At 38.9% G+C, this 104,289-nt stretch overlaps 2 protein-coding genes across 7 annotated transcripts; one reads left to right on the plus strand and one right to left on the minus strand.

Moving 5' to 3' along the window:
- Positions 1–8,889: 8,889 nt before the first annotated feature.
- ERMP1 (endoplasmic reticulum metallopeptidase 1) lies at positions 8,890–30,007 on the plus strand. Its single transcript, XM_054185661.1, has 15 exons — positions 8,890–9,508; positions 10,380–10,681; positions 14,161–14,288; positions 14,588–14,693; positions 15,581–15,727; positions 17,259–17,351; positions 18,712–18,924; positions 19,858–20,078; positions 22,735–22,909; positions 23,409–23,599; positions 24,192–24,344; positions 24,884–25,086; positions 25,820–25,935; positions 26,404–26,567; positions 27,721–30,007. The coding sequence occupies exons 1-15, from the start codon at positions 9,210–9,212 to the stop codon at positions 27,883–27,885; spliced, it is 2,676 nt and encodes an 891-aa protein (XP_054041636.1). The 5' UTR covers positions 8,890–9,209; the 3' UTR covers positions 27,886–30,007.
- Positions 30,008–34,434: 4,427 nt separating this feature from the next.
- RIC1 (RIC1 homolog, RAB6A GEF complex partner 1) lies at positions 34,435–86,355 on the minus strand. 6 transcript variants are annotated; one of them, XM_054185657.1, is made up of 27 exons: positions 85,620–85,755; positions 81,539–81,604; positions 73,724–73,831; positions 69,083–69,159; positions 57,765–57,872; positions 56,511–56,653; positions 56,136–56,272; positions 55,085–55,176; positions 53,928–54,016; positions 52,763–52,907; positions 52,205–52,253; positions 50,892–51,044; positions 50,347–50,550; positions 48,943–48,981; positions 48,237–48,347; positions 47,547–47,636; positions 46,918–47,078; positions 45,789–45,927; positions 43,789–43,905; positions 42,141–42,869; positions 41,664–41,822; positions 41,421–41,554; positions 40,103–40,389; positions 39,110–39,304; positions 37,040–37,229; positions 36,711–36,899; positions 34,435–36,328 (listed from the first exon to the last, which is right to left on the minus strand). In XM_054185657.1, exons 3-27 carry the CDS (start codon positions 73,736–73,738, stop codon positions 36,043–36,045), a joined length of 4,038 nt encoding a protein of 1,345 aa, XP_054041632.1. In that variant the 5' UTR covers positions 73,739–73,831; positions 81,539–81,604; positions 85,620–85,755; the 3' UTR covers positions 34,435–36,042. The 6 variants fall into 6 exon arrangements, with proteins under 6 accessions (XP_054041632.1, XP_054041629.1, XP_054041630.1 ...); XM_054185654.1 differs by lacking the exon at positions 81,539–81,604 and having other exon boundaries at positions 56,136–56,269; positions 85,620–86,355; XM_054185655.1 differs by lacking the exon at positions 81,539–81,604 and having other exon boundaries at positions 55,085–55,173; positions 85,620–86,355.
- Between the last annotated feature and the right edge of the window lie 17,934 nt (positions 86,356–104,289).

Here is a 104,289-nt window from a genome sequence, read left to right on the forward strand (position 1 = left end):
ACCACCAACTAGACTACCTTGAAGTAGGAACTCTTCAGCAAAATCAACTACATAAAACTAAACAGATTAACTACTACTACTACTACTACTACTACAACAACTACTACTAAAACTAAACAGATTAACTAATATCCTGTTTTAATTGTTGTATTAAAAGAAAGATGGAAAGAAAAAATGGAAATAAATTGTAATTTACGATGAAACTTTGCACACAGCCAGGGGACAAGTACTTCCTCTGTTTGTCACACTCAGACACCTTCTGGTCTTCATCTAGCACTCAGACTGGCTCTGCTCATGCTCTCATGCTGCCACAGCTTCAGCATTTGCTGCCACAAATACAACAGAGCTGTGCTAGTTGCTGCTCTTCAGACACAAATTCAAGAGGACCTCTTAATAAAATTCTGCTTTCTAACTTCATTAACATCATTTTAGTAAGAGCCAGTCTAATGAATATGATCTATAACACAATTTACTGACAAAGCATATCAGCATGGAGAAAAGGGGCTGAATGCTCCAAGCAGCCCATTTCAAGTAACAAAAATAAAGTATAACATAAAGAAATTACCTTATTCAGGTAACCCAGGCTTGTATGGGATTTGAAGCTCTTTCTTCACCTTCCAGTTGCATGTAAGTTCTTAAGTTGTGCTGCAAACCACCAGGTCATCTTAATCATTGTTCCTTGTATGCACAGTCTATCTGAGCAAACCAATCTGTCTCTTCCAGGATGTGTAAGCCGTCAGATTTTATAAGAATACCCTCCTCCCCTCCTCAAAAGTTGTTTGACTCCACCTACACTCAGAAAAACAAAGTTCTGTCCTGATTAGAGATCAGAGAAAGCAAAATCAGGGGTGGGTGGAGGGAATGAGAGAAGGCTGGCAAATTTTATGAGATACCTGCACTATCCTTGTGCTAGACTTGGACTGCTGTCCACAGTTTTTATTGAACTCAACTATTGGGCCAACCAGAAAGTTCAGAAGCATCAGCCGACATCAAACTCCCCAGTGTTCTGGAGCAGTTACTGCCAATGTTTGTTCAAATATGAAATTCATATGTGGCTTCTCTATGAGTGTGCTGTTGGGCAGATGTTGCTACAGCTGAGCATCAGACAGCCTCAGCAACTACAGAAATGACAAGAAGCTTGAATATGCTCTCCAGGTCCCAAGCCTGCAACATGGATGGTCAGAACCTTTCACCATATCAGAGCAGTCCCTTTTTTGCGTAATTTGGTTTTTCTTAAGGCACCCAAATTCTTTATATACTGCTGGATCTCGTAAAGCTTTTGTCTCCTAGCTTTCACTGCCTGTTTATTGTAACTGATTCTGTGTTTCCTAACAATTTGCCTTGCGCTAAGCTCATGGTGGGTAGAGCCTGCTATTGTGATGGCTGGGGGCAGTGGGTGGGTTGTTGCAGTAGCTTGTCACTTTTTGTAGTCCTTTCATTTACATGCTTGTGTGCTTACCTTGTGACTTGATCAGCAATCTGTGTAGCTTGTGTGTGCTAAGGGAAAGTATGAATGTACGGACTGGTCATTTGACTTGCATAACTAAGAAACAGAATATATTTTGTATTTTTTGGCATTTTTGAAGTGGGACGTTTTTGAAGTGTGGTGACATTGTGATTTTTTTTCCCTGGGAGGACTCCCTAGAACTGTTTTGTAGGGCTGGAGAAGTCAAAAGCATGGCAAAGAAAAATTATGGGGTAGTTTTTGAAGTGTATTTCAGTGTGCACTGCTGACAGAAAAATTGCTGCCATCCCTTCTTCAGCTTCCTGCTACCATGCAGGGCTTTTATGCAGTGAACCAGACTAGTGAACTGACCCAGCTGGGCAAAACACTACGCAGGGGCAGTCCTCCAATTTAAAGAAATTCATTCATGTGTGCCTTCACAATGCAGAAGGCAGAAAAAAGTGGCCAGAAATTAAACTTGGCAGATGGGGATGCTTAATCCAGAGGAGAAATTCACATGGCAATCGTAGCACAATTAGTATATTCACATGCCCCATAAAGCTGTGAGCCTAGAAACTCTGCCTTATAGACAAGGTAAAGGAAGGTGACTTCAGTAGTGCCAATGAGGAACGACAAGTGAATCGTGGACTTAAAGACAACTTTTCAGAGTAACTTGTCAGCAGTGACACTGGTCACATCTTCCTTCTTCCTTCCTCCCCACCCTGGAATGAGTTATGTGCTATGTTGCAGCACAGCTTCTGTCTAAGAAGCCTGGGAATCTGTGAGCTGAAAGATGTCTTCATGCTGCGCTTTCTTATACTCTGATTTATGTAGACTGGATAGGTATGTCTGGTTCTTTCACAGGCTTATTTTCCCTCCCAATTCTGTAGGCCTGCATTACTTTCTGGAGCCTCACTGTGGAAAATACAAACTGTATAGCAATTCTGTGTGCATAAATGGATGATACTAGGCTATATTGTCCAGCCAGATATGCCTATGACAGTGACCAAGCCAAACAAGACTACATTTCTTACATAGTTAGAGCTGTAACACGGATGGAGACAAACAGCAATCCACACAGATTTTGTTGATCATAGCAGAGATGAAGCTTCTCTGGACAACCTGTGCCAGTGTTGTACCACTCTTGTGATTTTTCCCCCTTAATATCTAATTTGAATTTTCCTCACTGTACCTTATGACTTTGGCCTTGTGTCCTTTTCCTGTGCCACTCAATGGAAACCAGAAGACAATTCTTTATATGTCCACTGCAGGCCCACAGAGCGTTTGGTATCCATTTTAAATGCAAGAGATGTGTTAGTACTTAGGAATCAGACGGTAAAGCCAGCAGTCAGATAAGAAGCAGCCTTTAAAGATTAACAACCTCGAAGGTTTTTCTTGTATCTGGTAAAATATATGAGATAAGAACAGGATTCTCTGTAGTAAAGAGTCTGGGAAAGACTTCCTTGCAATTTCAAGTTTGTTATTCATGAAGAATATTCATTATTGCAGTGCTGTGTGATTTTTTAGTCATGGAAGTTCAAGTCAATAACAAAAATAATAATCTTTGTAACAGTTCATCAGTAAAACCATCAGATTATTTTTTAATATTATATTCACCAAAATTAGAGATTATGTGCAAAGGAATATTGTCATGGCCTGTCGTGACTGTGACTTAAAACCAGAATTGTCTTATTGATCGTACACTGAATGTTCACTTTCTACAATCCTTCCTACTACATACATTTACTTTTTAGTCATACCATTTAGTTTGGGTTATCCAGAACTACTATTATGAATTACTACCATAGCAGCTTTTGCTCATCTGATGAGGCTAAAATATTATTTTCACAACTTTCTGTCAATGTTTGGAATCTTTATGCTATACCTGCAGCTTTGTACAGTACTTCTCTCTAATCATCTATTGTTTTTCTCCACATTTTACATTTCAAAACTAAACCTAAGCCCCTCTCATTTCTCCTTAAGACATAAAAAAAAATGTAGACTGCACTTCCATAAATACTACTTACATTATTTCTTGTTTTGCATTTAAGCATTTTAGAATACTCTGAAGAGAGCTTTCAGGTTTCCATGCATACATTGGAGAAAACAGGCATCAAGAAGAGTCACTTCGGCTCAGATCTTGTTTGTCAGCTCAGCTTTTGCTACGTCCAAGGGCTAGCTTCCACTTTAAGTGCTTGAGTAAGCACAAAATATGTTCATAGGTAGACTGCTACAAGAAATATTAGGTGTGAAGTGAAATGAGAATCTGCCTGGAACATCTGTACTTATGAGAGTAACAGTGATTCATAATTAGGAAGAGATTATGCTTAAATTCAGTCCAATCAAGTAATAAAGAATTATTTAAACATTCAGGAGTTAGCTGTGTCTTGGCTTTTACTGTTGGGCTTGTAGAACAAAATTGGCAATGGTTTAGACAGAAGCTGGCTATACATGCTTTTTGAAATGCCTTTTTCTCAATGATCTCAAAACTGAAATTAGTGACTGTGTTCTCTGCTGCTGTAAATGGTTTCAGCTCCATTGATTTCAAAGTCATTTCACCTTTCACCACCAGAGAACTTCTTCACTGATTTCTCAATTGAAACAGGCCTGCTTTTGAAGAAGATACACTATGTCTATCTATTGGCTGTTGAGTATTATTGTAGTATGTATAAGATGCAGTACATATAAGAAACAGGTCTCTGGAGTGTAGTTCTCATTTAAATACACTTCACAAATGTAAAAGGCGAGCCTGCCACAAATGCACGCAGAGCCTGGCAAAATCTCCTAGTAGTCAGCTGTGCTCAAGTGGAAGGACAAACAGCTTATGAAACCATTCCTCCTGCATTCATCAGTCCTTGGTGGTGATCATGCTTGTCCTCCTACCTGGACATACCAGCTCTTATCACATACACACCCTTTTTTTACTGACCAAAGCTTTCTGGGAGCATTATGTAAACAGATAGTAAGCCAAGATAAAATATTGGCAGGTCACGTGACTTCTCAACTAAGAGAATATTTATCAAAATGACTGAATCAAAATAGCTCTATCTTTGGTTTGTGGTGTTAAATGATGGCTGATGAAATATGGGTAGCCTGAACATGAATTGTTTGAGGACTGTGTGTATGAGAGATGTCAGCACAGGAAAGAATTGGGAAACTACTATGGAAGAAATAAACAGGCTGACATTACTGTCAAAACAGCTGACGTGGGATGCTAAACCAAAATGGGTAAGAAATGTACGTGAATGTGGGGAGAGTTGAGGTCTTGAAGGAAAAAAAGAGATTAATCTTGCTGTGATTAGAGAAGAAGAACCAGGGAGGCAGTTCAGTTGCATAATGTTGTTAGGCTGATGAAGAAGTTGATTTCCGTGCTTGTGTTCTGTGGAGATGGGATAGCTGGCAGTGATAGCTGGCAGATATCGCAGGGGCTAAAGAGCAGAAAGAGGTAGTAATCAAGCAACTGAGTGATTAGGGTTTGGCAGAAGCTGTCAGACTGTACGAGGTGAGATATTTAATAGCTAAATGAAGAATAAATGGCTTATATTTGGACTGGGTTCCAGTTATCCTATTATCAGCGTAGCAAATTATTATTAGTTTAAGATTGACTGAACCTTTCCAGGCTGTGAGCAGCAGAAGAAAAAGCCTTCTGTCCTGAAATCACAGCAGAGGGTGCTGACTACTCCCCTCCCCTCTCTCCAGAATAACATCAAGCCCTGGCCTCACCTTAATAACAAAGGGAATGCTGAGCCTGCATGGAAAAGAGGGCAGAGAATCCACAGGAAAGGGGGTGACATAGAGCTTGAACTGGCTACGAAGGGAGGGTATGCCTATCTGAAGAAAGGTTGTTTGTTTTGGTTTTTGACAAGCAATAATCAGTTCATTTTCTCTATGTAATTACTGGTTGTGATTACAGCTCCCATTACAAAATAACAGGGTAAGAAGGAGAGAGAGCACAGAAAATGAGTACTGCTAAACAGGGAAGAGGAGAAAGCACTGCTTAAGCTTATCAAAACAAAATAGTTAAGTACAGTGCTGATGCAAACGACAGTCTACCGGTGCCCTATCAATCTACCGACTGCGGGTGGTTCTTCCAGTTCTGAAATGAGTGACCAGGGTTTAATCATTCTGCTTTAATTATGGGATGATGGCCGAAATGTCCAATTCTTAGGTACGTCTGGAGTGTTGATAAGGCATCTTCTGTCCTTATGTCTTGGGAAAGAAATGGACACGTTTGGCTAAATGAGCCCTAAATGTCTTCTGGTTCATGTCTGGGAAATATTTTTACAAGGATTCAGCTGAGAGCACAGACATAGAGGGATATAAACTCATTAGACTCCCTGTGCCATTTTCTTAAACTAGACTGCAATACACAATGCCATCCATGGCTAGATGCTGGATTGTGGAGTTATGTGATAAAGTGAGGCAATAAAGACCAAGACGAAAAAATGCAAACTTCCTTAACAGCATGAAGTGTGCCTGCATAGAATTTCTCAAAGTGAACAGCTGCTTATATCTGAATTGAATACAGTCTACACAAGACTGCCCTGTATTTTCACAAGGATGGATTCTTGCCCTGAGTTCTTACACTATTCTTCCTGGTTTCGTTTTCAAGACTAGCGTAGCTACAGATAATGAAGAACACTTATTGATTCAGAGCAATACCAAATGCTTAACAAGTTTGCAAGGCAAACATTTTCATGTGGCCCACCTCTGGTGCAGTACACAGAACCAGAGGTGGGCCATAGTTAAGGGATGGGGACTGGACTGTGGGTACTAATGACCAAAAAAAAACCCTTGAAGACAGGTTAGAAAATTGATTCCATATGAGCTTCCAGTTACAGCATTGTGGCTATAGGAGTGAGGTGACCGACAGGGCTATCATCCAATGCCTGAGGGAGGAGTGAAGATCTAGCTCCATTGCAGCAGGAGGGCTCAGGTGCTCAATGGTCCAACACTGGCTTCAGTGCAGGGTACCAAGATTTTTCCAAACCCACAAGTGTCACTAGGAAAGGCTGACATAATAGGCCCTGGAAACTCAGGACACAAAATCTCGTTTCTCCTTCTCACAGGGTTTTCTGCTTCCTGCTGAGTCGCAGCTTCACTGAAAGCTGGTACAGAAGATTCTGCCTGCCAGAGAAGCTGTGCGACACTGAGTGGATGGCTGGAACATGCTGTCGTGACAGAAACAGACTCCCAGAACAGTTCAACAGAACTGACACTTCAAAATTGTGGCATCGTGCTTATGTTAAAGCAAACAAACAGCTCCGCCTCCATGCAGGGTAGCAATTATTTTACCTTTGTATTTGGCACTGGTGTCGGCGTTGGAATACTACTTCTTTTGGTTCAGCAATGCAGAATAGTTACTGAAAAACTGGAAATCACCAGAGCTCATTTAGAAGGAGGATGAAGGGATGAGAAAAGCAGCAGCTTATAAGGCTCAAGCTTGAAGATGAATGTCAGAGGAGTCTTGATCATGATGTATTAATACCTACAGCAGACCAGAAATCTTGTAACAAAGGGATTTTCAGTTTATCAGTCAATGATGTAAGAGGATCCAACAAACGGAAAAGTGAAGCTAAGAAATTAGTACCACAAATAAGTCACATTTGAATGGGAAAGATGCCTATGGAACAATTTACAATTTGATGGATTCTTCATCATGGTTTATTTTTAATCAAAACTAAATTATTTTCTGAAGATGGTGTTCTAGTTCTCTTACCCTAAATAGATAATGGCCTTAACCTGCAAAAGGTTCATATTTGTATCTGTTTGTTAAACAAGCATGCTGTCCTGCTGTAATTTACCTTGGTTTTGCTACTAAATTAGAAAACAAAGCAGACCCATAGTCCCTGTGGATGAGAGACTGGATTTTCATTTTTTCTGCTTAAAACATAGTTTACAAGTATAATTCATGCTCACAGAACAAGGGATTTCCCTCTGTTGTGAAGTAGCGTGGATTACAAGATAGTAGGTTAAGCATCACCCTTCTTGACATAAAGTCAAACTGAATCTATGCTGAATCATTTGTTTGGAAATTAAATCCAATTATCCTAAATCGGTCATTCCAGACTAACAGAGCAGTAAAGGGCACTGTATTTGTTGATGTTCCAGTCATGTCAAAACACGTATGCACTATACTTCCACCTTAATTCACATTGCACAGTACCCTCCCAAATGCAGTGCTCAGAACAGATGATAAAAGGGCTGTCGGTATTCCAAACATCAGAAGTCTTTCTGATCTAAAGCAGAAAATTACTTCTGAATTTTGAATTGACAAAACATTAAAAATTGTTCTGACCTGTAGCGCATGACTGTCACGAAAATCAGTATAGTCATGTCTGTTTCTTAACTAAGAGGCTTTTAGTGTTCAAATGTTGCCCAAAGAATGAACGAAAAAGGGTCATTAAGAATGAATTTCTTTCACAGTTCTAATTCTCAAGTAAGCATAGAGCCAAAATAAATGAATGATGTGTAGCACCTATTTTCTCAAATTGTATATTACACTCTAGATCAATAATGTAGGGCTGTTCTGACATAGTTGAATTGAAATGCAGCAAAATGTGTTACTGGAAAGGAACTGCTCCTTAGGTGAGTTTTTCCAGAGTGGTGGCCCCCAGTACTTTAGCAATGATGATATTAGACATGAAATCAAAATAAAATATGAAAATCCATACTTGATTTCTTGTTTAACTTCTTTATACAACTCTAAGACCTACTTAGGAATTTCAAAGGAGAAATGCAAATCTACACTGAGTATTTCGCCGCATCTTTATTTAAAACCACATTGTCTAATATACATTTCACGTGTATAGTAGTAGTACTACCTTACTATCATACAGATCACTAATATGACAATTTCAAAGGGCAGCTTCCATTCCATGACATTTTGGGGGGCTTGCATTTAACTAGCTTTGGTTATATGTGTTGCACGCAGTTCACTGGACTGGTATTTTTAAGAAAACATTTACATTCAAATTTTTCATAATAGAGCTGTTTCTAATGTAAAATTTACTTCTGAGAACCGAATCTGGGGGTATTTTTGTCTATTTGTGAAGAGGGAGGTAACACAGGTCTAAGTGGAACAAAAGCAGGAAGGAAGAAAAATTGAACGAAACAGAGTAAAACAAACCTCTCAGCCTAGAACTATGTTACTGGGTCTTAAATGTACTGGCATTATCTGGAGTTGCAAGTCATAAATTGTAAGCAATAATCTTGTCTGTACTGACGGTGCAGTGAAACAAATGGGAAAACTCACTAAGCCAAAATACAGAAATTTACTAAAGCAGCCGAGCTGCGCACAGAGCACAGTCATCACATTTCAGTGATGGGAACGTCTCTGTCAGCGAGGCGACGCCGCCCACAAAGCGCGGGGCGACCTCCGGTCGGGCGCAGGGTCAGGCCGTCGCTCGCCCGGCCGCCGCGGCGGGACAGAGGCCTCCACCGCCACCGGGCCGGTGCCCTCCACCGGCAAACCGCCGCCCACCGCTTCCCGGCATCGCTTTTGAGGCCGAGCGCACGCCCGAGGCCTGCAACGCGAAAAGCGACCGCTACCTGCGCCCAGCACCAGTAACGGACCCCAACCGTCCCCAACGGCCGAGGCGGGCGGTGACGGGACCCCGCCCCCTTCCCACGTGACGCCCCGTGGCCGCACCCCCCGCCGCGGAGGGAGCCGGGTCGTGTCGGTCCGGGCGGAGCCGCTTTTTGACCCTCGTCCGTTGCCGTATCGCGCCTCTGCACGGCGGAGCTCGTGCTGGTAGCCGGGCCCATGGAGCGGAGCGCGGCGGCGGCGCCACCTGTGTGGCGGCTCCGCGCCACCGGCGGCCACCGCGACCGGGACCACCCGCCGCCGCGGGAGGAGGAGGACGATGGCGGCGGCGACACGGGCGGGAAGAAGCGTGGCGGGCCGCGGCGGCGGCCGGTGCTGCCGCTGTCCGAGGGCCGGGGGGCGCCGCTGGTGCTGCTGTACCTGCTGGGGCTGCGGGCGCTGGTGGAGCTCTCGCACCGGCAGCTGCTCAGCCGGCCCACCCCCGCCGGGCCCCGTGACTTCAGCGCCCCCCGCGCCAGGTACAGCGGGGCGGGCTGGGGGCTGCCCCTCCTCGCCGGGGCGGGCGGTGGGGAGCCGTGGGACTTCCCCGTGTCGGGGCCAGAGTCCGTCCGGCGTTACCCCGGCTGCCCTTGGCTTTCCGCCGGGGCGGGTCGGGGGGGTGCTGGCGGCGCAGCGGCGGCCTGGCCCCGAAGGCCGTGTGGGCGCAGCGGGAGTGCGCCCTGGGGGTCCCGCCGGCCGGCCAGAGGACGAGGAGGCCGCTGCCGTCAGTCGTCGGGTTACTGTCCTTTGCGGAACGCTGGTGTCCTCCCCTGCCCCGGCAGCAGCTCAGAGCTGGCGCCGGCGGCTGCAGGAAGTGGGTGAAATCACTGTCAGGGCTCCCGCTCTCGTATTCGCCACCTCTTAAAGGTGCTGGTTTGGGCTGATGAAGCGCTGCACTCTCCACAGTTTAATTCTCGTAGTATTGTAAAGTGTCCGGGAAAATTTCTTGGCGAATTTTTTAATTGGTGTAAATCTTGCTAAGAGCGTCCTTATTCAGACATTCAGGGAAGAGCGTGTGTGCGTATGGAGGACCTTGCTAAAGGTAAAATCTTTAGCTTCTCCGTGCTTTCATTTCATTTTGAATTGATATGTTCAAAACAGAGAAACAGTAGTTTGGTTTAATATCTTGCTAGATAGGAGGAGGAGCCCTGAGTAAAGATCAGTACTATATACCCATTACCGTAATAGTCTTTGTCATCTTGACTGTAGTTACTGTCTAATTGGCTTTTGTCTCTTCCACTTAATGTAAGTTTCGAAATAGAACAATGTACAAAAACGTTACAGTTCTGGATAAGTTACATACTAAATGTTAAACGTGTTGATGCTGAATGTGTAATTTATCTCTTACAGGGGCTATCTTGACAACATAACAGCAATTGGGCCCAGAACAGTTGGAAGTCCAGAAAATGAAGTTCTTGCAGTTAACTACCTCCTAGAACAAATTAGGGCGATAGAAAGAGAAAGCACAGATGCTCACAAGTTATTTGTAGACATACAGAGGCCCACAGGCTCCTTCAGCATTGACTTTTTAGGAGGCTTTACTAGTTACTATGCAAACATAACCAATGTCATAGTGAAGCTGGAACCCCGAAATGGAGCTGAGCATGCAGTGTTATCCAATTGTCACTTTGATTCCGTACCAAATACCCCGGGTAGGTCCACATGTTCATTCTGCGTTTCTATTTATTACATGGGTCACAGAACTTGGCTTGCTGTCTTCTCACACCAAACATCCTTATAGCCAGCCACGTGCTAGAATACTGTATGTGTCAACTAGTCTGCTTGATTTCAGTGAGATTCAGTATTTAGAGTGACAGGTTGGTCCTGTTAAAGTCAGGATTTCACTCTCGCTTTCTGGTAGGCAGCAAATTGCAGATACTATATTTAGATTTCTAGAAAGTGTGGTTATATCTGCCTTTCTTGTAATTTGCTGCTTATGCATGTAGTTCATGTGCTGCTTCTACCTGTTGTTCAGGTCTTTCCGTACTTCTGTACTTTTCTTTCTCGGGATGCTTTGTGCTAGAGACTGTTCCCACCCCCACCAATCAGCCTGTGTTTTCCCTTCCCGTTGCTGGTATTGTACTTTATTTCAAGTTTTTAGGGTGATATCCTTAAGCTATGCCAATATTATTTTTTTTCTGCATTCAAATCTTCTGTCTCAAAAGACTGTAGCTGTCAAAGATTAAGGTACTGCTACATTGGTAGTGTGTACATCTCTCTTGCAGCTACTTTCACTGTCATTATTGCATACTCTTTTGTTCTTGTCCCTCTGCATTTTTATAAATCTAATAATTTAAAATTATTATTGCAGCAAGGGTGTAAACAGCTACGTAAATACATGGTTTTAACAGTGCCAAGAAGGTAGGGAACTGAAAAGCACATGAAAACATCTGTTGTAACACTCAGCCACAGGTGTGTGCCTATTACTGCGGTTGAAAAATACCTACAGACTTCAGTTACCAACAGCGCAGCTTTTACTGAAATTTCTTCATTTACACCCCACACAATAGCTTATTTTAGGGAGTAAACCTTGAGTTCCTTAGCACACGCAAATAGTCTTCATTATTGAGAAAACAGTTGAGTATTAGCTGGAGAAACAAAGCACTTGCCATACTCTGTGCCTTTTTTCTGTAGACAAATAGTATAATACAGAACTTCTCTTTCTCCTTAATCATACTTAGGCAAGATGAGTTTCCAAATTAAGCTTAATAACTGCAGGATTATTATACATGCTTTGTGATTTAGGAGCTGCAGAGATGCTAATTACGGTATAGTCTAAATATGGCTGCCTAGACTTAGAAAGAATACTTCACAGGCATAATACAATGATTATGGAAAACCGTCTTTAAATTAATGCCCTGTGTAAATTGTATGTTTGCTTCTATGGACTGTAATGCAGGATTGTGTCTGCATCAATTACTTTATTTACAGTTACTCAGACAGTAAAATATTTCACCAACCTTGCATAGAGGTGCCAGCAAATATTAGTGATTTGTGTAGGATTGTACAGAAATCTGTGGAGGAGCTAGAAGTCGGCCTGTATGCTTGCCCTTAATCACAAAGCAGCCTAGCCCTTTACTGCAGCAGTGAGAAACTGCTCTGTCTTTTCTTTGTGTGAAACTTGCCCAAAACCTTAGCAAGAACCTTTTCTTTTCTGTTCTCCTGTATTTCTGCAACTTACTTGCTTACAGCTTTTTTTCATTTCCCAAAAGGTGTTATTTAACCAGAATCAGCAGAACTCGGTGATCAATGAGTAATATATTTGAAAATTAGATAGTAAAACATAATCTGCTGTTGATGCTTATGCCTACAGGATGAGTAAAGCAAAACTCAGTAAACCATTACAGCTTCAACATTAGAAAGCTTGAGTTCCGTGTGAAGGAAGAACACAAGCTGTGAACTCCTAAAACACGTGTCTTGTTCTAACAGTACTAGTTTTCAGTTTATATGGCCTATTTGATTCTTTTCTAATCAACTTGAAGGCAGAAACATCCTTGAAATGATCATCACAGATGCAGCTGATAACACAGCTTTCTTAGGTTACTGGTATTTGCCATAAAAGCTTTTAACCTACCGTCAGTTTTGTTGTATATGAAGTATTTGAGGATGGTACTTTCTCTGTGAGCTTCTGTCATAGTCTATGGCTACACGGCTGCTTTAATCAGATGTAAATCTGTATGTCTGTTGAAATCAATAACTTTTATTTTTCTTAGCTTCACAGTGAGGCAGATAAGTGATTAATCCTGCTGAAAGCTGTAATCATTGCTGAGTTTTCAACACAGCACAGGTTAGATAAAATAATTCAGTGGGGTGAAGAGTAGACTACTGGTAAATTTGGGTAGCAATATAGTCAGGGCTTTGAACTGAATAGTTTTGGGGGGCTTTTGGGGAAGCTTTTGACAGAACAAGGCATTAATTTTTGAGAAATACGTTACAGAAGAGTGTACTGGAAAGATTTTAGTTTTATTTATTTATTTATTCCCATTGCAGTGGAGGTTGGACTAGATGACCTTTAAAGGTCCCTGCCAACCCAAACTATTCTGTGGTTCTGAAGTACTTCCATACAATAAGCTAAGGTTAAAATTTAGGCTGAGATTTGTGTTTGTATCAGGAATGTGCCCTTTTCATGGATGGAGCAGGTAAGTTTAAATTTTGCCAAGTTACAAGCTTTGGAAAAGCTGCTTTTTTATGTGTAAATTAAACAGTGTTAAGAGCTAATGAGTCTGCCCTAATAGCACACCAAGGCCGAGCACACTATTGCTGTCATCTCAGTGCATGTTGGCATTATATATGCAACCCAGGCCTAAAGAAATGAGGTTAAATTTCTCTGCGCCCAAATTTTATTGATTAGCATGGGGTAGGGAGGTGCTGCAGCTTGCACCAAAGTGGGGGAAATGGGGCAATGGGAGACCTTGGCTAAAAGGTGGAGGCTTAATCAAGATAGAAAACTGGCAGGGCGTAGAAGGAGATGTGAGGAAGTGAGAGTAAGTCTAGAACAGTGCTGGGTAAGGATCTCAGAGAACACTCTACTGAGCTCAGAGCAAAACGGGTTTTCTGTGAAGAAAGAAGGGTGGTGGAAAGCATCTGATCATGAAAATTCTGTATTATAATGTATACTTTCATTTTAAAAATGTTTTAAAGGTGTGAATTCTGGTGCTTCCTTTGCTTTATTTTGCAATCTTGACCTTATGTTACTTGGAGCTTTTATCCACTTACTGAAATGCATTGTAACAGGGTGACTTATGTGGGAATGTTTATTTTTAAAAATTTGAGTAAGATGTAAGTGAAAATTATGTCCTTGTTTATTTGTATTGTTCTTAGAAAAATAGGCAATGATCACTTTGCTTGCTTAGTAACCTGGTTAGTCTACTTTTCTTGAACAGTAGTATTGGATCTGGTACCTTGTACTTCACATGCTCAACTTCTGAACATTATTTTTCTTTCTGATGTTTCTTTTAACTAGTATAGACACAGGGTACAAGCTGTAGCAGAAAATATACTAAAGCCTGACATAGTTGTACTTCAGTTAGATTAAGTGGCTGAGGTAGCATAAAGCTTTTTTCTTCTCTGGTCTTTGTTGCAATTCTGTGTGTTTGTTGTTAAGTCATGCTATTCTGCTGATTATTTTAAGGTGCCAGTGATGATGCTGTTAGCTGTGCAGTGATGCTTGAAATACTTAACACGCTTTCAAAATCATCAGAGCCCCTGCATCATGCTGTCATATTCTTATTTAATGGTGCAGAAGAAAATATTTTGCAGGTGAGAATGTGCCAGAATTATAAAATATACATCAAAGCTGTGTATTAAGACTGACAAAGAGTAACTGCATATATGGCTTGTATTTAATCTGTTGAAGTATTAGTGAAAGCCAGTCTTAGCATTCTGAGTAAAATGTATTAGATTTCAAAGGGAAAAATATGTTTAGATTAAGAATACTGTCCATATTAATTTAATTAGAAGACTTGGATTTTCTGCATCTGTTTGTGTTCTAAGTGATTTGGCTGCCTTGTCCAATCTTGAGTTATGACCTATTTTTTTTTTTTTGTTTTCCCATCAAGGCTAGTCACGGCTTCATTACACAACATGAGTGGGCCAAGTCAATTAGAGCTTTTATTAACCTGGAGGCAGCAGGTGTAGGAGGAAAAGAACTTGTTTTTCAAACAGGTATGAGCTTGCACTGTGTCCAGTTTCTACTCTTGGATAATTTGATAATAAACAATGTAGACTCAAAGGAGTATTCAACGTGACTCGTATGCAAAAGACAGGAGAACCTCTATGTCTCTTTTCCAACCCTGTGCAGCAAATAAGTTGCTCTCCATCTTTAGATACATGGAGGCTAAAGCACTGCCATAGAAGTTGCCTCATAGGTGGGAAGCCTGTCTAGAACAGGATTACAGAAGTTGCATTTCCCTTTTACGTCAAGGTAATAAGGAGAAAACCAGATTTGGAGATCTTGTATACCTTGCATACTCATACTTTCATATGCTTGAGTTAATTTTCACAGCAGTTCTTTCAAAATCTTTGCAGGGAGATGGTGGCATTAGAACTCCGTGTGCTGCTCAGGAAGCAGCAAAACTTCTGTGCTTTGTAGACTACCGTTGAACTTCTGCTCCATCCTAGTTGGACTGCAGAATTCCTTCTACTGATGGAGCTGCGTAATTGTTTGCTTGCATCAAATGCTTTTAGTGGAGAGACTTTTATCTAAACAACAATTTTGAGATGTGATACATAGATGATAAATTGGAAATTCTGCTAAAGGTTGTGACTTCTTCAGTAGCGCTGGGTCTTTTTTGGGAGGTGGCTTATCTACTCTGCCACTGAACACTCAAGACATCAGTGTTGGGGTTTTTTTTCCCCCAAGTGTAACTAATTCGTTCTCTCAAGTGTGAGTCATTCAGCCAACACAGATGCACTTAGTATATACCCTGTGGGGCAACAGCGTTAAAACTCTACTGAGTTCCTTTGCGTATTTATTTGTTATGATAAAGGTACATATCCTCACTGAAGTTCAAAAAGTATTTTTTGTGAACTTTCTGCTCATCTTTCATTAGGACCTGAGAATCCTTGGTTGGTACAAGCATATGTAGTTGCAGCCCAACATCCCTTTGCCTCTGTGGTGGCGCAGGAAATATTTCAGAGTGGTATTATCCCAGCAGATACAGACTTCCGAATATACAGGGACTTTGGCAATGTTCCAGGTATGTTACCAGATGACGTGCCAATGCACATTATGGAATCATTTGTCTTAAGTTTGTAACAAGGAGACTGTTCTGCAGTTGACTATGTGAGGGTCCTCAAATTTGGTTTGTCTTTCAGTTTGGGAGCAAGTTTTCCTGCTTTTTTTCTAAGGCAAGAGCCTTTAGATTTGGTTTGTCGTATAGGTCATTAGGGAAGTTTTTTGGAGACTTCTGTTTTCCAGGAAGAAACTAAATGGTAGAAAAGTTTCCTGGAAATCAGGAAGACACTCCAAAATGAAATATTTTGGTTTGAAACATTGTGGTAATGATGCTAACAACCTGGTTGCAGGGGTTAAATCTCTGCACCTAATGGGTAAACCAAAAGAATCTTTTTTAAGATTGTGACATAGTAATTAATGCATTTTTATTACTTCTTTTTTTTCCATAATCAAGCACAAGACAGCAGGTTTTGGTTTTGCTAATCTGTTTACAGTTTGCTGTCCATTCTGCAGAGAATGACCACTGAGGAAAAAATGTGGAACACACAATGCAAACACAACTCAATGGAATCTAAACTTCTGTAAAATCGTTGCTGTCTGGCAGAGGTTGTCATTGGAATCGCTTTCAAGACAAGTGATCTTTCTGAATTGATGCTTAGAGCAAAAGGTGTTGGCATATTCTGAACTGTTCTAAAGTATGCTTCTGGCCTGAAAATAAAGTAGCTGATTTTGTACAATGTGTTCTTTCTTTGTTCAGAATTGTACCTGGATCATAAATGGTAAATAAATTCTCACTGACCTCTGTTTTTCTAAACGAATAGAAATGAAGTAATTGAGTTAAAGAACTAGTTTGTTCCTCTTTGCTAACTGGTAGAATTGAGGTCTGATTTGTGAAACCTCTGCAAAATCGTGAGGATTCAGATTGCAGACAGCAGCTTTTTGCATATACAGCTGGGCGGGTGAGGTGTTAGGGATACACCGAATGTGTAATTGATTTTGCAGAAAACCTTTTTTTGTTTGTAAATATTTTTTCTTTATTTTTACAAATTATTTGGGCTATTAAATTAAGAGTTTTCAAATTGGCTCTTTGAAAAGCTGTTCATAAATTGGAAGTAAAAAGAACACACCTGGTATTTTGAGAGGCTGTTTCTGTAGTTCCACAGTGGTGCTTTTTATTAGTTTTCAGCATGGATCTCTACGGATGTTTTAATGGTAAGTGTTTGGAAAGCACCTTGTACATCTTTTCTGAAGCTGAGACTATTAAGAATTTTCATGTATTTCTCCAGTAGAGATTGGTTTGTTTACAGATGTCATGCAAATCAATACATTAGAAAAGACGGTTATTTTAAAATGTTTTAAAAGTGTTCTTTTTTTTAAATACACACGGAATCTCAGCCTTCCATCTACAAAGCAGGCTATTTTGTTCATCTTTAAGGATGATGAGTGGGCTATAAAGAACAAACTTTTGCGTGATATATATCTGAGGCTTTCACATGTTTGTTTTGAGGTTTTAGGTTTACATAATTTCAAACATGCTTTTTCTCTCTCTCTAGGAATAGATTTGGCTTTCATTGAAAATGGCTACATTTATCATACAAAATACGACACATCAGACAGAATTTTAACAGATTCCATTCAGAGAGCAGGTTGGTGTTTCAAGAATTCAGTTATTTACTAAAGATTTGCTAAAGTGTTGTAGCTGCTTTTTATTTTGCTGTTAAGACTGCCATCGCAAGAAATTCATCATTTTAAGTACAAATTTAGAACATGCTAGACATGTTCTAAAGAACAAAGAATTGACTGAATACATGTCTTTGAAATACAAAGGAAATATGTTTGGTTAACTTGGGAAGATAAACTTTATCAGTATCCAGTGATGTTGATTTGAAAGTAACTGTGGAATCCAATTAAGGTTATAATCTAGCCATTTATACATGATTGTTCAGCATTCTGGGTTCCTTTTCTCTCAGTAAGCCCTCTTACTGATTAGTGTGCATCATGAGAAGCTTATGGTTAGGTTGGTGGCACAGAGACTGGTCTGCCAACAGAGGCTTTTCTTTCAGTATGGATCCCACTCAAACTTACATGGTAGCACACAGGCTGTGGATAAACAGGATTTATTTTCTACTAACAGTTTCTGCTCAGAGCAGGCTATTTGACAGGCTGCAGTAAGGAAAATTACAATAAGACCTTTAGTTTACCAGGAAAAACTAACATGATTCTAAACATCTCCAGGATTTTGACCATTTCCCTCTTTAAGCTTATACAGAAGCCAGCTTAGATGACCAGCATGAATAAGTTTTAAACACTTTCTTGCACCAGTGCAGTTGCAAGACAGAAAGTAACACCTATAAATTCCTGTTGGAAAGGTTATTTTACTGGTCATGGTGGTTATGTAGAAGGTCTCTCGTTAAATGTATCACAGCTAAAAAAAAAAATAAAGACAAAACTTTTCAGCCAGTAAGCACTTTTACAGGTCAAGTAAAAGCAAAATGAAAGTTCAGAACAATTGTTTTTGGCTGCACTGTGTGAAAGAAAAGAAGTGGTCAGTACCTGTAGGCTACAAAGGAAGTTTACCTTACAGTCATCTAGGGAAAGAAAGGCAGGTAATTCACAGTCACTGAAACATGGAGAGGTTACTACTGGCAAGGAGAAGGAAGATTAGGAAATTCTAAACTCTTCTATGGGTTAGCCTTGAAGTCCAATGCTTTAATATCAGACCTGAAGATGGGCTGAAAGCTTGACTACTCCCTTCATTGCAACAGCATTTAAAAACATGAAGCTTACCACGTATACTTATTTTAGTGACAGCTGTCTAGATTAACTCATGAAAATACTATGCTGTGCATACTATCAAATACCTATTTCAGAATAATCAGTTGTATATTCACATCTTTCTTGAGGATATTTCAATACAGCTTTATTTTTAAGAACACTTAAAAGAATGCTGTGTACTAATTCATCAACCTTGATGTAGTTACATTGTGTGTCTGCTTTTTTTAATAGGTGACAATATTCTATCTGTCCTAAAATACCTAGCAATGTCAGATAAGCTGGCTAAATCTTTTGAGTATCGACATGGAAATGTTGTGTTCTTTGATGTACTTGGTTTATTTGTCCTGGCTTATCCTGCCCGTGTTGGCACCATCATGAACTATATTACAGCAGCAATTGCTTTTCTTTACTTAAGCAAGAGAGTATTACAGGCCAAAACCAGAGGTAAGTCTAGTTCTTAAAAAAAAAAAAAAAAAAAATCAATCACAGTACTCTTTATGGAATACCAATTAGTAGATGAAGTGTTCAGGTGACTAAGGCATCTTTTTAGATAAATGTCAGAAATAAATTCTAGGTGTGCAGCATGCCATAGGAGTTACTTTGTGTTTAAATATCTCAACTTTGATTATGATGAAGAAAGAATATGATAGGCCTAGATGTCTAGCATTTATGAATCACGATTATGCCTCTTATCCTTTCGTGAAGGTTAAAATCAAATCCTTTAAAGATCTGAAAATGGAAAAAAAAATTTGCTTAATATCTATGTAAACTCTGTTCTGTTAGCACGGGTAGGGCTTCAGAATCATGTTTCCTGAACACCTGCCTGTAGGCAGGAGCAAATAAAACAACAAATGGAGAAAAACATTACAAAGCTTAATAAAGGGTGTAAAGCAACTTAAATCTTCTAGTTAGACCTTTTCAGGTATGTGTAAGAACATACCTGTTTAAAAAAAAAAAATCAAACCAAACAGACCCACCCTCAAATTCAGCAAACATTTTTGGAGTAACAAAAAGTTACAAGAAAACCAACTCAAATTTGTGTTGCTTTTTTTTGTTTTTGTTTTGAGACTTTATAGATGGTTGAGTGACTCCACTGGTTCCCTGGAGAAATTTTTAACTGTCGGGAACATGGCAATCTGCAGAATAATACACTAGTACTCTGGGAATAAACTTTGCAGTGGGAAGACTGCAAAAAGACTTGCAAAGAAATAGGCTAAATGGTTTAGACCACACCGTTAAGAAGTCTTGAGTGGATGACTCATGCTTTTTTATTTTGGTCATTAACTGAATTATACTGTGGGGTAATTACAATCTTGATGGTAGTCTGTAGTAGTACACACGACTTGTTGAATTAAACTTCTTTTTTCTTCTTCACAGCTGTCCATAACCTGAAGAAATTCTTTACTGCATTTGGCTTAACACTGTTAAGTTGGATCTGCACGCTGGTGGCAGTCCTTATAGTGGCAGCGTTCGTGTCTCTCATTGGACGGTCTCTTTCTTGGTACACTCATTTCTATGTTTCTGTGTTTCTGTATGGCACTGCAGCTGCAGCTAAGCTTATTCTTGTGCATACACTAGCCAAGAAATTCTTCTACAAGGTAAGCTTGACTTTGTTGCCAATGATGAAGGCTAATGTGTTTAATCTGAGGCAGACTTAATTCTTGAGTTGATTGAAAAGATGCAAAAAGTTTTCTGTATTGGACAGAAGTATTTAAAATGTTGCTGTAAAAATTGCTTCATCTAAGCATAGGGGTTACTCTACTAAATCAGAGAGTTAAGAGCTTTGTGATTTAACTCTTTCTAATGACCTTAAGGAGCTGCTTCAGAAAAACGGCAATAGCCTAGTAGAATACTAGTGCTGTTTCTTTCCCTGTCTGCACCTTCCTTTCTTGCCGTCACTTCATTGATACGAGATCAGAGCAACAACTGGAGAATTTAGGGTTTTTTGATACCTTTGAATGTTCTTGATAATTACGGAATCTACATATATACTCCAGTGTTCTTTGAATCCTACCAGATTCTCTCCTCTGAATGTACTTGTATGACGGGTTCCTTAAATTTAATAATTGATTTTGGTACAGTATCTCCTTATGTATCTTTAATATTTTTATTCGTTGTTTAATCTAATTCATCATTTACATTTTGTTGTGAAACTCGGAATTCCAGTTCTCTCTGTTTTATTCTGTCCTTTTATTATGCATATTGTTTTGGTGATGTCATTTGTATTCATAACCTTCTAAGCAAATAATACGACTTTTTGTCAGATGCTTCGTCTGAGAGCTTTTTCCTTACATTTATCATAGTTTCTAGTTCTGTCGTGCCCTTTTCTAATACAGTAATCTGTGCTGTGCAGGACTTTCTAAATGAAGCTCTTGTAAAAATTTGAGTAGTCACCCTTCCCCCTATGATTATTCTGATTGATAGTTGTTTTTACCACCGCTGGAGATGGAATAGAGCTCTTGATAGTCCATGTTCTTTTCTGCAATAGATAAAGGTCATATAGGCCCCTGCAGGGCTTGGTGAGGATTTGGTGTTTGTTACCTTTCCGTTGCTGTCATTTGTCATGATTACTGTCTATCTGCCTCTTTTGCTTATAATTCTTTCTTATGGACTAACCAGCACAATTTAACTTGCATAATAATGTCATAATTATAGCTCCTAACAATCCCCTTATGTTTAGATGGTAGTTTAATGACTCTCTATCAAAAACAAATAGGGCCTTGAGGTGGTGCTGTGAGGTATGACAGGTGATGCTCTTCCAGGGCAGAAGTCGACTACTTGAGCCTGTTAGGTTTAGGTCTTAGGCACAGTGGTATTTAGTTATTCAGCTTGCTGTTACTTATCTTCTTGGCTATTTGTACAAGCTTTGGGCAAGGGAATTTAGGAAACCTAAGTTGTGAGCCGAATCCAGCTTCATCCAAGTGTTTGAAGAATTAACTGAAACTCGGTTGTATGGAAAGTTCTGGGTGAATGCATCATGTCTTTATCTGGAAGTGGGTTTTTTAATTGTTTGGGGAGGGGGCGTGTTAACTGGTATATGTATGTTAAATATATCTATGTGGTGGTGTCCTTTTGTGGAAAAGATGAGCCATATACAAAATAGACGTGATGTTACTGTTTTCTAGTCTTTCAGACAAGCTGAGGGGAGAGCGTACTTGCACTAACTGTTCAGCTGTTCCAGGCTCTGGATCTACTTCTTGCCTGCTGATTGTCTTGATCAGCAGATCAACCAACTTGATATCATGAGTCTCTTAATTTTCTTGCATGCTGGAGCTTGCAGTACACCATACGGTTTATGCTGCCTCTGTAACTTACATTGTACTCAGAGTTGCATAAAGATTTTTGGAACCTAATCTCTTACTTGGCTGTCACAGGCAATGCCTGGGTGTTTTCTGTTAGTAGCTCAAGAACTTGTGAATTAATAAGCTTTTTGTTTTGAAATAGGTTTGGCAATTCGTGTTTATCCTTTTTTTTTTTTTTTTTTTTTCTTCTCAGCCCAAAACTGAACTGGGTGCTTTCTGACAGCCATTGTTCACGCAAGCGGTCCTTCTTGCTACTAGCAGGATTCACAATTAGAGTCTTGCACTACAAACACTGCAGCGTTGCCAATGTAACTTACAAGAAAAAAAAAGCAAACCACATTTTTGATAGTTAAACTTCCTTCTTTTTGAAAGTGTTATCTCTTATTATCTGACCCATACATGTCTTTTCTTCAAAACAAATGATACATTTTAAAAAAAGCACACTTCTGAAGTGACAGCTGTGGCATGACATATAAAGGCACTAGTGTAATATTTGTGCACTAATAACCGTGCTTGTGTAAGAAGTGTATTAACAGCTGCTGTTCAAAAAAAAGGCTTAGAATCTCAGGAGATACAGATAATTTTTTCACACGTAAGTAGTGGCTATTTTATAGGCTTCACAAATACCAGTGCTTTTTATAAAAGGGCCCTATTCGCCTGTGTTCCTAAAACATTAGCCTTCCACCTTCTTGGCATTGTCGTTTGTAGATTCCCTTCCTCCCTATGCCCCAGCCAATGTAATCTCTTCTTCAAGCTATGTCAGAGCAGATTTAAAAAATAAATAAATAAAGTATGCTGTCATGGATAGCTCTAAACGGTAAGAGAATGGTGCGGTGATGCTTACAGAATTGTTTTGGCAAAGAAAACAATTATATATGTTTTCTGTGTGTTCTCATGAGATGTGATACATGGAATATGCTCAGTTATGACTGCACTTGCTTTTTTGTTACAGAATGTGAATGAGCTGTACCTGGGAGATATTTTTTTTGATGCCTCGTTGATGATATGGTCTATAGCATTGGCTGTGATTACTCAGATGGGCCTTTGTTCTGCGTTCATTTGTACATTATGGGTAGCATTTCCTTTACTCACTAAGCTGATGATCCATAAAGAATTCAGCCAAAAAGGTATAAGTTGGGGGGGGGGAGGGGAGGGGGTGTTTCCACTCTTTGAATTTTGAATAGTCAAAGTATACATGTGACATTTTTGTCATAAGTGTTCTTGAACTAAAGACAGTTTGAAAGTATGGAGAAGCTCTTTAAAAAAAGTGCAGGCTAAAAAGAACAATTCTGTGTGGGTTTATTAGTAAGTGATTGTGTACTTTGATGGGATAGTAAAGGTTGTTAAAAATACTGTGAAATTTAAATCGTTTTTGGGACAGAACATGTTTAATTTTATTTTTTTTATGGTAACACAAGAAGGGTTTTGTGGTGTTTTTGAAAGAGTTATATTGTCACTGGCCATGCAAAATGAGATCCCCTTTCCATATCCATGTCGGGGGTGAGGATGAGTGTTGTGTATTGGGCCTTGCAGCAGTTTATGGATATGTTAGTAAAGCTGTGTGTTCATGTCCATTTGAGCTTTTCTAGGTTTTTTGTCTTAATTTTTTTTTTCTGTCCCTTTTAGGTGCCACAGTGAAGTTTGTCATGATGTACATGCTGGGAATGTTTGTTCCCTATCTGTATATGATGTATCTTAGTTGGACTGTATTTGAGATGTTTACCCCTATCATGGGACGAAGTGGTTCAGAAATTCTACCTGATGTGGTGTTGGCAGGATTTATTGTAGTCATCACTATGATACTGTCATCCTATTTTGTAAGTAGAATTTGTAAATGTTTAAAACATTTAAACTTTCTCTAGAGTTTAAAAATCAATGTTTTTCTAAATTAATACTTGAAGTTAATGTTTTGACAGTACTAAATTGTAAGAAAGTTCTAGGAAACATGTCAAGGATTCTGTGTTTTATGTTAGGCAAAGAAAAGTCACTGAAGCAGGGCTTATAAAAATACATCTGTTCTATGATGATGTAGTAAAGATTGGTGTAAAATAAGCAATTTAATGCTGGAATTTGAACAGGTATTCATTTTAGGTGAAGTATGTGGCTGAACAGTATGTGTACTATGCTAAAAAAAAAATCCTTAGGGTTTTCTTTTCTGCCCCCTTGCTTCAAAGGTTCTATGTTTCTGTTGGCAGATTAGCAAATTTTTGAAACTCCGAGAAGTATTCACTTTATTCCTTTTGGGTTTAAATACTGGGATTACAAAGAAGTGTCTTGTGTCTGGTAGTACTTGCAATGATCTCTTTTTAATGTACTTTCAGTTCCGTAATTGGATTTTATAGTTATATGAATAGTGTTTTATTTCTAAGTCTTGCAGTTTTATAACTGGGATGTCTTTTTGTTCTCTAGATTAACTTCATTTACCTTGTCAAAAGTACAAAAACGACGCTAATAACTTTAACTACTGTGTTTGTAGTCACTCTGATTCTCGTTTGTAGTGGAATATTCTTTCCTTACAGTTCTGATGCAGCTAATCCAAAGCCTAAACGAGTCTTTCTCCAGGTAAGAAAAGCCCTGTGTATTTTAATGCCTCTGGTTGCAGCAGTGTTTGGGTTTTTTTCCAAACCTTAACATCCTCCCCGACCCCCCAAAAAAGAGTAACTTTTCCTTTCTTGCTTGATTTAAAAGCTCTAATGATTATTTCTGGATCTGAAAGAATTGCTAATGTTTCCTTTGTTCAGTCTCTGACACAGTTCATCTGTGTCAGAAAAGCAGGGTTTTTTAGGGGGTTTTAAGTGGGGGAGTTGTGAGTAAGCAATGATAATTTAAAAAGTGAATGTGATAGGAGATGAGCAAATAACTTACAGGCACAGTCATCTTCTGAATGTGGGTGTTTTTATGGTATGTTTCTTTTAGCTGAGTAATTTTCTCTATATATTCACAAATACTCGGATGTGTGTTCAGTGCATGCTGCAAGTACAGTAGACCTTAGAGATTGAAATGGAGGATATTTCTGAATCACTTCTGAATCATGTGAACTGCGTAAGGTCCATCATCTTTCTGTGTTTCTTTTTTCTTTTCTTTTTTTTTTTTTCTTCTAGCACACAAGCAGGAGATTTCATGATCTAGACGGAAATGTGGTTAAAAGTGACTCTGGTATATGGATTAATGGATTTGATTATAATGGAGTATCTCACATAACTCCCCATGTGCCTGAAATCAATGACAGCATTAGAACTCCATGCGAGGAGCAGGCTCCTTTCTGTGGCCTTCCTTGGATTCTGCCAGTGCATTTCATGTTCCGGTTGGTGTGAACACGGCTCCACTTGAGCACTTACTGATAAAGCACATTTGTCACTTACGCGATCTCGCTTATGTAAGGGAAAAAGTAAGGGTAATGTTGGTCTAAAAGTAAATAATCCTTTCACTTTAGAAGGCATTTGAACTTCTGCCTAGGTGCAGTGTCTTCTGCCAGAATCTCTGCAAGAGACTGATGGGTCTGCTGCAGGAGCGGCAGAAGTTGATTTGTGGAAAATCAGTGTTAGCGCCAGTGGAGGCGGTGGTGAAGGGGGGGCCTTCTAAAGGGCAGTTCAGATTTGGAGTATGGATGTCTCTTCCCTTCTTCCCCCTCTCACCCCAGCTGACAGCAGAGGAAGTCTAGCGTAGCTCATCTCCACAGAAGAAATCTACCTGCTGTGATTATTTCTCATGCCCCAAGAGTCCTGTGAGCGGAAGCATAGCAGTTTGAACATGGAAATATTCTTACTTATTTTATTGTTTTTTAAATTAAGGCACATGAAGGTAATGAATGAACACACCGGTGACTATTTTTCTATTAATGTGCCCTTTAAATATTTCTCTGGCCACAAGCTGCTAATTTTATCTGCCTTCTGCTAGAATCACTAGCTGTTGAATATTTCGTTTAGTAACAACGCAGTCAGCTATTCTATACAAAAAACTCTTCTTGGCTTCTCATACTTAATACCTCTGAGTGTTGCATTGAGAATAAGTTAAAACTTTCCCCCCCTCCCCTCCAGGAAAAACTGGTATCTTCCTGCTCCAGAAATTTTTCCAAGAAGCCCCATTCACTTTAAAGTTCTGTCCAAGGAGCTGATGCCCTGGAACAATGTGAGGTTAAGCTTTGAAGTATCTGGTGAGTGACTGAAGCTTCTGGTTTGTGATTTGTGTTTATTTTTATGCCCATAATAAATCAGGTGTTGACTCCAGTACTGCAGGTTCTAGTGCCATTCCCAAGATGGCGAGCTTTGTGGGATTAGCATGAATTAATTCAGTTTCATAACACAACAGAAGCTGTGGGTGTTGTGTTGCAGTTGTTATTTGGGGACTGATAAACTTGTCTATTTCGAGTAAGCCTTGATCTTCTTTATAGCAAGTCCTTTCTTAAAGTCCGTATTATAGCTCTGTCCTTCTCCTACATCATCATCTCATTTATCTCGCCGCTTAGAAATAACTGAAGCTTCTTCTGTGGAGAAGACGGTTGTATCATATTTTAGAAGACAGGAAGAGTAACACCCAGGGAACGTGCTACTGGATAGGAAGATAGGTGGTTGTTCTTCCTCCACTGGTTGATACATCCAGATACGTATCCTTGTCTTTGCAGGTCCAAGTCACATGTCTCTGTATGTTCGGCCACATGAAGGGTCAGCTCTGTCCACCTGGTCCCTTGGGGATGGTACGCCGGTTGCTAGCTTAGGAGGAGACTACTTCGTGTTCTACTCGCACGGGCTGCAGGCTGCACCGTGGCACTTCTGGGTAGAGCTGACGGTGAGTATGCCCCTTCTGGAAACCCGGCCGTGCCTTGGTCTGCTCTCTTGTCGCCATTTCTGCATTCTTCTGTGGAAAAATGTCATTGTAACTTTTAACTTTCTTAAGCTTTGCTTTATTTGATAGATCCTAATTCAAGCATCCCTCTTTTTTTTAATTTGTCCCTCAGCTTTGTATATCAGCAAAACATATATTTTTGATGCATAGTCCACTAACTTGTCGAACGGACAAAGGGAGTGTTATTTTCCTTGTCTTTATGGTCTTAGGGTGTAAGTTTGGATTTCTCTCTTCTTAACATCATAGTTCTTGAAGTTTTATCTCTATTACTATTATTTCAGAGTTCTCTTTCCTTTTGTGAGTAGTTTCCCTTTCGTGTATTTGGTTTGCTTGGTTTTGGGGAAATTACAGGGAGTCCTTGGTGGGAAACGTACCTGTCTTGAAGAGAGTTGTAAAACTTTGTTTTCTAAATTTTCTTTCACATTATTTTCAGTTGGAAGCAAGGCTTCCAGCATTGCTGTTCCAGTGGGATTTATGATCCCTGCACCCGTTAACTTACTGATGAACTTTTTGCAGACCTGTACATTTTCCTTTTAGGTTTAACAGTGTCTTATTCTTTGAGTAAATATTACAAGAACCTCTGAAAGTTCAGAAAGTCCCTTGTTCCATCCTGGATCTGGCAGTGTGCACGCTTAACCAAATAATCCTCTGAGGGTACTTGATAAAGGCGGACAGGAGTCGGCAGTGTGACAAGCTTTGCAAGGTTGATAGCGGCAAAGCTAGTCAGAAAAGGATTTTCATCCTAAGGATTCACAATAGAAGGATCAGCATAAAGGCTATGCTGGAGTCCATGTCCTGATTTGTCAGCAAAACTGACAGATAAAAGCACTGAGGTTAGAGCATGTGCAAGCTATTTAATATGTCGGAGGCACTGCAACCTAAATACCTCGTTGCAAGTTCAGTTCAAATTGAGCTCAGCATGTAATCTGAATGTTACGTTTGAAGATAGGAAATGTTTTAACATATAGGACAAAGAGCGGCAGGATGAAGTTTGTTCCATAGATACTAAGTCTGTACAAAAGTACGTCTGGATTGATCTTACATTTAAAAGCCATAAACAATCATAAAGACTGTGTTCCCTTTTTCTCACTTTCAGGCCCCAGCAAAGCATTCTGATGGAATGGTCTCCCTCGCCATAGCAGCACATTACTTTTTTGGGGAAGATCAAAAGTCACCTCAACTCTCTGCCTTACTGGAAAGGTTTCCAAGCTGGACGTTTTCTTCTGGTTGGTCCTGCACTTACGACCTTTTTGTCTTTTAATGTTGACAGTAACGCAGTGCTAATAGGGTCACCTCTCTGACGCAGAATGCTGTTCTAGCAAACGCATTCTAACAGGATGCCAGAGACTTTCACAAGAACTTAAAGTACTTTGGTGACACATGGTGTTTCTTTGGCAGTTTGACTATTTAAAGCCTACTGCTTTCTTGGGGATATAGTGATACTTCATGTCAATGTGAATGCAGTTCACCTTGGTTCTTCCGCTGAAATGGCAGTTTGACTAGTGGCTTTCTTAAAATTAAAACTGCGTTTGAGGAGCTATCATTGGCATAATGTTATGGCAATTGTAATGAAAGGGCCTCATGAAATTATTTTTCTATTATGTAAAATAGAACCATACTTCACGCACACGTGCGGACTATTGCCTACCAATCCTATCCGTCCTGTTAAAGACAGACCTTCAGCTAAAAGATGCTTGTTCACGTGGTGGGGGGGCAGAGCTCACAGAGTTGTAAACATTACTTTTGTCACTGGATGAAGTCACTGAAAGCTATGATGCTTGTGCAGGTTGCATTCGCAGTCCTTGGCAAATGCACAATGCTGAAAAACTGGTATTATGATGGAATGTGGTAATTATTTATCTAGATTATCTTCTCCAGATAATACGTCTCTGTTAAAAACTTAGTTCCTACCCTTTTGCCTGTCTCTTCAGTGTTACAACTTGAGTGGGTACGTTTGACCTGTCATCTTGTGTTTTTGTTCCTGTTGGGATCTCTCACTATCAGCATATAAGCATGTCACTTGCTCTCTTGTACGTAAGAGTGCTAAGTCCTCACTCCTTTATGTAGATGTCTTATAGTGAATCTACTCTAAATTTCAAGTTATCTTCTAATTTATTAGAATTGGCTAATTTTTGGTATCTCCTCTGGAGAGACTTTTGGTAATGTGACGGTATTGCACTTTGCTAATACATTTAACTGTTTCTTAAAATACGGTTTGCTTTCCATAAGGAAAAATACCCGGAAGAGTCATCTTTAAAAAGATGTCTAATATCTCTGGATTGCTCTTGTTTTATTTCCACAGGATGGGTTTTATAAGTGACTGTGAGTGACTTAGAATATTTTCCAGTTTTAATTGCCAAGCTTGGAGTTCAGAAGCCACTGACCTCTTTGGTGTTTTTATACTCCCAGGTCTTTTTCAGTGCAGTGTAATGCTTAATGTTAGTTTCTGAAATTCGAAGAACTCTGTGTACCTGAGGAAACAACTTCTCGGGTTTTTCCAAACTATATATAAAGCATTCTGTGACATCAATACCACGCTACAAACTGTACAAATTAGTATTTTGCTCATCTCATGACTATTGCCAAATCGCATGCAAAGCAGATTTTGTGCATGCATCATCATTTCGAGTAAAAACATGCTAGTACTGGGAAGTTTACAGGGCATGTGAAAGAAAACTTTATGAGACTTTAATTTGTGTGAGCTGTGATGGACACGGCTCCCCGGTCAGGTATTCTTCCTTCAAATGGTTCTGTAGTTGTGTACAACAGTGGCAAGAACCAGTTTCACTTGTTGCAACATACATTCATGAAGATTGCCAACCAATTAATGGACTAGGGAAGGAGGTTTAATTACTGTAATCATAATGAACTGGCCATTAGTATCTTAAAACCAGCGGTCTTTCTACATTAACATGTGCATTAATCATCACTCACTTGATTGTATCTGATTTGAAAATGTATCTGATTTGAAACTACAATCCCTGTATTATGCATTTATTTTTTTAAAAAGTGCTATTAATGATTTAAAAAAGTTTTATTTTATAACTCTTACGTCTTGAATCTCAACAAATGTTTCGTACTGTACTCTAGCTGATGCCCAGCTCGTGAACTGAAGCTGCACTGATATATCCCATCTTCCTCAGTTTTGATTTTTATCATGTGTTTTGCCTCTGATTTAAAGCTTTGAAAAAGTGCCGTGTGAAGAATTTTTACTGGGAGACAAAAATATAAAAATGCCTGTCAGCAATTTCTGCAACTTCAATGAAGCAATAACTTTTGCTAACTCAGGTTTTAACCTTTATTAAATAATTTAATTATGGGGGATGTCTAGTTTGCTGTAAATTTCTATCTTTGTAAATAAAAGTGAAACCTAATCAGTGAAACCTGATTTTTTGTCATGATTAAAGGCGTATTTGAGTTGTTTTTATTTGTTGTACTAATGTTTTCTTTGAGCTTGAAGTAGAAATACTGCTAACTGATACTGGAGTTAGCAGCTACAGTTAGAGCTATGTGTAAGAAATGCATGGCCATTAATGTAAAAATTATCAGAGCTGAGAAATGTTAAAATGAGGGCCCTGGCTGGTTGCCTGGAGAGGAACGTTCTTCTTTAAACAAGATGTGGTATGGAAGAGACACTGGTAGCAAAGCAGAGTGTTTTTTGCAAAACTAATAGTTGAGAGCAAATTTATTGTTGATCGCAGGTAGAAAAACTGGATGGAAAATTTTTCTAAATGTTTCAGTGTCCCTCTGCTTCCTTGTTCAGTATGAGCAGATTAGTCTTCTGCTACTGTGGCTTATTATTTCTCATAAAAAATATTGTGTGTCTTATTCTGTGAAATACACAAAAAAGCAAGCATCTGGTAATTTTAAGGCTGGAAGGGTGTGGGAATAGAAAAGGTCTTTATTCTTAGTGGGGGCATTAAGCAGCTAGTTGATTGGAATTCCCCTATTTTCATCTGAAACAATTTACATACACAGCCTTTTCTAAATTGCTTTACCCTTCCTTAATGCTGTAATTCTTCTGTGACTTTTGATGTCTTTGAGATTCTATTACGTTCTCTATTAACATACATAGTACTCCATTACATGTCTGTAGGTAAAAAAGATTCAGAAATAAGTACTTTAACAACTTAAGCATGTGTTTGTGAAGGAGGCCGGTACATGTTGTGGTTATGCAATCTAACGCAGCATTAGAGTGCATCACTGTACCTTCAGATTGCCTGTCAAGTAGACGTATGCATTTGAAGAAACAGTGTTGAGATAAGTGCAATGAACAGGAGAATTCCAGCTGTTGTACACAACTGACAGACTGTTGAGCTGAGTGGAGCTGTTCTGTGTTAGCAAGACCTGTTTTTGATGTCTCTCCAATCTAGGCTGGGTTGCAAGCCTGCTGGAAAAACACTAATCAAATAGACAAGATCTAACAAGTCTATGCAGAGCTAACTGTAGCATATGGGACAGAGCTGCTGAAGGGCTTGCCTGCGTGGTAATGCTGTTCGGTACTTTTTTCCTTGGGGGCTAACCCTAATCCAGTTCTTGGTGATAATCTGGACGGAGCCTGCAGGACGACCTGTCTTAGAACTTGGTATGTGGTCTTACTAAAGGGTGGCTAAAAAGCCATGCAAGATCAGTAACCTTAAGTGCTGTCACAAAACTCTGTGGCTAGACAACGTGAAGTTGCGTAAGCGTGACATCTGTTTTGAAGATAGAAGATTGGATTGTAGGTCTTCATGAAAATCTGTTCCAGTCTTGGAGGATAAATTAGTCCTAGAAATTAGTCGTGCTTCCCCATTCACTGCAGAAGAGGCTCTGTTGCGCTACAACACTTTATGGTTCTCTCAAAGCTGCAGATGCAGCTTGAGAACATGCCAAGGATAAAGCTGAGACTTGAGCAAAATGTATCAGCTGATTTAGGGAGATGTAGTCACTGCCACCTATATTTCAAGCAGCCTGCAAAGTATCACTGGCCATTAACAAAACAGTTTTTAAATTTCAGAAAGCTGTAAGAATCAGTCTTGAAAGTTAGTTAGAAGTAGTTTGTCCAGAAAGGAGTAATTGTGCAAGTCTTGGCTGAGACTCTGGAACACATACAAGCTTCAAAGCCAATAGGTACAGGTGAATTTAAGTAACTGTCTCATGAAGCCACACATGCATGGCTTACGCAGGGATGTTGCTTTTCTGTGGGTGATGGGGTGGTTATTTTTTTTGATAGGAAACAGTAATTTGAAAAAAGTTATGAAAGAGGGGTTAGGTGCCTTATGCCTGACCTGTTTAGCTAGCTTCAACCTCCAGTTGAGGGCTTTTGTGAAGTCTCTTAGCATGCTCTCTGGTAGGAACCTCTTTGAGTTTACTTCTTTCAGGTGGTACAGGGTAAATAGAAAGAGCAAGCTGTATCTTTCATTCTGAGTGGTATGAGAAGGCTCCTCCCTTTTCTGTGTTTAAGCACTGGGACTACTTTTGCCACTCGCCTTAAGTTGGCATTCGTCTCGCTGCCCACTAGAATATCTCAACAGTCTTCAGCCCTAGGACAGGAAACTATGATGAGACAGTAAGTTGGTCTGTGGCCTTGTTTTTTTTTTCTTGGGGGGCTCTCGTTTCAGTTGAGGCCAGCTTACCAACCTCAACAAGTCGCCCATCATCTCTTATAATATCACTGTAGCTGTAGACAACTTCTCCCCTCAGTTTATAATGCAAAGAAGGGACATCTTTTGTACAGGTTCTGGCTAGATCATGCGTTCGCGTATGTCTCTCTACTGAGCAGTGGAGCTCAACTTGTAGCTTACAGACACTTTAGCTCTAAAACTGTTCAAAATGGTTCCTTTGAGTAAAACATACTAGTGAAAAATGAGCTTACTTTTTGGTTGACAAAAGTGATGGTGAAAATTATGCCCAGAAGTGTGACTTCACCAAGCAGTTTTGCAGGTATACACTATGTGAGAGGCTTTTCCAAATGGGTAACAAGCAAGCGACTGTTTTTCAGAGGCAATTAGTTTTGTACAGGTTGAGAAACAGATCAAAAAAACTTGATGATATGCAAATGCTGGTAAAGAAGGAAATCAGACATCTTTCTATGCCATTAAATGCTTAAGTATACCAGGCTGGGAAGAACCAGGACAGCCAGTTTTATGTGAGCTGGATAAGTAAAGTGAGAGGAGAACAGTGAGTTGGAATTGCACAGAAAATGTTCACCCTCAGCTGGCTAAACGCCCCATTTTTCCTATGTGTAGGTTGAGGTCATAGTGCTTATTTGTAGACAAACAAACCTTTTGTGGTGGGTTAACCTTGGCTGGGTGCTAGGAGCCCAAGCTGCTCTCTTATGCCCTCTCCTCAGCAGGCCAGAAGGAGAAAATAAGATGAAAAAGCTCATGGGTTGAGACAGGAAGACTACTCACTGGTTACCGTAACAAGCAAAACAAACTGGCCCTGGGGAAAATTAATTTAAGTTATTGCCAATTAAAAATAAAAGTGGGATAGCAACAAACAAAGAGAAAAATTAAAACACCTTCTGCCAGCTTCTCTGCTTCACCTTCACTCTTCTACCTTTTCTTCCACAATGGTGCAGAGAGATCAGGGACAGTCAAGGGTCAGGTCATGGTCAGGCCGTAACAGTTCCTCTCTGCTGCTCCTTCCTCCTCACACTGTTCCCCATGCTCCAGCATGGGGTCCTTCCCATGGGATCCAGTCGTTCATAAACTGCTCCAAAGTGGATCTTCCTCTCGCTGGGGTAGTCCTTCAGGAGCGGACTATTGCATCACACGTTCCCCCATGGGCCACAGTTCTGCTGGGAAACCTGCTCCGGTGTGGGCTCTCCATGGGCTGCTGCCTCCTTCAGGGCTCATCCAGCTGCTGTGGTGTGGGCTCCTCCCCAGGCTGCAGCCTGGATACCTGCTCTGACATGCTCGATGGGTTGCAGGAGGACAGCCCGGTTCACCATGGTCTAAAATGATGCAACTGCTGAAGGAGAGTAGCAGAGCAGTAAGATACTAATACAAGAATGTTAGTGTATTGGTTAATGTATGTGTTTACTTGTACAGATCCACAGGCTCCAGGGATCTCTGCTCATGCCTGGAGCACCTCCTCCTCCTCACATTTCTTGTCATCACACATCTCTCTCACAGCTGCTGCACAGCACAGTTTACCCCTTGTTAAATACGTTACCGGAGAGGGGGCACCAGCTTGGCTGATGGGCTCAGCCATCATCCATGGGGTGTCTGACAGGGGCCACCGCCGCAGTCCCCCTTGCTACTACACCCCATACACCTCTCCTCAAAACAATGGGTGGATGTAACTTCAGAGATGCACTAATGAGGTGATTTTTAACTTAGCAGCTTGCTGCCTTCATCCTGTAACACAGGGCATAGGGGTGTGATGTGGCCAACTAAAACAGTCTTCATTGGGTGGTTTCTTTGACAGCTTTGCTTCTCTGAGACAACTTGCTTGAATTCTGGTAATTTACAGTCAGTGGCTTGAAGTCAGAAATAGTTATTTTCCACAGGAGTAACTTCAAGTAAAGTTGAATACATTTGTCTTTTAATTACAGGTATAACAGCAGTGAAATTGAAATACAAAATTAGCACATAAGATTTGCATAGAGATAATTACTACTAAAGTAGTACAAACTTCTAAAATTTCACAACTAAAAAGATTTAACTGCTAAACAACAGTAGCACAGTAGTAAGATACTAATATTAAGAATGTTAGTATATCAGTTAATGTATGCGTTTACTTGTACAGATCCAAAACCTGAACAGCAGAAAGTTGGTCAGGATGGGCTTGGCTTACATCATTACCACAGAATCACAGAAAAATATTAACTTGAAGCACAGTTTTTATTTCTTTTAACATAGATTACGCGGGTTTTTTATCATAAAAAAAACTTTAAGTATCCCCTTATAACAATAATGGATTTTGACGTCAGATCACAACAGGCTTGTAGGTATGATAGACATTATCTGTAACCAGTAGCTACAATACAGACTAAGCTTAACGCTGGGACTCTTGAACCAGATTTCTTTCCTGGAAGTTCAACATTAGTTGCAACTCTTAAATGGAAATTCAAGCTGCATTCACTAAAATCTCCAGCTTTCCAAGTAATACTCGCAATTATTGCACTTGTACTGGTTGTATTGGCTTAGTAAAGCCATTCTAAAGCAACAGTTTAATATTTGTACATTTTAAAGCACTTGATCTTATCTACAAAGGAAATAAAGATGATAAAAATCACAATTTATTTCAACTTAATTGTGAATATTCTTAATTTTCAGAGTTTAAATGGATGCGCATTTAGAAACTACTCTAGAAAAGCAGAAGATGCTGTAACTACCCTATGATGACAAGTTTGGTCCATGTCAGTAATCGAATGATGTTATAAAAAATAAACTAGTTTATTTTGTATAAAATGAGTAATGTTGCATTTTTGTTCAGATTGCACAGTACAAACAAGCTAATATCTAAATTAATACTGTTACAGGTAGTTATTACATAGGGACAGCAGCTAGAAAAAATAAGTACCTCCAAGCAACAGACTTCTGCAGCCAGCTTTCCATAACATTGTATGAAAGTTAAATATGTCTTAGTTACAAGTATGCATATTATAAAATGTTTGAAAAATGTTTAGGTATGAGCTGTTAAACTAATCTTCCATAGCAAGAGTATATGATGATTATTTACATTTAAAAAATTCATTTTTCAGAAAAGAATTTACAATGAAATAAATAACCTTCAGCAATCCCTTAAACCCAACTACAAGATCTGTAAGTGGCAGTAAAAAACCAGGTAAAGCCACCTTGTGTCAGTGTTAGGTCAGTGAAGTATGCCTCATCCAGAAAGAAGTGCAACTCTGCTTTAACTTTACTAGTCATCTAGAAACATGCACAATACATACAGGTACCTTCAAATACGGTACAACCTTGAGTATTTGTACAAGAGTATTCACAAAAACATACAATATATATTTTACAGTCCTTTAATACAAAATACGGTATCAAACCAATCTGAACTGCATTGATCAGACATTTCTTAGGCAGGCAAGCTGCGTAGGATAACAGTTTTTAAATTTAATCCCCTCTTCACCTTTTAAAGTCAAGCAAAAGATAAGCAGTTTCTTCAGAACACGTCTTGGTGATGTAAAGGTACTGATGAACATTAGCTGAACCAGTCTCTGTATGTATTCACTGTCTCTCAACGCTCTTAAGTATCAGAACCTAAAGCTGCAGTCTGAAGATAGCATTAAAAAAAAAAAACTTGCGTCCTTTTAAAATTATTAGATGAAACTGCTGCTTAATTATCCCCACTAAAGATTTCAAAGATTGAAATATTTAAAAAAAAAAGTTCACGAGCAAAACATGGAAGCATGTCTCAAGAGCTGGTCTGCTTCCTTTCACACCTGATGCTTGTTGGGAAGTTGTTCGTCTTCCATTTAAGACACAATACAGTCATAACTGCCTTCTTGGAATGAATCCTCATCCTCTGTCTTAGACTTGTCCTCTTCATGCCTGCTGGCACTGCTGCTACCAGCATCGCTCTGAGGGTTGCTGCCATGGCTAGATGAAGTCCTGCTTTCCTCAGCTCTGGGGCTCGCTTGCTCGGTAACCTTAGAAGGATTCACTGGCTGAAAAGCTTCAGGCTGTACTTGCTCTTCTGCTATTTCACTTAGTTTCTGGATCTGTGGTTTGATGATATTTAAAAATGGCTTGTACCCAGGGCTACAAAAACAAGGATACAGAACACCATGAGTGAATTAAAAAATAGTACTTCTGTCATATGCCTGAAAAGCAGCATTTCTTGGGAGATGTTTAACATAAATGAGTATTTTCTGTAATCCTTCCTGTACTGAAGCTTTTTTTTTTTTTTTAAATAGAGGAGAAAAGGCAACCATAATCAAACAGTAAAAGTTGGGAGGTTGGTTATTTTGGGTTGTTTTTCTTCCAGTTTGATCACAACTGTATTAAATGCCTGTGCTGAAACTTTCTGCAAAAGTGCTTTTAAATAACTGTTTCGGCTATGTCTGACATAACTCAAAGTTACTTTTTAGGTAACCAATTATCTACAACTGGAATGAAAATGAAGGTGGAAAGTAACGCTTACCAATCTGTAGAAGCCCATTTGTCAACAGCATATAGGCCAGTCTTGATATTCTGACAGATTTCTCTATCAATATCAGAGGATTGCATTATACTGAAAACCTGGTTGATTACTGAAGATTCTCTAAGGATAAGGCCTATGATAATACACCAATCCAGACATCCTGCTTCCATGAAGATATGTAGCAAGTACCTACACGGAAAAACAGTCTGCTTATTTCTTTTTTCACTCTGAATACAACATCCCAGTGTGATTCTGTAGACAGTGTTTCTTTCTACTAATGCTGCATACTACTCAGTTTAAGTTTCAGATGCAAAGATTACATTACTTACCGCAGCTGGACCTGTGATTTGTGCGGCCCTTTACTAGCCAGTTCTAGAGAGATATGTTCAAGCTCTGACTGAGTTAAACTTAGACTGGAGAAGTTTTCATCCACCATGGTCCAGTCGCCATCCACCATAGAACTTGTTTCAGTCAGGTCTGTTGCCGAACCTATGCTGCATTCGTCACCTATCAAAAACACTCAGAAACATAAGGAAAAAAGAAACTACTTACTTTAGTAAGACTCAGAATTTCTGAAATACTTCCTACAGAAACTGACAAATTACACAGTAATGCTCTGGAGTGTATCACACTGCTAAGAAGTTGCTTCAGGCCAACCCACTTCAGCATTCTTCTTCTCACACCAAATGGTAGAACTGTTATTGCTGGAATGCAGTAGTTTTTCTATCAAATAAAAATAATCCTGCAGAGTAGTATCAATAAGGGATCCTAAAGATGTGTTGGCAATCGTTGTAAGAACACAGTGACAGCCTCTTACATACTATAATCCTAGAATTAAGTCTGTAGGAAGGGCTGCAGTCTGTCTAAAGATACTGCTTTCTTAAACTTCAACTTTGTTAAAAATGAAGATGCAATAGCAAGTTCTCTTCTTCATACAGAACCCTGAAAATTATGAACCTTTGGTAATGCAAGTAATTGCCTGCACTAACTACAAAAAGTAAGTGTTTCCAATAAAAATATCAAGAGTAGATGAAGAGTAGATGTAGCAACAGAGTTTTCACAGGAACAGTAACAGCAAAGCTAAAACCATTATAGTGGTGAGTGAGGAAGGCACCCAACCTCCAGAACAGTTTCCATATTGAAGTAGATGCATCTTTTTTGTGGAGAATGTTTAGAAAGTCAGAAAGTTATTTTATTAGCTTCTGGCCCATAAATACCACTGCTGGATTAGTTATTTGTTAAGTTATTATTATTAGAATTCAGCTTACAACATTGTAAAAACTATTAATTTAGTTTCACTTTAGAAATAAACTGCTTCAAAACTTGTACTGAATTCCATTGAACTCAAAGGTCTTAATCCAGCCCAGAAAAATAGGATATACCTGTTTAAACAGTGGTGGTGGCAGACAGCAGTAAAAGATAGTGCAATAAAAAAAGAAATTTTCCCCATTTAAATTATGCTTTTTCTGTAGAACTTTTTAACAAACTTACTTAAACCTAATGCATTCTTGCACTCTCCAAAAGTAATAAACAAGAGCAGCAGGAGTGAAAATAGAACAAGGCAATGCCCAAGCACAGGGAGAGAATCTCACTCTTTCTTCATTTTTTGAAGCCCGTCAACTTTTTGAAGAGTAGTTCCAAGTGCTCTGACTCTCACAGGAGACCCTAGCATCTTGGGGAGACTGTAATTCACACTGAGCTACATAGACCTTTCCCCTAACAAAGTGGAAATCACGTGATGTAGACACCGTTGAAAATGTTGCTCTAAGCTTGAGGACAAGAGGGACTAATAAAAAGAAATGAATGGTCAGACAAACATTTCCTGGACCTGACTGCGGTCAGAAAAGATGCACAGAGAATAAAACTCCCCTTTGTATTTTCGTAAGCTGACCATCCGCTTGAGCTTTTAAAAAGCGATTTAAACAAAGCCATAGGAAAAAAGAAAACTACATGGGACTATAATTTCCTAAACGTCCTCAATAAAGAATGTATCTAATACCTTTCCAAAGAAATCCAAAAGCACAAAGCTCATGCATTAAAACAGTGCCAACCTGTGCAAGATGCCAACCCGTGCAAGAGACAAAGAAGTTACAACAGTCTTCCTAGACAGACCATAAAAATACTAAATTTCAAGTTACCACCACAGAACAGAAACTTCTGCGAATATCAATTTCATGTTCTACTTCAAGTACTTAAAGATGTATGACACGGGCATTACCCTTCTCTTGAAAAAATTTCAGTTCACTTTTCAACAAATCCTCTTTTTTTTTTCTCCTCTGAATTATGGTTATCAGCAGTTGGGAAGCAATAATACAGCAGTAGCATGCAAATATCAAAATACAAGTACGTACTTCCAGGTGCGTTTTTCCAATAAGCAGACAGAAGGAAGAGTGACTAACCTTTACTTAGCAAAGGAGAAAGGAACGCATCTTGCATGTGTGGTCCATGGGATGAAACTGTGTCAAGCTCTCTCTGAGAAGAGCCGATAGTGCCAAGCCAGCTGCGACTCCGAGGTGTGTTTGAAACCCCTGTGTCCATTTCCATGTTTACAAAGGTGTCTGCAGACTGAGATTTTAGCAGCTGCTCCCCCACGGCTAAAAAAAAAGAACCCACCAAAGGACAGGTCATGTAACCATCAAAAAGGCAATTTGGAAAGTCCAGGCATTACAAGAAGCTAAAACTTGTATCTAAGTCAATATTCAATTAGTTTGCTGAGGGATCACCAAAAGCAAGGGGATGCATCAAGTTTAGGTATTTCAAGAATTTCTGATCAGCTTTTTAGGGCAGCACTGGTGTAAAAGAAGTATCAGCTAATAAAGTGTTAGCATCAATAACTAAGTAACAGTGCTCCTACTATCAAAAAGAGGAAGACTTGGCATCTAGTATCAACTTTGCCTAAGAATGTAAACTAGTGAACCAAGAGATTAATACTACAAAGGAGGTTTACAGCAAGTTCACAAAATTCTTACCCTTTGACACAAATCAAATTTTAAATATTAGGAACATTCATTTTTAAATACAAAAAAGTTATTCAAATCCTTATCTAAAGACTAGATAAAAATGTTGACTTTAGTAATTTTCTGTAGCAGAATTCACATCGAAGAGCAATATCCACATTCAACTCAACATCTGCACAAGTGACAGCCAGTTCAGTGCACCTGAGAAAGCAAGAAACCTCAACAGGAACAGTAATGTCATCAGACTACACAACAGATGTCGTCTGTGCTCAATAGAATTCCTTCAGAAAACACACCCGGTGTGAGAAAGCTGTGTGGGTGGCAAGCCTCAGCCTGCTCTTTGCTTGGCTGAGCTGAGGAAAGACAGATTGAGACCGATGGGTGTAGGACTGCAGGAGAGAAACCTAGTCCAAATCAACTCAGATGTTACAGCACCTGTCTTGTACTTTCCATTCTTGAACGGCGAATTAACGGACGAAGCCGGTATGACTGGAAATGGCCACAGGAAATCCTTGTGTAGCTTCTTCAAAGCAAACACAAAATCCTCCACGCGGGCAGCTCTGGTCCGCTCCTTGCACAGCCACCCAATCAGCTCAAACCCTAACTGTGCAGCAAAGCAGCCCAGGTCTTTCAGCTTGATTTCTTCTAGCAGACGCCGAGCGTGCCGCCAGAGCATCATGTCAATGTACATGTTCTCGGCACAGTCACTGTCTTTACTCCACCTATGCACAGACCACAGAACAGTGACATTAATTAAAATGGAGTCATAAAGGCTGTTTGTCAGCCACAGCCACAGTACACTGAGTGATCACAGTAATAGCTGGAGCTTTCTATAAACCAACAAAAGCAGTTTCCACCAGTCCTTGCTATTTATGTTCTCTATAAGATCCCACTGCCTCAACAGTAAGTGAAATAAGGGAAGGTAATAACAGCAGCAGCAATGTTGATAAGAGTATTAAACTATTAGCAATGCAGAAAAAAAGTAAAGGAGAAGAGTTAGAAGGTAGATGCCATTGCAAAATGAGTTCTGAGAAGCAGGTTTAGAGAACAAGTCAGCTATCAGTCTAGGACTCTTCCTATCAAAACTCTTAAGATAGTACTCTCCATGGAAAATTACTAAATAAAAGCATTTTAACTTATATTAAGATTGCTTTGAAGGTCTTATGGTCAGAAAAAAAGCCAAAACCAAGATAACGATGAATCTGAGCTCAGTGGTGCTTCTGAAACATTAATACCAATCAGTATGAATTCTGTATACAGCAGTTTAAGAGGGATTGACCCCAAGGTGTAAAAGGCTCTATTTATGGCTTGGCAACACACTACTAGATCAAGATGTACACAGTATCGCAGTGCAATGTATACTATCATGCAGCAGTACTGTGAGCTGTTCAAGATGTATCTTTCAGCAAAACAGATCTTTGAAATACAAGGTACGCGGTCTCACTAGCTATTGAAATTACTACATATCCATCTGGTGGATTCAGAGGCTTTTGGTCAGCAAAATCCATGTAAATGTGTCTGTGTATATATGCACACAAACACATACTTACATGCGTGAGAATACAGTCTCCCAAGAACGTAAGAGAGAGGCATGGATATTATGAAAAGTCAGGAAAAGACAAACGCAAAAGGATGTGGAGGGAGACTATGACAAATCTAACTCTATCATATAATCTACTTCTATAACTTAAATTGGTAAGAGAGTTAATACAATACTTAAAGTGGGGAAGGAGATGACATTACTACCAATTACCTTTTTCCAGATGGCCCAGAGGGCATACTCAGTGTTTTTGTCAAGTTAAATTTGCTATGGAGATTCTCTGCTGATTGGGATAAACTAATGCTGCGGTGTCTGAAGAACTCAAAGCCACTACTTGAACTAGGTTCCTAAAAACAAGAAAATCGAAACATACAGTCAAAGAGCAAACACACTGTGTAATAGCAAGATTAATCATACAGGGTTCGATGCACAGTATTTACTATTTTCATCACAAACCTGAGTTGTTGGTGTAGCTGGAGGTGTCTCTGTTTCTCCAGAGCCAATGGCTTTAAGAAATCTGATCATATGACGACAAAGATCCCACTTTCCCTGCTCTAAGGCAGTATTAAATAGGAGAGTAGCATGTTGCCTGCTCACTGCTGGAACTTCCATATTCTGCAAGTAACAAAGCATAATTAAGTCATTTGTTTTTGCCGTTGAGCAACAAAAGTCCTATTAAGTCAAGCCACATCATGTCACATTCACGTATACCAGAGGTTAGAAGAAGCAAATTTCATGCTATTATTTTCCTTTTTATAACAGTAAACTGCTTACATTGTGTGATATTCCCCCTCTTCATAACTGACATAATATCAACAGCGAACTGTTAAATTGAAAATTTGTTTAATATGTGTAACTTTGGTATGAGAATATTTTTTAAGTACTACAAATTAGCAAATATCACCTCTCTTGCAATATATGAGGTACCATTACCTGGAGGATAATAAGGTAAGAGGCAGCTGTGTCCAAGTCCTGGGCCATTAAGCACTCTTCAAATAAGTCCTTCGGGTTTCCAACAGCAGCAAAAAGGTAATTCCACAGGGCATATTCTGTCTTCCTAGCACAATGAACAACTGTCTGCAGGAAGAGGGGGAACTCTGTAATGAACTTCGCCACAGTGGGAAGCAGAGGGTCGGGAATGGGTTCCCGCGAGGTAGCTTCTTCTTCCAGCACTTCATGAAGCATCAGTTCTAGTACGTGAGGAAAGTATGGTAATGTGGCACAGGAGTGGGCCAAAAGCAAGGCTTGTTCACCGAGGTTCCTAACCAAGAGCTGGCGTAAAATGTGATGGAGGTAGATCTGAGAGGTTCTCTCAACAATGGAGAAAGGAAAGAGAACCTCTAAATGTTCTCTAGCACTGGTTTGAGTGTATAAACAGTCATAGAGCACAGTGTCATTAACAGCACCAAGAACCAAGGCATCTTCAAACAAAACAGCCAATGGGTATATGTTGATGTGGAAAGGCAGCATGATCCGTCTTGACAGAAAGGAATGTGGTTTTCGATGATCTCTGGGAAACAGTGGAAGCCAGACTTTCATACCTGCCCCACCACAGCTGAGCCACAGAGCCTCCAGTAAGTGGCGTTTCTGTTTGTTGATCCTGCAAGTAGTCCATACATTTTCAACAGACTGGGCTAGGACAACTGGAGCACAAAAAGGCAGCTGTTTTTAAAAAAAAAAAAAAGAATGAAAAAAATAATAAGAATTCATTATTCCTTTTTTTTTTTTTTACCCTCTTCACATGAACTCTTTTTTCACCTAAGGACTACTCACTTCAGAACATGTTATTCTTCTAACAAAGAAATAAATCTGCTTATCCCTTAACCACCCTAGCACCTGGGAAAACATCACTTATTATTTATTTTAACTCAAAAGACATTTCTTTCACTTTTTTTTTTTTAACCTCCTCACACTTAGTCAAGAAGCCAGAGGTGCGAGAGTAAGGGAGGAAAATAAAAACCTGGTCTCTGTCTCTTCAATTAGCCCAAGAGTCCAACCTAGAACTGACAACATTACTACAAACACCAAATTTGCTAGTGTTTCATTGAGCTGCAAACAACTCTTCATCTAAACTTTTTAGATTTCACTTTCCCAAAGTGCTTGTTCCATGAAGTGTTTTTCATCAGCACAGAAAAATTGAAAAGTTCAGTCACTGATTTCTATTACTGTAGTTTTTTAGGAACTTTGTAAATATGCTCCACAAAAAACCCTAATGGTCCATAAACATACAGAACAGTTTTAGATAGACTGGACATTTTCTGTCATCAGTGCACAACAAGTTTTGCACAGGACCTTTATGCTTAAGACTCATATCTTCCGCTGCAACACAAAGAGTAAACAGAAGTAATAAATACTTTAGTTAGACATTCACACAATTAAGTGGTAATGTTTCACAGATTCTTGGGGGGGACAGAAATCACAGTAGTGATTTACTTCCAGCTACAATTCAGCTTCTAAGTGTAGAAACTGCCTTGCATGATAGACCTCTTTTCTTTATGCCCGAACCACTCCTGACATAACTTCTTCAGTCACTAACATCATCTTTCAAGTCATATACAATATTCCACATATATTTACTCACATGCTTCCTTTGATTAGGATTATTATCCTTATCTCGTATCTGTGGTCCAGATCGATCCCTTTGCAACATGATGAGTTGTCCTGCTAAGTTTAGCATAATACTTTCAGCCTCACAAGCCTAAGGATAAAAGAGTATTATGTAAACTATTTAAGCTTTTTGAATGCATGATTTTACCCATAACCATGATACAAACCCAGAATAAAAAGAATAAAGTAGCTGTGCTGCTGTACAGAGGTGACTAATAACCAAATTCACTGCAGAAGGACTCAGAAAAATGAAGTAGAACTGAGTACCTGCAGGCAGATTCTTGTGCAAAGGAGTAAATGCTGTAAGGTTTCTTGTTCACTAGACTCATTCCATGTGTTTATTTGATATGGGTTTTTTCCAACTATATCTGTTGGCATGGGCAAGCCACCAGTATTTTACGAAAAATAAAGCTCTGTATTCTTATCAGTATCACCGTTATGATTGCCAGTATCTGACTGCAAAGACTAACACTGGTACATAAGCCAAAAAGAGTCGAGCCAAAAAGAGCTGAGCTACATTGGTACAGCATCTTGAACTTCTAGAAGCTACAGTTAGAGAAAAATCTTTCTAGTTAGGTATATCAAGAAAGCAAAATATACCTTCTATAGCAATTTATTTCAGAACTGCTTCACATTAATTTTAAACAAAGTTGCTGGAGCTAATACCATGCTGTGCATGAAGTTTAGTTTTAAAATACATGGGTAGATGTATGGTAGAGTCGCAGCATCAGAGGTTAAAGTCACTAATAGGTAACAGCACTGAAAAGCCTGATACACTCTGCTAAGTCAGACACATTGTTTTGTCTGCAGTGCAGTGTCACATTCAGTGCTAACATTAGTAAGTTTCTTTTGGTCAGGAGGATTGACAAAGTTTGAAGATATGGGCTTTTAGAAAGAAAAAGGGTAATATTTGTTCAGTCTGAAACTAAGTTTAAAATATTACTAGTGCTCTAAAAAGCTTCAGTAGGTATTTTTCAAAATTAGGAAACACCATAGGTCAGGTAGTTGAGGAATAAGAATGCTGACTCACAACACGATGGACTAGAAAACCACATGCACGTTGCCTTTTATGCCTTTGTCTAAGATCATATCAAAGTCTCACGACACATTCAGCATTGCGGGACACTAAATTAGAATGAACTGAAGAAAGCAAGTGCAAACCTTCAGATTTTACATCTGTGCTGTTGCTTTCGTATCTGGTAGTGGCACTGGTATGTAGAGAAAAATACGCACCTTCATATGTCTGGGTCCTGCCCCACAGGCCACACAACTTCCAAACTATCTTAAGGCAGCTGCTCTGATGAGAAAATGTGCTTCGTACTGCAGCTACTCAAACAGTTAAGCTTAATTTGTTTACACCACAGACAACAAAAATCGAAGTTCTCTTTGCACTGCGCTTTCAGGGGCCTGAATAAACTCCTAGAGTTAAAACAGGGCTTCACATCTTAGTCATTGTTTGGCTGTTGACCTATCTCCTGACATAACTAATGTCAGAGATTATCTTACTTTATTTTAGCATAGTAGGAAATTGACTACAAGTAACCCGATAGATTCATATGCCATCTTTTCCTTTTTTCTGTTTATTCTTTGAGTAATGGACCCAATGCTGCACAAATGGCACTTCCTATTGCCATGGATTGCTTTGGTATTCAACTTCTAATACACAATAGAGAAACATACCCTTGACATAGTTAAGTTTAATTTGTCCTCCAAGATTTGGCCCCAAACTTTACAAGGTGACAAGAGAAGCTATGAAACAGAAGTAAGAGTTTGTATTTTATTTCCATTATCCCTGCCCCCAGTTCACACACAAAATATCTATATAACAAGCATCAGAAAAAACACGTTTGGCATTTTACCACATAGAACCACCATTGATTTATGATTCATTTATTAGCCAGGTAACCTTTGAGGACTAATCTAAAAAATCCAGGCACTGAGTCTTTTAAATTTTGAGCACTATAGACCTGTTACCTGCTGAGGCATCTTCAAGGTGATGCCAGTCTCTGTCCTCACTGATGTCAATGTAACAGACACTACAAGAAAAGGATGAGGAATGTACCGAGACATCGACACTTCTTGAAGAACCTGGATACTGGCAGTAGGGTTAAGACTGAAAGGAAAGATGACTATGTTTAGCAATTTTAAAATAGTATTTAATGTAAGATTAATATCTTGAAGTAAGCCTAATGGAAATAAGCAACCTCAGCAAACAGTTTACTCTACAGGCCAAAATGACTTTCCTTTAACAAGGAACGCTACATAAAATTACCAAATAAACCTAACCTGGGCTACTTTATCTTGATAGTTCTGGGGAATACAGCTATGAGTGAATAGAACACAACATCAGATACTTCAGAGTAAGACTCTATACATGCTTCAATAAGATAATTCCAGTGTTTAGATTTTGTTGGGAGTTTTCTTTGAAAAGCATTGAAAATATTTTCCACTAAAGTGGATCAACAGCTTGCTCTCTGCTTAAAAAAAAAAAAAAAAAAGTCCCTTCTTGCCGAAACCAAGATACCTTAGCTTTAAGAAAAATCACCTGCTTAGGCACTTCAAAAAATGATATGGGAATCTATCTCCTTCTTAGGTTCACTAATCTTAACCGTCTGAAAGTATCTGGCTCTTACGTTGCTACTTCTTTTGCATGAAAATAGCTCCCCACAACCACACCACAGACCAAACCTTTTCTCTCTTCATCTTTGCTACTCCGCTATTGCTTTCACCAGTTCCTACTTCTAATGTTAGAAACATTTTTTATTAAACCATGCAAACATGTGGGTGCTTTCAGTACCTTTTCCTTCTATTTACATTCAGTTTTCAAGTTCCTGTTGGCTAGAATGTGTTTGTACAGACAGCTGGAAACGCGCATACTCAGTCACTACCTCCACACCTAATGGGTGTTATCTGCATGCGCACAAGCGACAGCAATCAAGAACTATCACTTGTGCATATAGATAACACTTACCCCTCTGCATTTTAAAAATCTGACTCCACAAGTTATCAAACAACTTTATATTATCGTAAGAATTTACTCAGACTGAGAACAGATTTACTTACAAGTACATTACTGAAAAAGCATTTAAATACTGATACTCACCCTTCAGGCCTTCTCTCAATACTGTAAAGGCAAATGGAACAATCTGCTCTGAACAATATTACAATGTCCCGGAAGACACTCAGTAGTAACGTGTCTGCTTGCACTTTGGTGATATGTGCAAATGCATTGTCAAGATTAGACGTTCGCAGGTAGATTCTCAGCTACAAGGAAAAGGAGTAGTTTGAATACAGGTTCTGTTTACCAACAAACTAATAGTAATTCCATGTTCAATTATTTTCTTTTTTTTGTGGAATGGTGTCAAGGATTTCTAGCAAGACACATTACTGGGTTTTTGTTTCATCAAATGTTATATTGCATTATATTATTGCATCCAAAGTGGGTAAAGAACAGTACAGACAAATCTGAAGTACTGAACAAGAGAAGTAAAGGAGTTTTATTCATTAGTGTTAAAAAGCAAAGAGTAAGTAAAGCTTTTCTGCCTATCTAATTTAAAACCTTATAAAAGTGTCGCAAAATACTTCATATTCAGAATACTTCGTATTAATACAGAATTTCTGAACATGACCAAAAGCCACCTATGTATCAAGCTTTTCATATTTATACTACTACTGTAGAACAGGTCCGGTATTCTAAACATGATTTATTTACGTTGAAGAAAAATACCTCACCTCTTCCTGATGATCATTTAAATTATAACATGCAAGAACAATGAAGTCATTCCACCACGCTAAGCCACCTGTTACCACCATATTTTGCTCCTGAAAAGAAAAAAAGCAAGCAAATGACATACATGTGCCTATTTTTTATATACTTATACACACACACACATTCTATGAATAATTTCTGAAAGCCATACATGATCTTTATAAGCCTTATTGATAATGGCAAGAAAACCTATCTATATGAAGTTTTTGTTGTTTAAAAAAACCAAAGTACTAAGGAATGATACGTGAAGGACAATCATCATCTTACAAAACACAGCTCCACAGTTCCTTATGCTAGAGGCATCCCTGAACTCTCTCAAATTAACCTTCTGTTTCTGGCCAGAACTTACGAGCTTGGCATCCAAAGCTACAGCTCACACAAACTCTCAGATAAGCCATATGGGAGTAAGCGTCTGACTATACGCACTCAGATTTGGAAACCTTCTAATGATCAGAACAAATTTCGTGCCAAGTCCGTAAGATAAGTGGTTCAGCCATTTTATGAAAAGCAAATGCAAAAGCAACGTCCCTAATCCCAGGTGTGACTACAGGTTCTTTATTTGAAAAAGATATTTTTTTTATTTTCTCCAAGAGTCACACTCCGAGAAATACAATTTCCCCAGCATACCTGAATAAAGTACCATAACCTCTCACCTGTGTAATGTTTCCAAACAGCTTCCATTTTTTGGTGAGTAAAGAATAATGTGCAAAACCAAACTTGCCAACAACAGCTACATTCTGTCCAAGCTTGTCAATAGCTGAAAACTGTTCAAAGAGAAAAAAACTTCAGAACTTCAGATGGGAACTTATTTTAATGATATATCTTACCCAAGTACATCACTATAAGGCAATATAATGTCAGATTCAGAACTTGTAAAGTATCTTCATGTTTTCTACTTTACTGCCCAACACATATTCTTTCTGCAATATAAAACAATGATTTCAGCTTCCAGAGCTCATCCAACCCTAAAGGGCAGTTATAAAAACCCAATATTTTTAAAGAAGCAAGAACACAAAGAGACCTTATAGCAGCCTTCCAGTACCTAAAAGGGGCCTACAGGAAGGATGGGGAGTGTAATGATAGGACGAGGGGTAACAGTTTCAAACTGAAGGAGGATAGATTTAGATTGGATGTTAGGAAGAAATTCTTCACTATGCGGGTGGTGAGGCAGTGGAACAGGTTGCCCAGGGAGGTTGTGGCTGCCCCATCCCTGGAGGTGTTCAAGGCCAGGCTGGATGAGGCTTTGAGCGGCCTGGTCTAGTAGTTGGTGTCCCTGCCCAGGGCAGGGACCTGATCTTTAAGGTCCCTTCCAACCCAAACCATTCTATGATTCTATAACATATTCTTAAAATAACTCACCCTTATAGGCCAGTTGCTCTCTAGATACGTACTATGAATCTAAAAAAAAAAAAAACAAGGAGAAAACGAAAACCATGTAACTATACCAAGCACTATTAAAGTAGTGACTAATTATAATGTTCTAAAGGAATATGTACAATGTCCATGCTTTCCCAAAAAACTGGCTTACAGGTTTTTAATGCTGGGTTTTCTTTTTTAAATACAGTTACTTCCCCCCGCCATTCCCAAAAGTTACTGAAGCCTAAACATCAGCCTGCTTTTAATATAAGAAATATAGAAATGTGTTAACAACACACAACAGCTAATACTCTATTACAGATTGATAGTCAAAATTTGCTCTGTTTCCCCCCTAGGTACTTCTTCTCCATCAGAACTTTCATGGGAGCATAAAAGTTTTGATAAACACAGCGTTCAGGAAGGACTTTCAATATAAGGATTAAATTTTTTAATCCCATCAGAAACACACACCAGCACTTCAAAAAGCCTCTTTAGGAGAGCGTTTGATTGAGATATGTCAAATTATTCTTGATCCTGGATTCTTCACATCACATGGGATGATACAAATCCAGGTTCAAACTCCAGTCCTTGGCATGACACAAGGCAGTAAGTGCCCTCATTACCCAACCACTGACCTCCCCCCTCCTATGCCAGTTTCAGAAGACAGAAGAGCTACCTGGACAGCTAAAGTGGAAATTCAACAGTATCTAGAACCTGACATATGTGCCTGGAGTCCAATACTGTTTAATAACACCCATTCATGTACTATGTGAAAAACAAAATCTTGTGGACCTTCTAAAAACTTGTATTTAGAAAAATATCTACCAATTCAAGCATGGAAGAACAGGCACTACAGTTATAGATTAAAAGCTATCGAATTTCTCCTCTGTATTACAGAGAAAATAGAATCTGCGCCATTACTAGCCCTGGAAATAATTCACAAGCTTGATACCGTGAATTTTTAATTACGTACTTAAATAGATGCCATCTAAGACTGCTTGAAAATACAGCCAAAGTCTGAAGGCTGTATTCATCAGCTGAATATGCTTAAAGAAATTTGCATAAATAAAAATGTCTAAAGGATTTCTTGGGTGTTGCACTTATTGTTCCTTTCGAAGCATAGGAAAGTAATTTAAGTACTCTTTCCTGAAGTCAAAAAGACATTTCTACTTTTTTATTGGCTAGGATGCAAATTCGCAGCCACAAGGCTGAGATGGACAACATTCCTTTACCATTTGGCAATAAAAAAAAAAGCTGTACCAAAGGAAACCCAAGAAGCAATTAAAAGGCAATGATCTCATACTAGAGGAAAAGGGTATGGCACAGAGTGATGAGATCAGCTGCAAATTCCAGTCCTACAAACTCTTGCCAAGCACAGAGCACGTATGGGCAACCAGTGACAATTACCTGTACAACATGCCAATGCCTGTGTCCTAGTAAAGTGCTTAAACCCTGAGAATCTAAACCGCCATCTGAAAATGGGCCTCTTTCCCTGGTAAGCTTATGTTCAGAGTGTGCTGAAGTATTTCTGGGATTCTGAGCCTGTGTCGCATCTCCACAGTTCAAATACAAGCGATCTTCTCCTTGAAGGAGGACTTGTTCCTGGTTACTCTACATTAAAAATGAAACAACAAAAAAAACAAAAGGAATTTTGAACTCCATGTACAGAAAACAAAGGAAATCACATGATCAATATATTAACAGGTTCTACGTAAACAATATGAAAAATAAGCATTAAGGCAGTTCTTGGTTTTTGTATCACTATGTAGGTTTTATGTTACAGTAATGCATACCAATATTTTCAAAGTTTAAAGGCTCTATGATAAAAAAGGAAGAGCAATCTAATGGCTGCAAAACAGACTTAAAACCTGTTAGGAGAATAATTCAGAGGTCACCTGAAAACTGGAAATATGCCCTAAAATAAGGATATATTTATCAACAAAAATACTTACCATACAAGGATTAACAGTGAGTGCACTCTTGATGAAATGAAACTGCAGAATACCAAATTGGCGAGCTTCATTATTTGCATCTCTTTCAGACTTCATGTTTGAAGAAGAATTCCCATCAATAACCCACAGGTGATACCCTTCTGATCCCCAGGTCTGAATGTAAAAGAATAGTAATAATAAAAACCCAAATCCAACACTATATATTCACAGAAAACACGAATCACATAAACTTACTGTAACTGATCTTATGATAGACTTAAGCCTGGTAAAAAAAAAAAACCAAACCACAGTTTGGTGTTCCAAAACATATTATCATAGAAACCACAGTAACCCATAGCAGTAAAATCCACAAGGAATAATAAGAATCTAGCTTAAATTCTTTCCTTTTTTACATAAAAAATGTTGATTAAATAAGAAGTAACTACGCAAGATATCATATATGTAATGAAGACTGCTTGATTTGCAGTTTAAAGCAACTAACAAAGAATCCACAAACATAATCAGGTATGACAAAATCCCGATCCCCAAAATTATACTAATTGTTCATTAAATTCAATGGTATCAGAATTTCAGTCTTTGGGGTTTTTTTAAAAGGACATTGTACTGTCCTTGCATATATGCACATCCACTTGGGATGCATGTTTACAGTTGTCAATCTTCACAGCAACTAGGCTATACATAAATAAAATCAAATGTTTTAGGAGCATTGTACAAAAGTCATCATGGTTTGTACAACAGGCCTTGAAGACTGTGTTTGGCATTTATCAACACCTACTGATTTGACAGACTAGAAGGATTTTGTGTTAATTTGTTTGTATTAAAACATCGGTTATGTTTCTCTTGAGTTCATACTCTGAGTTAAGCTACTCCAACAGCCAAAGGTAAGCTAGTAATTTTAGGGAAATAATTAAGTTTATAATTAGTGTTGTTTTGATTTTCACATTGTTCTCTGAAATAAAGTGCAAGATTTAAAAAAAAAAAAAAAAAAAAAAAAAAAAAAAAAAAGAGAGAGAGAGACAGACATTCAGGAAACCCAAAAGTGTTCATTCTTCATATTAAAAGCAAAGCCAAGAAAAGGCATGTACATGGCATGATCAGGCATATACATGGCAGAAAAAAAAATAATCATAAGCTGTCCCTTTTTCCCTCCTCTTTAAATACAACACTGGTGTTAAGTGTGGCAAAGGCACCTTACTCTTTAAAAGTAATAAATCTAAAGAAAGCCAGTCTCATTTTCTGAAAAGCTGTTTTACTAAAAATAATTTAAAAAATTAATAGCCTTCCTATTACAGTATTTTTACATGCATATTTACCATAGAACTGATCTTTAGAGGGTCCTTTTTGGCACCATCAGACTGATACCTTAAAAACAGAACAGAACAAGTTTGAGTTTGGAAACAACTTCATCAAAATAAGGAATTATCTTCCTATCTTTGCATTGTCACATGGTTCTATATTGAACTTCAACTCAAACTATAAAGCCTCTTTGATCCATGACACTGCATAAAAGGCAATGCAATTGTCAGATATCTAGCATAAACTGTTTGAATTGTGATTTCTGGATGTTAGCATATTTTCAGCTAATATATACTGGCACTGAGGGAATTTTAATATTTGCCTGCAAAAGCCTGCCCTTATGATAATTTGCTTTAATGGCCAAAAAGACCATTACAAAAATAAAGTAATAGATTTTAATTTATATTCAAGTATTCCCTCCTAAATATTACTCAGTGATTCCAATATTTAAGGAATTATAACGGAAAAAGATTTTAAAAAGCTAATTCAGTGAATTAGTTTCTAATTGAATGCTTTTAATTAGAAAAATAAAAGTTTCTAGCAAAACATTTCACATTTTCATTAAAGATACTCACGCAAAATCACCTCCTAAAGTACAGATTAGTTGAGCACCAAAAACACTCCATAAGGACAAGCCTCCACATTCCCAGGTCACCATCACAACACAGCTATCAGGTGACCATCTGATTAGTTTAACAGGTCCTGTTTTATTCCAAATATCTGTTTTAAAACAGACAATAAAATACCATGTGAAAAACATCGAATGTCCTTCAACTGTTTTCACTGTAAGAGTAGAAACAAAAATACATGGAAATAAATATTTGATTTTTCAATTAAATCTTCTTTGCTGCATTCATCAAAGTGACCATATCAAAATGAGTAAGCAGCAAATGAAGAATTCATGTTTTCTTTCCAATACATGTTTAGTTTCATAGGAAACTAAGAATACATAAAAACAGGCCAGAAATACACTGTGCTATGACGCAACCATAGAACTGCAATTCCGGCTAAATGATTTTTAGGACAAAAGAAGATTTTATAGTCATGCTTGAAACATCTTCCTTTGGTACACCGCACAACTGTAAAACTCTTATTTACAGATTTGTTTTTTCTGTTGAAACCTAATAGGCACACACTTTTCAGCTGAGGATGCAATTTACCCACTTTGTATATTCCTCACTCTCAAGCCCATAATACTCACCACTACTACATGAAGAATTTCACCAGGGTTTTGTTCACTGCAGTTGAGGCAGGGTGCTGGATTACTTAGTTTTTTTCTGTACCCTACACGTCAGGTGTTTCAAGTTTATTTATACCTCTTTTATATTCATTATCAGTTTTGACAATAACCTCTCATTTTCTTAGGTGAGTAATGGAAAACTAACCTCAAGAATACACATGGGAACTACCAAGATCTGCAGCATTTAAAAAGGAACAACCAGAAGCAGCACTGTCTGTTAACTGCTAATTCAGATTCAGTTTTAGCTAACAAAAAACCCCCCAAAATACTCACAAACAAACACCAAAAACTCTCATGTATGAAACACAGCCAAAAGTCAGTTAAAAAGCACACAGATAAAGAACAAATAACCAAGAGTAAATCACTACAAACATACAAGAGTAAATACTAATCACATCACTGACAATGCAAACAACAAACAGTGTTAACTAGCCAAGGATAAAAATATTCTTTAATACCCTAAAAACAGCTGGAAAATTCTAGCAATAAAAGTAGCTCACCAGGATATTGTTTTGGTGTCAGTTCCAATTTATGAGAAAACTGCATGGCGCCAGTGGTGGTATCTATGGTATAAACCTGAACGGAGCCGCTGTAAGAGATTACACATGCTTTAGATTACAGATCATTTAGATTCCTCATCAGTTTCGAGAGGTTAATAAAGCTGCTTTTTTCTCACCAATACCAAATTTATCTAGAACGGAAACATTGTGTCAAGTAACACTCAAAGAATTTTATGAAACAATCTATAAGGTACTTTTCAGAAGACAGCAGAGGACCCAAAACACTAGCCCTATAATAACCAATGTACTAAGACTATTTAGTTTTCTGAAAATACACATGCACACACAATCCACATATATTTATGGCTTTGAACTGCAAGACAATCCATGAGGAAAATCAGTTTTCACTCAGTACTAAAGTTTCATCAAGAGTGTAGTAATGCATGCCAAGATCAATGAATTATAGTAACTATTCCTGTTTCAGAGACAAACACCTACACACTGCATTGTAACTACAACCAAAAATACTATTTCTTAAGAAGACAGTCCACCCAGATCTTTTGAAATGCTCTAAATAACAAATAAAATATAATAATAATGAAAAAAAATGCTGCATTCTAGACCAGCTAGAGCAGTATTATACAGGAGGAACTGTCTTAAAGGAGCAGTAAGCAAAACACCACAACTAAAAGCACTTTTGCAACATTTAATTTAATTTATAAAGATTCACAGTTACTGAAACAGGCAACATTTCTCCTGACCAAATCAACACTTCACAGAGCATTTTCTCAGTTGGGTGCAAAGTGCTGATTCTTGTCCAATAATATTACAATTAGCTGCTTAAAACTGACTTTATAATCTTGCTTTGAGATTAACCGGGACAGCACCACTTTCCAATCCCTGCTGCTGGTCCAGGCTTTTAATTTTTTTCCAGAGCTAAACAGCGAGCATCAGTTTCAACGGCAGTTCAAGCAGGCAACCATTTCTTTCCTCTTCCCTCCCACCTTCTTGATAATGCAGATTATACCATCTCTAGGAAGACTGACCATTTTCATCTTTACAGCTCTTGCAACACAACTTGCTAAGAAGAAACTAGTATTTAAGCTTTATAATGAAATAACTTCCCCGCCTCATTGAACCAGCCATACAAAACTTACTTGGCACATCCAAATGCCATTAGCCTGTATTTGTTATTTACTGCCACACAAGTTCCATCAATCACATCTTGTGCCCAAACACCATGGAGCTGCTGTAAAGAAAGGAATTCACAGAGTTTTTGATTAAACATTGCTTTTATTCATGATAGTCAGCTTCTACCCATGTATACTGTATTACAGATCTGCCAGTTGGCCTTCACCACCTCATGAAATTTCTATTGGAAATGTCAAGATTAACTAATATGGCTCAGATAAACAAAATCATGCATATGTAAAACTGGTTTCATTGTTCATAATAAAAGTGACAGAAAGATTCCAGTATGTAAGGAAACTGTTTATCAGAGCCCTGAATAACCAAAGCAAATCAGTACCTATAAGGCAAGAATATCCCTGATACTGCATAAAAATCAGTAGATGGTACGAAGGATGAAGACAAAACCCATCTGCAACAGCTGAAATCACAATCATTGTAAGTGTGTGAAGGAGTATGGAACAGACTACACAAATCCTTCTGTGTTTTCTGTAATTAAAATAAAGAGATCTAACGACAAAATGCAGCACAGTTTGTAGGCTGAATTACAGGTAAAGAAACACCTAACTTGGAAAAGATTCCTTTAAAACAAATTCTGAAGTATGCTTGTCACTACGAGAAGAATTAGACTTGATTATGGCTGAAAGCTAGAAATAGGGCCTATGATACTTTGCAACAGGAGAAACTACTTCTTATAAACCAATTATAATTAGCAACAGGAAGTTAGTCACAGAGCCAGTAAGAGCAACTCAAAACTATAACGACACTTTGAAGCAATTAACAAAAAATAAATCTACTATCAATTATGCTCTCCCACAGACAGGTACCAGCCCTAAAACAACCTAGTTCAAATTATGGTACAAAATACAGCTTGTTCTTATGTTATCTCTTAAGCAGTTGCTAAATTTTAATTTCTTCACAGCTAAACAGAATTTAAAGTAGAAAGCTCACTGAAACGCAGAGACCAAGGAAAACACATTTATTGTACAGTGGATGCTAGAAATACTAAAGGAAATATACCTCAGCAGTGAATCTACTTGACATTGGTGTAATGAAACCAACTCTGCCATCATTAAAAACAACAGCAAAACCATCAAGCGTGGCACAGTATTCCATATCTCTGATGTAAACATCTTCAAAGCCCAAAAATGAACCTGCTGAGAAAATACCAGTAATTTGAAAATATGTCACCACAGTGATATTGCAAGCCAGCCAACTTTCCAGTTGTTTACTTATTACTTCACAGAAAAAACTAATTTAAACAGGCTATTTTGTTCACATTTACAAGAGGCACATTCTTCTCATCTCTGCTTGAGAACAGACATAATATTTTATATTAGATGGTATTTTGCCAATAGTTAACTATCATAAGCAATAAAATAATACAAAATCTACCTCGAGAAGACTGCAGGTCCACAGAAAATGGAACTGTACACAGGTTGATGGCCTTCCTTCCATTGGTCATACCATCCCAGTGAACAAGATGGAGAAATCCATCAGCAGTAGCAACAAGTAGATCCTCTAACATGGACTGCAAACTAAAAAACATATTTGTCATTCTCCAAAAAACTGCATCTCAAATAAATGTCACAGAAAAATCAATTAATGTAACAAGCACTGTATTACTGCCTCTTGTATAAGCAACTAGGTTGAGAAGTTACATCAAATAAGTTACAAAGTAGAGTGCCTAAATCTTCTAGACAGTAAAGGTACCAAGCTGACAAAATATGTTAGATGTCTATTTTTCTTCCAGGAATGAGAGTTCATGAACAGGTCTGTATTGTTAGAGTAATTATTTAACTTGTATATGAACTGCTGATGGTTATTTTAATGTTTTTGACTAAACATAAGACATTCCTGACAAAAATCAATTATTCATCTATCCTAGAAAACTATCAATATTACCTACGCTGTTAAATAATCCACAACACTTTCTAACCCATGGTCTCAGCAGAAATTAAGACTTCTCCTAAATCCTTCCCCAAACATCTCCAAAATTCTGAAAACTGTTAATCTATTTCCATGCAGATAACAATCTGCCAGAGAAGCTTTTTGCAGTTATATACTGGATTTCTTCCTATATCTATTTTCTCCTATGGGGCCTCTTCCCAAATTGCACTTTTTTACTTTTCCACCACACCCCAACGCTATACAGTTTCACCAACTTTTCATATACACTCATTTAGCATGTTCAAAGCTTATTTATAGGGAAGCCAATCACCACAAAAAAAAAGGAAGAGATAAACAAAAAGTTTTTCCAGGACAAATAGGGGCCATCTGTGGGCTGCTGGAGAAATGTTGAAATGCTACGTATAGTTTTGCTGTTATGTACCTGTATCTCCATGAAATCTCTAATCCATACTTTGAGCCCAAGGACAAACACATTTATAGTAATATAATGTAATACTGAACATACATGTGCTATATACTCCTACATGCTAAAAACATCAATATAGCCAAGCACAGAAAGAATTCTGAAACAGCAATTTATTTTTTTCACCTCCTTAGACTTACCATTACTATTAGTCCTCACTATTAATAAGTCTAAAAACTTACTAGAAGGTTTTTTTCCACATAGTTTCCCCTTTACTTTTTAAAAAGTAACTGCTATATGCAGAAAAATACTTACCACATGATTAGTGAGCATACCTTGTGATAGAGGCTTGCAGGTCCAGCACTTTCTTCATTTCTAGATTTAATGAAGGAGCACATTGTTCTTCCTTATAATGTGGAGTTCCCTTCAGATGCGGGCTTCCTCTAAAGTAGAAGAGAAATATTACAATTGAAACAAGCTGTCCCTCAAAAGAGGTAAGAGTTACTGATTTACATTACCACGGGCTTTCTTCCTCCCCATATATATATATATATTTATATATATATACACACATATATATGTGTGTGTGTGTATATATATATTTATACACACACACACACACACACGCACACACATATGCGTACCAGGTACAGTCACATGCAACCTGCCACAAGAAGCAATTAATATCTAGGACATAATTTCACTGCAAAAAGGTTAGTCAGTCATATCACCCTAGATATGTAAGCAAAATAAGACAAAGAACAGAGAATGAACATTACAATAGCCGTGTAGCCTGTCTTAATCTTTCCTGCCTATCTCAGATGATATCAAGTGCTTTAATTCCATTATCATTTTATAGCAAAATACAAATTCGTATCTGTAGTTCTTTGATGGATATTATACCTTTTCTTATGCAGCAAGGACAAAGACACATGCTGGCTGAGGTAAGACCAAGGCAACCTTTGACATTCTGGAGTTAGCAGAAGGAAGTAGGAACATCTTTCCAAAACAAAACCATAGTGATCATGAAGGATTATAGTGAAAAATGAGAAAAATTCCTGTAAGGTCAGCTAATCTCCCACCCACAGATGGTAACTTGTATAAACATTAAATCATTAAAATGTTTGTTTCACACTGCAAATTAAAATTAATTACAAAATACAGCTGTCTTGGGAGAGAATAACTCTTCATGTAAGCTAGCAATCATGGACATACCGGAGGCCTGAAATAAAATTAAAAAAAAAAAAAAAAAAAAGAGGCAACTAGTTAATACTAGCATTGTGGGGTTGTTATGGGTTTTTTTTGAACAGTAAATGAGACTGCATTTCTTTAAGTTCACGAAGCCAAATCCACCTGATTTGGCCTGGTATGTTTTAGAGTCAGGGATTTCACAGATAAAAAAAAAAAAATATATATATCATACAGGATTAATTCCTTCAAATCTCTATATTGCTGTCTGCAGTGCAGCATCCTTGGAATCGGAGAAACAGTTACGAAATCCCAGGCATTTGGAGACATGCTTTTCACCCCATGTGGACATACAGGTCCAGATAGCATACTCCCAAGCAAGATAAAATGATTCTTAGTCATCAAGAATCAGAGCTACAACTGAATCTTGAAAGCAGTCAACTAAAATCGAGAGAAAAGGGTTGTGTAATGCATAAACGTTACTGTTACAAACCTATATACCATTCCTGTTGTAACCGACTGAGGTACATAACCAAGCATAAACACTGTTTCTGCACAGCACAAACTATTAAGCCAAAATGGGAAAAATATGGTTTAAAACACATCTTTTGCTGGGAGAGAAATTTCAAGTCTCCATATGGGCTGGCTTCTTTTTCTTTAAACACTTTTGATAAAACAGTTTGCAATAATATTTGAATATTTTCAGTTTCATGAGCTAGTTTCGGCAAATTGGTTATCATCTGCCGAGTATATGTTTTTCCACTGAGACACTATCATCATGACTGAAACTTCAAAATGCCAGTATTTTAATTCATTGCCTGTGATTACATCAAATTCATCAATTCAAAAAGAAACCCTTACTAGAGGTGCAAAGGGGGCACAATCGAAAGTACACTGCGTTCATATAGTCCACATCTGCATGAGTCAGCCTTCCTAGTTAAGCTACTTTGACCTTTAAACGAAGAATGTGCACTGCTGACGGAAGCAGGAAAGAATGTTTGGTCTGGGTTGCCACATCAGCATCTGCTACCCGTTGTATCCAACTTTAAGTAACTCAGTTTTGCACAAGAACTGAGAGAAATGGACACACTCCAGTGACCAACCAGCTACATTTCAAAACAAATATAACCTCTTCTATTCACACAGTATTTGTTAATGTAACTAAGCCTGTGACTAAAGTCTCTTAACACTCAGAACTGAGAAAAATTTCCAACTACATCTGCAATCCAAGAAAATCCCAAACATGGAAAGATTAGGAATGCCTATCTGTTTTTTTTAGATGTACAACACAAGGTTTATGGGGAAGTTTCAGTCTTGAACTGAAGATCAAGGTGTATTTTTTAAATCACCAGGTTCATTCTCTGTTCCCTATTTAGCATGTCATCAATTATATGCTTGTTCACAGAAAAAAGAGCACTATACAGTGTACCAAAATGTCTGTCAGATGTTGAAAGCCACTGTAACTGTATCTCATGAATAACCTTTTAAATAAGGGTAAAAAGGAACGGTGAATACAAGTCTACCTTAAGGGCTTGCCCTCTTTCTCCAAACTCCTATTCTCTAAACTTTCCCTACTTTAACATTCTGCTGTTCAGTTCTAACCTGACTTCCCCAAAATGAAAGAGAAGCCTATAAATAAGTGAATTGCTGAAATTCTTAGCATGAAATCGTAAGGTTTTGTATTCATTTGGTCTTCTCACAGGGGAAGAACTGGCTCTAGAAGTAACACTTTGGTTCTGTTAGAAGAAAAAACTGTAAGCTCAAACTATGATGCAAGATGCAACAATGAGAAAATGGAGAAGTGTATTTAAACCCTCCCCCCTGCAAAAAAAAGCCCAACAAAAGAACAAAGCTTAAGCATCCTAAATTCAAGAAGAGGCAGCACCATGCAAAAGCATAGTCAGCTAGTCTCCCCTGACCTAGGAGGATGAACTTGAGTTTGTTATCTGGGTTGGGGGGAGGTTCAGGCAGGAAACAGGACACCAAACACCTACTTCTCCAGCAGCACACTGCTGCTCTTATGTCCTCCACTACATGAAGAGCAGTTAAGTGATACAGCATGGTCCATGGATGAAACTCACTCAGAAATATCATTACCAGACTCAGTCACTGCTAGCAGAAGTAACTAAGAAATATTTAGGAAGTTAATTACTGCAGAATCTGAAAGGATGTACCTAAGGACTTCTTTATTATTTGCAATTAAGGTGTAACACATCATCTTTTTTCTCTGTTCCAAGTAAGTCTCCAGTTTTACAAAATAATGTTCACTGTTTTCTGCTTATTACTGGAGAATTCTATTTCAGAGGTAGAAACAGCATTAGATTATAGTTTAAGTTTCCACCTTATGATCTGGGGTAATCATAGTAGTATAGGTAGCTGTTATGGCTGGATAATAGTTTAGAAACGTTCAGAGATGCTCTCACAGTCAACAAACATTATGCTTCAAAAAATAAATTAGTGTGGCTAATGGCAGATGGTGCATCAATTAAAAAAAAAAACAAAAAACCAAACAGTGAACAAGTCAATAGCATGCATTCCCACCAGTCAAATCATAGCTGCTTGGGAAGTAATGGAGACATTTTACTGAAAAAAATAATAAAGATTCCAGACTTGTTCATCAGTAAATATCTTTAGAACAAATAATTGATACAAACAAGGTAAAATATTTTTATTCTACTTTGGGGTGATGATATTCTTAATTGTTGCTAAGAAAACAGTTTCTTCAGCAGTACTTTTTGGGAAAAAAAAACCCCAACAACGAAAGCACAACACCTTTATGTTTCACCTATTAAGAGCATTAGACATGTGGGAAAAACAGGGCAAACAATGTTTCTAAATGAATTTACATCCCCAAGAACTGAGTTGCTCTCCTTGAAGGCACAAAAGCAAAAAAACTAACAGCTATCGTTGTTGCATTAGCACAATTACATAATGTTTATTAACTGTTTTTAAATTGTTCTTGTGAAGACATCTGTTAGCAAATTGTCTGTACAGCTGAGGAATTAATTTTTTTTATACCTGATTCAAAGAGCCTGCATCATCACCTCTAAATGTGTGATTCTTCACTAACAATTCACTGCCCACCATGCTTTTTAGGAACAGTTCTCAAACAAGTAAAGCAAGTTACACTGTGAGCTTTGATTTCCATAGAACTAGCATCTTCTTACCCCTAAACCTGCATCTCTCCACCACACACTGCAGGCAGCCCCCAGATGAACATGAAATATGTCTGGCTGGATACAGAGCTACACACACACAGAATGGCAAGAGCTGGACAAACAAGAATTTAGGAAGGGTCTACAGAAACAACTACAAAGAATGAATACGGTTTCAGAAAAGTAATTCTTAGTACAGCCTTTTCTACTCAATTGAGTAATAACAGGTTTCTGTAGTTTGAGAAGAGAAATAACTAGATAGTATATTAATCAACTAATCATGTAAAAAAGCTAAATGGTTTACCATATTATTATCGCAGTTGCAAAGGTTTCTTGACGAACATTTTAAACCTCCTGAACCACATCAAGGGCTAGCAAGTGCCACAATGGTTAATAAAAATTCTACAACTAATCCAGTTTTAAAAATACATTTTCCAACCAATGCCAAAAACAATTTACAGGGAAAAACCACACCATTAAAGTTTAGGGCAAGCTTAATTCCAAACAGAAATTATTTAGTAAGTTAATTAACTATACATCTCATCAGTTACCCTTGCAGAGTTTAAAGTTCAAAACCTTTGTACACACTAATCTTAAATCCGCTGAATCAGGAAAAAAATCCCCATTGATGAGGTAATTTATGGCACCTATAAACCATCTTTCTATAGAAAAGGCAAAAGCTTTGAAAAGTGCCAGAAAGGCTGACACACGAATACAGCAAATATCCAGAGATGTATAAGCAACAATACAGCATTGTAAACCAGGATATAAATGCTAGCCTGTTCACATGCTCATATTGCTTAGAAAACAACGTAAATTCTTAAAGCATTTTCAGATACTTAAAAATCTACAGGAGGTCTCATTCTAAATTTACACAACATTCATACTACTGGCCCTGCTCTTTGCACCTCCCAATGCAGGCTCCACTTGAGGGCATGAAGAAATTTGAGGCAAAAGAGTCTCCAATTACCATGTTTAGTTTATTTGCCATGTAAAGTTTTTTAGGTTTTGGTTTTTTTAAAGGAAAAAATATCCTCAGCATTAAGTCACTGCACATTGTCTCTTCAAGCAACAAATATTGTCACTCTCCTTGCCAAAACTCTGAATAGAAATAAACTAACAGTTCAGTACAGGGAAGCCTCTATTGTGATGGTGTTACACATCTCCTCACTGTGAAACAAAGGTATATCTGTACAAATTCCTTTGGGAACTCCTCAAAAAAAAAAAAAATTACTGCACCTTGCCACAGCTTACAAAGTAACAAATCTGCTTGTATGCACGGCCACCTTTAAGTGTAACGCAGGTGGAGATTAATTTTATTTTACCATTCTATTATCTTACCATACATTCATTTTTTCATGTTTTATCTTGTAAGGACTTCCATAATACGGTGGTAAAATTAGACCAAACGAACCGAAGCGGGACTTTGTACTTTTGTTCACTGCAGGAAAGTATCCCAGAATTTGGGCTAATGGCCAATGCTGATTCTCTTCCAAGTCTGCTCTGAACTGGAGCAAAGTCTCTAAGAGCTGGAATGAAGCTGCAGACTATTCTGGCTCAATTTAAAACAAAACAAAACACAACACAATAAAAAAAACCCCACAAAATCCACAACAACAACAAAACAAAACACCAAAAAACTCCACACAATTACTGCTTTTTTTCCTGTTTTAGTCAAACAAATTAAGTAGGATACTTTAGCTTTTCATTGAGCATGAATGTCTGTTCACTCCAAGAACAGACTAGCAATTCCTAGCCAAATACCAAGAGACAGAAATATTTCCTTCTATAGAACAACTGCAATTGATAACATTGCTCAAATATTACGATTTGACAAAAAACTATCAATTGACTCAGCAAAAATTTTAAATGCTTCCTTTTTTATATAAAAATATATCCAGAATTCATGACAGAATGCTGCGCTTATGATATGTGCACTTGTTTTATCACATTAATCTAATAATAGATTTTACATAACAAGTGCATAATGCTGAACAGGTCAGTTCCTTAACCCTTACCATATCTGCATAAGCATATTTTAAACTGATTAAGCCTCTGAAGATGTAAAATACCCAGCGTTAAAAAAAAATTCCCACTCAACCATTTTAAAGTATTCATATATTCTCAATTTTGTAAGAGCTATGCCCTCAGACATTGATAGAGCAAACTTAAAAGGTTTTGTGGGCTCCAGCCACAAGCATTGATAATCTTGAATTCCAGCACTTTCATTAAAACGCTGAATTTCAGAATATAAAGACCATTACAATAGGTTGGTATGAAAAGGAGGAAGTCATGCCAAATGGGCATTTTTAAACAGGACATCAGTTTTCCTAGACTCTGATTCCGTCTGTTTTTAAAGAAACAATAGCAGCAGGAAGGGGGAGTTCACTCAACCTTGCTTTCCAAAATCTGGTTATTTAACACTACTAAAACATAAGGGGAAGCAGAGACTTTTGCATTCAAACATGTTGAGTGCCCAGCCTCAGCTCACACTTTAGCTCTTCTACTAAACCTGTGTTGATTAGATTGGGAGAGAAGAGAGAGACTTGGCCCTAAAAAAACCCAACTGTACTGTGATTAGATATACTGCAATGCTTATTGAGTTATAAACAGCAAAAGTGTTTCTGTCACTTCCCATGCAGTTTTGGTTGGTTGGTTTGTTGGGTTTGTTGTGGGGTTTTTTTGTTGTTTTTTTTTTTTAACCTTGAGGCATTTCATTCAACCTGTACCAGCAAAAAACTGTTGCAAGTGTAATTACAGTTTGCACAATAACTGTATGCTAGGATAGTTCTGTTAACAGATCAAATGCAGGCAAACTCTTCTGGATCATCTTGCTCAACAGCCATATATAGTAAAAACTCTGCGTAATAACAGCTACAAACTGTACTTTTCTGCACAAAGAACTCTCTCCCATACGGATGAGTGAGGAGTGATTTTCATTTTCAGCAGCTTTTTTTAGTCCTTTTCTTCAAATCAAGGCTAAACCATTATCAAGCAAATCTTAAAGCCGTTATTTAAATAACACCACCACCACACAAAGCTGAAACTACTGCAGCTACCAGCATCCCGATCTGGAAGACTGCAAAAACAACTAAGGTCAAGAAAGTAGCTGTCTATCATATAACTATCACCCACTTTTCTGATTTTGTTTTTTCACTTATGGTAAAATACACACATTTCATTTAAATGAGAGCTAAGCTGACACGAGAATTTAAACACAGCCTTTCTCAATGTTTTCACTTGTATGGGATCACACATAGCCACAAGTTCAGCTTCAGGATATTAACTAAACTAGAAAATCTTGCACCAGGATTTTGGCGCAGCTGAGGATGTTACTGGTGTATTCTCCCAGTGCACATCCAACTCATTATGCTGACCTGCGCTGCTTAAGAATTCTGTTCAAACTGAAGTTGTATTAAGAGAGTTTTCCTTTATTTTTGTAGTGACTACATTGAAATTTTATGTTTGTTAGAACTGGCCATTATTATTTAAAGGAAGGATACTAAAGAACAGGTCAATTCTGCTTACAAAAAGTTAGTAGATATAGGCAGTTCCTCAACACTAAGAATTATTCATAATTTTAAAAAGTAGAATAAGACTGAACTTTTCGGAGTGCTGACAGAAAGGTGCTCACTGGCTAAAAAAACCCCAAACAGATCAAAACCACAACTGATGATATTCTACAATACCTCCTAACTTTCTGGATGTTGTGGAGGCGTCCAAAGAGAAGAGTGGTACACAAAAAAACCTTTACTTCAACTATGAAAAGTGTGGACACCTACACTTGAACCTGTTCTCCATCCACTTCACTGTTTTTACTGCCTTGTATCCAGCAGCTGTTCTATCACACCACTAATAGAAGGACAGCCTTACATCTTTATACTCTCTGCAAAAAATCACAACCCTCCCATTCAGTTTACCTAACATAGGCAAATAACCACCTAAGACAGAGCTGGACAAGTCGTAATTAATATTTGCATGAGAGTTAAAATGTTGCAAGCAATTGCTTTATCATGAATATGAGAATTATCATACAAGTATCATGGAGCAATTACTCCATGTTTCTGAACTTCCCAGTGCTGCTACTCAGTGCTACTTCAAGGTCACCATTTTCTAATGCCAGCCTTTTATTATATGCCAACTTGCAAGCTCAGCTACTGGAAGCCGGGGGAGGGAATGGGGAGGGGTAAAGAAGGGAGATGGGCTGGTTTAGTTTCCCCATCAGGTCAGCAAGCCGACTTTACTTAAGGCACAGCTGCATAATCACTGCTGCCAACACAGAGGAAAGAGCCAAGAACACACTGTTATAGTGGGGGAAAACAGTAAGACTTTCCCTTTCAAGCAAGGCAAGTCACATATGAGGCCTTTCACCAATTTTTAATGGCTTTAGAGTTAACAAAATTAATTTGCTATTGTTCAGTCCAGTAGAAATGAGATTCAAGCATTTCAGTAAAATAATGCATTTGGAAAATGTATGTATGCTAGAAGAAAGTTAAAAGTTTCAATTCTAGGGTTCTGGTTGAGTTTGTCTGTTTGTTCATTTTGGGTTAAGGTTTTTTTTGTTTGGTTGGGTTTTTTTAGTATTTAATCTATAAAGCAAATTAGTGAAACTGCCTACAGACAGTGCACTCTATCTGCAGCAAAAAATGTTCATAGAACCACAGAACAGTTGGAGTTGGAAGGGACCTTGAAGATCATCTAGTTCCAAGCCCCCTGCCATGGGCAGGGACACCAACCACTAGACCAGGCTGCTCAAAGCCCCATCCAGCCTGGCCTTGAACACTTCCAGGGATGGGGCATCCACAGCCTCTACAGGCAACCTGTTCCAGTGTCTCACCACCATCATAGTGAAGAATTTCTTCCTAATATCTAACCTAAACCTACCCTCTTTCAGTTTAAAACTGTTACCCCTTGTCCTATTGCTACACTCCCTGATAAAGAGTCCCTCCCCATCCTTCCTGTAGGCCCCCTTTAGCTACTGGAAGGCTGCTGTAAGGTCCCTCTGGAGCCTTCTCTTCTCCAGGCTGAACAACCCCAACTCTCTCAGCCTGTCCTCATAGCAGAGATGCTCCAGCCCTCTGACCATCTTCGTGGCCTCCTCTGGACTCACTCCAACAGGTCCAGGTCTTTCCCGCTGAGGGCCCCAGAGCTGGATGCAGTACTCCAGGTGGGGTCTCACCAGAGCAGAGTAGAGGGGCAGAATCACCTCCCTCAACCTGCTGGCCACGCTTCTTCTGATGTAGCTGAGGATACAGTTGGCTTTCTGGGCTGTGAGCACACATTGCCAGCTCATCCTATTATAATAGCTTATAGAATAATTTGTCATGAATCACAGCAGGCATAATTCACACACAAATGCTTGTGTCTTTCTTTTGATCTAATACAACCAGAACAGGAGTAATTTTATGTAGGTTTTCAAAACTGAGGGCTAGATATAGACAAACTAGTAATCCCAGTAAATTCAGTGAGATCATTCATCTTCTTAACATTAAGCACAGGCATTAGTCTTAGGAGATTGTGCATAAACACTCTAAGGACAAACACCTTGTCTTATTCATACACAGAATCACCATTATTCCCTTTTGGGCTATACAAATATGTCTTGAAATCCTGACCATTCGACACACAGCTAACGGAAAGACTTTTTCACAAAAACACACACTTTCAGGTTGACAACACAAATCAATTACCAATTATTTATATAATGTAGGAGTGGTTAGTCATTGACTGCTTAACATATATTTTCATGCCCTCCTACATGTGGCATGTCTAAATAAACTTTTCAAAGCTTCTTTTTTAGCTCTTACTGCATATTTTTACCTATTTCTACATATTTTCAGATTTTGACAATTAAAAAAAAAGAACTTTCCAAATAGAACAACATATCACAAACTACTATTTAGTCTTTTGTGTTATGTGCAGCTGAAGATATACTACCCCTCTATTTATTTCAACAGGTCGCCTGCTTCTTTTTTTTTTTTTCCTGATGACAGTAAGTCAGATGTGAAAAGTCAGTTTGAAAAATGCCACTCAGGTCTCATAAATGGCAAGTAATATAACTTGTCTACATTACTCTTAAGTTTTTGAAAAATAGACAAGTTGCAATAATAAATCCCATTTAATTCCAGACCTTTGAGGGCTATTTCAGAGGCCAAAAGATGCATTATAGTAGTAACACACACAAAATTTTCCACTCAGTGAAGCAAGAATTCACTTTGAAATCATCTACTACTTGCCAAGTCATTTCTTCCTATAAGCATTTGTAAAGGAACAGAGATTTAAAATTTAAATGCTTGTGAAGACCTGATTTTTATTTTTTTTTTTTAATGTTCATGGTTAAACAGTGATGGTTTAAAAACATCAAAATGTTTTCCTCTTACATGACGTCATAGCCTATCCAATACTTCTGACAGATCTCCATTTGGAGACACCTACCAATCAAGTTTAACTCATTTTATGAATAATGAAAAAAATTAAAATTAAGTTGACTGGCACTATCATATGATGAATTTATATAGAAAGATATATTAAAAAAAGGAGTTTCTAGCCAATGAGAAATCAATTATTTCTTTGGACGAATTGGATCCGATCAATGATTACAGATTCTGCATATCTAAACACACACGGACACATAGAAGTACAGACCTTGAGGTTTTAATTTGCCCTAAACAATTTGCCAATTTTGACAAATCCTATTAGAAGTCAACTGAGTCAACCAGAAATACACACAACATACAGTAATATTTTAACACATAAAACATATTCTGTTATTCACAATAAGGAATATAAGATGATAATGACAACATAACACACTGCGACTAAAATACATGTATATTCTTACTAAAAATGGTTCATATTCTTTCAAAAAACATTGATAACTTATTCCCCATTTGTTTCAAAAATCTCGAAGTTATTACAAATTTGGGGGGCGGAGAGGGATCTATTAAAAATTACACCCTAACAGTTCCTAAGGAACATGACTTACTCAACTGAGTTACTCAAAAGGGATTATTAAAGCTTGTTACGTACCATGAATTCAACAGATTACCTCAAATTATAAAATTAGGCAACTGTAATCCTGATATGTAAGATTTTGAGAGTTTACAAGATGGACCTAAGGAACCTTACCAGCACACAGCAAACGAATTAGACCAACTTCTCCTCTGAACTGACTGTAACTCTTAGGAATGGTGCTTCATATACTCACTAAGTTTTAAAACATACTTTGGAAAGAAATACTTTTTATCTTAAAATCTGCTTAGGACTTATTTTTCCACACTGGGGATGCAAAGAAAGTTTAAAATACTTACTTGGGATACATTGGCTCATAAAGATACTTGTCTCTTGCTGATGGGATTTCAAAAAATAAGATGTATCCATTTGCAGTCTGAAAGAGAAACGCTGGTAAGATACATATCTAGCCTCTGCATGAGCAAAATCTATACAGACTCTTGTGATTTCTACCTATGTCTCGTATTGAGCACAAACATACACTCATACCAAGTTCTAGATATATCAAAAAACTGTGCATTGAAATTAATTCCAGATAAAATTCATACTAGCCCTTAAAGCCCACTAAATAGATCACTCTGTAGGTAGAAAAATGGAAAAACACCACTGTTGATCTATGTGTCCAGCAGAAATTTTCCTCCAATTCATATAAATACATTAAACCAGACAGCTACATCAGATATTTAGAACCTGGGCACCTAATTCCTACCAACAAAGAGAATTAATGCAGAAAGCATCAGGTAAGGAGTAGAAGGTAGCAAGCCTTCAGAGCAAGACCTCCGTGTGTTTGAACACATATGGACACTATGGAATGCAAAGAAGCTAAGCACTGCCTCTCAGTGTTGGTCATCCAGGTAGCTTTCAAAAAATCCTCCTGTCACACAGTATCTTTAGATACCACAACATCTTTTCAAAATCTTCTGGTATCTGAAAAAACCTCTACCACAATTCAATCTCTACTCATATTCTGTCATCCTGGGAGACTGACTTCAAACTATGATGCTACTGAGAGAACAAATACAAGTCTTTTAGTTACCACATGTTCCAGTCATGACTAGAAGCTGACCTAGCGTTGATATAAGCACAGGAGAGGCAGACAACCAATAAGGTTAGTTGTCCAAAGAAGTATGATTTGTTTAAAGCACAAATTTATCCTTCAGGCAAATCAGCAAACATAGTTTGGTTAAACAGTGTTTCCATCCAAACATTTTAATATGGGCTGGGCATGTACCCAAAGCTTTATTACCGGAGACAAGAAGCACTGAAATGAATGGTTTCAAGTTGCTTTGCAAGGCTGGCTTCCTTTTCTTTGAATAAAGGAAAAAGTAACACTCTTGTTAGCTTAATTCATCAGTTCACAGATGCCACGTTTTTCCCCAATCATTTTCCTTTATCATGAAAGAAATTTGTGTTTCGGCTTCAAAGTCCAGGAAATACATTTATTCTTATTCAAAGAGAGTATCTTTCTCACGCAAGAATAAAATTCAAACCATAACAGTGAACTTGAGGCAGGCTGAAAACAAATGGAAGCTTTTCTATGTGCAGTAATATCATGTTCAGGTATTATGTGGTAAGGAAACGTGCTCATTTCTACCATCTTTACAGGTTCTTTCCATTACATCATTAAATATTTAACCTTAAGTTATCTTATCCTGGAAGGAAAAGTAAAACAATACTGTGAAGTATCTTTATACTGATATTAAGGTACAAAGGGCCCTACTAAGCACTATTCATAGCAGAAAGTTGCTATTGTTACAGGTTCATTTCTAAATAGAACCTCAAATTCCATGAAGAGCTGGATGAAACACAGAAGCATTCAACCGTTCGTTTCCTGCAAATTGATCATATTCATTCACATAGGTTTCTACATTGCTTTAGAAATGTCTGTGTTGCAATGAAACTTAGTAAAGGAACCATCACTGTCACCCTTCCCTGATCATTCTCATGTCTGTCAGTCAAAAGTATAAACATGCAGTACCTTACAAGGGACTTCACTACACAGTTTCTCATATACTACGAGGTTTAATAAAGCGCTGCGTTAGCTATGGGAATGTACATTGAAGAGCAGTCTATATCAGAGGACTGCCTGTAGCAGAGGAAGGACTGAAATGCCTTGTATATTTCTCTGTATTGAAACATCTTGACCCAATTCAGGGGTTTGTTTAACTACCTTGGGTGTGTGCCCTAATCCGGACAACAATATATTTCCCAATGATACTGGAAAAATTACAAATGCAGCAATGCAAGAGAAGAAACTACAAAATATCAGGGAAAAAAGATCAGTTTAGAAAAATGTGCCAACTTTTGCTGTCTAGCAATAGAAGATACTAGTAGAAAAAGAAGTTAGAATTGGTGAGAATGATGACAGTGTGAGAACTGCTTAAGTTCGTTTAACTGCATACCATTAAATCTATTTGAGGTATTTTATAAAACCTTATATGCCAGACAAAAGTTTGCCTTCCGTAGAAGTAATAATTAACTCAAAGCATGTGCTGCAAAGTGATTTGTTTTCATAGAGATGCTCTGAACACTCTGTGAGTCAGAAACAAAAAACACTATATAACACTACTCTAGTGGACATTAAATCCACACTACCCTCCCCATCATTATATCAGTTTTAAAAAAAACACAAAAGAAAGTGAATGTACCACTTGACTAATAAGTGCATACTAAGTCTTTTGCTCACCTTCTTAAAAAAAAAAAAAGTGCAACATAATTTTATTATTGCATAAAACTACTACAATCAAGAAACTCAAGAGCACAGGTAGTAACAGGTGAGAAACTTAACTCAGCTTTCAAACTAGTATTTTTAGCTATTGTGCGGGACTTCAGAAGTTAATTCAGTTCACCAAAACTAGTAGTACAAACTATTATTTTCTTAATTAATAACTGGCTTTGCTATTGCTCCTTCACTTGTACTTGTTATTTCGTTTCTTAAGAAAAAGGCACAAAGAAGGGAGAAAATGTTCATTCTCTTGGAAAGAAGTTCACAGTTTTACTTGGGCATAAAAGTATCATGCATCAGCAGGAACACCTTCTTCACTAACCACCCCCAAAGCTGCCTTTCCACCCTCTCTCTCTATAACAAAAATACCAATATTTGTAAATGTGGTCTTTCAGTAGGACTCCTTAACTGTTTCAAATTAAACTTCATATATATTCCAAAAGCTTACTAAAAAGCTTGCAAAACAGAACTGGTGTTAAAACCAGCATAACAAACATGCTTGACCATATTATTTGTATATATACACCTAGGAGACACAATACAAGCATAAGAGACAAAGACTACTAGAAATCTCATTACACTCATTTTATAAACTGTTTGACCATTTTGACTTTTTATTTGTAACACTTAAGTTTACAAACTGAGACTTTATGGGCATTTGGATTATGACATTATTTGCCAAAAGGAACACTATCCATTTAGCTGCAGAAAAACTTGAAAGTACAGTAACTGAAGTGGCAGAAGTTAAAGCCAGTCTCACTGTCAGCTAAACCATAAGGTCTCTTGAGCAAATGGATCCTAACATCACAGAAAAAACATAATATGCAAAGTAATCCAATATAACAATCTAAATCTCTTTTGAACTACTGCATAAAGATATAATTAGAATGTGTTTGGATAGTTTACTTGTAATTATATGCTGTATTATAAAATTGAAGAATTCTTTTTTATTCTTAGTAAATGTTACAGAACTCTCCTTCCTGCCTTTGCTGGTAACTATTTGCATTTGTTAACCGAAAATATAATCTGACACTAACAGAAATACTTTACTGCATTAATTCCATGAAATCCTTTTAGGTGATTTAAACATGCTAAACCAACTTCTCAGAAAAGTCTACCCCTGCATTACACACAAGAAAATGGGAGCACAGGAAGTTTAGTTGATTTAGAGTCACAATGATATTGATACAGACAGGAACTATTCCATAAACCATCTGGTATTTTCCACTAAGATAACAGTATCTGCTTGGTTTAAAAACTACAAAGCATTACAGGCATCATTTTAAGCACAAAAGATGGTTTATATTAGGAGATGAAGTCAGTGTACCAACAAATACAGCAGCTGTCATTCAGTTTGTAATTCCACATAATGAACTTCTAATGGGAAAGTTTCATGATTTCTTTCTTTTCTTCAGCACCTCCTCACAAAAACATTTTAAATACAATAGCCCTGCTTTTAGAAGTTAGAAAGAGAAACTTCCCCAATTTAAGACCTGGTCCTAACGTAAGACCTGACCTAAGGTCACCAAGAGTATCATCACGTATTCTAACTCCTGTAAACTCCACTCTACTAAATGTGCACAGTAATTTTTAAATGCTGCTGCTGAAATAGTCTACTTTACTGCTGTGAGCACAGCACCAGCTGTGAAACAAGATTTTATTTCCATGTGAGACAAGATCTCATCTTTATCTTTAAGACTCTTAAGGGTCTGTGTATCACCTATCACTGCCCTTGTTTCTGTGTTATCAGCGTTGTGCAATTTTTTTTAAACACCAAAAGACACTGCACCTTAATAAAGCCACAGTTTCATCTTGTTAAGACCCACCTTTCAGAAACATCTATAAATCCCATTTATCAAGCTAAATATGCTTATGTCACCTAACTCCTCAATTATTTCTTTCATTCACATGTCTTTAAATTCCCTTATTCTTTGTGACCAGATTACTAAAGTAATAAGATGCTGGATCAGCCCTACAAAATATACCCAAACATTATTTTAATACAAAGAACTGCAGTTCATTCTTCAGGGGGAAAAAAGTAATAATGAAAACCACTAAAGGAAGCTTCTATCCTCCAAAAAAACCTTGGTACTATTATATATTTTCACAAGATAAATAGCAATTAAATGTATATACAATCTCCAAGTTTGTATAAGCAGAGAAATTGGTAACATAAAATAGTTTAACCATAGTAAGAAGAAAAAACCCTACTTACTGAAACAGCAATCATGGTGCTGTCCGGCCGCCATTCTGCTTGTTTATAAGGTCCAAACTGAGAAGCTGCTTTTGATAGCTCCTTGTAGCTTACAATTAACACACTGGGCTGGAGACAAAGAAAAAAAAAAAGAAATTACATCTCATTGCTAGAAGGAATGTTTGTTATATTGTGACATATCTGTGAATAACTACATTTCCTTAAGAGCAACAACATGTTTCCCTTGAAGAGGGAGGTTCAAAAATTAGTCCATATTTGACAATGCATTACACAATGGTGCTTTTAAAGGGAGTTTATGCAGAACCCCTGCCACTCTGTCATTCCTAATCTCACTCTTTCAAACCCAGGACATTTAAATAAAATACTTCATTTGCCCAGAAAGGAGTCATTACAGAATACAGAAGTAGCTTCAAGTCAGTCAAATGGTGACTGATGCTTAAGATGAAAAAAAGTATCTCAAGCAGGCTCCTACAATGTCAAATTAACTAGGATGAAATATTCTATACAGAGTATTTGGTACAATCCATTTGCTTAGTTTCTACTAAATGCATGGACATTGTATTAAAACAACGATAATCAGGAAATCTGTTTTATATCTCCTCAAGAAAAAGTTGCCAGAAATTGTGCAGAAAATCCACCTCTAGAGTTTGCTGAAAAGATTTTGCATAGGGAAGCTTAGGAAGAGTGGGCTTGATGAATGGACAGTAAGGTGGATAGACAACTGGTTGAAAGACAGAGCTCAGAGGGTCGCGATTAGGGGCACAGAGTCTAGTTGGAGGTCAGTGACGAGTGGTGTTCCCCAGGGTTCAGTACTGGGTCCAGTCCTCTTCAACATATTCATCAATGACCTGGATGAGGGGATAGAGCGCACCCTCAGCTAGATCGCCAATGACACAAAGCTGGGGGGGTGGGTGACACACCGGAAGGCTGTGCCACCATACAGAGAGACCTGGACAGGTTGGAGATCTGGGCAAAGAGGAACCTTATGAAATTCAATAAGGGCAAGTGTAGGGTGCTGCACTTGGGGAGTAATAACCCCATGCACCAGTCCAGGTTGGGGCCTGACCTGCTGGAGAGCAGCTCTGTGGAAAGAGACCTGGGAGTCCTGGTGGACAACAGGATGACCATGAGCCAGCAATGTGCCCTCGTGGCCAAGAAGGCCAATGGCATCCTGGGGTGCATCAAGAAGAGTGTGGCAAGCAGGTGGAGGGAGGTCATCCTCCCCCTCTACTCTGCCCTGATGGGGCCGCACCTGGAGTACTGTGTCCAGTTCTAGGCTCCCCGGTTCAAGAGGGACAGGGAGCTGCTGGAGAGGGTGCAGCAAAGGGCTACCAAGATGATTAGGGGACTGGAGCACCTCTCTTATGAGGAAAGGCTGAGGGATTTGGGTCTCTTCACTCTGCAAAAAAGATGGCTGAGCAGGGACCTTATCAACACTTCTAAATACTTCAAGGGTGGGTGTCAGGAGGATGGGGCCAGGCTCTTTTCAGTGGTGCCCAGTGACAGGACAAGAGGTCACGGGCACAAACTTGACCATAGGAAGTTCCACCGAAACATGAGGAGGAACTTCTTTACCCCGAGAGTGGCAGAGCACTGGAACAGGCTGCCCAGGGAGGCGGTGGAGTCTCCATCTCCGGAGACATTCAAAACCCGCCTGGACACGATCCTGTGTAACCTGCTCTAAGGTGACCCTGCTCTGGCAGGGGTGTTGGACTAGTTGACCTCCAGAGGTCCCTTCCAACCCTATGATTCTATGATAAGATGAGATGCACCCATTAGCATCTCTCCTCCTGGGAGTGGAGAAAAGCCCTGGGGTCATGAAGCCCAGATGAAGATGTCACAGGCACCAAGTCTTCACTTCCTTTCATGAAAGTAGTTGAGAGCTGTGACACAAAAACCTAATGGAAAGTTACCCTTCCTTGTTCCAGTGTTCAGAAACACTATTCCTACCTAAATATATTTAAGGACAGTTTGTACCTTCTTGCTCTCGAACCAATAATAGCTTTCAGCTTAGATAAAAATTCCCCCTTCTGATACTCTCCACCACTGGGAGGTGAGGACAGAGAAATATGTGCATACAAATCAGTTAGATGACAACTGTACTTCTTCAGCCTTCAGTTAAATTGAACAAGCCACACTTTTCTTTTTGTAAAAGTTTCCGCTTACTTTCCTAACAGATGCTCTCCCTGACTTTACCAATGCCAATTTTTCTTCAGAGTTGTAGCAGCAAACTCTGTACCAAAAAGAGCACGCTTCTCCAGTCCCTGGAAGGGAACCAAAAGGCAAAAGAGTAATCTCTCTTTTGGCTGAAAATAATCACGAAATCACTTGGCAAAGCTTGTCATCCACCACTAGGACTACAATTGATGGCAACTTACTGTTGTTCTTAGCTTACTTGCTCAAATGGTAGAAGCTGGTACAACAAATCTAAAAACATCAGTTCTACCCAGATATTGGCAAATAAAATTATCTAACATCAAACAGATAACTAAAAAGCCTTGCAGAATCTTATTGATTGTTCTCATGAACTACACAGTCTTTTGCTGCTTGGCTTAGGCCCATCTTAACTACCTTAGACAAACAGAGAAGAAGTGCCTTGTGACAGTACACTCCTGGTAATCTGCACCATTAATGCAGATTTGGAGACCAATCTTAAAGCACTTGTGTGCCTCATGCATTTTAGCAGCAGGCTAAAAAACGTTTTAGAAGCTCATTAATGCACAATTTTCTTTCTATATTGCTTTCACAGAACATAATGACAGTATTTATACTATAACACTCTTGTGACATTTATTCACGAGAATGCTGCTATTACACCTTAGAACCTGGAATAACAGTCTGCATGCACAGCAGCTATAAAATTCCTACAAATTGATTTCTAGACTGATCTCATTTTGTGCCTTACAGATGAGGACAAAAGGAGTTAACATTAAGAGTGCAAGCAATCACATTTATCTTTTTGCAGTTTAAGTAGCTTCTTTTCTTATTAGAAAGCAAGCCCACTTCTATTTTAATATTCACAAAGGCTACCTAGCTAATGGTTCTCTTTATCAGGGAGTGTAATGACAGGGTGAGGAGTAACAGTTTTAAACTGAAAGAGGGCAGATTTAGATTAAATATTAGGAAGAAATTCTTTACTATGAAGGTGGTGAGGCAGTGGAACAGGATGCCCAGAGAAGTTGTGGATGTCCCTTCCCTGGAAGCGTTCAAGGCCAGGCTGGATGAGGCTTTGAGCAGCCTGGTCTAGTAGTTGGTGTCCCATGGCAGGGGGGTTGGAACTAGGTGATCTTTAAGGTCCCTTCCAACCCGAACCATTCTATGATAAATATTTCACTGATACTATTTCTTTCCACATACTCCGCAACCCAAAAGTGTTATTGCATATGTGAGGAAAACTCTAACATACCAACTCTATCCCCCTGTTTACATGCTTCCCACAGAAGTGCGAACTGCTACAACGTTAACAAAGCTAGAAGGACAGCTTCTTGCATCCTGCTCTGCTGATGCAGGAGAAAAGATAAATGGTCGTTTTATATCTGAAGTCATTTATTACACGTGAAGTGTTCAAAGATGTATACTGGCACAGTTGTATGTTCTATAAACAGGAGTGTATCAGCCTAATTTTAGTTAGTAGCCCCAAGCAGAGCAAGCCACTAAACACCCATTTTAACAAAAATAAGGGCCTAGCAAGCACAATACTTTCATCTGGTTAGTTTTAGATATTTAACTCACAGCCTGTACAGAAATACTAGGGATTTAGAATCTATTACACAGAACTTCCTCTAAATCTTTACATTTGTTTCTGTTGGAAAAACCAACTCTCCATGTCAGCTTCAAGAAAACTCCCTATTTTTTTCCTCTTCACACCTCTACATGCAGCTACTAGAATTATATAGAAATTGAGTTAAAAACAACTAATGAAACATGCACGCTGCCTTGAACGTGCTAAGATATTCATCCTCCTTCTTCATGCTGCTTAAAATCTGACTGCTGTATATATTAATGGTAGAGCCACTGTTTTTGGAGGAACTGGTAGTTCCAGAACCATGGCAAGTGACCTAACAAAGAGTTGTTTAGAAAACAAACAAACAAAATTTGTCTACAGAAGTAAACACCTTCCGTTTTTAAGGAAGAAAGGAGACTAAGGATGAAAGGAGACTAAGGAAGAAAGAACCGAGTAAGTAATTCTTTACTCAAATTGCAACTTAAAGCTAGCAAAAGCTTCCCAAAACAGTTAAGAAGCATATCTGGCATTTCACAGTGTGCTGCAGAGAAAACATAGCATTTTGATATAGTACCTTTTGCCTTCCAGGAGGAACGTAAGCTCAGGCAAAACACAAGCTGCCACTCACAAACAGAACAGTGGAGGTGAATGCTCACAGGAAAACCAAAGTGGTGAAAAGAAGAAAAAAAAAAAAAAGGGTAAAAAAGGAAGGAGAACCTTAAAAAGAATATAGTAGTATCATTACCAAAGAGTAAACAAATTCTCCAGGGCTCTAGTTAACGCTACTGAAAAGAGAGAAAGAGAACATCTTGCTCCCACAGTTAAATCTACTTAATCGCCTTCCCTTCCTATGCACCACTCAGCTACACCTTGGCTACCCTTTCAGAACAGCACCTTTCACAGAAGCTCTCACTCTGAAATCTTTGCGCTTCTTAACAATGCCTTTCTAGCACAAAACACGCCTGTTTTGCAGATACCAGATTATGACAATATTCACAAGAGACAGCTGAAAGCAAATGTGTTTTCGATGAGCAATACTGAAATAGAGGAATTGCAGTATTTATAAAACAGTAAGGTAGCAAGCCAGCTTTGTGAGCAAAGACACCTAACTCAAACTACTTTAAAACTCACTTTTGTTTCATTATTAATTGCTGTTGTGCAATAACAATTCCTTTGGACTTTCCACTAAGAAAGATGAGCTCTGCATCAACAGCAGGACAAAATACCTAAGCAAACAATTTAAAAAACCAACACAAAACAAATCAAACTCATGGTGAAATAATTTAAATTTGTTATTATTTTACTTAATTCTACCTGACCAAATAGACCATCTTTCGCATTTCCTTTTTTAAGCAATAACTCTGAGCTGCACAAGTAATCTCAGAACACTGAACCACATAAAGTGGTTCCTATGAAGAAATCTATCAAGATACACAAATCCTGAAGGAAGCTTAGACATGGGATATTACCCCTCTAAACACAAACATTCTACCGCATTTGATGTAAATGCAAATCAAGCAGACATTTAAACCCTAAACTAAAACTTGAATGTTGCTCTGAGCAGGCCAACTTTGAATCAGACAAGTAGTACAGACTTGAACAGCAGCCCTCACAGAAACAAGTGTCCGTCCTAATTAACATGCTCAAACGGCTTTGAAGTAAATGACACGTTAACCAACTGGAGAGAGGTACAAACATTGCTCGTTTGACAGAATATAAAAGAATGAAAAAATTAGTTTTCCTTAATTTGGATTGCATAGTTTGACTGCTGCAGGTTAATGACAAACTGTGCATACAGTGGATTTAACAAGTTAAGTAGGTCAGCAAATACAATGGAAAACTACTGGACTAAGTTTGAGAAGTAAACACCTAACAGCATCTATGCATTCAGACACTGAAACTTCTTAGTGTTCCTTCATGTTTAGTTGCTCTCTTACCATTAATTCACTTGAACCCAGAAGGAAAGAGAGCAAGACAGGAACACTGCCATCTATAGTCATGCAAAAAAATCAGTAAAAATATGAAGTAATACTCTTGCCCAGGCCTGTGGATGTTCCTGTAAGACACCATCACTCCCATAATTTTTATGCAAAACAAAGAAGTAGTTATTATATCCGTATTAAATATGAATAGCAAAATTGTATCTTTGCCTAATTTCTAAGAATGTTGCATCAACTAGTTGATATAGTCGTACTCAAGTTCTTATGCACGCAAAAAGTTAAAGGACTTCTTTAAAACACTGACAAAGTTGCACTGAATCCAACTATTTCTGCCCAAATAATACCCAAGAACACTGGGAAGTTCTGAATGTTTTGTCTAGCCTATCCACAGCCAACACATTCAGCTCTGAACTCCATTTTTTATTTTGCTTTTATTTATTGTAGCTATAAATCCAAAGTAACTTGAATTTTAAACCCAAGTAAATTTCACAATCCTTAATGTGTCCTTCTGTCTTTAAAGATTCTCATCCTTAATGCCACTAGTTCACTATTACTAATTTACTTTCCAAAGAATTTTTTATATTTAATTATAGCTTTCAGACACTGAATATCTGGAAGGCTAACAGCCTTTTCACAACTGTTATGTCTACCAAGAAGATTCTTGTATTTGCTGAGAACACGCAACAGTAGTAGCAGCTGACAACATGGTATTATGTATGGGTTTAGGTTTTGTAATGGAACATCAATACAAGAGCCTGCACGGCCGTAGACAACTGTTAAAATCCTGATATTCTCATGCCCTAACAATTTAGTCTTCTAGACATCAAAAATTAATCTCATTTAGAATCAAGAGGCAATTTATTTCAAACACACAAATGTTCTGTTAGACAAATGCTTCCACACTTCATTAGGCTATAGGCACAAGACAAAAATCAAAACCACCCTGTTCTGATGAGCTTCCAATCTAAGTGACAAAGAAAAGGCTTGGCAAAAACAAAACAAAGGCCTGGTGACACTGTGGACTTTATTTTGTCATTAGATGGTCTGTGCTCCACTTTAAAGGCTGAAGCTTTGTAGGTTTATAAACTAATAAACCAGAAAGGTAAGACTGAGAAAAGAAAAGCATGAATGCATGCATAAGGAAGAAGAAAATTCATTAGTAAGGACCAAAAAAACCAAACCACCACAAAAAGCCATTTTGCCAGTCACAGAGATATAAGGTGGTGACAAAATAATTTCTAAAAGCAGGGTTAATTATAAAAACATAACTCCTTAATTCCGCAACTGGAAAGCTTAGAATCAGCAGAGTATCTATCCAACAAACACAGCAGACACAGCCCCCAATACTGTGCTTCATGTAAGCTACTGCGTGAGATTTCAAAAAAACAAAGTGCAGCAGAACTGTCAATCGCTACGTCTTACAAATGAAAGTTAACCTATAGCTCAAAACTGTTGCCAGTAAGAAAGGCCATATTCTATAGATCTTCCCTGTTCCTCAGCCCCATGAACTGCCAAGTGCTTAAATCTGGATTAAATGGAATTGTGTGTCATGGATAACAGACTCTCTAAACTCTTCTCTGATCTTATACTGGTGAACAACTCTGTTATGTGCAACTAACAGTAAAACCCCATAACCTGAGGACGCTTTTCTCTTCATGCAGGTAACTCTGAGATGTCTTTCAGGGGTCATTACATTAATACAGGAGACACTGAAAACTTGGTAAGGCCTGCTGAATATGTGCATGACAATTTTACATTTCACATGATAAATCCATCAGTCCAACAGGTACTTCTCTTTTCATTAATTCTGTAATCACAAATACTTCTTTATAATAGAAGCAACAGCGCGACTGTTATGGTTATTGACATATAAAAAGAAAGGGCCTTCTCAAGCAAATACCTGATGGCTATGAGTAAGAGGTTAGCATCTCAGGGCTTAATTACTAAGGAAAAAACACAGCAGAAGAGGCAAGACATCTTAGTTTGCACTGATGCTGTGTCATATTGTTCACAAAACACAATCCCAATCATTATAAAGACGTCTGTTGTCCATTTTGCAATCAAATTTCAGATAAAAACGCAACAGAGATTGTTTCTAATCCTATCTAAGAAAAGGCCACATACAACAATTCAGTAAGTTATTCTGCTTACAGTTCTGAGTTGAAAGCATAATCCTGAAAGCGTGCTGCAAACATTTTATTTTCTTTTAATGGCCACCTATAATAAAAAAGATTACATGAACAACTGCACATTTTTTAAGATATTTATTCATACATCATATGAACTATAAGCACTGTTGTCACAAGTAATTCCTTTCATAGCGTGCCAAAATTCCAGGTTATAGAGACCACTTCTCGAACAGAAGCATAGTCCCCTCTTCTGCTGTATTTGTTTAAATAATGCGTATACTTAGATTTAAAGCACGTATCAAGCTCAGTTCTAATACTGCAACAACTAGGGACTGAAAAGCATGTAAGAGTGAGTTATGAGAATATATATATAGACTTATATAGACTTATTCAGCATTTAGAATGAATAGAAATTATTTGACAATCTAAGATTCTGACATGCATGCTTTCCCATAAACTTATAGTTCATACGGATAATCTGATCCAACATCAGACCATCAGAAAAAAAAAAACAGGAAAGTTTAAAAACAAGGGTAAATGTAAATCAAAAGCTGATAAGCACCTAGGTAATTAAAAAATGCTCCTCAAAATGACTGGTTGGGGCAAGCTACTTGGCTTCAAAGAGCTTACGAAACTGGTTTTAACTGGCAGAGTCACAGCAGATAGCCCAACACCCTCCAGTAGTTTTCATTAAATATTCAAGGCTAGTACTTATTCCTGTCATTGCCACAAGTTTGTTAAGATCAAATAAAGGAAATGCTGAACTATATTTATCCATATAACTTACATCATCAGACTATTCTTGTGGCAAACAATTCACTCTTCAACACTGGGCGGGGGGTGGGGGGGGCGAGGAAGCGGGGGCGGGAACTCCACTCATCTATCACACCTCTTTCCTCGGTTGCATACATCTTCCCTTAACACCTACAGCCCTGTGGGCGAATACCTAGAATTCCCTGTACCGCCTCAAGCTCTTATTTCATGAGATAACCAAACCATTTTAAAATTAAAAGCCACTACTGTTAAAGGAGTAATACTTTCAGCGAGCCAACTACAATGCTCCTTTGATCCCTTCATGAGCTGAAAAAAACCCAGGCATCTCTTTGTTCAGCAAGCTCAACAGCCCCGTAAAAGCCACCACTAGTCCACCAGAAGGGCCACTAAAACACAGGTGCAAGCAGGAATGATCACAACACTTAGGACTGCACATCTGCCTCATGAAACCTCACCTTTACTTCCCAAGTCAATCTATTAAACAGCATTTACCTCATTTTAGCATTTTAGAAAGTTTCTCATTTCAAGCATCCAAGTACATAACATTTCCAGAATAAAAACATTGATAAACTTCCTAATGCTGTCGGTGAAAACAGTTTCACTGGCTCTTAGCGTCAAGGAATCTTTTGAAGCTCCTAGGCCATAAACAACTTCTGATTTAAGAAAAATACTTGAAACAGCAGTCTTCAGTGGGATGCATTTAGTACAATCCATTGGAGTGCAAGAAGAAAATATGTTTGTACCGTTAATAAATAAAGTAAAAATTTAAAAATGTGTTTATTTCAGCTAACTGTATTCTAGTTTTTTCTCCTTTTCAAACACTGTAGCAAGCCTCCTAGAGAAGCTGTCAATACCCCTAGCCTGTCAGTGTTTAAGAGGCATTTGGACAAGGTGATTGTTGTAGGTCCCATCCAATTGAAATACTTTATTCTATTTTTTAATTTCTATGTTGTGTATGCTTGATAATGCGCATACTAGCACAGTAGCACAGGCATGTAGTTCATAAATAAATAAATGTACACATATCAGGGGTGCAAGATCAAAAATCTTTCACCAATACTGGTGCATAATCAAAAACGTTCACCACTGATCAGGGGTCTTTCTATCCACAATCCAATCTTTCCCTACAAAATAACACGTAAAATAGTCACCGACTTTTTGGCCCAAAACCACTAACAGAATTCCATCTGTTTTTACCCACACCGTTTACCCCAGTTTCTAATCTTAATACCTACACTGTTTCCAAACCAGAAAACAATACACACTTTGGGATAAACTTTCCTTAGTTCCATTAGTTCTTAGCACATGGTAGGTGAAAAGAAGCTTTAAACATTACCACCTCACTTGAAAAAAATATATATACTGAATGTAAATTCACACGTCTGGAACTACTTCAAAGGGCTCACTGTTCCTGAAAAATTCAAAACAGAACTTCACCAGCCTCATCACCTCATTCTTACATGAAACATTTCATATATAGTTGAGACAGTAATAAGTCATAACAAGAACATAAGGCTGAAGGCTTTTCTACTTCAAGAAATTGAATTAGTTCAACCTGACCGGAACTTAGCCTTGCTCCAAAAAAGGTACTTCTGACAAATGAAAACATTTGATAGAGTGCAATAACTTTACTTTGTTTTACAAAAATCCAACACATGATTTTAAGCATCACCTTCAAAAACAAACAAACCAAACCCAAAATCCAACAAAACAAACAAAAAATCCCCACCCATGTGCATAAAAATAATGCAAGAGATTCTCTTAAAAAATGCCCTTAACAGAAACCTTTGTCTTACAGGATTTTGCTAACAGCTGGATGTCCACAGAGGTGGTGAGATTGTAACATACTTTTTAGTCTAAGATCAGTCAGTGATCAAGCCTGGCAAAGTCAGCACCCTCCTCAAAAGCAGCCATTACATACTGAATTAAAATGTATTTAATAGTTTTTAATGACCTGTAAGTTTGCTCAACTTTTCTGCATCGAGTGAATTCTTTTAGTGCTCTGTCTGTAGCCAGTTATACAACATTTCAAAACAAGTCCAAGCACGTAAGTTAATTAATGTTGTCCTCGGGAACATATATAAAGTAAACTACATTCTAGACAATGGCACATCTTGAGAAGCACTCTACAAGCCTGTTCTTTTTTAATGTATCTTCCTGGAAAATAAGATCAGTTGTGCTCTGTTGATAGACTACAACTATAGGTTTAACAACTGGCAAATGCCAGAAGACCATACACTTTATCAAAGCTATGTGCCACAAACATAAGAAAACAGAGGCCACACGATGATATTCACACAGTGTAGTTACTGGGCAGATATGCCCTAATTCGATACTTGCATAGGTTAAAAAACAGTATCAGCACTCCACCCAGGAACTAATGAATACCACACAGAGCATAACACAAGCTAAAGTGATGAAATCTCAGCATAACTTAAAACAAGATTTTAAGGCTATGACTGCCATTTGATACCTTTCAGCAATAGCTTTCTAAAACTGGATTGCTGGTTTTCTCCTGTAATCCGAGATGAACTCTATAAATTACCTGGAGTTCGAGGTATTTATAGACAGATTTAGGATCTAATCTAGGCAGTATTTAAAAGGATCCATCATCAAAATTTAAAGTCAATACCAATGTCTCATTAAGTGCATCAAATCAAACTGACAAACAGCATTTTTTTTGCCACACTAATTAAAAGTGAATTAAAAGGAAGGCATTTAATGACAATTATTCACATAGTCTCAAACTGGATATTGCTAGAGCAGCAACTTCCATTCAAAACCCATGACAATTCTTCTGTTTAGGGCTGCAAAACTTTTAGTTTTCATAAGAAGAAAAGTTTGTGAACTTCTGTGTTATATCATTACACAGAATGTTATAGTCTGTCTGTGTTTCAAAAACATATTCCATATCTCTTAGATTCATACATTCTTTTACATAAAACATAGAACATATGAAGGCAGAAGATATGTAGCATACTTGCAAAAAAGGCATTGCTACAAATATGCCTTATATTAAGTTTATGTGCTACTTAAAGTCAAAGTGAAAAAAAAAAAGTTGGTCAGAAGTCTCATTTTCAGGAATAACAGGTGTTAACTCCAAGTAGGTTGATCTTACATATTTTCTTAATGCTACATTGCTATCAGTAAACACCGTGCTTAAATGCTCAGATTCACTTAAATAACGATGTATTTTGCAGGCTTTAGTCCCAAATTTTTCAACCCTTCCTGACAGGAACAAAAAAGAAAAAAACCCACACATTTTACAAATGAGAGGGCTTTTCAGCTGGGAGAGCAAAGTCTGCGGGCGGATGGGCATGGATACTCACTCTGCAGTACCAGATGCTTAGCTGAGATGGGGATAACACTGCGAAGAAAGCTCTCTGGGGATCCGTCTGGATGTGAAGAGGTTGCTCCAGGGACTCCAGGGGACACAACAGCCTCTTGGGCCAGCCGCTGAGGAAATACATGGCTGTAGATTTCCCTCTCCCCGGGGAGAGACGCGGGGCTCCCAGCTTACTCTAGCCTATGAGGGGGCACGGCGGGGACATCAGCCGAAGGGGAGACGCAGGAGGGCTCGCTGTCCGCTCGACGGCTTCCGCACGACGGGCTCTGACCACCGGCCCGGAGCCAACCATGCATAATCACCAGCAAAGCGACGGGACCCCTCGACTCAGCGGGGCGGCCCAGGTCTCCCCGCCGATGGGGCCCGTCGCCCCCAACCGCCGCCGCTGCTCTCGTGTAGGGGGGAGGAACGCGGGGAGCGCCGGAGACACCGAGGGCAGGAGCGGAGGAAGCGAGTCCCGGGAGGGGAGAGAGCTAAAGCGGGCCGCGGCCTGAAGGAGGAGGAGGCGGCGGCGGGGGAGGTGGCCGGTCACTGCTCCGACCGGGCCCACGGGAGCTGCTCCTGCTGCAGCAGCGGCTCCTGTCTCCTGCGGGTGCCTCGCCCGCCCGCTCTCCGTGTCTCTGCTGCTGCTGCTGCCGCCACCACCGTCCTCGTCGTCGCCACCGAGGCCGCCGCCGCCATCTCCCTCCTCCCCGCCCTCGACGGCGTCTGAGCCCCGCGGCGGAGGGCGGGGCGGGGCGGGGGCGGGGCGGGGCCAGGCACGGAGGCGCCTATTGGCCAGGGCGGCGGGGGCCTCGTGGAAGTGACGTCAGAGGCGTCCGAGGTTCCCGCCCCGAGAACCTCCGTGTCAAGGTTCGGGGCGAAGCATGCGCGGGGGGGGGTCTGCGCAGGCGCGCAGGGGCGCCGGTTGGCCTGCTGGGGACTCAGAGCGCCGCGAGGGCCCGGCCTGCGTCGGGGTTTGGTGGTGTCGGAGCCTTTGCACAAAGTAGGTCCCTCTGGCACCCTGCCTGCGGCTTAGGACACGAAGAGGTTGATGAAGTGGCGGAGGGATGCCACGGTGGGCCGCTGTAGGCGACGAAGACAAGTCTGGCTGAGGAAGACCTGTGAGTCACCAGCATGGACATTGCCATTAAGGCTGTGTTTTGCAGACAAGGTGAGCGCAGGTGCAGGGGACAGTTGCTCATGCACTGCGTGTGCATCATCATGGGTTTGGTGTCAAGCTTCTGCCAGGTGCTGGCACAAACATTTCTCCCAAGTGATGAGTTGCATCAAGAATCTGATTCATCTGAAAAAAAAAAAAAAGTCATTTTTTTTTCCTGCTGGGTTATATCTCAGCCAAGGCCTGTGCCTTAATCTTCTTTCCAAGGCTGCCCAGGTGCTTTTATTCACGTATTAATCATGGAATAGTTTGGGTTGGAGGGGACTTTGAATCAAAGTCATCTAGTCCAGCCTCCCCTCCAATGAGCAGGGACACCTTCAACTAGATCATGTTGCACAGAGCCCAGTCCAACCTGACGTTGAATGTTTCCAGGGATGATGCATCTACCACTTCATGGGCAACCTGTTCCAGTGTTTCACCACCTACATTGTAAAAAATTTCTTCCTTATATGTAGTTTAAATCTTCCCTCTTTTAGTATAAAGACATTACCCCTTATCACAACAGGCCCTGCTAAAAACGCTGTCCCCATCTTTCCTATAGGCCCCCTTTAAGTACTGAAAGGTTGCAATAAGGTCTTCCTGGAGCCTTCTCTACACCGAACAACTCCAGCTCTCAGGCTTTCCTCATAGGAGAGGTGTTCCATCTATATGATTATTTTTGTGGCCCTCCTCTGGACTAACTCCCAACAGGTCTCTGTCTTTCCTGTGCTGAGGACTCCAGAGCTGGACGCAGCACTCCAGGTGGGGTCTCAACGCGAGCAGAGTAGAGGGGGAGAATCACCCCCCTCAACCTGCTGGATGCACTTCTTTTGATGTAGCCCAGGGTACAGTTGGCTTTCTGGGCTGTGCTGTTGGCTCATGTCCACCAGTACCCCCAAGTCCTTCTCAGCAGGGCTGCTCTCAATCCCTTCATCCCCCAGCCTGCATTGGTACGGGGAGGTTGCCCTGACCCAGGTGCAGGACACTGCAGTGGGCCTTGTTGAAGCTCATGTGGTTCACATGGGCCCACTTCTCGAGCCTGTCCAGGTCCCTCTGCGTGGCATCCCATCCCTCAGGAGTGTCAGCCTCACTGCTCAGCTTGGTATCATCTGCAAAGTTACTGAGAGTGCTCTCAATCGTGCAATTTAATTGATGAAGATACTGAACAGTACTGGTGCCAATATGGACTCCTGAGGGACACCGCTTGTCACTGGTCTCCATCTAGACAGCGAGCCATTGAGCACTACCCTCTGGATGCGGCCATCCAGCCAACTCCTCATCCACTGAACAGTCCACCCATCAAATCCGTATCTCTCCAGTTTAGAGAGAAGGATATTGTGGGGACCGTGTCAAAGGCCTTACAGAAGTCCAGATAGATGATATCCATAGCTCTTCTCTTGTCCACTGATGTAGTCACTCCATCATAGAAGGCCACTAGGTTGGTCAAGCAAGACTTGTCCTTATTGAAGCCATGCTGGCTGTCTCAAATCACCTCCCTGTCCTCCATGTGCCTTAGCATGGCTTCTAGGAATATCTGGTCCGTAATCTTCCCAGGCACAGAGGTGAGGCTGACAGGTCGGTAGTTCCCAGGGTTCTCCTGTCTACCCTTTTTAAAAATGAGTGTGATGTTTCCCTTTTTCCAGTCGCCGAGGACCTCACCTGACTGCCATGACTTTTCAAATATCATGGAGAGTGGCTTGGCAAATGCATCAGCTAGTTTCCTCAGGACTTGGATGCATCTTGTCAGGTTCCATAAGCTTATTTATGTTCAGGTTCCTCAGGTGGTCTGGAACCTGATCTTCTCTTACAGTGCGAGGGACTTTGCTCCCCCAGTCCCCATCTTCTGGTCCATCAACTCGAGGGGTGTGGAAAGAGAGGTTGCCAGTGAAGACTGAGGCAAAAATGTTTTTGTGTACCTCAGACTTCTTGTCCATTTTTACCAGTTTGCCAGTCTTGCTTATTAGGGGGGGTACTCTTTCTTTGACCTTCCTTTTCTGGCTGACACACCTGTAGAAGCCCTTCTTATTATTCATTGTATCCCTTGCCAAGTTCAGCTCCAGTTACACCTTGGCCTTCCTGAGCCCATCCGTACACAACGGGGCAGGTGCCTGTACTCTTCCCAGGACACCTGTCCCTGCTTCCTCTGCCTGTGCATTTCCTTCTTGCCCTTTAGTTTGACCAGCAGGTCTTGACTCATCCATGATGGTCTCTCTTGCCTTCCTCTCCCAATTTCTTACACCTGGGGATCAAGAGCTCTTGCCCTTTATTGAAAGTGTCCTTAAAGATCTGCCAGCTCTGTTCTGCTGCCTCGTCCCTGAGGGCAGTTTCCCATTGACTAACTCCTTGCAGAGCTGGAAGTTTGCTTTCCCAAAATTCAGGGTCCTGATTTCACTCTTCGCCTGACCCACATCCCTTAGGACTGCAAACTCCTGTGAGAGTTAAGAGCACAGGAGCATGTAGTGTGAAGGATGAAGAGTAGAAAGTAAAGCTATAGCTTTAGATGTAGTGAATGGGGCTTGTTAGTCTCCTCTTGTAATTAGAAAATAAGAGGAGATGGAAGAGAACTAAAGGTAGATGTCCACACTATTCCAAAGGCAGTGCCTGTGTTGGAAAGAAATATCTACCAGTAGAAATAACCAGGGAAGTTTACTGAACCAGTCGCCCAGCACTACTTGCTAGAGGAGTTTCTCTGGCTGAGCTGTCTTGAAACAGGTCTCACTGCATGCTGATTACCCAGTTCCCTTCAAAGAACGTGGTCTGTCCCCTCACCTAAGGCCTGCTCTCTCCTAGCATCTTTCTGATAATAAATTGTTGTTGTTACCATACGAAATACCACGTTCCAGCTGAAATATTTCTGTCTGAACACAAACACAGGAAGAGAAGTGAATTACAAGGATGTATATATTGGAATTCAGACAAAACTGTAATATAACTTGAAAAAAATTATCGTAAAGGAGCAGAATAACAAGATATTTCATACCCTAGACTTTTAAGTATGCAACTGGAAAATGTGTTGCCATCAAATTCCCTGCTGTCAGATAGATGCCAATCGGTGCCAATCACTACAAGCACCCTTCTTGCTATAGTCTCTTCTCTGAACTCTTTTTGGCCTGCTTTTTTGATAGCTAGCATTCTAAACTAGGAAATGGAAATAATATTCAGGAGTGTAGCAGCATCTCACTTACTAACTCCCCTTCTATTCCTCATATTAGGAAATGAATGATACAAAATACATCTTGAAGAATAGGTATGACTTTTATAATGATCCTTCTTCTGGATTAATTACATTTTGCCAAGTGCACCTTACTTGATGAAAGTACAGAGAAATTTCTCAAAGAAAGTCCATGAAACAATAAGTAAGGGACTTGCATGTCTTTCATACTTCCTTGTAGCTTCTTTAGTTAGTGCTACAGCATCCTAACACGTGTACGCAGAAGAGGCAAACATGCTTCCAGCTCTTCTTGTTCCTGTGGAACAATGCGAGGTTGTATGCTGAGAGCAGCATTCATGAAGGAAACGACTATTGCTGTTAATAGCAACTACACTGTAGGGCTTTTTTTGTAACTGTACATTGTGCAAAAAGTAAAGAGACTGAAGTCTTTGCAATGTTTGTATGGTTGCTACTGTTGCTTTCTCTGTGGAGAGACACGAGGCACACAATTGAAATGAGAAATAATGGTGGTGCAGTGTTTCGTTAAAAATGTGACTATCAAAATCCTCAAATCAGTGATATGAATATGATCTAAACTATGTCACTTTTGGTACAATTCTGTGGTCTGTATCAAGAACATATTTAGATGCCTAGATTGGCAATTTGGTAATAACAGACTTTTAATAGACAAACGTAGGCTGTTTGTACTTGAGTACAAAAACACAAGCACATTTTTCAGTGTTGTGGTATGGGAATGTAACTCCTAATACCCTGGGACGCAGAAGTTGTGTGGAAATGAAATGCACAGAGGGGACTAAGCTCACGGAATTTCTTGAACAGATCTGGCAGTGGCTACCAAGGCACAATTACAGGATATAGCAGTGAGACTATGATAACAAAGCTCGACAGAGTTGTGAAAGCCTTTTATGCACAAAGGTCCGGTTGTCAGTTGTCATCAAGTTCACCTAGTTGAAGATAAGACTTGCTTGCAGCTGCCCACTCAGTGACAGTCCTATTGTTTTAGAAACTGCACTCTTGAGATAGCTGTGTCCTGAAAACGAAGAGCTCCTGCAGACCTGTGGGAGCATCCGTGCACATTAAAATATACAAGCCTAGATCCTTAAGTCTCGATACTAGCAGGCTCGTGAGAGGAAGGAGGGGACACTGCTGGTGGCAAAAGTAGATCCAGAAGGGAAGGTATTTCGCACAGTTGCCACTATTAGACTCCTGGCATTGCTTTGCAGCTATTGCCATGTATTGTCATTTAGATTACGCAGCTAGCTCTCACCTAATCTTATGTCTGCAGCTGTTGCATGAACAGTTATTTTTAAAAAAGACCCTTCCCCTGACTATTATTACTGCCAGCAACATAGCTCAAAGGCAAAAAAACTTACAGAAGGACTTTTAGTGACGCATGGTCATAGTCAATGGCATGAAGTTTTTGCCAGGCTGCTTTAAAATGCAGGTATTACATCATATAAACCATAGAAGGTGTGTGACAATGCATGAGCATCTGTGTTGTGTATATCAAAATATCTTTATTCAGTCATCTTGTCATCTTAAAATTGGTTATGAAACAAACAAGTCAGGAGTATTCCTGTGAAGAGACTGTTAGAAAGAAGGGGAAGAACAGTATATTCTATTGTTACTGCAAAATCAAATTCAGCAATCTGTGCTTATATATGGTATATGACCTGAAATACTGGGACAATGCTCATTTACAATAGCTAGACTCCATCATTTTACCATACAAAACAATCATTCTGGAATAGACCAGTACAGTTCTTTTGGATTAATCATTATAGTTCTACTCACTTTAAGTCAAATTATTTTTTTATTTTTATACCCAGCTAAGGTTAAATAGAGTAAAAAGGTAATTCTGAGCAAAGGAAGTGCAAGTTATAAAATTAATTGGATACCCTCCACCTGTTTTTCCCAGTACTCAATTATTCACAAATGGTCACAAAATTGCTAGTAGCTGGCAGAAGTAGCTTTCCTCAAGCATTCAAGAACCCAAACCTAAAATTTGCAAGTAAGTTAGTAAATTTGCTAGTGAATTTTGGAGTGGATATAAATATTGCAATAAAGTTGTAGTTATGGAATCAAATAAATTTGGGCGCAAAATACTTTCTTATGTTTACTCGTCTCCAACAAAATAGAAAGGGAAATCAAAGCAGAGCTCTTACCCATACATTAACAGTGATACATGATATATAAAACTACACATGAAGGTAAAGGTAGAAAAATATTTGAAAGCTCTGAAAGCAACTCTTATTACTTAATGGATTAATCATTGTCAGTGTCAATAAATATATGTGCCAAAATCATGGGCTGTCAGATTTAACATCGCTACCACAACATTTGTGGAAGATTTGGGTTCTTTGGAACAAAATCCTTATAGAAAGAATCCAGAGGACTTGGTTTCATAAGTGCTATAAATTCAGTAGGACATTATTTTTAAAAAAAATTCCTCCTCAGTAAAAATATCCTTAGAAATACATTATCTTCTTTCAGACTTTATTATCTGGGTTTCAGTGACTGATGAATATGCTCTTAGTTTCAAGAGCAGCCTACCACTGAAGTATTTGCTTTGTCCGCACAGTTGCTTTGCCAAAAGCCATTGTGGTTCCTGAATATGTCTAGAGAATTGCATTCATTGAAGACGTTTGATATTTGATAGAAGGAAGCCAGAACATCCAGAATCACAGATAATTTTTAAAGTCTTGGCTTTAGGAAATACGTTTATTCTTTTAGATTCTGGAGCATTCAATGCAGCCTCTTAAGGAAAGCACCAACATTATGAACAAACTGACCAAAGCACCATGCAAACTGCCATGTGTGGAAAGAAATGAATTAAGGTTTTTTGGGGTGACGGCTGCAAGTTTTTACCAGGTAGCACACTCTATCTGAAGTACGGGGTGCACAGTACGGTTACTATACATTACATGTAATATACATATACATTACGGAATCGTGGGCAAAATGGTTAGAGAGATAGTTCTTGGATATGGAAGCTTTGGTAGGTAGGATGACCTAGACTTGTTGTATTTTATACATTTAAATCATTGACTTTACTAGGTGCTTCTGGAATTTTGTGAACATTTGCTGCATTGTATCATCTGAAACTCACAAAAGTGCACTTGAATTATATTGCTCTACATATTATATTGATACAAGTTACCCATAAACTTGTGTTATGGATACAGTGTTATCTGTAATAGATCATGCCTTGAACAGTAAAGAACATACATGTTGGAGGCGGGAGTCTGATCTGGTAGGCTGTTGGACATCATCTGCAGCATGGGACACCGCCTCTATCCAAGAAGCAGAATCATGACTTACAGGTGTCAAGATGCAAAACACATTTGCAAGTATTTTCTTGAGCAGATACAAGGGACAAAGTAAAAAAATAAAATGAAAAAAGAAAAAAATAAAATAGAGGGATTTTCTTGTATGCGATTAGTTAATATTTACCTTAATTTTGTCTTCTGTGTCTCTTCATTGTAGGCATTTGACTGAGATGCATATTAAATAACCTCTGACACTGTATTAAAGTGCCTATAGCATTGTCACTGCCCTCTGCAGGCTTGTATTTGGTAAGCAAAGACAGCTGTAGCAAATCCACTTTATTTTGATTACGTATTTATACTGGTTGAGCTAGTTCTTTTTAAATATTTTGCTAGCAGTTCATCATCTGAACTTTGGAATTTTATTCCCAAGCTGCTTGGAAACAAACACAAAGTGCTGTAAGTAAACATCCACAAAATGTTACGCGAACCACTTGTTTCAAGAGCCCGGTTTACTGTCAGTTTGTGTGTTACAGCCATGCAGCATCCTGAACGACAGGAATTCCAGTTCCCATCTCTCTTCCCCTTAGGAGCTCATCCCTGTCTATACTGACGTGGTTGTGTCTGAAAGAAACAGGCGATCAATTCAGTTTTTACTTCTTTGTGATCGGTGACTACAATGAAAATAAATCAGCTTTTTTGTAAGGCCCTTGTGTCAGATTCAGCCAAGTCGATACTGAGGTAGAGCTGTCCCAATATCCCTAAAATGCAGCTGCAAGTACAACTGAAATTGTCACTGTCAGAGAAGGCATCATATTTTTTAACTCTTTCCTGTTCACGTGCAATGTAAAATAAATGGTGTTTGAACTCATGATGTTTTTTCCTGCTTGTTGGTGATCTATTGCAGACTTAGAATATCTTCCAGTTGCAGGACAAAACTGGGAAATCATTTCTCTCTTGATAAATTACATGAAAACTGATTGCTCATCCCAAATCATCATTGATTAAATGGTAACGGTAACCCATTCAATGCAAGAATTATCATCAGCATAAAGCAGAGCCTCTTCTTTTCTGTATTTATGGGTAAATTGCTCTTCATGCCTATTCCGTGCACATCAAGCCAAAATATGTTTTCCAGTCAGGAGTCTCAGAGCAGTGAGGACAATTGTATCCAAAGAGTTCTGACTTCTGGTCTGAGACCATGCAGGGACACCTGTGTGGTCTCTAGGAAGTCACCTAAGCCTCTGTTGTTAAAATCTTGCTAATAATATGAGCCTCACCAAATTGTTATGTATGTAAATTAGTTAAGGAGACAGATTTCAAGTTTTTTGTCAAGCAGAAGCATGTACTTCAGCTGAAGATCTGAAGGGGCAAAAGATGCAACATCAGGACTAGCTGGTAATATACACGCACACAAAAAGTGTGAATACTGTCAGTTATATTCTTAGATGGACCTCACAGATACTAAATAACCTATCAGAAAAATAAACACATTAAAGAAGAATGCATTAGAAAAATTATAGAGAGTTAGTTGACTTTATCCACATTTAGAAAAATCTCTAATTAACTATCCTGTGACCTGCTTAGAGATTTGACATTCGTAAATAAACACTGTGTGGAGCTATAGAGCTTGTTCTTCTGGAGATGTAAATTAGATTAGAAGGGGAAGTGCTTTATGAACTTCTGCTTTTAGGCTACACCCCAGTAGTCACATTTTTTCAGTCACTGAACCATGACAACCTTTCAGCAGTTCCTTGATAGAGTTAAATAGACATTTTCCTAAATGTAATCAAAGCATTTGTTTCAGTGATACAATCTTAGTTAAAAAAAGAGAGAAGCGTTTCAGCTTTTGTAGACCATACCCACAAAACTATTGAGTGGGAAGCAAACTGGTTGGAATACTGGCAGAACAAAATACAGTTCTGCACATCAATGCTTACTTGTTTTGTTAAGCAAGTTATGTATCCTTGGATGCCATTTTTCCAGCTCAGATACTGCTTTATGACTTGGCTTAATACTTATAGTAAACACGTGACAATGAATGCAAAATAAGGGCATGCTCAGGCAGAAATGTTTCTATTACTCTTGTTTTGGAATCATATGATGAAACAGCACCAATTGTTCTTAAACAGTCCTGGGAAACACAGGTCTCAGAGTGACTGGCGTGTTTACAGTCTAATTAAGAATAATTACTACGTTGTATTAAGAATACTATACTTCCATATTAAGAGTTATTTTTCTGTTTTGCTTATGTAGACCAATGAAAATTGCTGGACAGACCCGAATATATTGAAGTAATCTCTGTGACTGAAAATGCACGTGCCTGAGTGAGGACAGATGCAGCAAGGTGTTTAGTCAGAAGACTCCAGTTTAGCAAGTATGTGCTTTAAGTGCCTCTGTGACTCCCATTTGCTGCAGTGGTAGTTAAATACGTTAAACACTTTAGTACTTTCAGTGTGACCTACTGTAAAGATGAGAGGTTTTTATTCACACATTGAAAATTAGCATGTTTTTAATGTACTCCTAAACCAGGGCTACAGTATCAACTCTTAAACACTTTTAAAATCATTGACGTTTTGCCCTAACAAATGCCAACTCAATAGTACTTTACTGATAGAAATGAGAAGGTTATTTTATCAGTGCATAATTCAAGGTGGTCTTGTCACTTGAACACTGTTGGCTGTTCTCACCCTTTCACATCAAAAAGGCGTACCAAGGGCAACAAGAATGATCAAAAAGGCCTCAGGACTGCAGGCTCATGGCTAGGATCTGACCCAGGGCTAAGTTCAGTGAACAGGATGTGGAAAATTATTGTACATGACCTGAAAAGGACTGCAAATGTGGATGTGTGTGTAAGATGTGTGAGTGAGTGTTTCACTATTGACCTTCGGGACTGATCAGCCAGGGAGGAGGAACTGGATGAGGCCACCTGCATCTCCATGCTTATATGAATGTGGTTTGTGTTTACATGGGAATCGTGGAAGGAAGAGATGAGGAGGAAACATTGCAAAATCTATCAAACTCGACGGTATGAATAAGGATCTGGTGTTCACTGGCCCCTCCAGTCTAAGACTTAGAGAGTATCCAATGAAGCTTGCCTTTGGATAGGCACTGAATAAACAGGAGGAGGAAGTCAGTGGGTCCACTTCTTGAGCAGGCTTTTAAGTTGCAGACATGTTTTCTTCCCATTTTATGATTTTTTCCTAAAGTAATGGATCAGCCAGTATGTATTGTTCCTTGAACAGCTTGAAGAAGTTTACGTAAAGGATAAAAACCATAACGCCCAGAATCAAAATCCCTGTCATTTCTGTGTTCTCTGTTTGGGATGCATCGTACATAGTTCATGAGCAGTCCCCAACATTAAACGAGGCAAAACTCTCATGCTTCATCCACAGTATCCCGTGATCCTCCTTCAACTTTTACTCAGGCAACACATTTCAAAATGCCGTGTTTGTGTTCTTTGACAGAGTGTCCATTTTATCGAAAAACCATGTACAAATAGATAGAATTCTAGTTAATCTCTACTGAAATGAAAAAGGGAACCTTAGTGACTAGCCAATTACAAATTAATTTTTCATAGATGGATTTGCAAAATTTTGTTTGCTATTTAATTCCTCTGATAGATACCTGAGAGCTTATGGGAAGGCACACAGGCAAAACTGTTCCTGCAACCTTTGCTTTTTCAGCTGGAAAAAATTACAAGCTTGCAAGGCTTGTAAGCAAGCATAACATGCATGACTGCAGTCAGTAGAAAAATTAGGTATATAGATCCAGTCCTTGAAACTGTTCAGTTTTTGCAGCTTACATTGAACATAAAGGGACCTGCAAGACCTTGGTGCCCCGCAGGATGTAGCTCTATCTATATATGGGAAAAAAAGATACGCCATTGCTCAGCAAAATTTGGAGAAAAAACAAGATTTAAAAAAAGCACTTGTTCATGAGCACATGCTGTCTTGTGTCATGTGACATTCTTGGTCTTGTGATCCTCTTCTCCAAGTTTTATGACAATCCTTTTAATATTGACATTTCATCCTTTCTTCCTTCCTACTCCCACTATGAACTGGATTTCAAAATAATATGCCTTTTGCTGAGATAGCAAAAAAAAATGCCCATGTTACAGGCAGAGTCCTGTGCTACATTACAGATGTGGCTGAAAGGTCTGATGAGAAGCTTCCAAATGCGATGTGAAAATCTGAATTAAGGAGCTGAAAACTGAACTTCTACCAGTAGAAGAATAGAAGAGGTGCAGAAATACAGGATTTTGCACCAGAATCAGGACATTATAATTTCATTATTGACGAAACAGGTGGAACCACTTAGCAATCTGGTGTTTCAACATGTGAATGACAGGCAAAATACAAGCCTCTCTCATACCAATAGCAATGGAAGGTACCACTTTTATGCCTGCTTGACAAGGGCTAGGTGTCATTAAAACTCTAAGAACACCAGAGACAGATTACGAGTCTCTCTGTTACAAAATTCACACATGTTGCTAGTGTACAGCAAACAATTTTTTAAAAAAGAACAAAAACCAGATCTTGCAACGATGTTATTGTTTCCTACGAGAAGCAACTTGTGCAGTTGTTCTCATGGCATTCAAAACAGCCGTCACACACCCACAGCATCCTTGGACAGTGCTTAGGCATCAGACAGCTTGCCGATTGTATTTATAGAGTTTGACTTGAAATGGCACCTTAGTCTAATAGCATAAAATATTCAAATCTCTATATTTGTAGAATAAAGCCTTTAGAGACTCACCAGCAGAAACGGATTACTGGAGACATCAGCCAGAGAGTCGTACTCTGACTCAGTTGGTGTTAGTAATATAGGTAAAAATGTTAACAAATGTGTGGTCATTTTATTTTTGCTTTTTCTGTGTCTGCTCAAGGAAATTTGAAATATGAAATATGCAGAGGAGGGCAGGGGAAGAGGAGAGGAATCAGACAGAAAATAGGACCGAAAGCCGTTTGTCTGGCACACAAAGAAACCTTTAGTAATTTGCTAACAAATTCCTGATTAGAAACACCAGCAAAATCCTGTTACTGTTTGAGACACAGTATTCCAGGGTTATGTGCCCGACAGCCAGGGCAGGGGTTAAATAACTGAACAGCAACAGAATTTGCTCAGCTATGAAACTATTTTGTTTTCACATCCTCAGGGCTGCTTAGTAAAACATGCTGCTGCCTTTTCCCTGTTTTGCAGGGGAGGAAGTATCATAGCTACCATCTGTCTTTGTCTTTTTTTAATAGTACTTGCTTTGTTCTTGCATTTTGCCATGTTTTTGTCTGCACGTGATGGGATCTTATTATGGGATCTTGTTTGTAATTCTCCATTACTCTGCTATTAGGTCTTTCTGTAGTACTTGAGCTGATGATTTATTCAACTGAAGATCACTTGGATCCATGCCATGATACCTTGTGTAATGCTCTCTTTAAGTTAAAAGGCCTTGGCTGAGCATGGCTGTTCAGTAAAGGCGGAACTAGTGCAAGGAAGGTCTCTACCACTTGGTATTGTGTTATCAGCCCCACCCATCTTCTGGTCTGCTGCCTGGTGAGAAGTAGCAAAGTTGCAAAGTCATGCCATGTAGATGTGGGAAGCTGCCCTGAGGTGGCATCTTGTTAAAGTTAACCAAGTTTGCTTTGAAAAAGAGAGAAGTGAATAGGTCACTAAAGCATGTAACCAATCTGCCTAATTTGAGATAAGATCTGTTAGCAGCATTGTGGTCAGCTCAGCGGAGCTTAACTATAGAGAAACTGGGACAACTTTTGTTTCTTTGTTACTTTCATATTATCAGGGAAAAAAGTCCATTGGAGCAGGTACAGGGATCAAGTTGGCCATATTTCTGCTCAGACTTTTCCAAATCTCTACTTGGAACTCGGGCTGTTCCTGCTTTTCTAAGGAAAAAATAGTGCTGCTGTGCAATGAAGAGCAACTGGAAATTAATTGACTTTTAGTTTTTGTTAACAGTTATATTTGAGTATGAATATAATAGCTCTATGCATCAGTACTTCCCTATTGCATTTAAAAATAGCAACATGTAGTTAAATATGACAGTTAAAGCAGAAGGAGCATAGTTACTGCAGAATTGGCTGCTCTAAGAATGGAGTCACAGGAGATGTCCTACTCTTGTAAAAAGATGATTGCTATTAAAACTAGTAATAATGAACATGGGATGTATTACAGAAGGCAATGGACTCCTCATTACTAGGGGGCTACGTCTAACAGTAGGCTTTAGCTGTCCTGGACAGCCTCATCGATGACCCCCGCCGGTGCACCCTCTGCCCATGGGCCCAGGAGCCCCCTTTAGGCTCGTGCCCAGGCACCCAAGCCTTGCCTGAGCTGAGCTGCAGGTAGGTCTATGCCCAGCCTGTCCCCCGCAATCCTGACTTACTGCTTTTCCTGGCTGGACCGTGGGCCCATCTGTGCTGTCGATTGCCCTCTTTCCAAGCCTGGCTGGCTGCACCTAACTGGTTTCTAAACCAGCAGCAGGTCCCTTTACTGGAGCGTATACTTTATGACACTGCAAGATGAGGGCTGTTTCCCATGACAAGTAAGGTTTCAATACATATCAAAGCAGTGCACATGTTCTTTTTCTCCTGGGAAAAACCCAGATTTGAACAAGTGTCTGGCCAGACACCAAGGGCAAAACTTTTTTATTAAAACAGACATTTTTTTTGTTCATAGGCCTAAGCAGTCAGAGTCTCTGAGTAGGAACTCAGTAGTGGATAACTGCAGCTTGTTACTTTTGTTTATTAAAGAGGGTTAGGAAGGAAAATTAATACAGGCAACACTTACTGTGAGGGAAACAATGCCTCGAAAGTTATAACTGTAGGAACGCTGCTGTCCTCACACGTATAGACCTCAGCCTGTGGTAAAAAGGCTTTGTGTGATCTTTAAGACAGGAGCACAGAAGGTCTCATGATTACCATGTCCAGGACCCCAATGTCACAAGACCCAAGCCATACAATCCCTTCCATAAACTTATTGAGCACTAGCTGTAAACAAGTTTGGGTTTTGCTCTACCATTTTCACTGAACAGCATCTTCTGAGCTTCCCTACTATAAAATGCTGAAGAAGTTTAATTGTTACACTGCATTTAGCACAGAGCCACTTTATACCTTTGTTTCTATGCCACTGTTGACTTTTAAACAGCTCCTTTCCATCCTGGTGGACTATTCCTTCAACAACCTAAATGAGATATTTTTCTTAACTGCAATTCTGTCTTCCCTCTCAACCAGGCAGGGAAAATCCGAGGAGTACTTGAGTACTACAAAGGGCAATGACAAAAAGGACAACTATGCAGGATGGAAACAAGAAACTTAATTATCTCAGTTGTGATCTTTTTTTGAAATAACATGTCAAGGAGCAAGTCATATGTATAGCACAGAACTGGAGCTAAGTTTTATATGCAGTTGTGCTGCCATAACTGACAGGGTATCTGAGGCAAATCAATTAAAGAACGAAACTGAAAATATGCAGATCAACAAAGGATGCATGATTTATATCAAGACTCATCACAGAGAAGATGTGTAGGTTGGTGACCTTTGACTTGAGAAAATCCTTGGCCTTCGCTACATGGGACTGTGAGACCATCTGCTAGTTAATTTTGCTAATCACTTCCTACAAGTCTTCATAGCGTTCCCTATTTGAGTCAAGAACCTTTCAGCTTCTGCCCATTAGCAGTTTGCCCGTCAGGCAAGATGCTCACCTAAATCTCCATATTTCAGACTGTAGCCACTCACCTGGAAGCACCAGGAACATTAAGTTATCCCAGTGCACAGTTTGGCTTCCAAAATAATGGTGCCCTTGTCTGAAGTATCAGAGATTGGGCAAGGTCAGCAATGGCTAACTGAGCAAAGTTGGCACATGCCTTGAAATGTCTTCTGGAGTATGTCTTGTCCAAGACTGTCTTCACTGATGCAAGAAAATTTTTCACACCCTTGGGCTTTTTCCACCTTCCTCTCTCCAATGTGGGGTACAATTGTATAACTCAGTATTGTGGAAATCCTGGGAATACATAACCCAACCAGCTTCCTCCCACTAGAGGCGACTGGGGCTCTGATCTTCTGTTGTCTTGCAGCAATTGTCATACACATTTTTAGTTTTGGAAAGCTGAACAACTTGGTGGAGGTGAAGTTTGAGGCTTGTTATAAAGAATCTGAACAATCCTTCATAAATGTGACATAGGGGCAATTAAAACAACTGGCCCAGCAGTCTTTTCTGAAGTTAAACTGCAAATCTGTTCAACAGCAGAATGTATGGGAAAGTGGAAATAGTTCCCATTCACAGCATATACTAATCTTCATCCAGTTCTGCGAAATTTGACTCTAGATTTCTTGTAAGTAAGCTTCTTAGCTGGGAATTCACCAGATTCTCCATCTCTAAATTTGCTGAGTAAGATTCTACTCCTGGCTTTGAGCATTTAACTAGTCCAGAAGCAGGCTCTACCGCTGACATCTTCTGCAATATCTCAGAAAGGTCTGCATTCTGTGGTTTACCTTTTACTTCACAACTCTTTAGGACCATGAGATATGTGCATGGCAAACATACAGAAAATCAAAGACTTTGCATATGTTGCTTTTGCTCAATAAATTTGCAGCTTTCTTGCTGCCTCAGTTTTCTCACCAGGCTGAGACAGCTCTGTGGAGTAGGGTCACAATATTTTGGGGATTTACAGAAGCATTCCTCAACAGTTCATGGCTTCTTATAAGAACCAGGAAATTCTTTGAGCTTACAGTGCTTCATCTGACTTTACTATTCTCACAAAAATTCTGAGTCCCTTTTAAAAAAAAAATTGTTGACCTTCTTCTGTTCCCCTTTCCCACCAAAAGCTTCTCCTTTCTCAGTGACATTCTCCGGTTTATATGTCTCTTCACCAATACCTGACCTCTTTGTTCTGCCAGGCTTTACTTTCCTGCTCCATGAATACAAGGTGGAAAGAGTTATTTCAGTTTGTCAGCTTAGCATTTTGGTATAACTGTTGCCAAGCTGGAGCATTATTAAGATTGACAATTGTCTGTTTTAGATCTGGGAAAAGTATGTTCATCATCTTACCTGACAAAAGGTGGATCTCATACACATATGCAGTCATCCAGTAGTACAACAATCTTATTGCGAATAACATTTCCATTGCAATTAGAACTCTAAATTTCTGACTAGATAGATTCCCCACCTCACCACAGAAAACCCTGCCTTGGGCAGCTGAGATTCATGTAATCATCTTGCCCCACTGCTTGAAAAACACGTGTGTATAACAAATGCACTTAAACCCACCCTTCAAATGTCTACTGCATATGGTTTGTTTTATTTCCTTATGTAATGTGGTTTCTAACACAGACTTTACATGAAAGACGTTTCACTTCTCACTCGGAAAAGCCCATTAAGGAAAGAGGCTTGTGAGTAAACAAACCTCAGCTGCAGAAAATGGGCAGTAAACATCAAAACCAAAAGCAAATACATCTGAAGTTGATTAATGTTTCTTTCAAGTCAGCTTTTAACAATGTTTGCATGGTGCACTTACCTGTGTCAGCTACTTTTTACCATATGGCTGCATATTGCAGTTGAGTGAAATATTATAGTGCGCTGGCTATAAAATAGTATTGCAGAGCACACTTGACAACATGCTGAGGAAAAATAGGATGTCTTGTCAAACCAGATGACAGTCATTGATCTGGGGCTATACTTTCAGGCCACACTTTTATCAGAGTATAATAAAAATCAGATAATTACAGGATATGGAAGCTAATTGAACAAAAAATTTACAGTCAGCAGTCACTTTTGGTTAGAAGGGACTTCTGGAGATCACTTAGTTGACCCCCAACCCCACAGAAAGTAAAGCCAACTTTGAAGTTAGATCTGTTCCAGTAACAGTGATTCTTTACAGTATAGAGATGGTTTGTAAAACCTTTCTCCTTTGCTATTTTGTGAAGTAGGAAGTTACTGGTTTTGGTGGCAAGCAGCATGTTTCTGTCAGGTGAAGGAAGAAATTCTGTAAGAAAAGATGACTGCATCATTTCTTAAGAAAGACATAGGGTTTTGTTCATTGGCAATCCAAACCTCTAAAAAGCATTTCCATCTGCTCACAGTAAAGCCATGGTCAGAATTATCTGCTAGTTTTCTGGCATGCAGATGTAGGTCTCATAAGAACTGGCCACTAGAAATCCTTTCTCCATTTCAGTCTTTTCCCAAAGATACTAACAACATTCTTGATGTTAACTGTTGCTTTCCACCATATCTGTGCCAATGGAAATCAAGGAAATGGAGTGGGTTTAGGCTGTTGCCGGTATGAAAATGTGGTACAAAACAGAGCTAATCTTACTCTCCTCTGTGCTCCTAATCACAGAGCAAGCTGCAGCTCACAGATACTGAAAATGTTGCTGTGGTAGAAAGGCCCAGGTGAACCTACTGCAAGCCCTTAAAATCTACGGTAAATAGCAGAGGTGAGGAACGAGCAGGAACACTAATCAAACAATTTGCCAGTCATCCCTGTGCTAAAATGGCAAATATCTCACTCATAGTAAAGCAAGCCAGAGGATTGCAAAAGTAGTGTTCCTTAGCCAGACAAGAAGAATTCAGTACTTAAAGCCTTTTTTTTTTTTTTCTGGCTTGTGAAAAATGGTCATCATTAAAATTCAGTGAACTATGCTTTTTATGACTATAAACCAGTGGGTAGATTCTTTGCTTATCTTTTCATACAAACATTCCACCAGCTTTAACTGAGTCCATACCTTTACACAGTATACTAACATACTATTGCTCATGACATTCTCCTAGTTGGGACAAATGTAAGGACATTAATAGAGGAGGTAAATATCATAAAAGATAACAGAAGCTTCCTATGCAAGGTATCCACTATGCCACTCTAAAATGCCAGTTAAGAGTACAAGTAAGTTTTAAAATCAATCCCTACAAACTAATCTTTATATTACATCTAAAAATATCTAACATATTATGATCTAATAATACCAGCTCACTGTAAACTTCAAAACTATCCAAAAAACACCCAAACCCAAGCCCTTCAAACATTTTGCAGGCAGTTTCTCTGGATCTGAAAACTCTTACTTCAGCTGTTTCAAGA

Source organism: Rissa tridactyla, chromosome Z (genome assembly GCF_028500815.1).
Source record: "Rissa tridactyla isolate bRisTri1 chromosome Z, bRisTri1.patW.cur.20221130, whole genome shotgun sequence".
Lineage (NCBI taxonomy): Eukaryota > Metazoa > Chordata > Aves > Charadriiformes > Laridae > Rissa > Rissa tridactyla.

What these genes read in the sequence shown, in the direction of transcription:
- RIC1 (XM_054185653.1), bottom strand. Translation starts at nt 85,760, where the DNA reads ATGTATTTCCTCAGCGGCTGGCCCAAGAGGCTGTTGTGTCCCCTGGAG. An exon ending in CAAGTAGATTCACTGCTGAG is followed by an intron (nt 55,177 to 56,135) that starts GTATATTTCCTT and finishes CTTTCTTTACAG; the next exon opens with CAGCTCCATGGTGTTTGGGC. An exon ending in TCACTGTTAATCCTTGTATG is followed by an intron (nt 50,551 to 50,891) that starts GTAAGTATTTTT and finishes TTTTTAATGTAG; the next exon opens with AGTAACCAGGAACAAGTCCT.
- ERMP1 (XM_054185661.1), top strand. Translation starts at nt 9,210, where the DNA reads ATGGAGCGGAGCGCGGCGGCGGCGCCACCTGTGTGGCGGCTCCGCGCC. An exon ending in CCAAGAAATTCTTCTACAAG is followed by an intron (nt 20,079 to 22,734) that starts GTAAGCTTGACT and finishes TTTTTGTTACAG; the next exon opens with AATGTGAATGAGCTGTACCT. An exon ending in GTTAAGCTTTGAAGTATCTG is followed by an intron (nt 25,936 to 26,403) that starts GTGAGTGACTGA and finishes TTGTCTTTGCAG; the next exon opens with GTCCAAGTCACATGTCTCTG.